This window comes from Bos indicus x Bos taurus, chromosome 5 (assembly GCF_003369695.1).
Source record: "Bos indicus x Bos taurus breed Angus x Brahman F1 hybrid chromosome 5, Bos_hybrid_MaternalHap_v2.0, whole genome shotgun sequence".
NCBI classification, from domain to species: domain Eukaryota; kingdom Metazoa; phylum Chordata; class Mammalia; order Artiodactyla; family Bovidae; genus Bos; species Bos indicus x Bos taurus.
The window spans coordinates 98,300,917-98,445,095 of record NC_040080.1 but is presented as its reverse complement, the minus strand read 5'-3'; the positions used below and the strand labels follow the sequence as shown (position 1 = coordinate 98,445,095).

Below are 144,179 nucleotides of genomic sequence, written 5' to 3'. Positions count from 1 at the left end.
TGGCTACACTTCAGGCCCTGAATTGTACGTTTTAAAATGATTCAGCTAGTAAATTTTATGTTGTGTGTATTTTACCACACACACAAAAATAATTCTCCAAAACCCAGTTAACAGGGACTTTCCTTATTCTCCCAAAACCATTTTAGATCCCAAGGAAAGTTTCCTGCAGTTCTAACTGAAGTGCTTCACCAGCTTTTCCTTGTGGGAGGCAACCCAAGACTCTGATTGCGCTGAATAAAGTTGTTCAGCTGTTTTACAAGGAAAACACCTGGCACCAAATCCTGGGCTCTTTACAGAACTGCTCACTAAGCCTCTTCCCCAGGGTCAATTTGGGGAGAAGCACGAAGAGTCTGAACTTGCTAGGTTCACCGGGAACCACACCCAGCAGCTAATAAGTTGTTCCGAACTCTACATGCCCCATCTTAATAACTAGTTCTCTTCCCAGTTTGTAGGTTCCCATAATCATGTGGCTACTCAAATGAGAACAGCAAAAACCACTAACAATTTGGAGACGAGACAGAGTCCAGAAAAGGAAGCAAAGTCATGAAAATATAAATTTAGCTTGAGGTGTTCCATGAACACAAGGCAGAGACCTAGAATTAGGGCTTGTCCTAAATTTCAAAATTGACAAAATAGTGACTTCTCTGAAAGCAGAGTCAGTTGAGTAAGGATATCCCTCAATATCTCAGGAGAGATATCTCAAGATGTATCAGAAGCTCACAGGAATTGATCAAAGAATTCAAAACTTTCAGATTTCAAAAGAAAAGACTCTTTGATCCGTCTGGTGACAACTGGTCAGAACAATGTGCCATAATGTTAGTCTGAGAACCAGTATTCAGGTTCCAAGAGAAACTATAGCTTCCTTTACCCTCAAAATGATAGTTACAAATGCTAGCCTATAAGAATTTGGCCAGTAGTCAGCAGGGAAAAAAAAAAAAGTATACATATATATATATATGTATGAAGAGGTAGGCAGGAGCCAGATAATGTAAAACCTTGGAGTCTGGGATTTCTTCTAAGTTCAATTAAAAGACACTGCAGAGTTTTGAGACCTTCCCTGGTGGCTCAGATGGTAAAGCGTCTGCCTGCAATGTGGGAGACCAGGGTTCGATTCCTGTGTCGGGAAGATCCCCTGGAGAAGGAAATGGCAATCCACTCCAGCACTCTTGCCTGAAAAATCCCATATCATATAATTTACGTTAACAAAACATCACACTCTCTGGTTCGGTGGAGGATGGATGGATTGCCAGGAGCAGGAATAGTTGCCAGGACAAAAGTTCAATGATGGTGGCTTGGACCAAGGGGCTAACAGTAGAGATCTAGGGAGGTGAGTGGATTCAGAATATATTTATGAGTAGAATCTATAGGACATGGTGATGGAATAGAATGTGTGGAAGGGAAACAGAAAGGAAGGAGTCAAGAATGACTTCTAGATCAAAAGAAAGGCTGTAGCACCTGGATTTTTGGTTGCAATAAGCAAGATCAGATCAGATCAGATCAGTCGCTCAGTCATGTCCGGCTCTTTGCAACCCCATGAATCGCAGCACACCAGGCCTCCGTGTCCATCACCAACTCCTGGAGTTCACTCAGACTCACGTCCATCGAGTCAGTGACACCATTCAGCCATCTCATCCTCTGTCGTCCCCTTCTCCTCTTGCCCGGAATCCCTCCCAGCATTACAGTCTTTTCTAATGAGTCAACTCTTCGCATGAGGTGGCCAAAGTACTGGAGTTTCAGCTTTAGCATCATTCCTTCCAAAGAAATCCCAGGGCTGATCTCCTTCAGAATGGACTGGTTGGATCTCCTTGCAGTCCAAGGGACTCTCAAGAGTCTTCTCCAACATCACAGTTCAAAAGCATCAATTCTTTGGCGCTCAGCCTTCTTCACAGTCCAACTATCACATCCATACATGACCACTGGAAAAACCATAGCCTTAACTAGACGGACCTTTGTTGGCAAAGTAATGTCTCTGCTTTTGAATATGCTGTCTAGGTTGGTCATAACTTTCCTTCCAAGGAGTAAGCATCTTTTAATTTTATGGCTGCAGTCACCATCTGCAGTGATTTTAGAGCCCAGAAAAATAAAGTCTGACACTGTTTCCACTGTTTCCCCATCTATTTCCCATGAAGTGATGGGACCAGATGCCATGATCTTCATTTTCTGAATGTTGAGCTTTAAGCCAACTTTTTCACTCTCCACTTTCACTTTCATCAAGAGGCTTTTGAGTTCCTCTTCACTTTCTGCCATAAGGGTGGTGTCTTCTGCATATCTGAGGTTACTGATATTTCTCCCGGCAACCTTGATTCCAGCTTGTGTTTCTTCCAGTCCAGCGTTTCTCAAAGCCGTAGGAAATCTATGCATTATATGCATTAAAATATTTTCCTATATAATTCTATTTATACAGTTTTCCTATGGCTCAGATAGTTAAAAAACTGCCTGTAATGCAAGAGACCTGGGTTCTACCCTTGGGTTGGGAAGATTCCCTGGAGAAGGGAATAGCTACTCACTCCAGTATTTTTGCCTGGAGAATTCCACAGACAAAGGAGCTTGGTGGGCTATAGTCTATGGGGTTGCAAAGAGTCAGATACAACTAACATTTTCATTCTATTTACAGCAAATATCTATGAGATTAGTATTGTGAATTATTTTATTATCATTGCCACTGTTGAACTTTTACTCTGGAAGGTTTTATATATATATATATATATAATATATTATATATATATATAATATATAACTTCCAGGTTCTATACATACATACAGCTTTGGTACTTCTTGTGTTGTCAAGCAAAATTCAGGCAAGAATGTTTTAGTTTCTTGTATCACAAAACTAAAACGTTGATGAAAGAGGAAATAGCATGACAAAATAACAATTCTAATAGGCAAAACGAAATGGAGAGAAAATTATGGCAAGAGATTTTAAGAACTGCTCAGATTTTTAGTTTCAGTCGAACAAGATAATGAAGCCTGTTAAAATCTCAGCTTATTTGTGAAACTCAGTGTATACCTGTCTCAATAGAGCCCCATTTATTCTCTGAAATCATACCTTTGTTTTGAAGACTAAATCATTCCAGTTACAACAGTATCTTAGAATTGTCTCTCTTTTCATATGAAAATATATTTGTGTTTGTAGGTAAGATATTTTTAAGTGGCTAAGTAAAAATAATCTAAGAATGGCTGTTGCTTAATTGCCATAGTACATTTATTTTAAATGCATAAAGTACTTAGAAGAATAAAGGGATTGCTATCCTACTATTTAGGGCTTCCCTGGTGGCTCAGATGGTAAAGAATCTGCCTGCAATGCAGGAGACCAGGATTTGATCCCTGGGTCAGGGATCAAAGAAGGAATGGCTACCCACTTCAGTATTCTTGCCTAGACAACTCCATGGACAGAGGAGCCTGGCGGGCTACAGTTCATGGGATCACAGAGTCCCAACATGACTGAAGCGACTCAGCACGCATGCGTGCGCGCACACACATACACACACACACACATCCTGTTAATATTGTTTTCATCACTGTTGGTGGTAAGATTCTGTAGAAACACTGGAATAGAGAGCAAGGCCATCATTAAACGCTTTTGATGTAATTTCACAGCCCTCGGCCACCTGCCTGGTTCCTCCAGCTTATTCCCCCAGACTTGGTGTCTTCTTGTGCAGCCAATCCTGTTGTTAGCAGAAAGAGGCAGACTTAAGTAACTGCAACGTTCAGGAACCAGACTGTCATCCAACACAACCCTGTTTGTCCTTTTCCAGGGAAAATTTTAAATAATCAAAAATTTTGTCTCTCTAGTCCTCTCTTTTTCAGGACAAAATTTCCATTTCCTTTAACTTGTCCTTGTCTAACAATATTTCTAGAAATAATACCTCCTGGCTTCTCATTTTTACATAGTGTAACTCGATGAAAATGAAAGAGGAGAGTGGAAAAAGTTGGCTTAAAGCTCAACATTCAGAAAACGAAGATCATGGCATCTGGTCCCATCACTTCATGGAAAATAGATGGAGAAACAGTGTCAGACTTTATTTTTTGGGGCTCTAAAATCACTGCAGATGGTGACTGCAGCCATGAAATTAAAAGACGCTTACTCCTTGGAAGGAAAGTTATGACCAACCTAGACAGCATATTAAAAAGCAGAGACATTACTTTGCCAACAAAGGTCCATCTAGTCAAGGCTATGGTTTTTCCAGGAGTCATGTATGGGTGTGAGAGTTGGACTATAAAGAAAGCTAAGCACCAAAGAATTGATGCTTTTGAACTGTGGTGTTGGAGAAGACTCTTAAGAATCCCTTGGATGCAAGGAGATCCAACCAGTCCATCTAAAGGAGATCAGTCCTGGATGTTCATTGAAAGGACTGATGTTGAAGCTGAAACTCCAATACTTTGGCCACCTGATGCAAAGAGCTGACTCATTGGAAAAGACCCTGCTGCTGGTAAAGATTGAAAGCATGAGGAGAAGGGGACGACAGAGGATGAGATGGTTGGATGGCATCACTGCCTCAATGGACATGAGTTTGGGTAAACTCCAGGAGTTGGTGATGGACAGGGAGGCCTGGCTTGCTGCGGTCCAACGAGTCACAAAGAGTCAGACACGACTGAGCGACTAAATTGAACTGAACTAAACTTAATTTTTAAAGCAAAATATCTTGCCTTTTCTTTACTTTCCTTTAATGTGTATTCTTTCCATAAAAATTGGTTTAATTTACATAGCTACTATTTTGGAACTAAAAAAATTGAGCATTTCTTCCAAAAAAAACTCTTTATTTTTAATATATTGCTTTTAATATATGTTTGTTATTCCCAGTAAACAATGAAGAAAATTTTATCACATATGGAGAAGGCAATGGCACCCCACTCCAGTACTCTTGCCTGGAAAATCCCATGGATGGAGGAGCCTGGTGGGCTGTAGTCCATGGGGTCGCTGAGGGTCGGACATGACTGAGCGACTTCACTTTCACTTTTCACTTTCATATATTAGAGAAGGAAATGGCAACCCACTCCAGTGTTCTTGCCTGGAGAATTCCAGGAATGGGGGAGCCTGGTGGGCTGCCATCTATGGGGTCGCACAGAGTCGGACACGACTGAAGTGACTTAGCAGCATACATGAACAAGAGAAAATTTTAAAAATTAGGATAGTATACATTTTCAAGAGCATTGCTTTATAGAGAACACAAAGTAATGGATTACAATGTAATTCCTCTTTATACAATATAGACTGATTACGTTATCTGAGATACTCCACAATTTATTTGTTGGTGGTGGTATTCATTCCCTAAGTTGTGTTCAACTCTTTGCAACCCTGTGGACTGTAGCCCTCCAGGCTCCTCTGTCCACAGGATTCTCCAGGCAAGAATACTGGAGTGGGCTGCCATGCCCTCCTCTAGGAGATATTCCCGACCCATGATTCAAACCTGCTTCTCTTATGTCTCCTGTACTGGCAGCTCTTTACCACTTTCCATTCATGGGTATTCTTTCTATAAAAATTAGAAAAAGAAACACCAATACAGTATATCAGAAAATATATATGGAATTTAGAAAGACAGTAATGATGACCCTATAAGCCAGACAGCAAAAGAGACACAGATATAAAGAATAGACTTTTGTACTATGTGGGAGAAGGTGAGGGTGGGATGATTTGAGAGAATAGCATTGAAACATGTGTATTACCATATGTAAGACAGATGACCAGAGTAAGTTCAATACATGAAGATGGGCACTCAAAGCCAGTGCTCTGGGACAATCCAGAGGGATGGGGTGGGGAGAGAGGTAGAAGGGAGGTTCCATGGGGGATTATGTCAATGTATGGCAAAAACCACCATAATATTGTAAAGAAATTATCCTCCAGTTAAAATTAACAAATTAATTTAAAAATTAGTTTAATTTACATAGCTATTATTTCAAGAACAAAAAAAAATTGGGCATTTCTTCCAAGAAAAACTCTTTATTCTTAATATTAAAGAAATTAGTTATTTAATAAAGAGTTTTTAATAAAATACTCTTTAATAAAACATTATTAAAGAGTTCTTTACCACTAGTACCACCTGGGAAACCCCTGGGTGTGCTACTATTAATGAAAATAAATCACATTATTTTCATGAAATCCAAGTAGTTCTGACTTTTGAGTAGAATGCCTCTGTTGATATCTTTCCATACCTTTAGATATTTATTTATTCAGAGTAACTTTTAGTGATCGAAGATATATGCTCTGAATATGTACACATATTTCTTCAAAGGAAATAAATATGTCTTCCACATTGTTTAATGTCTTATGTCTCATGTGACTAGTGAATTTAGGGGGCTGGGTGGGAATGAAAGATGGAAGTGTACATGAAAATTCTATAAGTATTTCTTCATAGCATAAATATAGAAAAGGGTTAGAATCTTCATCTGTTGAAATTCATATGATTTTAAAGCACAAACCTGAATCTGATATCAGTGTCAGTGCTTATTTATATGTATTATATATTTCACATCATGAGTTACAACAAAGTATGGTTTTAAAAAGTCATTTAGAACATGATATCATATGACTGAAATAGATAATCATTTCATTATTAATCTTATTCCCCATCTATATAATGTTCAATTTTTATTTTCTCTTAATGACACAAGGGAAATCTCTCAGGAACTGAATGAATCAGGTCAAAACTGGGGCCATGATGATTTACTTACCTATCCCTAATTCAATATGCAGTTCATTATTTCAGTTAAACTATAATGAAAATCTTTATTCCATATAAATATTTCAGAGGACCAGATACTAGCTATGCACTCAATCATGAGATATTATTTTTTAGCCTATTTTATATATCTCTACTTCAATTTAGTGTTACAGTTCCCAGGGCCTCAGTGTGTCCTATTTCTGAATGCTGAAAATATCTTTAGCCTAATCTGGTATTTTCGCTTGAGTCAGATAATTTATTCTTAAGTATGACATGCTTCCCTCAAGTTATGAAAGAAAACATTTTCAAAAATAGGTGTAGCCAAAAAAGAAAAGAAAAAAATCCCTCATGTCTCCAAGTAAGCCAAGGCTATGAATCTCCCAAATGATAAACTAGCTACCTGCTGGGGCATGCTAGGGTCTAATTTTTATAATTCATCTTATAATTAGCCATGTATGGTGATTTTCAGCACAATGTCAGACTATATGTCTTGACAAGGATAGTCTAAAATTTACTGAGGTTTGCTTCTAGAAAACTGTGTACCTTATAAGTAAGAGAGGATGATTTTATACAATAGTAATGAAGGCCAGACATGGAAAGGGTAATCTGCTAGGCCAAGAGTAACCAAAACACGGTCTTTTTTTTTCCAAGGAGGTTGCAGTTCAGTAGGAGTGAATATAAATCATTATGATACAATGTGTGGTCTACATGGAAAATGCATGTCTAAAGAGTGATTAATTTTGACTGGAGTAGGGGTTGAGAAAAGCTTCCCAGAAGGAAGTAACCTGAATCTGGCCTCGGAGGATCAATTAAGCACAAAGAAGGGAGGAGAAACCTTGAAGGCTGGGATTGGTAATTTCAACAAAGATGCAGAGTCAGGAGAAAAGTAAGACATATTTAAGGAGCACAGTTGTTTATTACAGGTAAAATACACGGTGACTCGGAGAGCAGAAGGCCAGACTGGGGTAGAAAAGGGCAGAGATGCTGAAGGGCCTGAGGAACAGACAGAGGAATGTAAATCGTATTCTATAATCAGTGCTCTAAGCAGGGAAACAGCACAATCAGTTTGGGGTTTGGCAAAGCCAGTTCTAACGGCAGTGTCTACAGGCAGTTAGGACGGAGAGAGAGAAGCAGCAGGCAAAGCAGTGGAAAGTCAGTTGCAGTTGTGTGGGTGAGAGGAAACGAGGTAAAGGGGCTTGAACTGAGGAAGTGGTAATGAAAACAGAAGACGGAAGGTCTTCTGAAAACAGAAGACAGGGGGTGATTCAACAGATTGGTTAGTTCAGTTCAGTTCAGTCACTCAGTCTCATCTGACTCTTTGCAACCCCATGGACTGCAGCACGCCAGGCTTCCCTGTCCATCACCAACTCCCAGAGCTTTCTCAAACTCATGTCCATTGAGTCAGAGATGCCATCCAACCATCTCATCCTGTCATCCCCTTCTCCTCCTGACTTCAATCTTTCCCAGCTTCAGGGTCTTTTCCAGTGAGTCAGTCCTTTGCACCAGGTGACCAAAGTATTGGAATCTCAGCTTCAGCATCAACCCTTCGAAGGACTGATCTCCTTTAGAATGGACTGGTTGAATCTCCCTGGAGTCCAGGGGACTCTCAAGAGTCTTCTCTAACACCACAGTTCAAAAGCATCAATTATTCGGCGCTCAGCTTTCTTCACAGTCCAACTCTCACATCCATACATGACCACTGGAAAAACCATAGCCTTGACTAGATGAACCTTTGTTGGCAAAGTAATGTCTCTGTTTTTGAATATGCTATCTAGGTTGGTCATAACTTTCCTTCCAAGGAGTAAGCATCTTTTAATTTCATGGCGGCAATCACCATCTGCAGTGATTTTGGAGCCCAGAAAAATAAAGTCTGACACTGTTTCCACTGTTTCCCCATCTATTTCCCATGAAGTGATGGGACCAGATGCAGTTTTCTGAATGTTGAGCTTTAAGCCAACTTTTTCACTCTCCACTTTCACTTTCATCAAGAGGCTTAATTCCTCTTCACTTTCTGCCATAAGGGTGGTGTCATCGGCATATCTGAGGTTATTGATATTTCTTCCGGCAATCTTGATTCCAGCTTGTGCTTCTTCCAGCCCAGCTTTTCTCATGATGTACTCTGCATATAAGTTAAATAAGCAGGGTGACAATATACAGCTTTGACATACTCCTTTTCCTATTTGGAACCAGTCTGTTGTTTCATGTCCAGTTCTAACTGTTGCTTCCTGACCTGCATATAGGTTTCTCAAGAGGCAGGTCAGGTGGTCTGGTATTCCCATTTCTTTCAGAATTTTCCACAGTTTATTGTGATCCTCACAGTCAAAGGCTTTGGTATAATCAATAAAGCAGAAATAGATGTTTTTCTGGAACTCTCTTGCTTTTTCGATGATCCAGCAGATGTTGGCAATCTGGTTCTCTGGCAACCAGGATCTCTGGTTCCTCCACCTTTTCTAAAACCAGCTTGAACATCTGGAAGTTCACAGTTCATGTGTTGCTGAAGCCTGGCTTGAAGAATTTTAAGCATTACTTTACTAGTGTGTGAGATGAGTGCAATTGTGCAGCAGTTTGAGCATTCTTTGGCATTGCCTTTCTTTGGGATTGGAATGAAAACTGACCTTTTCCAGTCCTGTGGCCACTGCTGAGTTTTCCAAATTTGCTGGCATATTGAGTGCAGCACTCTCACAGCATCATCTTTAAGGATTTGAAATAGCTCAACTGGAATTCCATCACCTCCACTAGCTTTGTTTGTAGTGATGCTTTCTAAGGCCCACTTGACTTCACTTTCCAGGATGTCTGGCTCTAGGTGAGTGATCACACCATCGTGATTGTCTGGGTCGTGAAGCTCTTTTTTGTACAGTTCTTCTGTTTGTACAGTTCTTCTGTGTATTCAGGGCTTCCCTGGTGGCTCAGAGGTTAAAGCGTCTGCCTGGAATGCAGGAGACTGGGGTTCGATGCATGGGTTGGGAAGATCCCCTGGAGAAGGGAATGGCAACCCACTCCAGTACTCTTGCCTGGAGAATCCCATGGAGGGAGGAGCCTGGTAGGCGACAGTCCACAAGGTCACAAAGAGTCGGACATGACTGAGCAACTTCACTTCACTTCTGTGTATTCTTGCCACCTCTTCTTAGTATCTTCTGCTTCTGTTAGGTCCATACCATTTCTGTCCTTTATCGAGCCCATCTTTGCATGAAATGTCCCCTTAGTATTTCTGATTTTCTTGAAGAGATCTCTAGTCTTTTCCCATTCTGTTGTTTTCCTCTATTTCTTTACATTGATCACTGAGGAAGGCTTTCTTATCTCTCCTTGCTGTTCTTTGGAACTGTGCCTTCAGATGCTTATATCTTTCCTTTTCTCCTTTGCTTTTCACTTCTCTTCTTTTCACAGCTATTTGTAAGACCTCCCCAGACAGCCATTTTGCTTTTTTTGCATTTCTTTTCCATGGGGATGGTCTTGATCCCTGTCTCCTGTACAATGTCACGAACCTCCGTCCATAGTTCATCAGGCACTCTGTCTATCAGATCTAGTCCCTTAAATCTATTTATCACTTCCACTGTATAATCATAAGGGATTTGATTTAGGTCATACCTGAATGGTCTAGTGGTTTTCCCTACTTCCTTCAATTTAAGTCTGAATTTGGCAATAAGAATTTCATGACCTGAGCCACAGTCAGCTCCCAGTCTTGTTTTTGCTGACTGTATAGAGCTTCTCCATCTTTGGCTGCAAAGAATATAATCAATCTGATTCTGGTGTTGACCATCTGGTGATGTCCATGTATAGAGTCTTCTCTTGTGTTGTTGGAAGAGAGTGTTTGTTATGACCAGTGCATTCTCTTGGAAAAACTCTATTAGCCTTTGCCCTGATTCATTCCGTATTCCAAGGCCAAATTTGCCTGTTACTCCAAGTGTTTCTTGACTTCCTACTTTTGCATTCCAGTCCCCTATAATGAAAAGGACATCTTTTTTGGGTGTTAGTTCTAAAAGGTCTTGTAGGTCTTCATAGAACCGTTCAACTTCAGCTTCTTCAGCGTTACTGGTTGGGGCATAGACTTGGATTACTGTGATATTGAATGGTTTACCTTGGAAATGAACAGAGATCATTCTGTCCTTTTTGAGATTGCATCCAAGTACTGCATTTTGGACTCTTGTTGACCATGATGGCTACTCCATGTCTTCTGAGGAATTCCTGCCCACAGTAGTAGATATAATGGTCATCTGAGTTAAATTCGCCCATTCCAGTCCATTTTAGTTCACTGATTCCTAGAATATCGACATTCACTCTTGCCATCTCCCATTTGACCACTTCCAATTTGCCTTGATTCATGGACCTGACATTCCAGGTTCCTATGCAATATTGCTCTTTACAGCATTGGACCTTGCTTCTATCACCCGTCACATCCACAACTGGGTATTGTTTTTGCTTTGGCTCCATCCCTTCATTCTTTCTGGAGTTATTTCTCCACTGATCTCCAGTAGCATATTGGGCCCCTACTGACCCGGGGAGTTCCCCTTTCAGTATCCTATCATTTTGCCTTTTCATACTGTTCATGGGGTTCTCAAGGCAAGAATACTGAGGTGGTTTGCCATTCCCTTCTCCAGTGGACCACATTCTGTCAGCCCTCTCCACCATGGCCCACCCATCTTGGGTGGCCCCACACAGCGTGGCTTAGTTTCATTGAGTTAGACAAGGCTGTGGTCCATGTGATCAGTATTAGTTGATACCAAAGAACTAATCTTATTAATTTTTATTAGAGTATGATGATAGCACTATGTAAGAACACGTTCATAATATTGAGAGATATTTACAGAACAATATGTGGGTGAAATGATATGTCTAGATTGCTTTAGAACAATTCAGAAAATACAAAAACGATATACAAGGAGGTAATTAAAGCACACGTGTCCAAAGATTGATGAGTAGGAATCTGAGTGAAGGTATAGGGGGATTCGTTTTACTACTCAATCTATGTGTATGTTTAAATTTCAAAATACATTTTACAAGAACTAGTTAGCAAAAAAAATTAATAATGACATAGATAATATCAAACTCTCTACCCAATCTACAAAAAATCTTGTTGCCTTTAATTTGAAAATCCATCCACAATACATCAATTCTTATCACTTCCATTGCTGCCTCCCTGAATGAAGCCACCTTCATCTCTCAGCAGAACTATTACAGGAGCCTTTTAAGCATCCTCCCTATATCTACAGTTTCTGTGTGGTGCCTACATTCCTCTCGAAATTCAGAACCACATTTTCAATAAATAAGTTATAATTCACATATTATTCTGCTGCTCAAAATCCTCTGATTTCTCATCTCTTGAAAAATAAAAGTCAAATCCCTTACCTTGTCTTTGAAGCACCTCAGTGAACTTTTAAAAAAATATTTTATTTATGTATTTATTTATGGCTGTGCTGGGTCTTGCCACACAAAGGCTTTTTCTAGCTGTGGTGACTGAGAGGAGGGTTACCCTCTAGTTGTCCTGTGACGGCTTCTCCATTGCAGTGGTTTCTCTTGCTGCAGATCATGTGCTCTGAGAGGGCACCTGGGCTTTAGTGGTTGCAGAACACAGGCTTAGCTGCCCTGCAGCCTGTGGAATCTTCCTGGACCAAGGATTGAACCCACGTCCCCTGCATTGGCAGGCAGATTCTTAACCACTGAGCCACCAGAGAAGTCCTCAGTGGATTTGTTTTCATGCATGCTCTTTGAACTCATCTCCTACATTCTCCACTTTCATTCACTCTGCTTCAGCCGCAATAACCTCCCTGTTATCACTCAGAAAAAAAAAAAGGAATAGAAGCCTTTGAATTTGTTCTTTCTTCCCTTTACATGGAAAACTCTTAGCCCAGGGGGCCACACAGCTCCTTTCCTCAATCTCTGCTCACGTGTCACATGAGCAGAGAAACTTTCCTTGACACCCATAGGAACTAGCACCGTCCCACCAACACCACGCATGCTCTGTTCCCTTTCACCTGCTCTTTCTTCCTATCCTTCATCATTATTGGACATGGTATGTGTTTTCTTTGTCTCCTCTGGCTAGACTGCAAGTTCCTTGGGAGCAGGGTCACCTTTGGGTTTCCTGTGGAATCCCCAGCAGCTCGGATACTGTATGGCTCACAGCAGGCTACGAAATACATGTTCATTATGAAAAATGAGTCAGTTGGGTCACAGTACTACCTTTAATTGTGAATATAGAAATTCGGCTTAGGCCCATGAACGAAAGGATTCTGTATCCCTCTCACCCTAAAATAGTGTTACCCACCCAGTGGCAGGATGGAGAAGCCATGACTAATTGAATTCATTCACCTATTGCATGGCAACAAGATTAGGATACAGAGTAGACAAGATCTCAAATTAAGGACGGGCAGGCCCCAGGGGACTCCCCACTGGGTCCAGCCATTCTACAGGCAGATGATTCACTCCTCCCCAGGCAAGGAGGAGTGAAGCTGGGGGTGGGGAACTCCCGTGTTTTCTTCCTAATATAGTCAGGAGGGCCAAGTTCCCTTTTGTGGGCCAAGAGAGAAATACTGGGAAAGGGAAAGAACATTTCCTACCACAATGAAGATAATAGTTATGACTATAATAATAAAGAAGACAATGACGAGCCTTTTTCCATCCCCAATTCCCTCTGAAGCCTATCAGAAACAAATTACATTGTGATCTGAAAACCTCTTGTTCCGTGATCCTTAGTTTTATAATTTTGTTTATTCTCTTTCTATGTGCATGAATTATGGAATAACATATTCTTTGATATCCCAAATAAGGTAAAATAAATATACTCATTCACCGAAAAAACAAAACAAATTAGGTTATGGGAATGTTTTTTCTTCTCCACCCACCATAGTTTCCATCACTGGTACTCTAAGCCCAGGAACTCTGCCCACCCACCAACAGATATGCATGCAAAGAGGATTGGGTGTGTTGTATGAAGGGAGATGATGATCATTTCTGAGAAGGATATGGCTGTATGTTAGGTAGGACAGTGATGGTTAGAATTTGTGCTAACTACACACGAGAATTTTCTACCAAGCCTGATAAACATTGGAAGTGAAAGTGAAAGTCAGTAAGTTGTGTCCGACTCTTTGCAACCCACGGACTGTAACCTGCCAGGCTCCTTCGTCCATGGAATTCTGTAGGCAAGAATACTGGAGTGAGTAGCCGTTTCCTTCTCCAGGGGGTCTTCCCAACCCAGAGATTGAACCAAGGACTCCTGTATTGCAGGCAGACTCTTTACCATCTGAGCCACCAGGGAAGCCCGTATCGCTTACTAACTGTACAACCTTACACAAGTTATTAACAAGTTATTAAAGTATTATTCTTTATCTGTCTTAGCGTTAAAACAGATAAAGAAGAATACCCCCTTCATAAAGTTGTTCTAAGGAATATATATCTTTGTATAATATATTTATATGACACCTAGAAAAGAGTCTGGCACTTGTAAGGTATGTACATGTGCATATATTATCAATTTAAAGATTTCTACAATCCAAATTTAAATGATGTTTTATGAGTTTCTAGGAGATGTGATTGTATATTTGCTTGACAAATAATGAAATATTTTTCCTTGGAGCAATGATAAAGAGAAATAGTGTGTTACAATGATTCATACAGGAGCTCTGGTGTAACCAATGGAAAGTGGTGGTGCTCTTATATTTTATTCCTCCATTAACAAATAAAATGTATTCAGTCCACTTAATTCTTTGGTGAGTATTCAGTGGTGAAAGAATGAGACTCATGTAGTAGCACAAGATTTCATTAAAGATTAGTTTTACACTGTCTTTTAATGAAGACATTAGGTAAGACATTGGCAAAAGAGGAGATATAAGACAGTAGGTAGAATCAAATGCCTAAGTTCCATCTGAAATTGAGCTATTTGCAAAGATACTTAATTTTTGCAATTTGTTAAAAAAAAAAAAAAAGAACGAGACATTAGGTGCTGGATATTACTCATTAGCTCTAGAATTCTAGCCTAGGATTCATCTTATTAAACATTTGCCATTAATGATTTGGATCGAGACTAAGATGGCATGCATGCCTAATTTGCCAGTACCACAAAGAATGGAAAGATAATGAATAGCATTGATGGTCAACTAGAGAACTAAAAAAGCAGGACAGCCTGGAATGTTGGACTAAATCAAAACTAGCTATAATAAGAGATGAATGTAGAATGATGTAAGTAGCAAATCACCCTATAGTGGTTAATCATTCATCTAGGCCCTTTGTTAGGAGATATAGATACAAAAAAATGAAAAATATTTTATCCCAGTTCCTCATAATACTCAGTTTAACTGAGGAATGTGTGTGCTTAGTCACTCAGTTGAGTCCAACTCTTTGCAACCCCATGGACAGTAGCCCATGGGATCCATAGGCTATAGCCATGGAACCTACAGGTTCCTCTCTCCATGGAATTTTCCAGGCAAGAATACTGGAATGGGTTGCCATTTCCTCCTCCAATAGCTGAAGAGAGAGAATCATAAAAAGTGCAGTGATAGGTGTATTCACACAAGCACAGAGAAGTAACATCTAATTCATCCAATGGGGAAAGTGAAAGTTGCACAGTCATGTCCAGCTGTTTGCAACCCCATGGACTATATAGTCTATGGAATGCTCCAGGCCAGAATACTGCAATATGTTCCTTTCTCCAGGGAGTTTTCCCAACCCAGAGATCGAACCCAGGTCTCCCACATTGGAGGTGGATTCGTTACCAGCTGAGCCACCAGGCAAGCCCATCCAATGGCGAGTGAAGGGATTAAGGAAGGTGTTCCAGTGAAATAGGCTCTCAAGCTAAGCAGGGGTTTTTTCCAGCCAAAGGACACAATCTGACAGAGACATGCATTGAAAACCAATATGGTGTATGCAGAAAAATTTAGGAACTAAAATGCAGTGCAGGAAATGAGAGATGATACTGGAGAAGTAGCGTGACCCATGGGGACACTATGTCACGTAAAGGAACAGGATTTCGTCACTTAAGCATGAACAGCTGAAGCAGAAATTCAGCCAGGAAGCAGCAAGTTCAGACCTGCATTTCACATGATCATTCAGGAAGCAACATGGAGGGTGATTGTGATGGGCAAAAAAGGAGAAAAAGACAAAGAGGAGAAAACTAGAGCCCAGACCCAGGTGAGAGGAGCCAAAGATTTTATCAACAGTCTAGTGTTACTGTGGGTACTCCAGGTTTTAAGAGCCATTAAGAGGAACAGAAATCCATAGATAAACTGGAAAAGATGGTTAGAGAGACAGGGAGAAAATTTTAAGGATCTTGGGCCATGAAAGCCATGGAAACAGAATTACAAGAAGGAAGAGTGATTTATGTATCCAATATAACATATAAGATAAGGCCTTTAAAATGACCTTCAAATTTCACAATCAGACCAATTGTTAGACTTAATAGGAACAATTTCGGTAGAGTGGTTGAGAGGGAAGACAAATTAAAGTATATTTTTAAAAATAAATGATAAGTGAGTAAGTATAGCATGCACTTTTTTAAAGACATTGGTAATAAAAGAAAGGAAAGAGATAAGGTAGTTGCTATAAGACAGATTGTTTCATTTATAATGGAAGAGATTTGAAACAGTTTAGAAGTAAAAGTGGCAAAGCCAGAAAGAGAGAGAGAAAAAAAAAAAAAAGAATTAAAGCAAGCTCCCAGAGAGAAAGAAAAGAGTGAATTACATGGGTGGAGAGGTTAGTTTTTATTAAACAAGAGGATCAACTTAGCCTATAAAAATAGGGAGGAGATGAGGGTAAGGTGAAGCTAGGCCAATGGGTATAGAGAAAGTATAAGGTGACCAATTTTCTCAATTATATGCTACTGTTGTGATGGTAGTTACATAAGTCCTACATTTCTTGTTTTAAACTCCTACTATAGAATTCAGAGGTCTTAACTTGACAACATAAAATGAGAAAGATCTTAGGAGCCAACAAGATGATAAAAGTCTTTGCAAAATATAGTCCTTATATACTTCCAGAGAGATGGACATTCCAATCACATTCCAATTATTATGTTCAATTTTCAAGGGCTACATTTTAAAAAGGCCCTGTGAAATATCGTCATAGTCGCAAGAAAATGTTAAGGAATATGACCCCATAAACCCACTTAACAAAAAACACTTAAAGGACTTTTGATGATTTTACTCTAATGTGTCTTAGAGAAGGTCTTTTGCATCAAGATTACTTCTAGTGGTGAGAATACCATAGGGTATACAGGAATAGAAATATAATGTTGTACACATGAGGTGTATATAATGATATAAACAAATGTTGCCTCAATAAAAAAAAATCTAAATTTTTTTAAAAAGGTGGTCAATATTGTTTATCCTAAGAAAGAAAAATTGAGAGATGATGCTGTTGTAGAGTAAAGGGAATATATTTGCTCTAAAGGGTTCTATGGGGGCTGAGTTTGGATGTGACAAAGAGGTAGGTTTTATTTTAATGGAAAGAAGCACTCATGAAAGCCACACAGCTCTCCATGACGGAGAGTATATGAGGTTAGATGGCCAAAAAAAGCAGGAAGGTTGTAACAGGGACCCCTGCAAGGGGAGAAAGTTGGATATCTCCCAACTCTGAATTTCCATAATTCTATTTTTGAACATCATTCACTCATCCTTGAGAAGTTATGGGATGAGATATGGAGCGTGTCAGTCTTGGTATCTGGTGGGACAGGAAAGCAGATAAAACTGGAATGTTTAAGGTCTACACAATAGGGATTTGGCAAAGAATTTTACTTTTTTTTTTTTAACTGCGTGAGCAAGTAATTTACTATTTTAGAGCAATGAACTTCAGAGAATTTCAACCTGTGGTAAGGATGTTTGAGGACGATGACTGGAACTTTGTCGAGACCTGGAAATTTACAAACTGTTAAAAAAAAAAGTGCATGAAGGTGGAGGTGTGGGGGCAGGAGAGGGGTGTGCAGATGTGTAGAGATGGAGAGAGAAGCGTGAAAAAATAAGCACATATCTAATCCAGCATCCAAACCACCAAGTTTACTGCAGAGGAAAGGATAAAGAAAAAAAGGAAGTTGATGGACTATAAAAGGACCTTGGGCAGCCAGATAAAAAGGTCCTAGATCCAACACTCCTACGGGAGAGGAGCTGAGTTGCCTGTGGATGTTTTCCTTCACTCAGTGAGATGATTCCCTGCAGCTAATTCAAAAGCATGGAGCCTAGCTTGAGTGAAAAAGGGAATTGTATAGGGCCATAGGGTGTCCTAAGAAGCAGGACTTTGGGAAAGAGCTTGGGAAGGAACTAGGACCAGGAATTAGAGTAAGTCAAGAATTTGCATTTCTTAAAAGTCGCCAGGTGAGGTCCACATGGCAGAACCAAGGACCTCGCTTTGATAGCCGCTGCTTCAAGTTTGTGAAGCGTCTTTACAGGGATTATGTTATTTAATCCTTGCCATAACTCTGTGGAGGAGGTCTCATTATCCTCATTTTGGGGGAAAGGAAGCAAAGGAATAAAGAATTTCAACACTCAATCTCTTACAGCTTCTAACCAGCAGAAAGACAGAAATCTGGTTCTTATATTGCCAAATTCCATTTTTTTCTCTCTACCCCTTAGCTGTTTGGTGGGGTTAATGGCCAATATCTACCAGAACGTGGTGAAAATCGTTAATAGCACATTACTAATTCCACTTGTTCAATAATAACACAGCTGATGGAAATGTTGTTATACTTTTTAGGGACAATGGCTGTTATATTTTTATACTGCTAAGAGTGGGATTCAACGCTAATTTCTTTATTAGTTTCACATGCTTTTATATCAGAACACAAGTACTACAAACCTAAAGAGAGCACTGGGACAGCTACATTAATAGACGAATTAAATTCCCTGTAGTTTTGCTGGCTTCTTTTTCCTTTCAGCGACTTTTTCCCTCTATCTTGTACCAGCAACCATAATTATGTTAGAAAGGCTTTAATGTCAATGAAAATAATCAGTAATCAGTCAATAATAAGAATAAAAAAGAGTTTTATTTGAGCCAAACTGAAGACTATAGCCCAGCAGTCATGAAACTGCTCCCAAGAAGCCTCGTTTTCAGCACAGTTTTATATCTTGTCAGAACAAACTTTAAACAAGTCAGGGATACATATCTTCAAGATTTCCAAAAAAAAAAAAAAAAAAAAACCCCAACATGTCCAAAGTGGGTCAGTATGACCTTCGTGCCTGGAAGGGAAAGATCAAGCATTGGTGTCCCGGGAAGGGGAACATTTAATCCTTCATTTTAACATGGACATGCTTTACTTCAGGTCGATGTGTCATTTTCCTTAGTAATTAAAGCAGATGTGCAGTATCTGTTTGATGGGCAAGAAAATAGGTTGTTTTAGTTAGCATGAAATTCAACTTAACTCTTGTATAAGTCATAATGACTTCTCCATACCTCAATTCATGAAAATTTCTCTTTTTGCTAAGTCGCTTCAGTCGTGTCTGACTTGTGCAACCCCATAGACAGCTGCCCACCAGGCTCCCCTGTCCCTGGGATTCTCCAGGCAAGAACACTGGAGTGGGTTGCCATTTCCTTCTCCAATGCATGAAAGTGAAAAGTGAAAGTGAAGTCACTCAGTCGTGTCTGACTCGGAGCAACCCCATAGACTCAGCCCACCAAGTTCCTCCATCCATGGGATTTTCCAGGCAAGAGTACTGGAGTGGGGTGCCATTGCCTTCTCCGTTTCTCTTTTTAGTTGCTCTCAATTAAAATAAGTTTCTGTGTGGAAGTTTCCTTTGCAAAGCCAACTTCTTTATTCTGGTCCTTCATAAGTTTCCGGAAACCATTATCAAAAAGTGGTCAAGATATTCAGGCTATTTTTCAAGATTATTTACTTTCTAATTTAAGGTTGGGCCTGATTTTTAGTAATCTGAAAAAAAAAGATACATATTTGAACTATATAACCACATAGTTTAAGAACAGCAAACATCGTCTTTCTGGAAACTTGCAAATCGTTACTAAAGGGGTAGGATGGGTAAGAAGAGCTGATAGAGGGGTCTTCAGACCCTAATTTCTAGAATCTCCAGTTTCAGCTTCAATTTTTTAAATTTAAAGATAATTTGATGAACGTATATGGAATCTAGAAAGATGGTACTGATAAACCTATTTGCAGGGGAGCAATGGAGACCAAAGACATAGAGAACAAATTCGCGGACACAGTATGGGAGGGAGAGAGTATCACAAATTCAGAGAGTAGAATGGAAACATATACATTACCCTATGTAAAATGATAGCCAGTGGGGATTTGTGTGTGACACAGGGCGCTCAGCCCAGTGCTCTGTTAAACCTAGAGGGGTGGGATGGGGTGGGAGATGGGAGGGAGGTTCAAGAGGGAGGGACATATGTATCCCTGTGGCTAATTCTTGTTGACGTACGGCAGAAACTAGTGCAATATTGTAAAGCAAGTATCTTCCAATGGAAAAAAAAAAGAAAAAAATGATAATTTAGTGAAGGATAAAACTTCCCAGGTGGCGCTTGTGGTAAAAAACCCACCTGCCAACGCAGGAGACATAAGAGACACAGATTCGATCCCCGGGTCTGGAAGATCCCCTGGAGGAGGACACAGCAACCCACTCCAGTATTCTTGCTTGGAGAATCCCATGGACAGAAGAGCCTGGTGGGCTACAGTCCACGGGGTCATGAAGAGTCGGACACAACTGAAGCAACTTAGCACGAAAAACTGCACTACCAAGCAACTTTCATAAAAACAAACACAATTCTTTAAGGACACGTAGAATGTGAACAGTCATAAGAAACAACTAAAGCCAGTAAGTTCAGAGGAGTTTCTAGCCTTGTAAAAGTTGCGTTTATGAAGGCTGGTTCTGCCACTTTTCATTCAGTAAGCATTTATTTGGTATGTATTTTGTGTGAGACAGTTTGCCAGCATTGAATCACCATACCAGAGCAAGCAGGACCAAGGTCCATATCAAGGCCGTGGATAAAAAGCAGATTATGCTGCCAGACTCTGCAGCTTGAATCTGTACTGCCCATGGGACTTGAACTCCTACATGGCCCAAAGAGTTTGGACATTTCAAGCCCAGAATTGGAGTAAACATCAGCATGAAACTGTTATCTTCTCCAGAGTTCCAGAAAGGTATGTATGACATTGTCATGCATGGGATGCCCACATAGCACTGTCATGCCATATCTGCACACAGACCATAGCCTACCATGCCAAAATGTAAGAATATCAGAAGGAGAAACTGCAAGAGAAATTATACCCAAGGGATTTCAGGATAGAGCAAACAGAATGCAGTCTTAGAAATAGTATGTTTAATTATTCAAGGGATAAAGGAAGAGAAAATAAGGCAAAAAAGAGTAAATGATTATTTTTAAAAAGTAAAAAGCAGATTTTAAACATCTAAATAGAAATTCTTTAAATAAAAAATTAAACTAAGCACAGCTAAAGAGAGAATACAAATATATCTGAGAAAATCACCCAGAATACAGGTGAAATATTTAACTGAAAATTTAAGTGATGAGAAAATACTATTGAAAATTTAGAGACAGGAAGTATGGAATGAGAGGTTCTAACATATGCTTTAATAGGTATTCCAGGAGAAACTAGTATAAGAAATGGCGGAAAACGATATTTTATTTTAAGTGATGCCTACTTCAATATATCCATGAGCATCTAATTCAAAGTGATAGCTTAACATCAAATATAATCAATAAAGGTAAGTTCTTCCATCAGTGCATAATAGTGCAAGTACAGAGCGGGAAGGATAACCAGATTCTTCACCTGGTCCTAAAAGTTGCCAGAGAGAATGGACAGATGGCCAACTGAGGGATGACAGTCAGAGGGACACCAGCTTTCTCACTGTCAACAACCAGAGTCTCCCTTCAGCTAAATCATCATTTAGGAATGAAGACAAAAATTGTAACTTTTCTCATATGTACAAAATGTAAACATCTTTACTCCTCGCAGGCCCTCATGAAAGTACAGAAGGACACACATCAGCAAGAAAGAAAATGAACCCCAGGAGTAAAGGTACCAAAAGCAATTATGAGGAAATCAATCTAAAGAAAATATGTGGACAATTAACATTATACAAGTAATGTTATACAAGTATCGTAGCAACAGTGTGAGAACAGTTTCATACTGTATTATAATTTCATTCTGTAGTACAATTATCTTTAGCAGTCTTCTTTCAAAAACTATGATAATAACAGCAGTTAATAGTTATAGATATTTGTCATGTTTCAGGTGCTATACTAAGATTTTTATGGACTATCTCATTTATTCCCCACAACAATCTTGCAATACTTATCTGCTTGTTCCCATTTTACAGATGTCAAAACTGAGGCATAGAGTAGTAATTTTTTCCAAAGTCATCCAGAAACAAACAATGGAAATGGATTTGTGTTGACCTAGGATGTCATTTAGCATTAAAGTGTCAAAACCCAATTTCCTCATCTGTGTGAAGAAGAGGTGGATATTTGCTCTGACCATATTACAAGGTTACATGAAGATGAAATAATGCTATTATCTATTCAAGTGTTTTAGAAATTGTAAGTGCATGTGTGCTCAGTTCTGTCTGACTCTTTCCAAACCCATGGACTGTAGCCCACCAGGATCCTCTGTCCATGGAATTTTCCAGGCAAGAATACTGGAGTGTGTTGCCATTTCCTCCTCCAGGGTATCTTCCCATCCCAGGGATTGAACCTGAGTCTCCTACATTGGTAGATGGATTCTTTACCACTGCATCACATAGAAATTGTAAAGTACTTTACAATTTGAAATTATAATAAAAATAAAATGGGATATGTGTATCAAATTAAAAAGTAATAATAATTAGGCCACGTAGATAATAGCATTTTAAAATCATCCATTCAAAATATTTCTTTAGAGCTTCAGTCAGTAGGCATAATCTGGAAATAGAAAAGATAGTGTTTCATGTATTTGTTTGCTTACTTGCTTGTTTCTAACCCATCTTGATCCAGAAAAGATTTTCAGGCAACTAACAAAGGTATACAAAATTATACAGAAAAAGGTATACAAAAAAATTTAATATATAAAGATTCATCTAATTTTTCATTTTAAAAATATACCCCAGATTTAATTTCTAAATATACACACCCTTTCCGAGAATAACTTGTTATTAATTTAAAATGTAACTGTACTCCACATATCCTCGGTTACCACCCCCATCCCAATAGACACGTGGAACAAATTTAAGCAGCAGGAAAAGTTCATATTGTCTCTTTTAAAAAATGAAAATTGTTCATTTTCATACTGCTTTGGTATGGTTCAAGTTAATGATGTGCTAATGTGATATTAAAGTAGTAACTCCTGCAGTTCTAACAGCCTAATTGGGCCACTGACATCACAGCAGCATAACTAAAATGTTGGCTTTTACTCCATTTCCATAAGTGAATGGAATCTGAGACTCATTGCATGTTAATCGCCGCAGTTTAGTAGGTCCCTTATTTATTTTGGATAAGCATTTCATTGGCAAATAAAGAATTAAGTGAGAAAATGAGCCAGAATTCGATAGACACTGGTGAAGAGTGATTTCTTTTGGCTCCCATAATAAATAGGGACTTTTTAAGCCTATAGAAAATGAGAACAGATGTGAATAATGACACAATTTGTTACTTATGAAAGCAAGGTTTTTCTGAAGATTTGGGAATTATCATGAGAACTATTCATTGAAACTCAAAAAAATCCATAAATATTAATATCAGGATGGAAATGTTTGCACTATAAGTTGAAACATAAAGACTATTTACCCATCGTGCCTTTGAAAAATTCAGATTACCCTGAATCCTTAGGAACTCTATGTCATCAGATGATTCAGAGAGGGTCTCTGAAATATTTAGAATTCTCAAGCAGATTAGGAAAAACACACTCTTGGTAAAGGAAAGTGTGTACATTGTTCTGTCTGTATCTTCCCTGGCTTTTATGACTTATAAAAAGAGGACTGAACATGGTATCAAGAAAACTGGGCTTGCATATTGGCCTTGCCACTTAATAGCCAATGTGATTTCAGATCTCTTTAAAGATGCAGTTACATTTTCTACATCTGTAAAATGACCATAATGGCCCCTCCTATAAAGGGTAATTTGAAGATAAAGTGAGAGTAGAGTTCAGTTCAGTCACTTGGTCACATCTGACTCTTTGCAACCCCATGGACTGCAGCACCCCAGGCTTCCCTGTCCATCACCAACTCCCGGGGCTTGCTCAAACTCATGTTCATTGTGTTGGTGATGCCATCCAACCATCTCATCCTCTGTCGTCCCCTTCTCCTCCTGCCTTCAATCTTTCCCAGCATCAAGGTCTTTTCCAATGAGTCGCTTCTTTGCATCAGGTGGCCAAAGTATTGGAGTTTCAGCTTCAACATCAGTCCTTCCAACGAATATTCAGGACTGATTTCCTTTAGGATAGACTGGTTGGATCTCCTTGCAATCCAAGAGACTCTCAAGAGTCTTCTCCAACACCACAGTTCAAAAGCATCAATTCTTCAGCATTCTGCTTACTTTAGAGTCCAACTCTCACATTCATACATGACTACTGGAAAAACCATAGCCTTGACTAGACGGACCTTTGTTGGCAAAGTAATGTCTCTGCTTTTTAATACGCTGTCTAGGTTTGTCATAGCTTTTCTTCCAAAGAGCAAGTGTCTTTTAATTTCATGGCTGCAGTGACCATCTGCAGTGATTGTGGAGCCCAAGAAAATAAAGTCTCTTACTGTTTCCATTGTTTCCCCATCTATTTGCCACAAAGTGATGGGGCCAGATGCCATGATCTTAGTTTTCTGAATGCTGAGTTTTAAGCCAACTTTTTCACTCTCTAGTATCCAGTTAATTAAATCTGATTAGAATTGAGGATATTCCACAAAAACTTTAATAATTGACCTTATTCACTCTGGGAATTCTGCTTTGACCTGTATGGAGTTGATGACATCTTTCTGGTGGAAATCAAGTGACAGGTCAAAAACATATACACTGTCTCCACTTCGCCAGTTATGATAGCTATGGTTGTACAGGACTGATTGGAGATATGAAAGTGAAGTAGAAGTGTTAGTTGTGTCCGACTCTTTGTGACCTCACAGACTGTAGCCCACCAGGCTCTTCTGTCCATGCAAGTCTCCAGTCAAGAATACTGGAGTGGTTAGCCATTTCTTTCTCCAGGGGATCTCCCCAACCTAGGTCTCCTACAAACCAGGTCTCCCACATTGCAGGCAGATTCTTTACTGTCTGAGTCACCAAGTCAAGCTCTTATGACATATTGGTTCTTTCTTTTAATGAGTTTTGAGCAATGGTCACTAAGCATATTTAATTGTTCAAATAGACTGCATCATTCTATCATTCTTGTCATAAAGAATACTGTCTGGGCTCTTTCTGAGAGAGACACAATAAACTATGGGTTTAATAAAAAAATCATCAAGCCATTACACTGTAGAAACATCCACAGAGCAGAAAGACCTGTCCAGAGCATCTTGGCAATCATCTATTCCCAGGCTCTGCTGAGTCCAAGACATCATAGGAGGTGCTTGAGCAGCCCTGGGAGGTGGTGAGAGGGGTGGTCGAGGGGTTGGCTCCTGCTCCACTTGCTAGATTTAACCCTACCAGCTCTGCTTTTATCATTTTCCAAACACTGACTTTTTGTTTAAGTTTTCATTTACACAAAGGGTTGGGTTACTATAAAAATGTTTAACCAGCTGATCTAGTCCAATTTTCTCATTTTAGAGATGAGGAAATTGAAGGCGGGAAAGATGACACAAATATCCCTCAAAAGTCAATCCTCCAATCAGGACCAGATAAAATTCATCCATATCCCCAATCTAGGTTATTTCCACCACACTGTCCTCACGATAAGATTTATCCCCATCCTCTATTGAATGTTGAGTTCTGTGCTAGTTATTCTACCTCTATTTACTAATGAATACAGCAAAATCTCTAAATATTTTCATCATTTGAAGATGAGGCTCGAGAATATCAATTTCCCAAGCCTGCATTCAAATCCAGTCTAACTCCCAATCTTGTAAGTGTATTTGCTGAGTTTCACTAAACTTACAGGCTTTTTATCAAGCATCAAAACAACAGACCATTATAAAGCAACCCAGACGAACAAATACGTAAATGTTGGATATTTAATTGCCAATTTGGGGCTCTACTTTTTTTTTTTTTTTAACTTTACAATATTGTATTAGTTTTGCCAAATATCGAAATGAATCCGCCACAGGTGTACATGTGTTCCCCATCCTGAACCCTCCTCCCTCCTCCCTCCCCATACCATCCCTCTGGGTCGTCCCAGTGCACCAGCCCCAAGCATCCAGTATCGTGCATCGAACCTGGACTGGCAACTCGTTTCATACATGATGTTATACATGTTTCAATGCCATTCTCCCGAATCTTCCCACCCTCTCCCTCTCCAACAGAGTCCATAAGACTTTCTATACATCAGTGTCTCTTTTGCTGTCTCATACACAGGATTATTGTTACCATCTTTCTAAATTCCATATATATGCGTTAGTATACTGTATTGGTGTTTTTCTTTATGTGTACTTTATAAAAATTGAGGTACAACGCATATGGATGTAGAAAGGCTAAATGAAACCTTATTTGAGAATTGCTCTTGTCTCTTTCTGGACTGAGATTATCAAAACACCTCTTATTTTATGTTGGTTCTTTAATTTATTAGAATAAGCATGTGGCTTTTCCATTCTTTTTTGTATCATATATCACGCATTTGCACATATTAATTTTTTTCCTCATTCAAAAAGTCTGCTTCTCATATTACAAATCAGATTTGTACATGTACTCATAAGAGGGGAATAATGCAAAGACGTTTTCCCCCTGGCATTGTCAATTTTTCAAGTTTCATGTTTAAAGCAGTTTCTTTGCCTTGTGTATTCTCTAACACAGCTAAGTAAGGCAGTTTTCGGTGCAATGAGAAGCCTGCGCCCAGCAACAAAGATCCAGCACAGTCAATAAATATATAAATAACTTATTTTAAAGAAGAGGCTAGAAGTCAAAGTTATTTTAAAAAAAAAAAAGAGCACAGAGGAATCTTAGAAATTATTCTGTGTGATATTAAAATGGAAGATAGATCCAATGAACCCTGATGTAAACGATGGTTTTGGATCATTTTGATGGAGGTTTATCAGCTGTGACAAGTGCACGGCTCTGATTTGGTGTGTTTATAGTAGGAAAGGTTGTGCCTGTGTGGGAGGAAGGGCTATATGGGAACTCTGTGCACTTTCCACTCAATTTTGCTATAAACATAAAACTTTCCTGAAAAATAGAGTCTATTTAAAAAGGAGGAAAATGCAACACCTAGGCCCAGGAATCTAGACAAACCTTATACAACCTCAAAATGTATTATTAAAATGGAACACCAAATTTGAGAAAATGGATAATTACCTGAACAAAAACTATGCAGCCAGGACTGTGTAAAATATGCTTGGAGAGTAGTAAGAGGCAGGAAGTGGGAACGTCTCACCATCCCAGACTGCTGGAAACACCTGAAAAGCAGGCAAATTAGACCAAATGTGTGGTGTCCCAATTAGATGTAGAAATTTGCAGTATCAGCTAAGGAGCTCAAACTTAGAGAAAGCAATAAAAATTCTGTGTGGGTGAGTGAGATGGGGAAGGCTGTCCTTTAAGAAAACGTGTCTGGCGGCCTGAGTGACACAGAATGAAGGTAGGAGAAACCAGAATCAAGGAAATGAAATATTAAGTTATTATAATAGCCTAGGAGTAAGGGGGTTGGGAACTAAATTGGGATACTAGCGTTGCAAATGAGGGAAGAAAGGAACCATTGGAGAGATACTGTAGGCAGCGAATTTACAAGACTGGTTGACTGATTTGATAAGAGTTAAGAAGGGAAAAGAGAAATCAAATATGCATGTCTTCATGCTGGGATAATAGTGCTACAGCCTTCTCACCACTGTCTTTAATCCCTCCCTTGCCCAGAGTTTTCTCCTCTGCCTTTATTTATTTTTTTTTTATTTTTAATCTGTTTTATTGAAGTATAGTTGATTTACAACACTACTAATTTCTGCTATATAGCAAAGTGACTCAATTATGCACATATATATATACACTTTCTTTTTCATATTCTTTTCTTTTTTTTCTGATTTTATTTTATTTTTAAATTTTACATAATTGTATTAGTTTTGCCAAATATCAAAATGAATCCGCCTTTAAACTCGCCCAAGCTTGAATTAGCATAAACGTTTGGAAAAGGTAAAAAACATTTATCCTCAAAATGTTCTTGAGGTAAACCATTTCTGAAATATGAACCTGTTTGCCAGCCAAAACTATATTTACATTCAAACTGTGGTTTAAACACTCTGTCCAAACATGACAGATGTTGGAATCAATTGATTTGCAAGTCTTTTTTTTTTTTTTGTCAGCTTCAATAAACAAAATCTTCTGAAATTATCATCTGTCAAGTATATTTACCAAATCTATGCAATGCATATGGACTTCTATAAAGTTAATTGAAAATTAAACTTATGGCCTTTGGGAGTTAAAAAGAAAGGTAATTTTTTAAAGGGGGAGGCTTTAAAACTGGCAAGAATAGACCAAAAGCAAAGCAAAACAAAACAATTAAACAAACAAAAATACCCTATACAGACCAAAAAAAGAATTTTCTCTTGTCACTACCTCTCTAAAAAATTTTCCCAAGTTTTTTGCCTAAGGTTCCAAAAGAAATTTAAGATTGTAATCCTAAAATCACGTAGCTTTTTTTTTTTTTTTTTGTCCTTTTAAGCTCAAACTTTGAAATCATCATGTTCAGACAAGGTCCTATGTCATCATAAATAAATCACGTAGCTTTTTAAAATCAGATCCTATAAATTACATAGAAAAGCTTGACTTTTATATAATATTGTATTCTAATTCAATGATTTAAAGTACCTATTTTCATAGTATCCCTAGATTAGATAACTCTAATGCGCTAGAATCTGCTAAAGGTAATACTGTAAAGTGAAATGAATCTGACACTATTTCTATAGATTAGAATAAACAACAGGGCTTTCCAGGTTTTGCTAGCGGTAAAGAAAGACAGTGCTAAGTTGTCTCCAACTCTTGCAATCCCATGAACTGTAGCCTACCAGGAACCTGCCTGCCAATGAAGGAGATTCAAGAGATGCTGGTTCAATCCCTGGGTCAGGAAGATCCCCTGGAGGAGGACACGGCAACCCACTCCAGTATTCTTGCCTGGAGAATCCCATGGACAGTGGAGCCTGGTGTTACAGTCCATAGGTCGCAAAGAGTTGGACACGACTGAAGAGACTTGGCATGCATGTGTGCATAATAAATGATAAATACTTATTGATTCTTACCTTGATAAAGATAATGAGAATAACAACAGGCTAATTCCAATAAGGGCTTCCCTGGTGACTCAGTGGTAAAGAATCCACCTGCCAAGCAGGAGACTCAGTTTCAATCCCTGGATCAGGAAGATCTGGAAAACAAAATGGCAACCACTCCAGTATCCTTATCTGGGAAATCCCATGGACAGAGGAGCTTGGCGGGATACAGTCCACAGGGTCTCAAAAAGTTGGACATGACTTAGCAACTGAGCACACACACAAATATGATAAATACAAAAAGAATTGAGAGAGAAAACTCAGCCACAAAGCCACCTAACCTCCCCTGCTACTTACTCATCTATAAACCTAGGGTCTTAATAGAACCTAGTTTAAAGGTTTGTGGGGATTAAATAAAATAATATGTGCAAAGTACATAACATGGCATCTAGCATATAATAAATATTCAATAAATATTATCTAATATTATAATATTAAATATTAGATAATACTTATGACAAATCTAGACAGCATATTAAAAAACAGAGATATTACTTTGCTGACAAAGATCCATTATAGTCAAAGCTATGGTTTTTCCTGGTGGGTCAGATGGTAAGGAATCTGCCTGCAATGCAGGAGACCCAGGTCAATCCCTGGTAGGGGAAGATCCTCTGGAGATGGGAATAGCAACCCACACCAATATTCTTGCCTGGAGAATTCCATGGACACAGGAGCCTGGTGGGCTATAATCCATGGGGTTGCAAAGAGTCGGACACAAATGAGTTACTAAGCACATACGTGGTTTTTCCAGTAGTCATGTACAGATGTGAGAGTTGGACCATAAAGAAGGCTGAGCACTGAAGAACTGATGCTTTCAAATGGTGGTGCTGGAGAAGACTCTTAAGATTCCCTTGGACTGCAAGGAGATCAAGCCAGTCAATCCTAAAGGAAATCAACCCTGAATATTCATTGGAGGGACTGATGCAGAAGCTCCAATACTGATGCAGAAGCTCCAAAATTGACTCATGGGAAAAGACCCTGACTGGGAAAGATTGAGGGCAAGAGGAGAAGGGGGTGACAGAGGATAAAATGGCTGGATGGCATCTCTGACTCAATGGGCATGAGTTTGAGCAAACTCTGGGAGATAGTGAAGGACAGGGAAGTCTGGTATGCTGTAGTTCATGGGGTTGCAAAGAGTTGGACATAACTACAACAAATATCAATGTTAACATATCCTTTAGTTTACCTAGTTATGTTTATTTTTTAATATCTCTTCATGTTAACTACCTATTGGGATCTTAGCATTTTAATTTAGATTTAGTATATTCTTTTTGTTTTAAAATATTAACCCTTGGTTATACTTACTGCAAATCTATTACCAATATTTTGTTTTGTTTTTAAACACAAGTTTTTTTTCTTTTAGTAGAATTACTTCTCTTAATATTTTCTTCTTGATATTTACCATTCCTTTTAAATGTAGTAAGTCTTCACTATTCCAGAATTACATGATAACATATTTCTTTGAAGTTTTTCTTTTTTGTGATAATAAGTGAACATTTTACATTTAACTCTTTAATATAGCTGGAATTGGGGGAAGGGAATAAAATGGGGACCAAATGTTAACATTTCATCAAACATTGGTGACAATACAAGCCTCACATGGTGAAAAGTCTTTTCCTTCACTATTGTTTTATATTACAGGCATGCCTCAGAGATATTGCAGGTTCAGTTCCATAAAACCACAATAATGTGAATATCACAATAGAGCAAGTCACATGAACGTTTTGATTTCCCAGTGCACATAAAAGTTATGTATATACTGTACTGTAGAGAGAAGGCAATGGCAACCCACTCCAGTATTCTTGCCTGGAAAATCCCATAGATGGAGGAGACTGGTAGGCTGTAGTCCATGGGGTCATGAAGAGTCGGACACCACTGAGCGACTTCACTTTCACTTTTCACTTTCATGCATTGGAGAAGGAAATGGCAACCCACTCCAGTGTTCTTGCCTGGAGAATCCCAGGGATGGTGGAGCCTGGTGGGCTGCCGTCTATGGGGTCGCACAGAGTTGGACACGACTGAAGCGACTTAGCAGCAGCAGTCTATTAAGTATACAAAGCATTATGTCTTTAAAATGCATACCTTTATGTATTTTTATTATAATTAATGTGCATACCTTAATTTTAAAATATTTTACTGCTAAAAAAATGCTAACCATCATTTGAGCCTTCAGTGAGCCATAGTAGAAACATTAAAGATCACTGATCACAAAGCACCATCCCAAATACAATAATGATGGAAAAGCTTGATCAGAGAAGAGGAAGCTGAAACCTCACTGTTGGCTCTGGTGGTGGTTCTCTATCTTGAGTGCGCATTAAAATGACTTGGAAGATAAAGAAACAAATCTGGAGGCCTGGATCCCACTAGGCATAAATATTTAAAAATATTTCTAGGTATATGGCAGTTCCTATGAAATTAAAAGACACTTACTCCTTGGAAGGAAAATTATGACCAACCTAGACAGCATATTAAAAAACAGAGACATTACTTTGCCAACAAAGGTCCGTCTAGTCAAGGCATGGCTTTTCCAGGAGTCATGTATGGATGTAAGAGTTGGACTGTAAAGAAAGATGTAGGCTGCCAGACTCCTCTGCTCATGGGATTCTTCAGGCAGAAGGGAAAGAGACACATGTACCCCAATGTTCATCGCAGCACTGTTTATAATAGCCAGGACATGGAAGCAACCTAGATGTCCATCAGCAGATGAATGGATAAGAAAGCTGTGGTACATATACACAATGGAGTATTACTCAGCCATTAAAAAGAATACATTTGAATCAGTTCTAATGAGGTGGATGAAACTGGAGCCTATTATACAGAGTGAAGTAAGCCAGAAGGAAAAACATAAATACAATATACTAATGCATATATATGGAATTTAGAAAGATGGTAACAATAACTCTGTGTACGAGACAGCAAAAGAGACACTGATGTATAGAACAGTCTTATGGACTCTGTGGGAGAGGGAGAGGGTGGGAAGATTTGGGAGAATGACATTGAAACATGTAAAATATCATGTGAGAAACGAGTTGCCAGTCCAGGTTCGATGCACGATACTGGATGCTTGGGGCTAGTGCACTGGGACGACCCAGAGGGATGGTATGGGGAGGGAGGAGGGAGGAGGGTTCAGGATGGGGAACACATGTATACCTGTGGTGGATTCATTTTGATATTTGGCAAAACTAATACAATTATGTAAAGTTTAAAAATAAAATAAAATTTAAAAAAGAAGAAAAAAAAAAAAAAGAATGCTGGAGTGGGTTGCTATGCCCTTCTCCAGAGGATCTTCCTGAGCCAGGGATTGAGCCCAAGTCTCCCTCATTGCAGGCAGATTCTTTACCTGTGAGCCACCGAGGAAGCCCCAGAATTACCATATCATCCAACAATTCCACTCCTGAATATATGCTTCAAAGAATCTGAAGTAGACACTCAAACAGATATTTGTATATTCTATTTGTACCCTTCATAGTAGCATTATACACAGCCAAAAGATGAAAGCAATGCAAGTGTCATCCATATATATATATATAGAGAGAGAGATATAGATATATAAAATTCAGCATTAGAAAGAAATGAAATTCTGAGACCTGCTAAAACATGGAGGAATCTTGAAGATTCTTAAAAATAAAAAGCTTGAAATATTGTGAGAATTATCAAAATGTAACAGAGACACAAAGTGAGCAAACGCTGTTGAAAAAAAAAAATGGTGCTAATAGCTTGCCTGATGCAGGGTTGACACAAATCATCCACCTATGAAAAAAAAAAAAATGCAGTATCTTTAAAGTGCAATGAAACAAAGCACAGTCAATTGAGGAATGCCTGGAGATGTTCAGCCACTGGCTTTAAAAGATCCAGCTGCTCAAACCCAAATCCCAACTAAAAGTCCAAGTTTTGCCTCCCATTCTCCGTTCTGAATCCATTGGCTCTGGGCTGAGCACTTGGTCTAGTCCATGGCTTTACACGAGATTTTCTTCTCTGCCTACAACCAGCACCTTGGTGTTCTACTTAGGTTGAACTTAAGTCTCAGACTTCACTCAGCTTCTACTGACCCATCTGCCCAACATCGCCTGTGACGGTGACCAGATCTGATGACGAACCTGGTGTGTTTTGGGAGGTTCTGAACTTTCACTTTGGTTCCCCTTCATAATGAGCCCTTCAAACCCACAGCTGTGTTTGACAGCTTAATTTAAACTAGATCAGCAAACGTCCTCAGAGCTGAAGCAGTGATCTGCTCACTTCTCTAAACCACAACTCTTAAATAATTCCTTGCCATCCCATGTTACATCTTCAATGCTTTTAGGAAAGAATTTTGTATTTTATCTAGTAATCTTAGTTGCTCTGGGCCCCCTCTTACTTGAAATGGTCTTGCTCTGTATTACAATTTATCTTTTCAATTAAGTGCATGTGAGTTGATTTCCTAACTAAATCATACATTTCTTCAATGCAAAATTATTCTTGGTACCTAAAGTGAAAGTCACTCAGTTGTGTCCAACTCATAGTCCATGGAATTCTCCAGGCCAGAATACTGGAGTGGTTAGCCTTTCCCTTCTCCAGGAATCTTCCCAACCCAGGGATCGAACCCAGATCTCCTGCATTGTAGGTGGATTCTTTACCAGCTGAGCCACAAGGGAAGCCCAAGAATACTGGAGTGGGTAGACCTATCCCTTCTCCAGGGGATCTTCCCAATCCAGAAATTGAACCAGGGTCTCCTGCATTGCATGCGAATTCTTTACCAACTGAGCTTTCGGGGAAGTCCTCTTGGTATCTAATACAGTGCCTAACCCATGGTAAACACTTTAACGTTTGCCCTCCCAACCCCAGGAAGGGTATGGGTAGCTCTGGGAGGGCATCAGATTTGTAACCCTCCCCTTCTAGACTTATAACCTTCCCCTTTCAGAAACCCTCCAGAAAATGGGGGACTCTGACCTCTGAATATGATCTACTTGCTGGGGTACAACTGATCCCTTTGACACCCCACAATCTGAGAAGACTCTGTCTAGAAAAGATTGAACGTGAATGGACAAGACACCCGCTCTTTTGCCTAAATATAATCTCCACAACAGCTCTAAAAAAAAAAAAAAAAAAAGGAAATACAAACATGAAGTGAGTGAGAAGAGGCACCATCATAAATATGTTTTTTCTCTACTCCAGCAAGAGTTGGAAGTTATATCCTGCTAAAGCCACCCTCAGTTGGAAATACCATATATCAATATCACATTTAATGCACTTCACCTTCTGAATATCAGAGCTTAGCCTATGTGCTCATAGCACTTTCATGAGCCTTCAGTTGGGCAGAATCATCTAACACAAAGTCTATTTTAGAATAAAGCGTTGAATAGCTCATGTAATTTATTGGATACTGTACTGAAAGTGAAAAACAGACTTGGGATCTGGATCCAGGATGGTTGTCAGTGTATCGGCTGTTCACCCTCATGATCGTGGGGCTGACTGGGAGCTGCAGCCTGTTCCTGCCCAGTGCTACAAGAGAGCCTCGTACCAAATATTGCTAGGCTGGGAAAAGATCGAAATTCAAAGTACCATTTCTACTGAATGCATTTTGCTTTCACATCATCTTAAAGTAAAAAATAAAAAATAAATTTTAAAAACTCAAAACAACAAAATCTTACACTGAACCATCGTAAGTCAGGCAAGACATTGTATATGTCTATACAATCTGATGTGATTTAGTCACTAAATCGTGTCAGAGTTTTGCGACCCCATGGACTGTAGCCCGCTAGGCTCCTCTATCCATGGGATTCTCCAGGCAAGAATACTGGAGTGGGTTGCCATTTCCTTCTCCAGGGGATCTTCCCAACCCAGGAATCAAACCCAGGTCTCCTGCACTGCAGGCAGATTCTTTACCAACTGAGCTATGAGGGAATACAATCTACTGGATCATAAGTCCACAAGGAAAGGGAAGTTTGGTTTGTTCATGACTATTCACAGTCCTGAGTTCTTTGCTTAGTGCAAAGCAGGTGCTAAATAAGTTTGTATTAAATGAATACGTGGACGCGATACGTTCAGAGGCACAAGACCTGGTTCCACCTCAGGGAATTTAAAATCTCCACAGGGGGAAAGGATGAGGGGCTCCCATTTGTTTGGCTTTTTCCACATGCCCGTTTCCACGTATTAAGTCATTTAAGGTTTGCACGGACCTCATGAGACAGTTATTATTACAGTAATTTGTAAGCAGTGCTATCTGCTTCTCAAGATGAGGCAGTTGAGTCCTACAGAAGACATGGAGTTTGCCCAGAGTCACATCATTTTTAAATGGAAAAGCCCATATTTGTCTGAATTCAGTGTTCATACTCCGTCTTGGATTCCAGGATGTCTCTCTACAAGTGAAACACAAGTGATAAAATACAACACATAATTAAAATTTAAAATGTCCAGAGGTGACTATAAATGATTTAGAAATTCAAAAACTGAGAAGAGTGAAAATAAAGTAGTCAGAACAGACTTATGAGGGCGTGGGGATTTGAGTCAACTCCTCAGGTCTCTAAGTGGAGAGTAGAGCAGAGGTCACTTCAGGAAAAGCAATTTCAGAAGTCCCATCAGGACTCTTTAAAGTCAATAAATGTTTTTGATTTTTTTTAATGGTATTGCTTGATAAGCACTATAAATGATGTCAAAGCCGGAAATGGTTTACTCACAAGCCACCTAGCGAAGCTTAAGAGTTATATGGTCATATGAAGAATGAGAGTGATACAGTTTTGGCTTTTGCCCTATATATACTGAAAAACAATTGAGAGGGAAATGCTTCGTATATTCACACAATTCTTCACTAATCTAAATGATAATATTCAGTATCCGAGTCCGTGTTATGCCTAATGATGACTGCATAGAAAAGCATGAAGAGCCACTAATACGTCCTGATCTGGAAAGAGCTAACATGGTAATTTCACCACTTGACGAGAAGGAGGATGCTAATTGTCCAGTGCAAAATAGCAATGACCTCTATGATGCTTTGAAGTGACTGGGCTTTCTAGATTCAGACAAAATGCAGACAGGATATCTTATTAGTTAAGCATTTCTTTTTTCAAAGTAATGCTTACTGGCATTATGCTGATTTAAGAAAGCCCATTCTGACTGTTAATGAAAACTTAACGGAGCTGACATAAATAAGATGATCTTAAGCTTGCCTCACTCTCAACTGCTTTTTTTGTTGTTGTTGCCTTCTGGAAAGTTGCTGGATCATTGAACATTAATGTCACGCCAGGGTGTAGAAGAAAAACTGGTAAACAACACTAAGAAGGTGAAGTAGGTCCAGAATTGGGCCAGGCAGATCTTAGGGTCATATAAAAGATGAAGTATCAGCCAGGACATCGGAGCAAAAGCTAAGAAATTAGTAATTTAGAAGTGGTCAAGACAGACCTAATTTTGCTTCCCAACTCTGCTACTTAATGATGCTGTTGATTTGGGGAAATTACTTAACTTCTCTGATCTTTAGTTGCTTCAACACAAAGATAGATTATAAAAAATGGTATCTACTGAAAATGCTTAGTGTGAGGATTAGATTGAAAAAATTAGGTAAAACACTTAGTGGTATGCTTGACACATAAATTTATCAAAAAAATGATGACTTTCTCTTATCATTATCAGCATCAGCAACACTAACAGGAACAAGACAAATCTATAGAAATTAAGATATGTGAAAGAAGGGAATTCCCTGGTAGTCTAGTGCTTTCCCTGGACTCCGTGCTTTCACTGCTGAGGACACAGGTTCAATCCCTAGTTGAGAAACTAAGACCCTGGAAGCCACACAGTGCCGCCAAACAAGCAAAAAAGATACATTAAGAAAAAGAGGGAATAACAAATGATACTACCTTGAGACAGGAAAAGGCAAAAATTCTAGCACCGCAGGTCCTAGAATCACAAAACAGAAGGGAATTTAGAGATCATCTAATCAAACATTTGGAGAAGGCAATGGCACCCCACTCCAGTACTCTTGTCTGGAAAACCCCATGGATGGAGGAGCCTGATAGGCTGCCGTCCATGGGGTCAAGAAGAGTCAGACACGACTGAGCGACTTCACTTTCACTTTTCACTTTCATGCATTGGAGAAGGAAATGGCAACCCACTCCAGTGTTCTTGCCTGGAGAATCCCAGGGACGGCGGAGCCTGGTGGGCTGCCGTCTATGGGGTCTCACAGAGTCGGACACGACTGAAGTGACTTAGCAGCAGCAGCAGCAATCAAACATCTTCATTTTACAAATGAGCAGCGCAGTGCTAGGAAACATCTCAGTGGTACAACTATGTTTGAAAAGAGTTTGGCAGTTTTTTCTAAAATTCAACATGAACTTCCCATGTTTACAAGGACAACCTAGTAAGTCCAGTCCTAAATCTCTACCCGAGAGAAATAAAAACTTATGTTTACACAAAGCCTTGCACAGAAAGAGTTACAGCAGCTTTATTCATAACAACCTAAACTGGAAACAGTCAAATGTCCATCAGCAGAAGAATGAATAAATAAATTTCATACAACAGAGCATATTCAGCAATTTAAAAAATGAACTTCTGGCACACACAACAGCATGGATGAATCTAAACACATCTTGCCGAGTAGCAGCAGCAGCACAAAGGCATGCGTACTGCCTGGTTCTATTTATCTGAAGTTCTAGAAAACACAAACTAATCTCTAAAGACGCAAAGCATAGAAGTAGTTGCCTGATTCCTTGAGGGGGAGAGAGGTAGGGAGTGAGAATTTGACTGTGAAGGGGCACAAAGGAGCTTTTTGGAGTGATGGAAATATTTTATATCTTTTATAAAATGTTTTATATCTTAATTGTGCCAGTGGTTACAAAGTACATAAATTTGTCAAAACTCATTAAAACTGCATGCTTAAAATGGGTATAGTTTATTGTATATTAATTATATCTCACTTAAATTGACTTTGAAACCAGAGCTAGAGAGACAAAGAGAGATGGCTTGATGCCTTACTCTTTTCAGGGGCAGAGCTAGGATTCCAAGCCAGGTCTTTGCTAGCTATTTAGCTAAACTAGCACTTAGCTACTGTTCATGAGGCTGAGCTTTGCTCAGTAAGCAGTACAATATCTTGCTCTGCTTGCTCTTTTTCTGAGAGCTCATCTAATAAAACGGCATCAGTCTTGGCTTTGGCATGAGGATATGGTTTGATGTCATGGCTTCCCTTCTTACTTGTTGGGTGGCCCTGGCCAGATTGTTAGACCTCTCTGAGCTACCTCTTACTCACTTTTTAATTGAGGATAAAATTATTATCATAGAATTCCCATAAAGATAAAATAATATAGGTACTATCTGATGCATAACTGACCAAAGTTTTAAAATGAAAGCTATGAAATCTCTAGTCATGTCCATCTGGAAATATATATGCATGTAACGTATGTAGGTAGGTATGAAACAGACCTACAGTCCAAAAGGACTGGGAAATGGCGATGGGCAAAACAGACCATGCAAACTAAGGAACAAAGGCCCTGGGGCCTGAATCCCAGAGACAAAAGGAAAAAGAGAGAGAGACAAAACAATGTGATACAAAAAGTGACCAGAAAATGACAGGTACTTAATAAATTGTTTCCACGACTTCTATTAATTTCTTAAAAAGAACATCCCAGACCTGAAGCAGTACCAAAAATAAGTCTTGCCTTGTGAGGTTGGAAGATAAAGTCTCCAGACTGCCTGTATTCACTCATTCCATGACTAATACTCAGTGCCTCTGCCGTGCAAGGCATTGTTCTAGTCTCTTAGAATTCACCAAAGAACAAAAGAAAGACTTAAAGTCAATAAGCCAAAATAAAAATATGTCAGGTGGCAATCTGTGCCAAGAAGAGAAATAAACCGAGTAAGAGGAACAGAGAATGACTGGGGGTGATAGGAAGATGCTGTTTTACACAGGTGCTTAAAAGTAGGTGATCTATTGATGTAATATTTGAACAGAAACTTGGGGGGAGAAGGAGTGGAGTTATGCATAAAAGTAGCTGGGGGGAAGGTATTGAAGATAGAGGAAAGCGCAGGCAAGAGGCTCTGATGCCGAAGTCTGTTTGACCCATCTGAGGATCAGCAAGGTGACCTGTGGGCCCGCGTGTGTTGTTTTCACGACTGGGCAGTGTGATGCTACATAAAATTCACCAACTGTTCAGAACATTGAACTTTACCTCTCTGCTATTTGTACTTGGGCTTGTCACATAGTCACAGATTTTCACATCAAATAATTATTGTTATTGTGCTTATCAGCTGATGGCTTTGGTGCTAGGAGGAAATAGTTTCTTATCTATGTACACTTTATAAATAGTAACCATTTATTTGTCATTGTTGAGTCACTAAGCCATGTCCAACTCTTTACAACCCCTTGAGCTGCAGCATGCCAGGCTTCCCTGTCCTTCTCTATCTCCTGGAATTGGCTCAAATTCATGTCCACTGAGTCAGAGATGCCATCCAACTGTCTCATCCTCTGTATTTCAAAGATACTGGTCCAAATCAGTTGCCTGTTTATCGAAGAAGATGTAAATCACACTCTCAGCTTGAGGAGGAACAGTTGAATTCAAGGGTGCCCTTTGTCATCATGGGAAATGATGTTGTCCATTCCCATGATGCACTGGGGAGCAGGGAACTCAGAAGACTGTGATGGAGGACAGAAGTGGACACGCACACAGTTCCAACACTTCATGTTCTGATTGTCCCCTGTGTCTTAAGAATGAAAAGCGCACAATCCCCAAACAAGCTCTACACTAGGGCTTCTGTTATCTGAGTGGGGCACAGTGAACCAAGTGCTGCACCAACCCCTCAACCTCGGGGTTGAGGTCAGCCAGGACATTGAGCCCCTTTAAAAGTGACACCAAAAGACTTGCCTGGCAGTTCAGTGGTTCAGACCCTGCACTTCCTCGGCAGAAAGCATGGGTTCCACCCCTGGTTGGGGAACTAAGATCCTGCATGCCACACAGTGAAGCCAAAAATAAATAAATTTTAAATAATAATAACAAAACTATATAAAAGAGAAAATGACCCAAGATTTTCTTTTAAAAAAAAAAGGCGACACTAGAACCCTGAACACAGACCTGATGGCAACCTGTGACTTCTCTCACACAAGCTATTCCTGCTGAGTTTCCTTCCAGAAGGGGAGGACAGGGGAGGACATAAACTAGAGGTGCTTCCTTATCTTCTGCTACGAGCACAGGCCACGGGAACACTGTATTGCTCTCTGACCACAACTGGAACGGGGTGGAATGCAACCCCAAGAAGTTTGGGAGTCATTTCTGGGAAGCACCAAAGTAAAGTCTGATGGATCATGGTCCAGGGTGGTTAAGCAGTGCAAACAGTGTGTGAGCAGACACCACCAGAAACAAATGTTACCATCATATAAGAAGAGTGAGAAAAAAAAAAAGAAAAAACTATCAGCAAAAAAAAAAAAAAATGAAGAACCAGGTGGAGATTCAAGGGAGCAATCCTGTTTAGTTCTCAGGGAAAGAATATTTTGGTGAGAATTCTTTTAAAAGCCTGAGAAAACTCAATTCTCTTGCTTTGTATTTTAAAGCAATGTTTCACAGCTGATCTCATTCACCTTAAAGTAATCTGCACCTAAACTTTGCTTTCATTAGCACAGTGAAAGCTGGTTATGTTACCAAATGTTCTGAAGAAAAAATAAAATAAAGAAGATAGACCACAGTAAGGGACTCAGTTTTCTGTGGGAAGATCTTGAGTGTTTAGTCAATGTAGCCCACTCACATAGACTAAACAGTAAATAAACTGATTGCAGTTTATTTGGCTATTGCTAAACCACAAAAGCTGCACAGGCACAGGAGGGCCTAGAGGAGCTATCCCACGTTGAAGGTCAGGAAGGGCGGTGGTGAGGCGATACCCCTCGTCCAAGGTAAGGAGCAATGGCTGAGCTTTGCTGGAGCAGCCGTGAAGAGATACCCCACGCCCAAGGTAAGAGAAACCCAAGTAAGACGGTAGGTGTTGCAAGAGGGCATCAGAGGACAAACACACTGAAACCATACTCACAGTAAACTAGTCAATCTAATCACACTAGGACCACAGCCTTGTCTAACTCAATGAAACTAAGCCATGCCCGTGGGGCAATCCAAGATGGGCGGGTCATGGTGGAGAGATCTGACAGAATGTGGTCCACTGGAGAAGGGAATGGCAAACCACTTCAGTATTCTTGCCTTGAGAACCCCATGAACAGTATGAAAAGGCAAAATGATAGGATACTGAAAGAGAAACTCCCCAGGTCAGTAGGTGCCCAATATGCTACTGGAGATCAGTGGACAAATAACTCCAGAAAGAATGAAGGGATGGAGCCAAAGCAAAAAGAATACCCAGCTGTGGATGTGACTGGTGATAGAAGCAAGGTCTGATGCTGTAAAGGGCAATATTGCATAGGAACCTGGAATGTCAGGTCCATGAATCAAGGCAAATTGGAAGTGGTCAAACAGGAGATGGCAAGAGTGAATGTCGACATTCTAGGAATCAGTGAACTGAAATGGACTGGAATGGGTGAATTTAACTCAGATGAGCATTATATCTACTACTGCGGGCAGGAATCCCTCAGAAGAAATGGAGTGGCCATCATGGTCAACAAAAGAGTCCAAAATACAGTACTTGGATGCAATCTCAAAAATGACAGAATGATCTCTGTTCGTTTCCAAGGCAAACCATTCAATATCACAGTAATCCAAGTCTATGCCCCAACCAGTAATGCTGAAGAAGCTGAAGTTGAACGGTTCTATGAAGACCTACAAGACCTTTTAGAACTAACACCCAAAAAAGATGTCCTTTTCATTATAGGGGACTGGAATGCAAAAGTAGGAAGTCAAGAAACACTTGGAGTAACAGGAAAATTTGGCCTTGGAATACGGAATGAAGCAGGGCAAAGACTAATAGAGTTTTGCCAAGAAAATGCACTGGTCATAACAAACACCCTCTTCCAACAACACAAGAGAAGACTCTATACGTGGACATCACCAGATGGTCAACACTGAAATCAGATTGATTATATTCTTTGCAGCCAAAGATGGAGAAGCTCTATACAGTCAGCAAAAACAAGACCAGGAGCTGACAGTGGCTCAGATCATGGACTCCTGATTGCCAAATTCAGACTTAAATTGAAGAAAGTAGGGAAAACCACTAGACCATTCAGGTATGACCTAAATCAAATCCCTTATGATTATACAGTGGAAGTGAGAAATAGATTTAAGGGCCTAGATCTGATAGATAGAGTGCCTGATGAACTATGGAATCAGGTTCGTGACATTGTACAGGAGACAGGGAGCAAGACCATCCCCATGGAAAAGAAATGCAAAAAAGCAAAATGGCTGTCTGGGGAGGCCTTACAAATAGCTGTGAAAAGAAGAGGAGTGAAAAGCAAAGGAGAAAAAGAAAGATATAAACATCTGAATGCAGAGTTCCAAAGAATAGCAAGAAGAGATAAGAAAGCCTTCTTCAGCAATCAATGCAAAGAAATAGAGGAAAACAACAGAATGGGAAAGACTAGGGATCTCTTCAAGAAAATCTGAGATACCAAAGGAACATTTCATGAAAAGATTGGCTCGATAAAGGACAGAAATGGTATGGACCTAACAGAAGCAGAAGATATTAAGAAGAGATGGCAAGAATACACAGAAGAACTGTACAAAAAAGATCTTCATGACCAAGATAATCACAATGGTGTGATCACTGACCTAGAGCCAGACATCCTGGAAAGTGAAGTCAAGTGGGCCTTAGAAAGCATCACTACGAACAAAGCTAGTGGAGGTGATGGAATTCCAGTTGAGCTATTCCAAATTCTGAAAGATGATGCTGTGAAAGTGCTGCACTCAATATGCCAGCAAATTTGGAAAACTCAGCAGTGGCCACAGGACTGAAAAAGGTCAGTTTTCATTCCAATCCCAAAGAAAGGCAATGCCAAAGAATGCTCAAACTACCGCACAATTGCACTCATCTCACACGCTAGTAAAGTAATGCTCAAAATTCTCCAAGCCAGGTTTCAGCAATATGTGAACCATGAACTTCCTGATGTTCAAGCTGGTTTTAGAAAAGGCAGAGGAACCAGAGATCAAATTGCCAACATCTGCTGGATCATCGAAAAAGCAAGAGAGTTCCAGAAAAACATCTATTTCTGCTTTATTGACTATGCCAAAGCCTTTGACTGTGTGGATCACAGTAAGCTGTGGAAAATTCTGAAAGAGATGGGAATACCAGACCACCTGATCTGCCTCTTGAGAAATCTGTATGCAGGTCAGGAAGCAACAGTTAGAACTGGACATGGAACAACAGACTGGTTCCAAATAGGAAAAGGAGTTCATCAAGCCTGTATATTGTCACCCTGTTTATTTAACTTATATGTAGAGTACATCATGAGAAACACTGGACTGGAAGAAACACAAGCTGGAATCAAGATTGCCGGGAGAAATATCAATAACCTCAGATATGCAGATGACACCACCCTTATGGCAGAAAGTGAAGAGGAACTCAAAAGCCTCTTGATGAAAGTGAAAGAGGAGAGTGAAAAAGTTGGCTTAAAGCTCAACATTCAGAAAACGAAGATCATGGCATCCATTCCCACCACTTCATGGGAAATAGATGGGTAAACAGTGGAAACAGTGTCAGACTTTTTTGGGGGGGGCTCCAAAATCACTGCAGATGGTGACTGCAGCCATGAAATTAAAAGATGCTTACTCCTTGGAAGGAAAGTTATGACCAACCTAGATAGCATATTCAAAAGCAGAGACATTACTTTGCCAACAAAGATCCTTCTAGTCAAGGCTATGGTTTTTCCTGTGGTCATGTATGGATGTGAGAGTTGGACTGTGAAGAAGGCTGAGTGCCAAAGAATTGATGCTTTTGAACTGCGGTTTTGTAGAAGACTCTTGAGAGTCCCTTGGACTACAAGGAGATCCAACCAGTCCATTCTGAAGGAGATCAGCCCTGGGATTTCTTTGGAAGGAATGATGCTAAGGCTGCAACTCCAGTACTTTGGCCACCTCATGCGAAGAGTTGACTCATTGGAAAGGACTCTGATGCTGGGAGGGATTGGGGGCAGGAGGAGAAGGGGACGACAGAGGATGAGATGGCTGGATGGCATCACTGACTCGATGGACGTGAGTCTGAGTGAACTCCGGGAGTTGGTGATGGACAGGGAGGCCTGGCGTGCTGCGATTCATGGGGTCGCAAAGAGTCGGACGTGACTGAGAGACTGATCTGATCTGATCTGAAACCACAAAAGCACTGGAATTCAGTGAGCTGGAATCCAAATTTAATTTTAGACAAGCATGAAGACAGGACTGTGCTTAGTTTCCTGAAGTACACTGAGTATCCCCTACGACTGCCCTACATGGCCAACCAGTGGTGACCATGATACATCTCACACTTGCAGGTAGAATTCTAACAAAAGCCGCTGTTGAATCTACATTTATTTGTATATAAAGCTATCAAAAACCAGAAAATTAAAAGGAAATAGAAATATTCTCAGAGCAGGGAATGGCTCCCCACTCCAGTACTCTTGCCTGGAAAATCCCATGGATGGAGGAGCCTTGTAGGCTGCAGTCCATGGGGTCGCTAAGGGTCAGACACGACTGAGCAACTTGACTTTCACTTTGTACTTTCATGCATTGGAGAAGGAAATGGCAACCCACTCCAGTGTTCTTGCCTGGAGCATCCCAGGGACGAGGGAGCCTGGTGGGCTGCCGTCTACGGGGTCGCACAGAGTCGGACACGACTGAAGCAACTTAGCAGCAGCAGCAGCAGAAATATTCTAAAGTAGTACCCAAGTTAAGTAACACTGCATATAAATGATACTGACAGTACATAGAAAGCTCTGCATTTTAAAACTTCTATTCAAAATTGAAAATAAGTGATCATCATCATATTGATGGATAACAATAGATACCAACTGGGTGTTTCACATTTTATAAGTACTCCACTTACCATTTATCAAAGATTGCTCATATTTCTCAGTACATGACAATTTTAAAGTGTCGTCAGAAAAGTTCACTCATTTAACCTCATAAAAACCCTGAGAGATAAATATTACCATGCCAGCCACTTTCCTGAAGAAAGCAAGACTTTCTTGCTTGGTAAACTTTATCTTTCTTGCTTGGTAAACTAATTTCCCAACTTCTACAGGCAAGAACCAGTGGCACACCAAGATTGGTACAAAAGGATTTTGATTCCAAAATCACTTTCAAGTTTCCCATTCTGCCTTTTCCAGTAAAACCTGGAGACAAGTTGGCACAAATAAAATAAGGCATATTTCATGATCATAAATACTAAATAAAACTGTTGTGTGTGTGTGTGTGTGTGTGAAAGAGAGAGAAGGGCAGCTCTCAGGGAAGGGCAAGAACTGTTTCATTTAGTCACTTACGCCTTTCTCTGCAGTGATGCTAGTGATAAAGAACCTACCTGCCAATGCAGGAGATCTAAGAGACATGGGTTCGATCCCTGGGTCAGGAAGATTCTCTGGAGGAGCGCATGGCAACCCACTCCAGTATTCTTGCCTGGAGAATCCCATGGACAGAGGAGTCTGGTGAGCTACAGTCCATAAGGTTGCATAGAGTTGGACATGAGTGAAGCAGTTTAGCATGCGTGCATGCCTCTCTCTGCACCACCCCCTCCCACATGCTTTTTTTTTTTTAACCATTTTTGTATCTTAGAGTTATCCATTTCCCTTACCAAATTCCAAAGCTAGTTTGCTATCATTTTCTAAAATCCATATAATGGTACCTCTCAACATTAAAGAGGTTTTGCTGATATCTATTCTAATACATGGGTCTCTGGTGTAAATTAAATGGTGCATTTTAAGACTGGTTCACCCAACCAACAATAACTATGCAGTTTCACTCCACTCATTATCTTAATTAATGCTTTTATTAATTTAAAATATATGAGTTTTCAGGTAAAGCACACACATGTGAGAAAATCTGCTGTAACATATGTACGGCAGTAAGGTAAAACAGAATGCCATGTAGTGTGAAGACGGTGAAAAGATTTCCATTACAATCCTACTCCAACCAATTGATAGCTGCTGCCTGAAGCAGTGTTTTGTAAATTAATCTGAGCCTAAGCCCGGGACCCAGGAAAAGGAGAGAAGAGATTGATTAAGAATGTCTGTCATTGCTTCAGGAGTAGGGAGTGACACTTCTCATCCTGAAGGCATTCTATCTTGCCAGACTAAGAAATAAAATATTAAGTGTCTTTCATTAAAAGGCAAATTCATAATTTACATGTCAGTCTATAAAGAGAATCACATACTTATTTTGAACTCCCTGAGGTCGACTTCAGGATGGACTCCAAGTAATGGTTTTAATCAATGGCACATTGGTTAATTTTACAGCCTGAGAATAGCTTCAGTCCGACATCTGGGCATGTTTCAGTATGTGGGGCAGTAAAGCAGTGATGTTGGAAAAGAGAAAAAGGAAGGGAAAAGAGTGTTCTTCAAGACCGATCAGGATATTTAGAAGTGTGCTTGCTAAATATCAGCAACATCTGACATGAGGGCTACCACATCAAAGTTCAACACGAGAATTCAATGCAAGTGTTTAACATGTCACACGTAGCTCTCCTTCCTACCTTCACCCTTGCCTTCTGCCCTTGGACTCTTCCCAGCTCATTTGTGACCCTGTTTTAACCTACAGAGGTTCAGCATGAAGTTTATACACTGACGCTGAAATGCAAAACAGTTTAATTAAATGAAAATTGCAAATCGTTCTCTTATTTTTCTCCTAGTGTGATTTCACTAGGTCCATCCAAGTTTGGTTTACTTTTCTGAAACTGTCTACATTTGCAGAGTTGCCCTTTAACTTTTCTATGGGTTTGGATAGAGAGTTGGTTATTTGTTTGCAGTGTCTGAGCATCCAGAAGACAAAGAATATAAATGAAAAGTTGAATGAATATCCAAGCCTTCCCTTCCCTTCCAATTACCAAGAAAATGCAAGTGCCTCTGTGTCTCCTTTATTTGGCGTTCAAAAATAAAAGCAGATTCTTCTTAGGAGTTGGTGTGAGGTGATAAAATCACCAAGGTATCCCTGACTTAAATCTCAAATGTGCCAGCTTGACAAGCAAAGTACAGTTTCAGAACTCAGTCCCCTTTTGATCATTTCAGCTTTCAAGATCTTTGGTGCTGGAGGTAGTTACACGAATATTCAGTAGTCAGATACAATCATTCCTGTTTATAAAGTTCCTGTAAGAAAAGAAAGCAGACCAAGGCTCCCTGCTGTGGATTGTGGATTGAAATATATTTAGCCAATGAAAACACAAGCCACAGAAAACACTGCAGAGAGGGAGAGCGTGTATCTCTTGGCCAGGAGGTCACCAGGCCTGGAAATACAAGGAGTTAAGAGGAAACTTTGCTCACTGCAGCCTCTGCCAATTAAACCCCCAGGAAAATGCTCTCATTAATCACTTGCTACTTCAGACATGACTTTCTAGCCCCTCATTTCATGTTCATAATCATATTCCTCTTTTCATCATACAAACATCTTTTGGGGACTGTAAATCTAGAAGCATGTTGGGGAAACATAAATAAACCAAGCCGTGCCTTTAAAAAAGAGATCACATTTTTTGTGGTGCAGAAAATAATGTTATTTAGCCAGGTCTCTGTTCATAGATCCCCTCTGCAGAGCAGGTTTCCATCACTCTGCCACTTAAAATAGCAACTCCCTGATGTCCTCTATTTTCTTCTTCTGTGTTTTTTTTTTCCACTGCTCTCATAACTTCCTGGAATTACATTACATTTGTTTATTGTCAGTCTCCAATAGAATGCAAATTCCATGAAGGTAGAGATTTTATAATTTTATCTGTGTTGTAAATGGCTGTATTTTCAGATCCAAGAGATGTTTTGCATACAGGAAGCTCTCAATGAATATTTGCAAGATGGATGAATGAATGGGTACATGGGCCGCAGACAGCTCACATGGTGGTTAAAACTTGTATTCTGAAGTCAGACATCTGGGTTTGAATTTTGTTTACACACATTACCTTGGGAGAATTATTAACTCACCTAAAGTCTCAATTTTCATTTTTCTGTTATATGAAGATAACATTAATACTTAGCTCATGAATTACTTGTGCCTAATGTGTAAGTGATAGCATATTGAAAAGCAGAGACATTACTTTGCCAACCAAGGTCCATCTAGTCAAAGCTATGGTTTTTCCAGTGGTCATGTATGGATGTGAGAGTTGGACTGTGAAGAAAGCTGAGCGCTGAAGAATTGGTGCTTTTAAACTGTGGTGTTGGAGAAGACTCTTGAGAGTCCCTTGGACTGCAAGGAGATCTAACTAGTCCATTCTGAAGGAGATCAGCCCTGGGATTTCTTTGGAAGGAATGATGCTAAAGCTGAAACTCCAGGACTTTGGCCACTTATGTGCAGAGTTGACTCATTGGAAAAGACTCTGATGCTGGGAGGGATTGGGGGCAGGAGGAGAAGGGGACGACAGAGGATGAAATGGCTGGATGGCATCACTGACTCAATGGACGTGAGTCTGGGTGAACTCTGGGAGTTGGTGATGGACAGGGAGGCCTGGGGTGCTGCGATTCATGGGGTCGCAAAGAGTCGGACACGACTGAGCGACTGAACTGACTGAACTGAATGTGTAAGTGTGGGTATCCCAGGTGGGGCAGTGGTAAAGAATCCGCCTGTCAGTGCAGGAGATGCAGGGGTCAAGGGTTCGATCCCTGGGTCAGCAAGATCCCCTGGAGTAGGAAATCGCAACCCATTCCAATATTCTTGCCTGGAGAATTCCATGGACAGAGGAGTCTGTCAGGCTACAGTCCATAGGGCCCCAAAGAGTTGGACACGACTGAGCACACCAAAAGAAAAAGAAAAAATGTGCTAATTAACATTCAATAAATATCAGACATTATTATTATAATAGAGGCATGAACACAACACAAGAAAGCACAAAGTCAGAGAACACTCCAGCTGTGTCTTAAAGGCATGGAGGGTACAACCTCCAGAAGGGACAGCATAGAAAAAAATACATGGACATGAAACAATTCGAAGCTTTTAAGGGCAATGCAATGAAGAAGCTAAAATAGCAATACAGAATGCCCCAACTATCCAAAGCTAGCCAAGAATGATATCACAATCCTGGCTGGCCAAGAGCCTCATAACATGCTTTTGTCAATCACAGAAAGGAAATCCTATCTTCTCTCTTCAGTGATAGGACTCAGCAATAATTTAATAAAATGAGAAGCTCTAGAAGAGCCTTTTCTCTAATCAAAACCATATGTGTTCCTAAGACTTATGATGAGGAGATGCGAGATGGTAAAGGACAAAGAATATGAGCCTACCCCACTGGCCACAGGCCCTTTAAAGTTCCTCCAACCTCCCCACCCCATGCACCACCAATCTGAAAAATGTGAGTTACAAAGAGCAATGATCATTGAAAGAGTCATCTGGATCTCCCTGTCACCTATCTTGACCTCCTTGCCCTCTGGCCTGTTTTCAGCTACCTCTGAATTCTTCCTAAGTAATTCAGTCACAATCCCTACTTCTTGTTTCTCTGACCATGCAGTCTTATATGCCACCACTGGAGTTTGGGCTTCTTCTGTTGTAAGGAGGCTTAATCTTTTGGCTCCCAGGATCCTTTACTACATTGGGCAGAAGCATCTTGCTGGAACCTCAAGCCTTAGATGCCAGACCTTACCTCTGTCCATGAAGTCTACACCTCAACAACTAGCCCTAGCCATCATCTTTCAGCTTCACCTGCAATGAAGATGGTAGATTCAGAAGCATGGGTTCAATTCCAATTATACCTCTTATAATTACACTCCAAGACCAATACGGGATTTCTCTGGTTAAGGATACCCACCAGGTAATGCAAAGGAGACCAAGAGCTGTGATCATTCTCCCACTTGGAGGGCAGAAGAGGTAGGCACCAAGGCTCCGACAGGGGCCCCTGACTGCCTATGTTGGAAGAATGTCCAGGTGGGCAGGTAGAGCATGGTATCTTGAGGAACTGCAGTGGCAAGCAGGTAAAGACTTCCATAGCGATTGCTACTGGAGGACTGTGACACAGGGTTAAAGAAACGCTAACTAATTAGGTAGCCTGAAATCACAGGGGCCACACACATAGTACTGCTCAGTACAAACTGGAGAAGCAGGGGCATGGAGCAGTAGGCAACTCCAGCTTCCTGGTGACATGAAAGTTCTAGTTTTTTCCTTGTGACACTGGAAGAAGCACAGTAGACCACTAGTTTGAGTCGCCATGTGACCAAGGAAAGGACTCCTGCATGGGGGACAATATTGAAGTTTATTTACCGGAGTATGTAGCGGATACATAGAGATAAAAATCTTGATTTCCGGCAGCTCATCTGCTCCACATCTTTTTTTGTGGTTTTTCACTTCTCAATCTCCATTTCCTCATCTATAAAATAGACTCAAAATGTTTTCCATCTGACTGAATTTTGGAAGGATTACAATGACATTCAAGGTAAAGTCTTATAACAGTGCATGGATTATATACTGGAGTGGGGTGCCATTGCCTTCTCTGATGGATTATATAAGCACTTGATAAATGTTCACTTTGATTAATAGTTTATAAGATAAAGAGACCAGAAAACCAGAATGCCCTCTCCATGCATGCCTATGTACTCAGTCATGTCCAGCTATTTTGAGATCCCCTGGACTGTAGCCTACCAGGCTCCTCTGTCCATGGGATTTCCCTAGCAAGCATACTGGAGTGGGCTGCCATTTCCCTCTCCAAGGGGTCTTCCCAACCCAAGGACTGAACCCGCATCTGCTGCCTCTCCTGCATTGGCAGGCAGATTCTTTACAAACTACGCCACCATCATTAATTAAGATTTAATTAGCAATTATTTTTTGCCAGCTGTTCTAAGTCCTTTATATAGATTTCTTCATTAAATCCTCAAACAACCCTGTGAAATCTGTATTATTATAATCTCCGCTGAGCAGATAGGGAAACTGAGGCACATCCAATGAGAGCAACTTGTCCCGGGTCACACTATTAACAAAAGGCAAACTGAGGCATAGCCCGGGCAACCCAATTTCAAAGCCTGAGTTCTAAACACTCTGCTGCCCCTCTAAGAAAAGGGTATAGAGCTGCCCTCTGAATGTTAAGCTATGAAATAAACACAGAAATGTACAAAATCTCTCCAAGGAGTCAGAATCGCCATCTGGCTAGAGTCAGCCATTCCTGTAAACTCATTAGAGTTATTAATGTGGTGATCTTAAAAGAGGAGTTGGTCAACCATGGAACACAGGAAAATGAGGCTCCTGGAGACAAAGACTAGCAGTGCACATACAACTCCAACTAGGGGTGGGGGAGCTCTGGTCACCAGACAAAAATACTAAGGCCCATACTCCTAGAGAAGACAAAAAGATGCCCTAGTTGTCTTAGCTAAGGTATTCTTAAGATCAACCAGCTCTCTTTGCTCTGATGTTATGCTCACCAAGCAAATGTTTGATTTGTTTGCCTATGGGGGGGAAATGTGTTGCAGTGGGGATTCGAGTACTTTGGGTAACTTTTTAAAAAAAACAATATTCTTGCTTAAATATCAGTATTTTCTGTATTTATTTAGTGTACTCTTGCCCTGAAAGTTTCCTCTGCCATCAGTTAACACAAAATAAGTCTTTGAAGTGGGAGCCAGACATAAGCAATTATACAGAGAATCCACTAAGGTAAAGGCTGTCACACAAGGGCTCTTACAGTAAGCTGGTCAACCTCCCTGGGTGAGATGTGTCCATCCCATTGACCACCTTTGCAACGTCATCGTGGCTCAAGGTAGGACAAAGTCAACCACAAGATCATTGCTGCTGAATCCGGGTGTTAGACCAGGGAATTGTAAATCCTTCAGTCTGCCCTCAGATTGGGGTTGGTGAGACTGAGCCTACACATGGGTGCTTGTGGCTTCAAAAATTAGCTGTGGTTGCAGATAGGGAGGAAGAAACTGAAAACAGGGAAGGACCAGGTTCCTGCTAGCAGTGGCACCAGACAAGTCATGTAACTGCTCTGAGCTTGTTTCCTAATAGAAAGCATTTTAGATGGAATGTCTGCTTCACTCACATCTATAAGCACTTCTTATAGAGAAGCAAAATCCATGCAAAACCATTCTGTGAACCGTATGTAATTACATAAAGCTAAAAAAATGCTAATGTGAACCCTCAATATACGATGTCTCTCATTTACTCAGCACTTACCTCACACCAGGTAATGTTCCAAGCGTTTTCTATGTTAATTTATTTCATACTCACAATCACCCTGTAGTTAATGCTATGATGTGTCACCTAAAAAATGCCTGCAGGACAGTCAGGCAACTGAGACACTCATTTCCCAGGTACCACAGCAGTCCTGATGACTGACCACTCAGAGCCAAGTTGCTCTCAAAAAATTGCTTTCAGGACTTCACTGGTGGTTCAGTGGTTAAGAATCCACCCGCCAATGAAAGGGACATGGGTTCGATCCCTGGTCAGGGAACTTCTTACATGCCAAGGAGCAACTAAGCCCATGCACCACAACTACTGAGTCCCATGTTCTAGAGCCCGGAAACCCCAGCTACTGAGCCCACGTGCTGAAACTACTGAAGCCTTGTTGCCCCGCAACAAGAGAAGTCACCACGATGAGAAGCACGTGCGCCGTGATGAAGAACAGCCCCCTTTCACTGCAACTGTAGAAAGCCTGCACAGCCACAAAGACCAAGCACAGCCAAAAATAAAAAGGGGGACTACCTCACCAACTGCCCCTTGACGGGGGTAACCCACTCTTAATGGCTAGTTGCCAAGAGAGGGGACAAAGTCTTAGCCCCCTTGCTTTAATATGAGACCGCTCTGAAGGGTCATTTAGTTCCACGCCTCCCCATGGGAAGGGCTGAGGCCCCAAGTGTACCTGATTCACATATCAACTTCTCACTCAACCCCTTCCTGCGCCTCACACTCCCTTTCGTGTTACTCCTGGGAGCCTTCTTCACTGCATCATCTGTCACAAATACCTGCCTCGGAGTCTGTTTGAGGGGTCACCAAACTTAAGACAGACCCAGTGAATTATTATTATTATTCTTATTTTAGAGAGATGAAGTAACTTGTTCAAGTTCACACAGCCAAGTAGCAGAGCCAAGATTTGAAGGCACACCATCTAGAAAATGTTCTTACTGTAATATTTGGCCCAGGAATTTCTCTAAGTGAATGGACTGCTTGTGTTTGATGCGTATTTTGATTAATGGTTGGGCTAGAAGCTGAGCCCTAGGAGCTAGACATGGGTTGTTGCCATAACTTCGGAGGAAGAAAAAAGCTACTCTGAAAAAAATAGTGAGACAAACTTGTAGCTGAGTATTTAGAGATTAACCCAGAATGGAAGAGATGAGAAGGAAAGAAGGTGGAGGGAGAGAGGAGGCGATATAATTAGGGGGAATGCTGTGGGCTGTGTGATGTGATCCCTCCCATGACATTGCTCCATCTAAATATCTTCAGTAAAATCTGCCCATCTCAGGACATGTTTGGTGGTGTATTGCTTTACCAGAGCTGCCATAGCAAAGTACCACAACTGACTAGATACAGAACAGAAATTTATTGTCATGGTTCTGGAGGCCAGATGTCTAAGACCAAGGTATCAGCAAGGTTGGTTCCTTCTGGCTGTGCAGAGAAGATTGCTCCCACGCCTCTTCCTCAGCTTCTGGTGGTCTGCTGGTGATCACTGGAGTTCCTTGGTGTGTAGAAACCTCACCCTGATCTCTGCCCTCATCTTCACAAAGAGTTCTCCCTGTGTCTGCATCTGCTCCAAATTTCTCCTGTTTAGAAGGACACCAGTTATACTTGATTAGAAGCTCACCCCATTCCTTTATGACTTCATCTTCTTTTATAATAACTGCATTTGCAACAGCTCTACTTCTAGACAAGGCCACATTCTGAGGTACAGGGGTCAGGACTTTAGCACATGAATTTTTGCAGTATACAATTCAAGCCATTACTGGTATGGATTGGCTTCCTGGTGGAAACCTGTAAAGAGTGTGACTTCTACACCTGGGTTGACATGGAAAGAAATGGAAACCACCAAACCTGATCAATAGGACTGTGAGAAGAAATTCTGGAGTGGCCTAGTGCTTTCTCAATGTGAGGCATTGGGATTAGAGACAAGCCTGTCCACTTCTGATGGACTGGCATGCAGGCATGCTAAGTTGCTTCAGTTGTGTCTGACTCTTTGTGACCCCATGGACTGTAGCCCACCAGGCTGCTCTGTCCACGTGATTCTCCAGGGAAGAATACTGGAGTGGGTTGCCATGCCCTCCTCCAGGGGATCTTCCCACCCCAAGGATTGAACCCATGACTCTTACATCTCCTGCACTGGCAGGTGGGTTCTTTACCACTAGTGCCTCCTAGGAAGCCCAAGGACTGGCAGACCCACCCAAAATCCGATGAAAATATCTGGCAATGAAGTCATTTCAAGGACGACTATCCATTGCCTCCCCACTGTGACCCTCAGATGCTATAGAACCAACTCTATCTTCCCAACTCTCCAAAATAATTATCTACTTCTACAAATCTTCAGGTCTATTAGAGGGAAAATTTCTATTTCTTTTATGTCTTCTGCATGTCTACCACAGGGAAACATCCTACCACACACAGGCTGATTACTACACGATTTCTTCAAGGGAGTTCATAGTACCTAGATGGCTTGTGAACATATGCAATTTTTGATGATACTGGATTGATATACATCAATCCAGATGATTGATATAGATTGATAGATTGATGGCTAGATTGATATACATCATTTTTCTTAGTCTCTGATCTAAAGAAAATCTTATAGTACAAGAAATATAGTATATATATACAAGAAATATAGTAGTTTATGAAATAGGAATTTCCTACTTAAATGGTCTGAGCTAAAAATCCAGCTCTATCACTAGTCACTGTGTGACTTTGGGCAATTTACTTAATCTCCCTGCACTTCAGTTCCCTCGTCCGTAAAATGGGAATAGCAATATATCTATCTCAATGGGCTGTTGTGAGAACTACGTAAGTAAAGTGTATAGCATGTTGGCTCTCACATAGTAAGCTCTCAATAAATGGAGGCTATTATAATGTCACAATAACCACTCTCCTTCATTCTATCAAAATGGGGTACTGGAACAGTTACAAGAGATGATAAAAATAAGGATCGCACTTAAAATTAAGTAGAAGAGAGGAAACAGCTCTGTCTTGTAAGACTCATAACCACAGGTAAAACTTAAATCATTGGTCAGGGACCAGGCAGTATTCACCAGATACTTAGGCCATTACACATATTTCAGATAGAAACTTCTGAGCCCAGAATCTACATTATCAGCCAACTCAACTACATAATCAAAATAAAAGTTCATGGCTCAAGCACAGATGATAAAAATTTAATTATTTGTTTAATCTACCAACATCATTAAATAGACAATCTGATGGCTTCCCTAGTAGCTCAGATGGTAAAGCATCTGCCCGCAATGCATGTAGACCTGGGTTCAATCCCTGGATTGGGAAGATCCCCTGGAGAAGGAAATGGCAACCTACTCCATTGCCCTTGCCTGAAAAATCCCATGGACAGTGGAGCCTGGTAGGCTAGAGTCCATGGGGTCACAAAGAGTCAGACACAACTGAGCAACTTCACTCACTTTCTGATGGTTTAAGAATATAAATCCCAGGCACCAAGATGCAATTTCAGAGTAACCATTACTTTCCTTGCACTTTAAAAATGTCTGGGGTGAAAAAGAATACACCTCATAGACAAGGGTCATTACGAAAAAAACTTGTAAATGGAAGTGAGGTATGGACTTGATAATAAAAGTCAAAGATCTGATATACTCGCCAGGTTTAATTCTTAAAAAAAATAATAAAAAAACAAAGTGAGGTAAGACAGACTTGTCTTAGCAAGTCTGTCATGAACTCAGACATTTCTCAGAAACACCACCATTTAGAAGACAGCAGAGGTTCTTCGTCTACCAATAAGTATTTCAAGGCATCACTGAAGGATCAAAGTGAGATAATTTCCATAAAGGCAATTTGAAAACTATAAAATGTACATATTGTTCTTGCTTAGTCAAGTCTGACTCTTTGTGACCCCACGGACTCTAGACCGTCAGGCTCCTCTGTCCATGAGATTCTCCAGGCAAGAATACTGGAGTGGGTTGTCATGCCCTTCGCCAGGGGATCTTCCCGACCCAGGTATCGAACCTACATCTCCTGCATTGGCAAGTGGATTCTTTACCACTGAGTCACCAGGGAAGCCAAAATGTACATATGCTAGTTAGAATTATGACTACTCGATAATTACTAGACACTATTATATGACTTCACTTTCGCTTTTCACTTTCATGCATTGGAGAAGGAAATGGCAACCCACTCCAGTGTCCTTGCCTGGAAAATCCCAGGGATGGGGGAGGCTGGTGGGCTGCCAACTATGGGGTCGCACAGAGTCAGACACGACTGAAGTGACTTAGCATTATATGAAAATGGGCTTCCTGAGCAGCTCAGCTAATAAAGAATCTGCCTGCAATGCAAGAGACCCCAGTTCAATTCCTGGGTCAGAAATTTCCCCTAGAAAAGGGATAGGCTACTCACTTCAGTATCCTTGGGCTTCCCTGGTAGCTCAGATAGTAGGGAAGATCCCTGGAGAAGGGCAGGGCAACCCACTCCAGTATTCTTTCCTGGAGAATCCCCATGGACAGAGGAACCTGGCAGACTATAGTCCATGGAGTCACAAAGAGTCCGACATGACTGAGTGACTAAGCACAGCACAGCACATTATATGAAAACAGAGTAAAATAAGTTGAGTAACACATGACTACATTTGAAGAAACACTGTAGTTTGACTGGTTACCACAAAGAAGACAGAAGCTCAAGCTACCATACACACTCAGCAAAAGCAGGATTTGAACATCCTTTTTCTGATGCCTGGTCTTGGCTCTGTCCCTTATGCTTCCTTTGGAAAAGGAATATGCATGTGTTACCTTGTGCTTCAGTCTCTCAACAGCATTTCCTGTCATGCTTGTGCACATCTTTCTTTTATCAGTAAAATGAAACATAATTCAAGCTAAGCTCCTCCCTTTTGTAAGTGAGAGTCAGCTCAAAAATGTGGACGATATAGTGAGATGCATACCTCTCCCTTAATATCTTACCTAATAACTTCCAGGGAGAACCTAAACTAGAACCATTTATCTGAATCAAAGCTCGGTGTCCAGAAGGCCATTACAACATATACCTATGCTGAATAACAGAGCACCCCAAAACTAAGTAGTCTTTTTTTTCCAATGAGAAAGGAATTTTTTTGTGTTAATTCATGACGTTGTTGAGAAATTTGTTACAGCATTAACAATAAATCCCTGATTAGAGTTTAATGCTTATACAAAAAACAATTCCCGATTTACTTCCTCATCCAAAAAAAAGGAATTCTGATTATCTATCAGTTACTTAGGTTAAATATCTTGTAGTCATCATCCTGGACTCCTATCTCTCTCAAATCTCACCCCAGTTTACCTACAATTCCTATCAGAACAACCATTAAAATAAATCCAGACTGTAAGCATCTCACCACATCCTCTAACCTGTGCATCAGAGTTAATGCATCCTGTAATAACTGCAGAAAAACTTTTCTAAAACTAAGCAGCTTTGATGTTGTTGTTGTTTAGTCTCTAAGTCATGATCGACTCTTTGTGACCCCATGGACTGTCGCCTGCCAGGCTTCTCTGTCCATGGGATCTCCCAGACAAGAATACTGGAGTGGGTTTCCATCCTTCTTCAAGGGATCTTCCTGACCCAGGGCTTGAACCCACACCTCCTGCATTGGCAGGCAGATTCTTTACCACTGAGTCACCAGGGGCATGTATTATTGCTGAGAAGTTTATGGCTGAACTGGATAGTTCTCCCAGTCTCAGCTGAGTTCACGGGTACATCTGTGGTCAGCGATGGGTTGAGTGAGAAACTCTGCTGCTCTTGCTAGTGCTTTCACACAAGTCTATGGGATGACTTGCCGTGGGCTAGCCTAGATTGGCCTCGGCTAATGTAGTTGGGACAGCTCATCACTCCCAGTGATGCTTCATCATCCAACAGGCTATCCCAGGCTTGTTCTTTATGGTGGCAGCAGCAGTCTGAGAGAGGAAATAAAAGTGGGTACGTCATCTTGAAGGTTTCCCAAGTGGTACTAGTGGTAAAGAACTTGCATGCCAATGCAAAAGACACAGGAGATATGGGTTCAGTCCCTGGGTTGGGAAGATCCTCTGGAAAAAGGAATGGCAACACACTCCAGTATTCTTGCCTGGAGAATCCCATGGACAGAGGAGCCTGGTGGGCTACAGTCCATAGGGTTGCAGAGTCAGACCTGATTGAAGCCACTTAGCACACACTCACACACAGCCTGTTGAGGCCAAGAGGTAGAAATAGAATTTTGTTCCTTCTACTGTGTTCTCTTAGCCAAAGCAAGTCACAAAAGCCAACCCCAAATCAGGAAACAGAGAAAGAAATTCCACTTTTGGATACATTCAGCTGGAAAATCACACAACAAATAGAATGTATGGGGAGAGTTGAATTGGCCATCTTTGCAAGCATTCTACTGTAGCCAGTGGTATGTTTTTAGTATATCAAAGAGGATGGGGGCCTAGCATGTTAACACACATATTAGACATTTGCATTGATCAGTTGGTCTTCACTTTGCAGGATAGAAATCTCTCAGTTCATCAGGCAAGGGATTTGATCATAAAATATAATTTACTCATCTTTGTATTCCCAACACTTTGCATCTCATCAGGCAGATTGTAGGCATTCCACAAAAGTTACTAATAATGATAAAAGATCTCTCTTGGTAAATGTCACATTGCTACTGAAAAAAATGACACTTATTTTCAAATACCTTTTGATATTGATTTCTCACATAATTCCACAGTGATAAGAGAACAGACTCTGTATGCTTTCAATACCTTTAGATCATGCAATTTTTGTACTTTGTTTTATGTCCCTGGATATATTCCAGTGTCTCCTGGTTTATAACCTATGGGAACTTGGGTAGAATTTGTATCCTGATGTTGTGTGAAAATTGTATAAATCTTAACTATGTTGAGTTGATTCATAGTGCTTTTCAGGTCTACTATATCCTTCTAGTCTTCTGTCTACTCATTCTATTAATTTTTGAGAGTTTGATATTGAAACTCCAACTAAAAATATTAATTTATCTATTTAAAATAATTCTAAAATAAAGTGGAACATAACTTTGTTCTGCAAAAAAAATTAAAAGTTGAGGAAAAAGAATCTAAATACATTTGAATAAACCACGGGTAAATACAAAACCACAGAAACGATCATGGGAAATTACTCCATTAGAAATTAGGAGTCAGCTGAATCATAATTCAGCTATGCCAGATTACCTGTGCGACTCTGGAGGGAAATAATTCAGCCCCCCTGGGATTTCTAGAGACACACTGGCCATTCTCTAAACTATTCTTTCCTTCCTTCCCTTCTTCCTTCCTTCTTTTCTTTCTTCCTTCCCCTCTTTCTTCCTTTTGTTTTAAAATATTAAGTCTGTAAGAACCTTAGAAATTATGTAGATGCAGCCCACTTATTATATAGAAACTAATGAATCAGTTTGCTTAAAAACGCAGATGGTTGACATCAGAAACTAGAGCTCCGAGTTCCTGAGTCCCGGCTCATCTTCCCTAGTATTATTCCAGTACACTTCCACTCAGAGTGCTGCCATGAGCCAACAGCATCAGCATATGGGAGTCTGATAGAAATGCAGAATCTCAGACCCTCTCCCAGGCTTCCTGAATTGGAATCCGGATTTTAACAAGATCCCCAGATAATTCGTACATGTGTTCAAGCTGGAGATGCTCTAGGCTTCCTAATAAATGCTTAATGGCTAAAAAAACTAAAGTGTCTAGTTAGAAGCCTGTTCCTTTGGATACATTAACACTGACACCATATTTTTGCACACCTCTCACTAATTTATTTAACAAATACCTCCTGAGACTTAGTCTGTCTGAAGTGTTGTAAGAATTTGTTCGAGAGCAGGTTTTGCCCTTCTGGAGTTCACTAGTCCCAAGGGAGACAGGCCCCTTCCCCTTGTCCCACATCTTCCTTCCTTCCTCTGCGCCCTCTCTTTGCTCTTTACCTTCCCAACCTCTTCCTACTCCTCATTTTTAATGATTCCACAACCGAGATCTAATTTCTGAAGTTGTTGGTTTAAGAGCAAAGCACTTTATTCATTTGAAATTCCAATTTCAGAATAGTGATTTAAGATGTTGGAAAATTTTTATTTGGCTCACGTCCAAGTGGCTTACATTATAATATCAGCATGACCCTAAAACTGTGTATGAAAATGACTGAAGTACTCTGAACATTTCGGGAGGAAATTCTGTATGAGCATAGTACAGGTTAATCATATGCATTAGTTATCGCTTTTGTCTTTTTCTAATGCAGTCTTTTTCTCAAAGAAGATAAAAGTTTGGGAAGCTGAGATATTATCACAAAAATACAAGAAGATTGTATTTTTCCCTCAAATATTTAAATCCCACACACACATCATTGAGATGCAAAGGAAAATTTTTCAATATCAACAGATTAATTTCATTCAAGAACTTAGTGTGAAACAGAGACAATTAAACAGAAATCCAGTAAATTAACTATTTTCCAGTGAGTAATATGTAAAATGATGTAGTATGTAAGATGGGGTCTTTATGTTAGATAATTGGATCACAGGTAACGGTTGTATGATGATATTCAATCCCTTTGAGGCTTATATGCCTGGCATTTTAAGTTCTGGTGATTAAAAATATTGTACTTCTCTCTCTCTGCGTCTTTTTTTTTTCAATACTCCTTCATAGTCCTGAAAAGCCCTGAGCTCATTTTATTCTTCTTTCCTTTCCTTGTCTTCTCCCTCTTCAAAGATATTCCATGATGATTTCGCTTTTCAAAATCAAGACTGCTTGAACTTGAACTGAGAGTAATGAAATTTCAATCCTTCACACAATGGCAGCTACATCTTCTTTCTGCTCTCTCGGTGTTGTCAGAATAGCAACTGCCCAGCGTGAATAGGACTACTTTCAGTTCTAAGGGGTTGGCCGTTGCTGAACAGCAGTGCATAGAAATAATCCTTGGCAATCCCATGGGTGACATTTCTCCTTCCTTATCTCCCATGCTGCATGCGGCCAGAACTTGATAAGACACCCAGAAAGAAGATAATGGCTGCTATCAAGCTGTCTAGGTAGAAATAATAATAATAATCTGTTTATGGAAAAGCAGCTGTCCTATTGTTTAGGATTTCATGAAATCTCAGAGTCAGATCCTCTCTCCCATGCCAGCCCCATTCCTGGTCCCCATGCCAATCCAATCACTTTGGGGCTTTAATGATGGGCATTTTGTTTCACGATCTTTTGATACAATAGACAAGAATGCATGTAAATATCCCATAATCATATTCAGTCACAGAACATAGTTAAAGACTAGAGAAGAAGCATTTTATAGGAAGATTTGGAGGCTGGGAGGACTTGGCAATGAATATGGGACAGCCCAGTATCCCTTTTAAAATATCCAAAAAAAAAAAAAAAACCGGAATAGTCCAGTGATCATTCTAGTCTGAAACCTTAACCCTTGCAAACTGCAAAGTCTCAGCTTCTCAGAGTGAAACCCCAAAGAACTGTGATATTGTGATTGCCAAATATGTGGGCTCCATCCATGTTGATTGTTTTTATACGTCCTAAACAGAAGAGCCTAAGGCTCAGAAGCATCCTGGCTGAAACACTATTGTCCTCCTTTTCTTTGAGCTGGATTGCTCCCTTGGCTGGGACTGAATAGGTGATCACTTTATTTCCCAGTGTCCAGCTAGACCCTTGCCTTTAACACAGTCATCTTCACGTAGGGTTATCTGTGGATGCTATTTCTGTTCTTTATCCATCCCTGTGTCTCTGGTGAAAGAGTCAGGCAACCATGCCTTTCAGGGTCAAACATACAATTGAAAAGAACAAAGTGCATCAGTTCCTTTTTCCTTCCTTCACTTGGTTCTAAAACACAGCCAAAGGCTACATTTTCACATCCAGGGCTGGCTGATATCTTCATTCGTGTGACAGTCATCCCATAAGGGTCCCACCACTGCAGTAAGCAGAGACAGATTACCTTTACTCCTTTTCCTGTAGTCACCATAAGTCATCACTTCTAATTTACCCCAGCTGAACTCACTTTCTCCCTACATCCTCTTTTACTAAGACGTGGCAATGCCATGAGAACAAAGAGGACGGAGATCTGGGCCTCATAAATAGAGAAGCAACCTTGAAGAATCTCCCACTGCTACTGCTATGGTTTTGTGCATAGACTCACTCTATGTAAGTCAGGTCTCTTTGCCTCTGATAAGTCCGGGTCTCTTTCTACACAGAGCTTCCCACGTGGCTCAGTGGTAAAGAATCCACCTGCCAGTTCAGGAGACGCAGTTTCAATCCCTGGATAGGGAAAATTCCCTGGAGTAGAAAATGGCAACCCACTCCAGTATTCTTCCCTGGAAAATTCCATGACAGAGGAACCACATGGGCTGCAGTCCCTGGGGTTGCAAAGAGTTGGACATGACTGAGCAACTAAGCATGCTTCCTACACAACAAAGCACACCCTACCGGATCTCTTTCTCTCTCTCTCACATCCCACTCCATAGAGGAGTAACTCAAATACTACTTTCTCTCTGGGGCCTCACTCTAACCCTCTCCCTCCTTCTTCAGCAGACTGTTAATCATGTAGATAGCTGTGCACATTGCTGTAAGATACCCTTTTCCATTCTGTATCACATGCCTTTCTCTCCAACTGGAATGTGAATTCCAAGAAATTGAGTAAAATGCCTTTTTATATTTGTACTCATTTTCAGGAAGGCAACTTAGGCAAATGAATGGGGAAATGGTTTTACACCAAGTAGGTCTGGATGTGAATCCTAGCTCTGTTAACAATCAGCCATGTGTCCTTGACTTTTCTGAACTCATTTTACTAAAATGTCAGATGGGGCTGTTTCATAAAGTTGTTGCTAAAGAATTAAGTGAATTAAAGTACATGTATGTAAGATGTTTAACATAATACCGACATGCAATAAGCTCTAGATAAATGGTAGCTATTATTATGAGTGCAATTAACTTAGTATCCCCAGTCATCCCATAGTAGACTATCAATAAATATTTATTAAAGAGTAAAGGAACAAATGAAACACACACATATATACACAGAATGTACATACAAACCATCATCCACCTAGTATAAATTGCATTGTTCTCTGCTTGTCTGAGCTCTCAAAATGGGATGTTGACCTGTGGGGTATGTGACTAGGGAAAGAAAGGATCACAAAAGAGTTTGCAGGAATTCTCTTTTCTAGCAGCTTTACTGTAAATGGTGACCTCAAGGAATCCACATATTTTTCTCTGAAAGTGCTGAATTGGCCCTTGTGACATCCAGCTGAAAACACAGGTGGAGCAGGTGGTAAGAGCACCGTGCCTCTTACCAGCAGCAGAGCTGCAAAGGGAAACGCACAGGAGTCAACTCGGTGTCCACTTGCTAGAATGAGTCATGGCATAATTCAAGAAACACGGAGATGCAGCCTTGAACTTGTACTTCCTTCTCGCAATCGTCCTTTTTTGCACAAGTCATTACAAATCGCCTGGTCTCACACCTAGTGACTGTAAAATCCTGGAAGCGTCTGGATGCAGACTTGTCACTTCCCCGCTAAGACACCAAAGGGGTTAATGTCTGAACAGAAATCAAAGTCTGGCAGCTTCCACCCCACACATAATGGGCATTGTTGTTCCTGAGAGTGTGTCTGTTTTTTCTGGCAGACTTTACCATTTGGAACCGATTCTAAAACAGAAAAAGGAAAAGTCAGTCTGCTTTTTTTAAGTGCATAGGCAACAAAGCATAGGGCTGGTCACAGAACTGTTGTTTTGCTAGATTTCCAGGAAAGTTGTTGGCCTACCACTATTCAGAGAAGATGAATTGTCAACTTAAAATTCATTTACCTCAAAAGGAATTCATTTGTATATGTGCATGAGTCACACATAATATCCTGAGGTGGTCTCCTTGTCTCAGAGATGAAGCAACACATTACGACTATATTAGCAGGTAAGTGAACTACGGCTGCCCATGCATCTGCATATGAAACCCATTTGCATGACGTTATTAATGGGCTCACTCATCAACCTTTCCAGGTCAGTTGCAATCCCAGAACCCGTTCTTCACTCCCACCTGATGGGCCCCCAGATGTTCTCGTGTAAAACCGCATGAATGTGTCTTACAAAGTTATCAATACAACAAAATCCCCCTACAAAACACCAAACTCTTTCCTGGTGGGAAAGGCCAAGGATTTTTTTTTTTTCCCAATCTGTCATAAACTAAGGCTTTTATATATACCAAAATCGTGCACTTGGATGTCAGCCGCACATCAGATTGTTATAGATGTTTCTAAAGACTGTTCGTTTCTGCAGAAAGTTTTCAATTAGCAATAACCATGCTTAGAATAAACCTCATTGGTTATGATACTGCTACTGTGCAAAAGCTGCTTTTAGCTTCTGCACTTTGCTTCTCACAGATCAGTAACAGATGGTTTGTGAATCACACTGGCCCCTGGACCACACTTTGCTGGATTGTGGGCTTTGTTATATTGCTGACAGACCATCTTTTAGATAAAAGTTCACCAACTTTTATGTAAAGGGCCAGAGAGTAAAACTGCAGGCTTTGAAGCCTGCACAGACTCCCTAACTCCTCGATTCTGCTGTTATAGTGAGTGGGGGCAGCCATGGACAAAAGAAAATGAATGGGCATGGCAGTATTCCAAGAAAACTGTATTCACAAAAGCCAGTCACAGGCTGGGTTTGGCCCACTTGCTGTAGTCTGCCAACCCCTGAATGATGACGATGATAACATACATTTACTAGGCAACTCTTAGGTGTCAACCTTTTCTATCTTCCCACCATAGCCATGAATTATGTAACATTGTTTTAATTTTACAAACAATGAAACTGTGGTATTAATAAATGAAGAACTTATTTCAGCTTATTCTGAAAATAGGTGGCTGTTTCAGGATCCAAATCACAGTCCCTAGGCTCATACTATATACCACATATGCACAATGAGTGGTATGTCTTTTTCACTATGGATGGAAAACTTGAAATATTAGTATCATCTTGATCATCTTTTTCCCTTTTTTCATCTCCCTACCCACAATCCACCTCAAACAGTAACAAGGTATTGGAATTCCCTGGTGGTACAGTGAATCAGAATACAGCTGCCAATGCAGGGGACATGGGTTCAATCCCTGGTCTTGGAAGATTTCACATGCTGTGGAATGACTAAGCCCATGTGCCAAAGCCAAGTACTAAAGCCCATGCACCTAGAGCCTGTGCTTGGCAACAAGAGAAGCCACCACAATGAGAAGCCCAAGGAACACAAGGAAAAGCATCCTGATAGCTACAGCTAGAAAAAGCCCACGCATAGCAACAAAGACCCAGCACAGACAAATGTAAACAAATAAGTAAATAAAAATAAAGGTCCATCTAGTCAAAGCTATGGTTTTTCCAATGGCCATGTACAGATGTGAGGGTTGGACCATAAAGAAGGCTGAGCACCAAAGAATTAATGCTTTCCAAGTATGATGCTGGAGAACACTCTTGAGAGTCTCTTGGACTGCTAGGAGAGCAAACCAGTCAACCCTAAAGGAAATCAACCCTGAATATTCATTGAAGGACTGATGCTGAAGCTCCAATACTCAGGCTACCTGATGCAAAGAGCCGACTTACTGGAAAAGACCCTGATGCTGGGAGAGATTGAGGGCAGGAGGAGAAGGGGGCGATAGAGGATGAGACGGTTGGATGACATCATTGACTCAACGGACATGAGTTTGAGCAAACACCAGGAGATGAGGATGGATAGGGAAGCCTGGCGTGCTGCAGTCCATGGCGTCACAAAGGATTGGACATGATTTAGCAACTGAACAACAACAACAGCCAATGTCTTAGTGTTCAATCAGCCTGTAGAGTCCCTACAGCATCAGGGCCAGGCCTGGACAGTCTCCACGCTCATCGAAACACTTAAGTACTCACCAAATATATGTTGAGAGTTTCCTCTGTGCCAGACACCATTCTCAACAATGGGGCCATAACAGTGAATGAAATATACAAGTCCCTACCCTTTACATTCTAGTAAGGGGTTATTTTTGTTGTTCAGTCACTCAGGCAATAAACATGTAAAGAAATATATATCATGTAGGGATATCATGTAAGGAAGTCAGGCTTGGAAGAAAAAAAAAGCAAAATAAGAGAGCAGAGAGTAACAAGAAGATGTTTCTCTTTTATCTAACTCTTGTATCTTTTCTTTACCAAATTAGATCCAAAGAGGTCTATAATTTCAAGTACACCTACTAGATGTAAACACATTATACTTACAGGATTTTTATAACATATTTTTATCAACTATTTTCCCCATAGTTGTATGGGAAAGGACACCAAGGAAGAAAGGAGTATATTCATTCATACTGTCAATATTTATTAAGTGCCTACTTTGTGTAATGTTTTTAGAACAAAGAATCCAAAATGAGCAAAATACACAGATTCTTGCTATCATGGGTTTCCGTTATGGCCAGAGGAGTCAGAGAATAAACAAAAATAAAATAAACATATGTTAGAAGGCTGGAATAAGTACAGTGGAGAGAAGAAACCGCAGAGAAGAAGACAAGGAAGACCTGGGGGCAGAGGCCAGGCTGTCGTTTTAAGGAGCAAGCAACTGTCCCTTGATCAGGTAGAATGCCACGAAAACAACACCTATGCCAATAGCAAGCCTCAGGTTTTAGTTCGCCCGTTATTATAGTCAGAGTGTCATCAATTAAAAGAAAACACAGGCAGGATGTTTTGTGTTGAGCATTCTATTTAAGTCCATAGAAAGAAATGTTATTCTTTCAAACTCATTTTTGCCCTTCCCTTTCCCTTGCCTCGGAGAAAAATGAGGGGTTGGCAGCCCAAACAATGTAGGGATGGGAGAGGGGAAGGGAAGGAAAAACTAAGGGCCAGCATTCACGCCGGCGGACTGTTTTAACAAGGATGTAGCTGTGACCCAGCCCTCCTGGGTCCCCAGACAGCCTTGTTAAGGAACCCACAAAAACAGAGCTGGCAGACACCAGGCATTTTCCATTAAGCATGGCATGCACTTTTTTCAAGATGTAACGAGATGTTAATATAGATTTGAATTTTAATCAGATCCAACTTGGGAACACAGTGCTTCTCTATAAATGTGAAATACTTCTAGGCTTTTAGGAAAATGTCATCCATATAAAGGCTAACTACTGTTTTACATATAAAACTGCCATTCTTCATTGATTTTTTAGGAAAGAGAAAAATACGATAATAAAATGAAACATCACCACAAAGACTTCTTACTTTCCTGTGAACATTGTTTCCAAGGATATATTTTTTTCAGAATTCTTACATACTAGGAAGAATGCTTTTAGGCTTAAGGCAAAAATTAGGGAATTTCAGCTTATAAATTATGAAAACAGACATTACAAATCTATTTCTTGATAATAATAGTATTAACTTAAGTACACAACCAATAAGGGTGGATTCTAATCCCCATATAATTTTTTCTAAAATCGGCATCTTAAACTAAACTTCCCCCCTTTTTACTCTTTTTATTTTCCCCCATAATCTTTCATGGATATGTACTTCTTTTACAGTTAAAAAAAAATTCCCTTTTGGAAAATAATTGTTGTATAATACATATATTACACTTAGTTGATCACCCCATCAGTTTGTTCCGATAAAATTCATAATTACCAAGTGTCTTTGTAAACCTCAGAATAAAGTCCTGTGGGATGTGATGTGGCAGGCTAGGTCCTGGGAGTCACTATTACCTCTCTTAGATAAATCAAGCTTTTTCCACGTGACAAGTCTATCCCGCAATCCACATCCACAGTCAAACAAGGAATAGGAACCGCCCACTCCCAATCCACTTCCTACCCACCCCCTTGAGAGTTCCCTTAAGACCACTAAAAATCAACAAGACGATGTCAGAGTCAACAGCTGGTAGAAATCAGGAGACTAGTGACAAGAATTCCCTAAGCCCCCTGAACTGAAGTCTGACATTCGTATTCCATAGAGAAAGGAGAGACGAGTTCCACTGAATGCTCGTGTTCAGAGGCTGGGCTTTCTTGCAAGCTTGATATTTTCCATCTGTGCATATATTTGGATATCTAAACATGTATTTATAACATACAATCCTATTATTAAACATCTAGAGAAATAAGACAAATGCATTGGAGGGAGGGGTGTTTATTTACTCTATTAAAGCATTTTCACATGAAATTATAAATCCCTATTGCATTCTTTGCAAAGTAAATTGCCTGAAACTCTGAGGTGCCAGATTTCTTTTCCTAAACCAAGACAGAACACACAGACTGAGAGCATAAACCAAGGCAACTATGGCAAAGGGGAAGAGGGGTGTAGACAGACAGGTGTTCTGAGAAGTCCCCCTAAAAATAACCAGCCCCAAACATCCTAACTAGATTTCATTTTTCCCTGTAGCTCAAATGTAAAGAATCTGCCTGCAATGCAGGAGGCCGGGGTTCGATCCCTGGGTTGGGAAGATTCTCTGGCGAAGGGAATGGCAATCCACTCCAGTATTCTTGCGTGGAGAATTCCACGGACAGAGAAGCCTGGTGGGCTACAGTCCATGGGGTCACAAAGAGTCAGACACGACTGAGCGACTAACACACACACACACACATAGAAATTAAATGTATCCATTTGTAGAATCACACGTATCATCTACAGGAAGATGCACCTCGGTAGTAAATTTGAGTATTTGTATCAGTGAAAGAGAAGATGGATCTGTGGATTTCAGGTTTGGCATCCATCCGAAGCACTTGGAGTGGTCTTCAACTTGTGCCATCTGAGCCCACAGCTGAAAATTTTGATTCAGTGAATCTGACGGGATCCAGATTCAATCCAGAACAAGTCGTTCCCCTGGATCCATCCACCAGGCTACATGGATCTGTAACATAATGTTTTTTATTTATAGCATATATTTGGTTTAAAAGTAAAAGGGAAATTGGTATTCTTCTGTTGAAACCTTCTCTCATAACAAACCTTGGCCTTATTTTTGAACTACCTTACCCATTCTCCATATTTCTAATATTGCAATTCTTTTTTTTTTTTTAGTTCCCCAACCAGGAATGGAACCACGCCCACTGAGGTGGGAGTGCAGAGTCTTAACCTAACCTTGGACTCCCAGGGAAGTCCCTGCAATTTCTGATACAGAATTTCACCGGTGAAGATCAAGAGATACCTCTAAGAAAAACAAGAACATGAAAACCATTATCTGTTCTTAACACTCATTAACAAATGACTCCTGTGCACTGTCAGTCAGCTGGACCTACCATAATCATGGGTGGTTTAAGCAACAGTCATTTATTTCTCACGGTTCTGGAGGCTGGGCGGTTCAAGATCAAGCCACCAGCCCATGCGGTTCCTGGACTCTCTTCCTGGCTTGCAGATAGCTGCCTTCTCACTGTGTCCTTACATGGCAGAGAGGGAGAGAGAAAGAGGGAGGGAGAGGAAGAGACAGAGCCAGGGAGGACAGTGAAGCGGTAGGGGTCGAGAGAACTCTGGCATCTCTTCCTCTTCTTATAAAGTCACTAATCTTATTATGGGGGCCCCAACCTCATGACTGCTTCTGGAGCTATCACTTCCCAAAGGCCTCACCTCCCCACCTCTAACTATCAGAACACTGGGGGTTAGGACTTTAACATGTGAATTTTGGAGGAGCACAAACATTCAGTCCCTAGCGTACACAGGATAAACTTTACGCTCTTCAGAGGAGAGGCTGTGAGCATCACATCGATGTGTCAGTCTTTGCTCCCTTCAAATGAGTTCTTTGAGGTGAGAAAGTTAACATACTTGAGAGAATGTAAATCAATCTTATACCCACCCCCCCAAAAAAGATGCTGGTATTCAGTTTTTACTACATTGATAGGCAAGCATTTGTGGAAACAAGGATAACAAAGAATGAAATTCAAGAATCTAGTTGTCTACTTGGTGGTGATTGCTTGGCTGGTGGCACTGACTGTTCAAAATGAAGTAGTAAAGAACGACTGTAGTTATCTAACCACCTTTTAATTCTTTAATTCTATCCATAAATTATCCATTCTACTTCATACAACTGTCTTTCCTCTTCCATTTTTTTCTCTTATGTCAGACACTCTATACTACTGATTTTATAAAAGTGTTATACCGGCTGGTAAACTGAGAAGTACTTCTACTTAGATATGCCAGAGACAGAGCCGTTTTCTGCTCCTTTTGTATTTCTATTAGCTGGTACTTAAAGAGGCTGGTGAAAGAGGGTATATTCTATCATTTTATCATCTGCTTGCTCCCCTCCAGCCATCACTGGAAAGATTCTGAACACAGACATGCTATCAGATCTGTAGTCCTGAAAACGAGGAGTTTGTGCAGTGAATAGCAGTTACATTCTAATTATATTAATTCAGACTGCAATTTCTTTGAAATATAAAGGACCTGCTGTCAGGGTGGTGTGGACAATGGAGGCTGAACATGTCAATGACATGACAAATTCCTCGAACAGAGTGCCAGATGTATTGTTGCCTGGGATTCTTTTCTGAGAACAAATTCAGCAAGCACTACCAGCGTCAACTCCGGAGCAAGGAACTGGTTCATTTGTTATCTTTCCAAGTTGCAGGTACATCTGCCAGAAGAGTCTGCCAACAGATGAACTGGTAATTAAAATCATTTCTGTGGTTGGAGGAGTGATTCCAAAATTGTGCCTCTTTGCTTTCTCTCTTTTCCTGTGCAAGATAAAACTCTGGTGAATGCTGATATCGATTTGCCTTGGACAACACTAGAATTGTGTGGTTCACTAGGCTCTCACTGCTCACTTTAGTGCTTCAGCATCTTTACTGGGACTCACCGTTAAGGTTTTTTAACAGATTTTTCAAGTTCTGTTCTTTGCTAATATCATATCCTCCCTTGTTTTGTAAAAGTTCTTCACAGATGTTTGCAAAACCTAATATGGGTCAAATACATCTAATTGCTCAACTGACAGAAAAGGTTTATTGTATCTCCTCTCTATGCCAGATATGTGCTAGGATAAATAATGAGTGATGGTCATAGATTTTAAAAACATTAAAGTTGATAATAAATTGCATAATATAAGACAGATGCTAGTTCGGTACCTGCCTCTAGTAGTTATTCAACAAGTATCGGTTTCTACTATTCTTCTCTTCTGCATGGAAAGAGAGACCCTACTTTGTAAATATTCACATATTTACACATCAGCATCAGCATCACTACGACAAGAAAACCAACTAGTGTTTACTTTATCCTTACATGTCTGTGCTATTTTATTCCTATTTCACTGGCAGGGAAACCGAGCCGCAGAGAAGTAACAGTGGGTGAGTTGACAAAACTAGGAAGAACCAAAACTAGAGATTTGGCCCAAGTGTCTGAATATCAAGGCTTCGAGCTTAACCACGTCACTGTAATGTCACATGACCCTATGTAAATAAATTAACTGCAATAATTTCCCCAGACTATGCAGTAGCCTGTTAATTAATCAGCTTATATCTTTTACAATGTATTTATTTTCGATTGCACTGGGTTTTCACTGCTGTGTGTGGACTTTCTCTTGGCGCAGAGCACGTGCTCTAGGTGTCTGAGCTTAGTAGATGCAGCTCATTGGCCCTGGAGCTCCCAGGCTTCAGTAGTGGTGGTACATGGGCTTAGTTGCTCTCAGCATGTGGAATCTTCCCGGATCAGGAACAAACCCATGTCCCCTGCACTGGCAGGTGGATTCCCATCCACGGTACCATCAGGGAAGCCCCTAAAGTGGCTTATATGTTAATACATATTTGCTTGCTCTGGTTTTTATTTCTTCTTCCTTTCCTCCTCCTTCCTTCCTTCTTTCTTTCCTGCTCTTTTGTCGATAAACCCAGCTGCTTTTGTTTTTCTAGCAACAGAGGAAGGTTTTCTACCATCCTCAGAGACTCAGAGGAATCTTTTTAAGAATCAGTAAGTGGAAAAGGATTGTAAGATAAAATGTAAAATCACCACAAGAATTATTTTCTCCAAATCAAAACACCAAAATAGTGTAGATTTATAGACACTGGTAACCTAGAAGTTTACCAACAAGTTGTCATGTGTATGTATATTCACATATAGAATAGAGTATTGAAACATCAACTATGCTTAAATGCATCATCTCTTAGTGACAGTGATAGTAGCAGTAAAAGCAAAAGCAACAGCTTTGCTCACTTCAGAGAGTACCAAAGAGAAGCAGCTCCTTATTCTACAAACTAGTAGCTAAAAGCAAAGAACAAAGCATTTGTCCTGTTCATATTTATATGCATTTATCAGTTCAGTTCAGTTGCTCAGTCGTATTCGACTCTTTGCGACCCCATGAATCGCAGCACACCAGGCCTCCCTGTCCATCACCAACTCCCAGAGTTCACTCAAACTCACGTCCATTGAGTCGGTGATGCCATCCAGCCATCTCATCCTCTGTCGTCCCCTTCTCCTCCTGCCCCCAATCCCTCCCAGCATCAGAGTCTTTTCCAATGAGTCAACTCTGTGCATGAGGTGGCCAAAGTACTGGAGTTTCAGCTTTAGCATCATTCCTTCCAAAGAAATCCCAGGGCTGATCTCCTTCAGAATGGACTGGTTGGATCTTCTTGCAGTCCAAGGGACTCTCAAGGGTCTTCTCCAACACCACAGTTCAAAAGCATCCATTCTTCGGTGCTCAGCCTTCTTCACAGTCCAACTCTCACATCTATACATGACTACTGGAAAAACCATAGCCTTGACTAGACGGACCTTTGTTGGCAAAGTAATGTCTCTGCTTTTCAATATGCTATCTAGGTTGGTCATAACTTTCCTTCCAAGGAGTAAGCATCTTTTAATTTCATGGCTGCAGTCACCATCTGCAGTGATTTTGAAGCCCAAAAAATTAAAGTCTGACACTGTTTCCACTGTTTCCTCATCTATTTCCCATGAAGTGATGGGACCAGATGCCATGATTTTTGTTTTCTGAATGTTGAGCTTTAAGCCAACTTTTTCACTCTCCTCTTTCACTTTCATCAAGAGGCTTTTTAGTTCCTCTTCACTTTCTGCCATAAGGGTGGTGTCATCTGCATATCTGAGGTTATTGATATTTCTCCCAGCAATCTTGATTCCAGCTTGTGTTTCTTCCAGTCCAGCGTTTCTCATGATGTACTCTGCATAGAAGTTAAATAAGCAGGGTGACAATATACAGCCTTGACGTACTCCTTTTCCTATTTGGAACCAGTCTGTTTTATATATATATATGAACTTTACTTCATAAAACCAAATAGGTAATGAGAGGGAAGTTTCTCAGTGTAAAAGGACTCTGGTTAATAAAATAAAATCACTGATGGATACATGCCATTATATATTTATCAAAACCTACAGAACATACAACACAAGGAGTGATGTCATGTTAACTACGGACTTTGAGTGACAATGAGGTGTCAGCGCAGGCTCACTCCTTGCCACACGTACCACTTTGGTGTTGGATGCTGAAAGTGAAAGAGGATGGGGCGAGGGGAAGGGGAGTGGAGGAAGAAAGAATATACGTGTACTTTTCACTCAGGTTTCCCATGAATCAAAAACTACTCTAAAAAATAGTCTATTCTTTTTAAATCATAAAATTAGGACATCACAACTTTACAGTAGCTAATGAAATAATGGAACCAAGCAACAAGCCTCAATAATTGATAAGATTACACACACACACACAAATACATTTCTACAGATGAAAATATATACCACAATTAATGACTTAGTCTTGCTAAAAATATGGAACCAGAATCTAAAAAAATCTCTGTCTTTACCTATAAATGTATAAGAAGTACAAAATACAAGGCAGTAAATATATTTGAGAAAACCTCAAGGAACAGAATCAAGAAAATTCAGATTGTTAGGAAATTTCAGGGAAAAACAATTCAGAATATTAGAAAGTTTCAGGAAAAAGCACTCTCATTTTTTCAGCCAAAATCCTAAGGAAAAAAATAATAGAGTTAAACGAGGAACCCACAGATTTTAACGAAACCTAAGAGACTCACAAGCAAGCACAGTGCATGGACCTGTTTTGGATCTGGATTCAAATGAACTTTAAAAAAAAAAAATATTGTAAGACAGTTGGGGATAGGTGAGTGCTAACTGCATAATTGTTGATATTACTATATGTTGTATTATCGTTAATGTTTTAGATGTGCTAAAAGTATTATGGTTATTTTATTTTAAAGAATCCATATCTCTTCAAGACTCTTATTGGAAGATATATAGAAGAAATGACCTATATTTGCTTGGGATTTGTTTCAAAATAATGGGGTGGGATAAGTGTCAGTCCTGAGTGGGTCAAGTAAAATAAGCCCAGAGGTTCATTTTACTATTTTATCTCTCTCTCCTTTTTTTTTTTTTTTTGCATGTATTTGAAATGTTTTATAATACAGGTTTGTATAACTTATAAATTTACTTAACCTGCCCAACATTAGTTTTCGTTTGTAAAACAGAAATAATATTATCTAGAGCAGGAATAACATCTCCTTACAGGATTTTTGAAAAATTTAAAATATGGATTTAAACACTTGGCATGCTGTAGATAATTGAGAAATTATTTTTTAGGGGCTCAGATTTATCACTTATTACTGAATTAACTGATCTAAGCTTAGCAGAGTTTCCACACTGTCTCTGAAGTGTAGTAAGACTGGGAAGGCTTACTACTACTACTAAGTCACTTCAGTCGTGTCCGACTCTGTGCAACCCCATAGATGGCAGCCCACCAGGTTCCCCCGTCCCTGGGATTCTCCAGGCAAGAACAGTGGAGTGGGTTGCCATTTCCTTCTCCAATGCATGAAAGTGAAAAGTGAAAGTGAAGTCGCTCAGTCCTGTCCGACTGTTAGCAACCCCATGGACTGCAGCCTACCAGGCTCCTCCGTCCATGGGATTTTCCAGGCAAGAGTACTGGAGTGGGTTGCCATTGCCTTCTCCAGGAAGGCTTAGGAGGGGACAAGAGTTTATATCCTCATGTGCCACCCTTTTGGGAACCATGAACATGCTGGTTGGACTTGTTTGTTTTGTTTTTTTCAGCTTCAATCTTGTCCCAAGTTACAGTTTTTAGTCTTGCTGATCCTGGAGCCCATGTAGGTACACCTGTTTTGTTAAATATCTATTCAGTTCTCGGCAACCACAGGTGCAAGTGTTAATCACTCAGTCATGTCTGACGCTTTGTAACCTCATGGACCATAGCCCACCAGGCTCTTCTGTCCATGTGATTCTCCAGGTAAGACTACTGGAGTGGCTAGCCATTCCATTCTCCAGGGGATCTTTCTGACCCAGGGATCAAACCCTGATTTCCTGCATTGCAGGCAGATGCAAGTTCAGTTCAGTTCAGTCGCTCAGTGTGTCTGACTCTTTGCGACCCCATGGACTGCAGCACGCTAGGTTTCCCTGTCCATCACCAACTCCAGAACTTGCTCAAACTCATGTCCATTGAGTCGGTGATGCCATCCAACCAACTCATCCTCTGTCATCCTTTTCTCCTCCGGCCTTCAGTCTTTCCCAGCATTGGGGTCTTTTCTAATGAGTCAGTTCATCGCATCAGGTACCCAAAGTATTAGACCCTCAGCTTCAGCATCAATCCTTCCAGTCAATACTCAGGACTGATTTCTTTTAGGATCGACTAGTTTGATTCCCTTGTAAGAAGAGGGTGCAAATAAACCACATTTCCCTAAACCATTTACTCCAGCTCCACCTACACCAAGACAGGCACTTTTGTTTGATGAAATACCAAAAGTTATCTGATTATCTTAAAAACTACTAATGCTAAACCCACCCACCAGTTTTCACAACTCATTCTAACTCTTCAAGATCATTCTCTTTGCACCCCTGTTCTACTTATCCTCACAAATCCCTGAGAGACCAAAGTTTAAAGGAAAAAGTATATGAAAGTGAAGAACAGGGGCCCACAGGGCAGAAAAGATGAAACTGCTCAGAAAAAGGCAGTCTGCTCTCACAGATGACACGCCCCAAGCAGGAATTCTTCTGGTTCGTTTTTCAATGGCTGGATTTTTTGGCTCTCCGAGTCCTGCTGGAGATTTGAGTTTGTCAAGGGCTGAATCTGGACTTTCTCCAGGTCATGGCTGCATGTCAATTCATCTGATTTCTAATAAAGCCAATTTTTATTTTTCTAACTTGCTTCCAATTCTCAAGTTTAGCTCCAAAGAAAACAGAAAGTAATTAAAATGTCAACACTTCCCTGAAAAGGAACATAAACTCTCTTTGGATTTTCTTCCCACTAGAAATGCTGCTTTTCTCCAAGGCACCAGCCCCATGGGTGGCAAACAGCAGTCACCCGCAGCAGAGCGGGTTGATAGGCAACGCACATAAATCCCCCTCTGTCCATTTCCTTGTTTGCATCTCTTCTTCTCCCGTGCCATTTTCCAAATGGAGAGATCCTATCAATGAAGTACTTAAGTCTGTCTCTTATAATGGACTAATATCTACTCCATTGTAATATATCCAAATTTTATGCGATATGAAGTAAGCTCCAGCAGCAGTAGGCTATTTGATCTAACGTGAAAAACATAATGTGGAGTCTAACAGCTTATTATTCAGTGCAGTGCGATAAATTAACTAAGCACCATTTTGCATAATGGGAGCCTGATTATTTCCTTTCCCTTCATTTAAGTGGTTTGGATGCATTATGACTTTCTTCAGGTTTACATGAAATAACTTCTCCTTTCAATGTCTGATATTAAAGAATGAAATAAGAGAGAGGAAAATATGGGATGACATCATTTTGTGATTTTGTATTTTGTAAGGTTAGTCCTTCAAAAGAGAGGAAAATTGTGTGATAATTGGCCCAAGAACTGCTATGATCAGTTTTGGAAAAACAAATGTTCATGTTTATCTTCCACTCCGGCCTCTTTCCTGCTTTCTTCCCTAGATCGCTGCCAGTTCCTTGACTCAATTTTGAAAAATACTTTTTAGTGAAACTCTTGATTCCATCTTTTGGATATCTCTCTGACTCCCTGACTCCCTGATGATGCCAGTTCCTTGACTCAATTTTGAAAAGTACTTTTTAGTGAAACTCTTGATTCCATCTTTCAGATATCTCCCTGACTCTCTCTCCTCTGCATACCCAATTCCTTAGCACTCTGGTGCAAATAGTAGACTGACTGTAACCACTGGTCAGGAGTCCAGAGGCTTCATCTAGAACCACATTCCCTCCACCTACCACTAAAGGTCTTAAAAATACATTAAAATGCATCAAAACACATGCCAACATTAAAGGCTGCTGCAAATTCTCACAACCATCACTTTTGAAAACTAAGCATAAATCAGGCAGCTCTTTAATTTTTTTGTGCTCTGTGCTCAGTTGAGCAGTTTGTGTCCGACTCTTTGCAACCACATGGACTATAGCCCGCCAGGCTCCTCTGTCCATGGGATTTCCCAGGCAAGAGTATTGGAGTGGGGTGCCATTCCCTTTTCCAGGGGATCTTCCCGACTCAGGGATAGAACCTGTGTCTCTTACCTCTCCTGCATTGACGGGCAGGTTCTTTACCACTAGCACCAACTCTATTAATACCATTTTCCCAATTTAACAGGTGGAAACTGAGTCTGATAGAGATTACTTTACCAAATTTGCATAGCAAGTGAAGTTAAATCTGGATAACTCCAAAGTTCATGTGACATGTTAACATTATTTGCTGGAAAAAATTAGCAAAAATAGTACTTCTATGTTTCTGCATTACTGTAGAGGAAAAAAACAACAATTCAAAATGGGTTTTCCTGACAGTGAAGCTGAACCTTCATCATCATTGCAGATGAAATTATTTTTATAGTACTTAAAATATGATAAATATGTGGTCTGCCAATTTTGCTTTTTAGAGAGACATTTGATTGTCTTTTCTGGATTGTAAACCACTTGAGGCATTAATATGCAATATTTGTTTTTCTCTTTCTGACTTCACTCTGTATGACAGGATCTGGATCCATCCATATCACTACAAATGACCCAATTTTTCCCTTTTTATGGCTGAGTAGTATTCCATTGTGTGTATGTACCACATCTTCCTAGAAAATAGTACTGATGAACCTAGGTCTAGCTCAGGAATAGAGATGCAGCTGTAGAGAATGGGCATGTGGACACAGGGGCAGAAGGGAGCGTAGAAGACATTGAGAGGGTAGCATTGACATATACACACCACCAAGGGTAAAACAGATAACTAGTGGGAACCTGCTATAAGCACAGGAGGGTCAGCCCGGGGCTCTGTGATGGCCTAGATGGCTGGGACTGGGGGAGAGGTGGAAGGGAGGTCCAAGAGGGTGGGGATAAACCAGTACCTATAGCTGAGGCCCTTCACTTACAGCAGAAGCTGACACAATTTGTAAAGCAATTACATTCCAATTTTTTAAATTGCTTTTTAAAAGCAATTTTAATGTTTAAATGTCCTGACCCTATTTCATCCCTTTTTATGACTGAATAATATTCAGCCATAAATATTGACGTCAGGACATTTATTTCTACTTTTATAATCAGTAGAATCAGTGTGATATGGCATTTGAGTCAGAAAATCTGAGGTTTCCATTTTGACTCTATGTACTACTAACTGTATAGTGAGTTCCAGTTGGTTTAACTCAAAAGTAGGTAAATATGCTACATAGGAAAGGTTAAATGAAATAAATTATATAAATGCATAGCACAGGGGACATAATCAGTGCATTCTGTTTCTCTCTCTTCATAACTATCCCACCCCTATTATCTAAGTATCGGTTTTCCACGCATGGAGATATTCCAAGGAAATGTCAATGGGACACAGAAGTGTTATAACTGAACAATGTCCTGATTAAAACTCTTCTTCCATTATTTTCCCTTGAAGTGAAGTCGCTCAGTCGTGCCTGACTCTTTGCGACCCCATGGACTGTAGCCCATCAGGCTCTTCCGTCCATGGGATTTTCCAGGCAAAAGTGCTGGAGTGGATTGCCATTTCCTTCTCCAGGGGATCTTCCCAACCCAGGAATTGAACCCGGGTCTCCCACATTGCAGGCAGATGCTTTACCATCTGAGCCACCAAGGAAGTATTTTCCCTTACTATTATTCATTTCACACACATTTAGCCATCTCACCAACATGAGATTTTTAAAAGATGATTTTAATTCTAAAACTAACAGTAATAAAGTGAATAAAGGTACTTGGCATTCATCTCGACATTTCTTTTCTTCCAATTCTCCCTTTCTTGTTTCTTTACTTCTTCTCCCCAGGTTGTGACAGTAAGTGCTACTGATAATATAAGAAAGCTTCAGATCAAGATCAAGGACATATAATCTTAAACTTCTATCTGCTCACTTCTCTGACATGAAACTCTCCTTTTGAGGGTAAAATAGCAAAAGTTGAATCTTTCGTTTTTCAAAAATTTAAAGAGAACTCGAAGAAAAAAATGATTGATAATCCTGTGAACAAGAAAAATCTTATATGGCAAAGCCCAGCTATAAGCGGTCTCAAGCTTTAAAGATATATAAAGAGGAGGACATTTTTTGCTGGAAATAGTTTCACTTTGTTGGGATCTGAATGAAGTGTTTGATAAAAATTATTATTTTAATGAATGACAACTTATGTCATCTTTGACTTATGACATCTTTTCCTCTGGAGAACTCAGAGAATTTGATATATGTCCTTGAGGTATATAACAAGAGTATTATTTGACAGAATTTAAGTTGATAAAATGAAAATTCAGAGAGGCTAAATGAAATATACAGGGTCACACAGCATATTAGTGACAGGAATTCGATACTTTGATACTTAAGAGAGTACAGAAACTTCACAGTGAGAAACCAGAGGTAAGTTGCTGTGGACAGAAACTTTGTTTGCTTGAGGACAAAAACTTCGCTCTTGAATCCTCCTCTCCATACCCTAAAGGAAAGCACAATCTCATCAGAAAGGGGGTGCACAATGTGGCATATGTGAGATAGTACTTGGCATGGAAAGCTGACAAGGGGTACAAAAGTAACATACAAGGTGAGCTTTGATGGAAGAGTAAGAAGAGAGTTCCAAACATCTATTTCTGCTTTATTGACTATGCCAAATCTTTGACTGTGTGGATCACAATAAACTGTGGAAAATTCTGAAAGAGATGGGAATACCAGACCACCTGACCTGCCTCTTGAGAAACCTGTATGCAGGTCAGGAAGCAACAGTTAGAACTGGACATGGAACAACAGACTGGTTCCAAACAGGAAAAGGAGTACGTCAAGGCTGTGTATTGTCACCCTGCTTATTTAACTTACACGCAGAGTACATCATGAGAAATGCTGGACTGGAAGAAGCACAAGCTGGAATCAAGATTGCTGGGAGAAATAACAATAACCTCAGATATGCAGATGACACCACACTTATGGCAGAAAGTGAAGAGGAACTCAAGAGCCTCTTGATGAAAGTGAAAGAGGAGAGTGAAAAAGTTGGCTTAAAGCTCAACATTCAGAAAATGAAGATCATGGCATCTGGTCCCATCACTTCGTGGGAAATAGATGGGGAAAGAGTGGAAACAGTGTCAGACTTTATTTTTCTGGGCTCCAAAATCACTGCAGATGGTGACTGCAGCCATGAAATTAAAAGACGCTCACTCCTTGGAAGAAAAGTTATGCCCAACCTAGATAGCCTATTGAAAAGCAGAGACATTACTTTGCCAACAAAGGTCTGTCTAGTCAAAGCTATGGTTTTTCCTGTGGTCATGTATGGATGTGAGAGTTGGACTGTGAAGAAGGCTGAGCGCCGAAGAATGGATGCTTTTGAACTGTGGTGTTGGAGAAGACTCTTGAGAGTCCCTTGGACTGCAAGGAGATTCAACCAGTCCATTCTGAAGGACATCAGTCCTGGGATTTCTTTGGAAGGAATGATGCTAAAGCTGAAATTCCAGTACTTTGGCCACCTCATGCGAAGAGTTGACTCATTGGAAAAGACTGTGATGATGGGAGGGATTGGGGGCAGGAGAAGAAGGGGACGACAGAGGATGAGATAGCTGGATGGCATCACTGACTCAATGGACATGAGTCTGAGTGAACTCTGGGAGTTGGTGATGGACAGGGAGGCCTGGAGTGCTGCGATTCATGGGGTTGCAAAGAGTCCGAAATGACTGAGCAACTGAACTGAACTGACTGAAGACCTCCATGGTCCATGCCTGGAGTAGGCGTGGGGAGGGAAGGCTTGTTCCAAGCAGATGGGAAAGTTGTGCAGGAGCATGAAACCATGAGTGTAAATGAGCTGTGTTGTGAAAGTTGAAGGGGGCCTGTAGACAGAGTGTTTATGGCCCCCAAATTTATATATTGAAACCTAAACCCCAATATGATGATATTTGGAGGTGGGGACTTTGGGAGTGATTAGATCATTTGTGCCCATATAGGAGATGTGGTATATATGTCCAGTGAAATATTACTGAGTCATAAAAATGAATGAAATCTTGTTTGGGGCAACATGATGGACCTAGAGGACATATTCTAAGTAAAATAAGTCAAATAGAAAAAGACATACTGTGTGACTTCACTGATACAGAGAATCTAAAAGCTGAAAGAACAAACAAAACAAATGAAACAGAGCAAGAACGGAGCAGGACCCTATGGGCCTTGCTCCCCCCGCCCCCACACCACCATGTCCGCTGCCTGCCTTTTGTTTGTGGAAAACTTTAGTCAAAGAATAAATTTAATCAGAGAAGTGAGAAATGCTGAAACAAAGGAAAACAATCACAGACGACGTAATAAGGTAGTCATTAAGCATCCTCAAGGACCGTTCATCCTTTCTCAAGGGCTATGGATAATATTCTAAGCCATACCCTGTGATCTATCTTATAGATATGAAAATGCCCTGATGGAGAAGTTAACTACATGATGACCAGACTGTACCCAGGACATGAGCTGCAACAATTCCGAGAATTAGCCTCAGAGAAATGGGAACAAATGGAACTGAAGGTTAACTATTCAAGATGACACTACTCAGACCACCAATGGCCAATCTGAAGATGACTGATAGAGATGACTGTGCTGTTTCTGCATGTAGTGCCCCCCCCCCCCCAACACACACACACTCTGTTTTTAAAAGCTCGCATCCCCTGCTTGTTGGGTCATGGGGGGAGGAGGGTGAGGCAGTCGACTTTTGGACAGATGTCTGCCACCCTCCCCATACCTTCCCACCAGTTGCCAGCGTCTGAAATACAGCAAATGTTCCTTTCCACAAACCTGGCCCGTTTATTGACTTTTGAGCCGAGAGCAGCTGAACCCCACCACACACTGTTTCAGTAACAGAAAGACTCATATACACAAACTAGGCTTGCCAGGGGTCGGGGAGGCTAGGGAGTGGACAAAATAAATGAAAAGGATGAAGAGGTACAGCTTCCAGTTAGATGACATAAATCAAGACAAAAGACATAAGTCACTTGCCCTTTTCATCATGTACAGACACAGTGAGAAGACAGACATCGATGAGCTGGGAAGAAGGCCCTCATTCAGCCATGCCGGCACCTTTATCTAGGATTCTCCAGCCTCCAGACTGTGAGAAATAAAAGTCTGCTGTTTATAAGCCACCCAGTCCGTGTTATTTTGTTATAGCAGACTGAACAGACTAATACAAGGGGATAGTAACTAGATCCTGATCAGGTTTGCCCTTTCGAAAGCTGAATACGGTGAAAGGAAAGAATGGAGCTAAAGCTGGGAATAGAGAGATCAGCTAGGGAGTCCTCATCATCACTTGGGGGGCTGCAGGGGGATCCCTGCTGTGATGCTCAGTCAGTTTAGTTCAAGTGTAGATTCTTGGTGGGTGGGCCACCATCAGAGGTGTTCCTCATGCTCGCACATCATCTGCTTATCACATTAAGCCACATTCGCATCTCAGCAGATTCCAGAACATGTTATATACCTTTGCAATTACTCTAAGCAACAAATCAATAGAAGCCATAGTTGAAAGTAAAGCTAGAGAGACAAAAGCATGCCGATTTGAGAAGGGGTGAAAAAGAGGCACCCATGAGGGCAACCTAGAAGGAAAAGCCAAAGAGTAAGGAGGAATTTGCAGAGCTAAAAAAATGGAAGTCAAGAGAGAAGAAGGATGTCAGACACAGGGGGAAAAGGGTCATGAGCACCAAGTGCAGGGAGGAGGCCATGTGAGAGATGCACACAAACAGGGGAAAGTCTATTAAAATGGAGACTATGGGGTCACTGCTGAACCTCGACAAAAACAGTGTGTGTGGAGCAAAGAGTACAGAGGTCATTTTACAAGTAAATCGAGGGAATGTAAAGGGAAAGAGACAGCATAAATGAGCGTCTTTAAAAGACATTTAAGTTATGAAAAAGGAGAGGGAGGGGCTACAGCTACAGATGGAAGAATTTGTAGAATGAAAGCGGGGACTTTTTCACTTTCGTTTTTAAATGGCAGAGAGCTTGGAACCTGTTTAAGTCACAAGGGTAAGGAGTCTGGGGAAAGGATGTAATCAGGGAACCAACAGAAATACAGATGCTAAAAATGAAGAATTTGGGTGGGGCAGGAGATGGTTATCTGTAATTTAAAAGGGGAGAATTAAAAAGGGCAATTTCCTCAAAAGAAGCAAGGAAAGCCCTGGGAATAATATACCTCAGAGAACAAGTGGAAATAACCGTTTAGACTCTTAAAGCATCAGACACATCCACCATCAAAGCTCAGCTGCATCTCCTGGAGCAGTGTTACCCCTGACGACATGTCTCACCTCTCTAAGATACAGTTCCCTTATCATAAATGGTGACAAACGTCCCTACCTCAATGAGTCATGTGAGCACTTTCATCGCAGCATTCCCTACCTTTTCCCAGCTTATTTTTTGTTTCCCCATTAATACTTACAACTTTTTATTTATCTTGCGTATTATCTTTTTCTCCTATTAGAATGCAACAAACCACAGAGTGTGAATTTTTATCCACTGCTATATCCTTAGCAGTGCAGTACCTACACATCGTAGATGCTCCATAAATAATTACTGAATGAGTAAATGAATGAATGATTGGGATGTTGCAGAGCAGTTTCTCAACTTTAACACTGCTGATATTTGGAGCCAGATAATTAGTTTGGGGGCCTGTCCTAGGCTCTGTGGGATGTTTGGCAGCATCACTGGCCTCTAATCATTAGATGCCAATCACGCTCCACCGCAGCTGAGACAAGCCAAAATATGCCCGACGTTGCCAAATACCTCTTGACTGGCAAAAGTTCCAAGGTGAAAACATCTGCTTTGGGAGTCAGTGCCTTAAGTGCTACTCTTTAATATTGTTAGAATTATTATTAACACTGTTAGAATGGGCTAAAGAATAAGAAATGAAAGTAGCACTCAGTCACCAAATTCTCCCACAATCTGTTTGACTTGAGGTGGAGAAAAATACTGCTGCTGAGATGGGTATTGGTTTCGCAGCACACTGTCATTTGAGTTATTTTACCAAAAAACTTGTTCAGGAGAAAACAGTTCATAAATCGAGAAAGCACCTCCTTAGTCTCTCATCTGTTAGTTGCACGTGACATATTTTCTTCCTTGTTACCTCTCTGAATAAACAATAATAACACAAATAATTATCCCTACCCATTTAGTCAGGTATCATCCAAGTTAATCACGGATGAGACAGAATTTAAAAGCCAACCCTTTAAAGAGAATGATGTCTCCACCTCCACATTCTAACTAATAAAAGATTATAAAAAGTCAGAATATACAGCTCAAGCTTTCCTTTCCAGGATGATCTCTCCCTTCAGATTTTCTGTTTTACCATCCCATTCCTTTACTTTGAATAGAAACTGACTGTCTTGTACTCAAATGGCTACTTGAGTGGCCTTACAGAAACATGAGGATTACATAAAATGGGGACTGTTCCAAAAATTGCTTTGGGGAGCATAAACACATAATGCCATAAAAAGACCCAAAAATGCCTTGGCCACAGGTTCTTCCCCCTTAAGTATACACCCCATGAACTGGGGAGCAGTGTTAGACCAACAGGGAGCTCATGGTTACGGCACCCCTATGTCTGTCCCTGGGTCAGGAAGATCCCCTGGAGGAGGGCATGGCAACTCACTCCAGTAGTCTTGCCTGGAGAATCCCATGGACAGAGGAGCTCGACGGGCTATAATCCATCGGGTCACAGAGTCGGACACAATGAAGCAACTGAGCATGCACGTCTGAGTCTGCCTGAAGCAGTCTCAGTTGATCCCTGCTGTCCCGGGACACTCATGACGAGCAGCGTCTCCCATCTTCAAAATGTCTGGGTCTGGATGTGACATATAGATTCACATTTACACTGAGTTAGTGAACATTTAACTCATCACAAAAGAAAGGCAATGCTGAGAACTGGCCATCTGTTTTCCTATCTCTGGATCCCGACCACACCTCAGATTTTTCTCCGCACCCTGGCAGCCTAGCTTCTGGAAGAGAACTTTCTGTAACACAAGCTCAAAGATCAACTATCTGGGAGTCAATAAATGAATCAGTCCTCCCAGCTTATTGACCTATATGTCACTTATCTCTCTAGTCCCAGGAAAAGTGAAATGGTAATTAGATGGTCACATCCCAGAGTCTAGCAATTAAGTGATCATGTCCCTGGATCCTGATTGCTCGGGATTCCCAGAAGGCACTTAGAGCCAAGGCCAAGTTCAGTGAAACTTGACCCTCACCAGCCTTGGCCTCAGATTCCTTGGCCTGTTAAAAGGGCCCCAGACTGCCAGGTGCTGGCTAGAAGAGCCCCTTGATAAGAGCCTCCTTGCCCTGGAGCCCAACCCCACCTTAGATAAGAGGAGGGCTGATATTTACAGACAGCCAACTGACCGAGAATGTCCTGCCATGTTACTAGTAAGATAAGCCTTCCCTTTTCAGGACCAAGAACACAGCTTAAAGGTTACATGCAAATCAGGAGTTAGCACCATAACTGTAAGCCCACTCAGATCAGCGTCCCTTGAGGAAGAAGGAACTGAGAACGTGGGAACAGCTAAAAGGTAGCTGGGAATTCAACAATGTCTGCTAGGAGGGTACCCAACATTTCCTGGACCAGCAGTCCTGCTTACCTCCAGTTGCAACTCTCACCACAGATCAGATCAGATCAGATCAGTCTCTCAGTCATGTCTGACTCTTTGCAACCCCATGAATCGCAGTATGCCAGGCCTCCCTGTCCACACCAACTCCCGGAGTTCACTCAGACTCACGTCCATTGAGTCAGTGATGCCATCCAGCCATCTCATCCTCTGTCATCCCCTTCTTCTCCTGCCCCCAATCCCTCCCAGCATCAGAGTCTTTTCCAATAAGTCAACTCTTCGCATGAGGTGGCCAAAGTAATGGAGTTTCAGCTTTAGCATCATTCCTCCCAAAGAAATCCCAGGGCTGATCTCCTTCAGAATGGACTGGTTGGATCTCCTTGAAGTCCAAGGGACTCTCAAGAGTCTTCTCCAATACCACAGTTCAAAAGCATCAATTCTTCCATGCTCAGCCTTCTTCACAGTCCAACTCTCACATCAATACACGACCACAGGAAATATCATAGCCTTGGCTAGACGAACCTTTGTTGTCAAAATAATGTCTCTGCTTTTGAATATGCTATCTAGGTTGGTCATAACTTTCCTTCCAAGGAGTAAGCGTCTTTCAATTTCATGGCTGCAGTCACCATCTGCAGTGATTTTGGAGCCCCCCAAAATAAAGTCTGCCACTGTTTCCACTGTTTCCCCATCTATTTCCCATGAAGTGATGGGACCAGATGCCATGATCTTTGTTTTCTGAATGTTGAGCTTTAAGCCAACTTTTTCACTCTCCTCTTTCACTTCATCAAGAAGCTTTTTAGTTCCTTTCACTTTCTGCCATAAGGGTGGTGTTATCTGCATATCTGAGGTTATTGATATTTCTCCCAGCAATCTTGATTCCAGCTTGTGTTTCTTCCAGCCTAGGGTTTCTCATGATGTACTCTGCATAGAAGTTAAATAAGCAGGGTGACAATATACAGCCTTGACGTACTCCTTTTCCTATTTGGAACCAGTCTGTTGTTCCATGTCCAGTTCTAACTGTTGCTTCCTGACTTGCATATAAATTTCTCAAGAGGCAGATCAGGTGGTCTGGTATTCCCATCTCTTTCAGAATTTTCCACAGTTTATTGTGATCCACACAGTCAAAGGCTTTGGCATAGTCGATAAAGCAGAAATAGATGCTTTTCTGGAACTCTCTTGCTTTTTCCATGATCCAGTGGATGTTGGCAATTTGATTTCTGGTTCCTCTGCCTTTTCTAAAACCAGCTTGAACAATTGGAAGTTCACGGTTCACATATTGCTGAAGCCTGGCTTGGAGGATTTTGAGCATTACTTTAATAGCGTGTGAGATGAGTGCAATTGTGCCGTAGTTTGAGCATTCTTTGGCATTGCCTTTCTTTGGGATTGGAATTAAAACTGACCTTTTCCAGTCCTGTGGCCACTGCTGAGTTTTCCAAATTTGCTGGCATATTGAGTGCAGCACTTTCACAGCATCATCTTTCAGGATTTGGAGTAGCTCAACTGGAATGCCATCACCTCCACTAGCTTTGTTTGTAGTGATGCTTTCTAAGGCCCACTTGACTTCACTTTCCAGGATGTCTGGCTCTAGGTCAGTGATCACACCATCGTGAATATCTGGGTCTTGAAGATCTTTTTTGTATAGTTCTTCTGTGTATTCTTGCCATCTCTTCTTAATATCTTCTGCTTCTGTTAGGTCCATACCATTTCTGTCCTTTATTGAGCCCATCTTTGCATGAAATGTTCCCTTGGTATCTCTACTTTTCTTGAAGAGATCTCTAGTCTTTCCCATTGTGTTGTTTTCCTCTATTTCTTTGCATTGATTGCTGAAGAAGGCTTTCTTATCTCTTCTTGCTATTCTTTGGAACTCTGCATTCAGATGTTTATATCTTTCCTTTTCTCCTTTGCTTTTCGCTTCTCTTCTTTTCACAGCTATTTGTAAGGCCTCCCCAGACAGCCATTTTGCTTTTTTGCATTTCTTTTCCATGGGGATGGTCTTGCTCCCTGTCTCCTGTACAATGTCACGAACCTCATTCCATAGTTCATCAGGCACTCTATCTATCAGATTTAGGCCCTTAAATCTATTTCTCATTTCCACTGTATAAGCATAAGGGATTTGATTTAGGGCATACCTGAATGGTCTAGTGGTTTTCCCTACTTTCTTCAATTTCAGTCTGAATTTGGCAATAAGGAGTTCATGGTCTGAGCCACAGTCAGCTCCTGGTCTTGTTTTTGCTGACTGTATAGAGCTTCTCCATCTTTGGCTGCAAAGAATATAATCAATCTGATTTCAGTGTTGACCATCTGGTGATGTCCATGTATAGAGTCTTCTCTTGTGTTGTTGGAAGAGGGTGTTTGTTATGACCAGTGCATTTTCTTGGCAAAACTCTATTAGTCTTTGCCCTGCTTTATTCCGTATTCCAAGGCCAAATTTGCCTGTTACTCCAGGTGTTTCTTGACTTCCTACTCTCACCATGGATCCCCTCAAATTCCAGAAGGAACTGCTTTCAGTTTCTCAGGTCCGTCACAGTGACTCTCTTCCTCAGTTCAGTTCAGTGGTTCAGTCATGCCGATTCTTTGGACTGCAGCACACCGGGCTTCCCTGTCCATCACTAACTCCTGGAGCTTGCCTCTTAGTGCCTTGGAATATGGAGTTCTTTAGCGCACATTGCAACCTCTAATCTGTATTTTACTCATCTCTCTAGTCTCAGCGTAGGTATGATATCCTCCCAGGAACTCTCACTGAAACCCACCAAATTGGAATCACGGTATCCCTCCTTCTAAAACATCCATTTTGTATTTCCTGCTATCAATGGACTTAACACATTTGGTCATAACGGTCTCTTTATTTGTCTATAACCTTCCTCAGTTATAAGCCCTTTGAAGTTAGGAATCGTGTCTTGCTCCTTGTTCTCTGTTTTCTCCCAAGTAACACACACAATACCTGGTATGTAGCAGATACTCAAAGAACATATTTTGAAGGAATGAATGATCAGTTTCACTTTGGTGGCAGGAACTGTGCAGCCTAATGCATGAAAAATGACACCTGACAATTAAGGAAGCACTTATTCAAAAAAAAACATGGTATAGAGAGCACCCAATATTTCCATTACCTTGTTACTTATATGTCACCTACCATGTACCAGACATTATACTTGCAAAGTTATTGTGAGTATTAAATTAGATAATGCACATATTTGATGTTTAATAAATAGTAGCTGATGTTGCTATATTACTTAAACTTCCCTACAACCTTATGATGTAAGTAAGCATTCATGATCTGCCTTTTAATACTTGAGGAAAGAGCCCGAGAAAGGTTAAAGTGGCTTGATAGAAAATGGAATTGTCAAGATGCTAAATAATAACTGCTTCACCCTAAAATCCAAGATCTTTCACCGTAGAATACAGCCTGTTTATGAAATGAAAGGGAGGGAGGGAAGGAGGAAGGAAGGAAGAGAAAACAGGAGGGAGGGGAGAAGAGATATAAAGAAAGAAGAAAGGAAACAAGATTGAGAGGATTTTTCTTTTAAATCTGCTTAAACCTTATCCTTGCAAAATTCCTCAACCAACATCACTGCATCAATTTCCATATAGGACCCAGCTCCACCTATCAGTCATGGTTTATGAAGGAATATTATATTAATGATCAAAATCCCTGATCTCACTGAGCTGTGACATTGCTTGGGTATCATAACCAACGTGAAGCTCTAACCACACTGACTCTTCTTGCCACAGCATCATTGATGGGTGTGTTCTGAATCTCTTACCTTTATCCTGGCTCTGGTGAGATCTCTCTGGCTTGCTGGTGTTGATCCCCTCATTCTTGTGGAGGATGGTGAATCAGAATGCATGGTCAAGTGCTTTAGCAAACTGAGATTAAGCATCTATATCAAAAGTCATAAAAGTTTGTGGGGAGGTAGAGGAGGAGGCATCAATTGGCTGTTCACATCTGGTTTACAAGCAGCCTTTCTACACAGATGACACAGGAAAAATAGATATACTGTTTAACGGAGAAGGCAATGGCACCCCACTCCAGTACTCTTGCCTGGAAAATCCCATGGACGGAGGAGCCTGGTGGGCTGCAGTCCATGGGGCCACTAAGAGTTGGACAAGACTGAGCGACTTCACTTTCACTTTTCACTTTCATGCATTGGAGAAGGAAATGGCAACCCACTCCAGTGTTCTTGCCTGGAGAGTCCCAGGGACTTGGGAGCCTGGTGGGCTGCCGTCTATGGGGGCGCAGAGTCGGACACAACTGAAGCGACTTAGCAGCAGCAGCAAACTGTCTAACACCTAGTAACTGTGGGAAATTTATCAGGCCAGATCAACGCCATCTTTATTCGCCTCTCCAAAGAGAAAAACCCTAAGAAAATGCTTCCAGAATCAACAATACATTCCAGAGAACTCAGAAAGGAAGGTGAGTCTCGTACTTGCTTTCAGAAATGTTCTTGGAGGATTCAAGGATAACCATCTCGGTCAGACCTGTAAAACCATACTTCTTCCTTCATTGAACACACCCTAGATGCCAGGCACTACATGGAACTCTACGATTGAATTGTTAACTATACAAAAATATATCTGCCCTCCTGGGCCATATAGTCTAGTATGAAGACAGGTAATCAAATAATCACAGAAATATATATATGAGTACAAACTATCAATAGTTTGGCCACCTGATGTGAAGAGCTGACTTATTTGAAAAGACCCTGATGCGGGGAAAGATTGAAGGCAGGAGGAGAAGGGGATGACAGAGGATGAGATGGTTAAAGAGTCAGACACAACTCAGCAACTGAACTGAACAAACTATCATATTCCTCTTGAAGAAAATAATTAATTAAAAAATATATAATGAGCAAATTTTTTTCAAAAAAGGTATAATTGAAATTCTGTCTATAATAACCAAAAAGCTACTAATAACTCCCCAAAAGATAGAGCTTGCTGGGTTGATGAAGATAAAATTATTCTTAAGTCTAAGCCTGTCCAGTAAGAAAGCCTATTTTCTCATGTACTGTATTTCTTTCCAAGAAGAAAGTGATGTAAAAAATCATTCTGATATTTATGGCTACTAAATGTTATCTATTTATTTTGTGAGGATCAGTGAAGTACAAATACTTTATTTCAGAGAATTATGAAACTTTAAAGTTGGGGAAAGGTTTTGAAAGTAAATCCTATCCCCCTTTATAGTTTCACAGATGAGGAAACTAAGATCCAGAAAAAGCAAGTGACTTGCTCAACATCACACAAATATATGTGTGTAAGAGCTGGAAGTGAAACTTGGGTTTCCTCATTCAGGGTTCTTTCCTCCAAACCAAGTTACAATAAACCCCTTATTTTTTTGTAAGGGTGTTAATTACCCAACAGGTCAGAGTTTGCTTTTAAAATCCCCCTCTCTCTCTCTCCCTCTTACACACACACACACACACACATACACACACAGAGAGAGAGAAATAAAAGAATATGCTTAAGGCAAAAGCTATCAACTAAATAGTAATCTAGCTTTCCACTACTAGAATTACACAACAAACAGAAAAAAAAAAAAAATATGTATTCTTTGTTAATTCAATCCCTAAATGAAGCTTTCAGACAAAGTCCAGTCAATTACCCCAGATTCTTTGCTGTCTGCGTGTGGTTTGTTTGATTTTATACAGAAAATGGTTTAGTTAGTTCCACATAAAAGCTCATGTGGAACAGACGGGAACTTTTTCAAAGACTCAAAATATTATATTATTATACTCAGCCTTTGACAAGCAAAATTTTTTCCCAAGGTGACATTCATGTACTTTCCATACTGTGGTTATTCAGAATTTGTCTTAGCAACTTAATTTATTTTACATATTCAAATAGCATAAGCTTAGATGATTAAGAAAAAAAAGACAATGCAAAAACACAAAATTTAAGTGTAGATTTCTTCAAAATCAAGGTAGGAGTTTAGTATGTATTATCCACATTCTAGAGCTAAAGACATTTTTAAATCTCCTGAAATTTGGCATCATCTTAACTTGAATCATCTGCTCAAAAAGCAGGGACAGGAGTAAGAGATACCAGAAAACCTAATCTACCCACCAAGGGTGTACACCCTTTCTCATTAGTGTGAGCCTGTCATGAAAATTTAACCGAGCATTTTTTGTTTTAGGCTTAAGTTTTCTCATGGAAACAATGAAGAGTGGGATAAATTACCTCGTTAGTTCCTTGTAGCATCAGAATAGCCTGTTCTTTTTAATTCTCACTTTTATTATTTGCTCCAAAATCTAAATAAGACTCAACATATGTCCCAGGAACAGAGAGAACTGGCATAAGAATAAAGCAGAAAGCAAAGGAGGCTTCAGGTAAGAATCTAAAGGTACACATGAATCACACGTATTAGGGAAAAAAGGCTCTGTACTCTGTGATGACCCAGATGTATGGATGGGGTGGGTGGAAGGGAGGCTCAAGAGGGAGGGGATATATGCATACTTACAGCTGTTTCATAGTTGTTCAGCAGAAACTAACACAGCATTGTAAAACAATTACATTCCAATAAAAAGAGAGAGAAATGATAAAGTGACACTCAGAAGTTAAATATATCTCAAGATGCTGGTAAAACTGTACTCTCAAAATACAGATTTCAAGATGTTAAAAGCATTAAATATCTACAGATTTTTTTTTTTTTTACAAACTACTGTTGTTTGTGTACTGATCAGTTTTCTTGAATTTACATGAATAATACTGGAACTTCAAGTATGTTTGGAGAATTTGAAAGGAAAATACCATTCCTTTGCTCTATGAGAATTGCATTAATTTAGGTAAACCACACTTCCTGGTATCCATTTATCACATACAATATAATAACATTATCACTAACCTTAATACTCATGCCAAAAATGCCTTAGATGAAATAATATAAATTAACTTCTATTCTAAGGTTTTACATTATAATTTCAGAGATAGAATTGCAGGGCAAAAGCAATAACTGGAACCAATAAATGAGAACAATTTCTCTTAATGAGAACAATTTACCTTAAAAAGCACAGAAATATATATTTTTTAGCTTAATAAAAACTTTATAATAGTTTTTTATAGAAAACAGTAACTCTCTGATAAAATATTAATATTCTTTGCATGATTCCAGTAGCAAACAAAAAAATTGCAAAAGTTGACAATGCAGTTCCAGAAAATAAGGTGATTGCCAATTGAACATGTGGGAAGAGAAAGTATCCATTTCGCTGAAGGAACATACAGAGTCCTTTTAAGATAAGTACATTTAAAGAAAACCGTTTTGGACAACGTTACCTCCATTGTACGTTTTTGGCTTTCTTTCACAAGACTGTGATTTTACAGATGCTCTTAGTACCAGTAGGGGAATCTATACTGGAAATTCTTTCTTTGCCATTTGGCAGAGTACACATAGTAAATAAGTAACAGAGTTAAGATTTTATTTTTGGTTTTTATGTGTGGCTGGCTGAAAAGACAGACTTTTACCATCATGTTGAATTATACTCAACAAAAATAAGGAGAAACAGCTAAGAAAAAAAAAAAAAAAGACAAGACGAAAGGAAAGGAAGAACAAATTAAAAAATTAAAATTTCTTTTTGAAACAACACAGCAAGAGTAGAGGAGCTGGTTAGCAGGGACATTGTTGCATACGATATATATGTTAGCAGCATTATTACATGTTATGTATGTAATCCAGAAATAGGAACAAAATAGTGGAATGAACACACACTCTCTCCCACTCTGTCTGTGATATGATCAAAGAAATATATTCATAACAGCACTGGAGAACAAGAAAGAGTAATGTCAACACCAAAGAGGAAGATCATCGTAAGAGATACGGAGCAGAGAGGTTTGAATTCTCAGGGAAACAAGACCAGAGAATAGCACACAGGAGAGAAGCAGTGTGGAATGAGAGTGATTACAGGGAACTTCAGGCAGAAGGAGGTCAGGGAGCAATTGTCACAGTGATTAATTGGGGCAGTGCATTCAAAGGAACTAGGCTTGTCAGCCAGCCCCCCACCTCTTGAATACATGGAGCTAGACAGAGCAGTGATTGCCCACAGGCTAAAATACAAGACTGGGCTCTGAGACCAGAGAGCTGGGGCAGTTCATTGTCACAAGCAGCCAGTGATATTCACATGTCCTCCTTGCAGGATGTCTTCTTCTGTCTCCACAGTCGCTGGGATGAGCTCCATAATCTGAGCCAATTTCTACTAAAATGTGAACAAGTTATTCAATCTTATATACCAATGAAACTAAGAAGCTGAGATAAGGAAAGATGTGGGATATAAGAAAGCATGGTAAAAAGAACAAAAGAATTAAAAGTGTATTGTTGAACTTAAATTGTTATGCTTAATAGAAAAAAAAATTGTACTAAAACTTCAAATGATCCGCAATTGGGAAGTGATGAAACACAAGGAAATGAAACAGTATTAACATTCTTATTTTGTTTTCTGGGAGCATATAATGCTGATGAGCTCTATTTGTTATCCAAAACTAATTATGTTTAAAGCTATCTCTTAAGAATTTAGGAAACTTACTGGCAGTCCAATGGTTAGGACTCTATGCTTTCACTGCCAAGGGCCAAGTTTCAGTCCCTGCTTGGGGAACTAGGATCCCACCAGCCACGTGGTATGGCCAGAAAAGTAAAATAAAAATAAGTAAATAAATAAATTTAAAGGTAAATCTACTGATTAAACATAGTGAATTAAATACCCATATTTATTTTATTTCCTTTGAAATGCTTCTAAAAACTTTAAAGGAAATTAAGTGCATACATGCACACACTGACACTCTAAATCAATAATACTAATAGCAAAGAACTGAGGAGGAAATGATAGCAAATGAGGTATGCGAAACAAAGAGAGGAAAGGAAAACAGTTGAATAAGTGGTAACGTATTTGATAGATTAGATAAAGCTAATTTTTATGCCTGAAGAGAGGAATGCTAATAGGAAATAAGACAATTTGTGCAGAAGAAACCCAGAATGCTTTAGGAACTGAAGGTTCCAAGTATTTCTGAAGATAGGGATGAGAGGGTAAAACTAGAGAAAGGACTCTTCAAAGAAAGTCTAAATAAGGAGCAGTCAGACCCCCAAAGTCCTCCCCTATACCAGCAGCTAGGTGAGTACCTCTTACACATCTAAAAAAGATAGTAGAGATAGAGAATCTACATTTTCTTGTATTAAAATACATCACAACTTCAACTGACAATTACAACACAAATTCAAGCCCACAGGGTTTTTACTTAACCTCTTTGATCTTATATTTGAACGACCTTCTTCCGTGCCAAAAATCTAATTCCCAACACCAACATAATTTCTCATTTTTTTATTCCATAGTATACACATAGTATTCCCTGGTAGCCCAGTTGGTAAAGAATCTGTCTGCAGTGCAAGAGACTGGGGTTCAATCCCTGAGTCGGGAAGATCCCCTGAAGAAGGAAATGGCAAACCACTCCAGTGTCCTTGCTGGAAAATTCCATGGACAGAGGAACCTGGTTGGCTGCCGTCCATGGGGTCACAAAGAGTCAGACACAACTGAGCGACTAACACACAGAGGGAGGGAGAGAAGGAGAGAGAGAATCTAAAACAGTAACAATACTATCATCAACAATAAAATTAGAAAACGCAGTTTAAAATTTTTTTGACATTCCCCCCACCCTCCTGCTCCCTTAGGGTATTTCTACAGATGAGTTAGCCACTTGAAGTACTTTCTCTCTGAGTTTAAGGTATTAATTTGAGACTCGTGTTCATTTGTGCCATTTTGCTTTCAATTTTTAAAGATTGCTTTGTCTTGAGATTAGCTTTGCTTTACAGTTATGTAAAATGCTTGTGTGTTTTTTAAATTTAAATCAGAAACAAAAATATATTCACACATTTACCTTTTAACCCTGTCCCCTCCGACCTCATTTCCTCTCTCACTCCCTCAAAGTATCTTCTTCCTGAGTCTTTTTTTTAATATAAGCAAATTTATATTCAGACTACCTTATTCTCAGAGCAGCATACCATAAACACTTCTTGCACCATGATTTTTTTAATTAACAATAATTGTAGAGATCATTCCATAAGCTTACTAATTTTTGAAAAGTATGTTATTTTGTAGCCCACGTGAAAAATTTGGCTATAAAATAGGAGCATTAGTGGCCAGCTGCTGGAAAAAAAGATTTAATCCAAATGCTTAAAAAATATATATATGCAGATTTTTGGAGCTTTGTAGTAAACCTTTAAAAAATGACTCACCAGATTCACAGCATCGTGCTGGGAAAAATTAGAGTAGGTGGCTTTGCTTCTGAGAGGCATACACAGTGTACAATTTTACCATGCAAAATGCTTCTGCTACTACAATTTTCCTTTGCTTTGCCTTTTTGAAAAGTAATGTTCCTTCCTATTTTAGCAGCACCATTTGCATGCCTATTATTCACATTGAACTGGGATTTCCATTTTTATCTTCCTTTTGTTACTTGTTTTCATTCCAGCACTTTCTCTTCTTGCTCTTTGCCTTTCCTTTATCTTGCCCTTAAATGGAGGCCTCATGCTATGGGAAAAGTGCCATGACCTTATCCTCCATCAAGCCAGGCCTTGTCCCAATTTAATAAGATAAGTTCCCCTGAACCACTGCCAACAAAGCTAGGATGTCCCACACATGTTTGCTATGGAAACACCTTCATGACTAACAGTCTCTCAAATTAAGGTATTTTCAAATCGAAGCAAGAAGTGGTTTTCATTTTTTAAAAAAACATATCCTGCAGCTAAGGAAAAAATATACTAATTTTCTAAAAGTTGTAAGTTGCTATACTAATATATCCAGCTTCTCTGAGAAGTAGAATCTTAAACAACCCTGACTCCAAGGTATATACATAATAAAAGCAAGAGTTCATGAATACTCACCTGTGTCTTTGAACAGCCTCTGTTCTCTTCTGTTGTGTGTTTATATGGTCATGTGTTGGAGTTGTGCCAAGGTCTTTCCTTAGAACAGAAGTGTGGACACTGAAGACCCCGCATGATTTGGATGCCGCCAAATCACCAGATATCCCACCACTTTCCATCTCACACTATAATGGCACGTTATTGATTCATAGACTTCTATAGACCCACAGGCCATTTTGCCTTTGTTCAAGCTATTGCCTTTGCCTGAGAAGACTGGATCTATTTTCCAGGTGAATCTCCCTTTCATTCTTAAACACCTTGGTCAGGCACTTCCTTCTCTAAGATTTCTCTGGCATACCCTTTTCTCCTGCCCAGGGACAGCTGATTATTTCCTTTTAATTTCTTACATGCCCTTAGAACTGGGGCCATTTAGAGGGAAGAAGAGACTGTGTTTTATTTATTAAGTTCCCCAACCCCTACCCCCATACCCAACAAGCATGGGTTCTGCTCAATAAAAGATGCTGAATTAAATGACTGAATGAGTAAATGGGCATGTGGTATCCTTTGTTTTATTGTTTAGTTGTGAAAGTGAAAGTCGATCAGTCTTGTCTGACTCTTTGTGACCCCGTGGACTATACAGTCCATGGAATTCTCCAGGCCAGGATACTGGAGTGGGTAGCCAGACAGCCAACCATCTCAAGAATCCTCTATGTCCATCTAGGGCCTTCATATATGATTCTACCATGCTGCTAACAATCAGTCCAATTTTGCTTCTGCCATGTCCCTCTAATCTTCACTTTTCATACCCTGCCTTCCACCCCTAACTGAAAGCTGGCCTGTCCAACAGGTGATGCCTACAGATCTCAAATCGCAAGTTACTAATCTGATCAATTTATCTATCCCAAGGAGGGAAGAATAGAGTGGTGGCTCCCTAGCTGATTAAAAGAATCACCCAGATGAAATTATGAATGGCTTTGTTCTTACCTGGTGCTATTCAGTAGGTCTCAGTTTGACAAAAGATCTCTCTGTCCTTTTTAAAGCATCTTCCTGATTCCAGTGATGAGGCAAATTTTGGAACTGCTCAATGAGAAGCACAATCACAAGAATAGGTACCATCTTGCTTTCTAATAAAAGCCATTCAAAAAACACACCTACTATGTTGTCCATCTCCTGGATGGCAAAGCAGTGACTCTGCAACTCACTGAAGACAGAAGGGGAACAATTTCCTTTGTAACTGACTAGCAGAAGTCATTTCTATTCTAGTTATGCCTTCAGAATCTCCAAATACAATGAATTAATTTTGGGTCAGCTCCCTGACCACAGAAGTGAGATTCTATTCCTTATTCCATTTGTGCCTTTGTAATAGATGTGATTTTTAGGCCCAAGGTCATTTGGAAACTGATAAGTATATTGTGTAAAAAAGTCAGCTCTAAGCGCTCCAGTCCCCTACTGAAGGGATGGATCCAAAGGCAGAAATCCCAGTCCCTAGGATGATCGCTCTTACTCTGCTTTTTCTCAGTATCAGGTGGCATCACACCTTCCCCCAGCAGCCACTCTTCCTCTTCTGACTCCGTAGCTGCAGGTTTTGACAGAGCAGACTTCTCCTATGCTAAACAAATGACTTTTTTGAGGCACATTTCCCACTCACTAATACTCTGTGGGCTTCCAGTAAAATTTTAAGTTTGCCACATATCCCAGAGGCATTAAAGACCTAATTTTAGAGAAGATGGCAAGGGCCACTGGGAAAACCCATCCTTAACCGTAAGAGTAACGAAGGAGGAGGTGGCCATGGCCCACTTCCTCAGTCTCACAGAGCAGCATCTTTATGAAAAATGAGCTCAGCTGTTAACAGCCCAGGGAGGGACTGCTATCTACCACATCACAGCCAGCAGAGAAGAACAGGATGTTATGAGTACAGCGTGAACCTCACAGCCAGAGTCAAAACCATACTCGGCACTTCCCAGGCACATGTTTTCCCTTGTTTTCTTCAAACTTCAAGAGAAAACTCTTCCGTTCTGTAAAAGTGTAAGAAAACGCTACCCGGGGAATGGGGCTGCACAGAACTGATCCATCTCCTTGTTTTCATGTCATTGTTGAAAAGAAAGCCCGCTCTGGTTTATAATAACGTAGTGCCAAAGTGGCCCGTAGCTCCTCCTTGACTCTTAAAGGACTTTGTCTCCAGGTCTGTTTCTCTGTGGCCCAAGGAGCCCCAAAGCCCTTGTTGTAGGTGCACCTGCAGGTCAGCTCGTTTCTGCCAGACTCTTTGACTAAAACCGGAAGACAGTTAAGAGCTTTCCATTAAATATTGTTCGGTAGTCAGAAAACAAAACGAAGTGATAACAAGGGGGCACCGACCACTCCACTGAAGGTGAAGAAAGTTTAACCCCCTAAAACTGGCCATGCTGATTAAATACTCATTTGTTCTCCTCGGTACCTCCCTCTGTAAAAATGAACAGCACACTAGCTGGCAGGCCTAACTTTCATCCAGTATCCCTGCAAAGTTCAGAGTATGCTCGTTAGGAATGCCAGGCTTTAGACATATCTGGGTTTGAGTCCCTCTACTACTTGCTCAGCGATCTTGTGCTAGTTACGTAACCTTTCTGAGCCTCAGTTTCTTTTCTTAAAAAGACAAAAATCTATCATAAGAATTAAATAGGAGAATCTATATAAAGGATTTACACAAGATCTGCTCTTTGGGGAGTTCTCAACAGGAATTATTGCTTCCCAGATGGCATAGTGGTAAAGAATCTGCTGGCCAATGCAAGAGACACGGGTTCGATCCCTGCGTTGGGAAGATCTCCTGGAGTAGGAAATGGCAACCCACTCCAGTATTCTTCCCTGGAAAATTCCATGGACAGAAGAGACTGGTGGGCTACAGTCCATTGAGTCGCAAAGAGTCGGACACAACTGAGCACACACACAGTCAATAGGTATTATTATTATCACAGTAGTATATGAATGAGGATCCAATAGGCTGCAAGTGAAATAGCTCTAATACAAGCTGACTTAAACAAAGAAAAAACAAAACAAATAATTCCCACACACAGTGGCCACTTTGGTTCAAGCACACACTGATCTACTGAAGCCCTAGGACTTGATTTCCTACCCCGATCCCTCCCTGCCTTCTTCCATCTGCCCTGCTCTTTGGCATTCACTCTTCTGCAGGATCGTTCAAGGATTCCAGGTTTCCATAAAGAAATCACGGTGTAGAAATCTCCATCAAGAGCTATTCCTTTGTAATCTCATTGATGGGATGGATCATTTGGGCATCCCTGAAGCCATTGGCCTGAGAGAGAGAGAATGCGCTAATCACTCAGGCCTGGGTCACATGTTTGTCTTGGAGAGGAGGGTGATACCTGCCCTCCAGCCTCACAGAATCTGTGGCCACTGAGGCTGGGAAAAGGCCCTTCTCCAAAGGAAGATGAAGGCACCCTACCACCCATGAAAAGGGGCATGGATGCCAAGTAGATACCACTGCAGTTCCCAAACTAATTTCTCTTTCATTAAAGACTCTTGCCTGTGAAGAGGGGATGTGTGAACTTAACCTTCGAGTTGTGATAGCAAGGTCAGAAGTAGTGAAACAAGTTCTCTCAGCTGCCTTCTAAAATGCAAGACAAGAATGTCAGACCCGTAATCTCTCAAGATATTGAGGTGTCCTAGGTCCTCAGGGAGGGCAGATCCTTCATTTGGGGGCTTTGCTGGTAGCTAAGACAATAAAGAATCTGCCTGCAGTGAGGGAGACCAGGGTTCCATCCCTGGATTGGGAAGATCCCCTGGAGAAGGGAATGGCAATTCACTCCAGCATTCTTGCCTGAAGAATCCCATGGACAGAGGAGACTGGTGAGCTACAGTCTATGGGGTCGCAGAGTCAGACATGACTCAGTGACTAAGCACAGACCCAGAACAGGTCCCCAAAGGCCACTCTGGGAGTGGAAATGCTGGTGGTGACAAGTTAAAGGTTACTTATAAACTGACTTTTCTTGTGCACTCTGTGTAAGATTAGAATTTTTTAATTGGTTCTGATTTAAATTTGTTTTATCTGTGGATTTCGTACTGAAAATAAATTTGTCAGTGTGGTATCTTCTTATTTGGCCCTAATTAAATGTCACTTGGAAATTGTGTCCCTTCATCCTAATGTCCCTTCCTTCAAGCATTTCATCGTTTGCTGAATAAAGAGCAGTGCTAAAAATGTCCCCAGGTTTTTAACACACTTGCCAAAAAAGATTACAACTTCTTAAAGAAAATTTAAACAAACTTATAGGAACTAAAAAGCCTCTTGATGAAAGTGAAAGTGGGGAGTGAAAAGGTTGGCTTAAAGCTCAGCATTCAGAAAATGAAGATCATGGCATCCGGTCCCATCACTTCATGGGAAATAGATGGGGAAACAGTGGAAACAGTGTCAGACTTTATTTTTTGGGGCTCCAAAATCACTGCAGATGGTGACTGCAGCCATGAAATTAAAAGACGCTTACTCCTTGGAAGAAAAGTTATGACCAACCTAGATAGCATATTCAAAAGCAGAGACATTACTTTGCCAACAAAGGTCCGTCTAGTCAAGGCTATGGTTTTTCCTATGGTCATGTATGGATGTGAGAGTTGGAATGTGAAGAAGGCTGAGCACTGAAGAATTGATGCTTTTGAACTATGGTGTTGGAGAAGACTCTTGAGAGTCCCTTGGACTGCAAGGAGATTCAACCAGTCCATTCTGAAGGAGATCAGCCCTGGGATTTCTTTGGAAGGAATGATGCTAAAGCTGAAACTCCAGTACTTTGGCCACCTCATGTGAAGAGTTGACTCATTGGAAAAGACTGTGATGCTGGGAGGGATTAGGGGCAGGAGGAGAAGGGAATGACGGAGGATGAGATGGCTGGATGGCATCACTGACTCGATGGACGTGAGTCTGAGTGAACTCCGGGAGTTGGTGATGGACAGGGAGGCCTGGCGTGCTGCAATTCATGGGGTCGCAAAGAGTCAGACACGACTGAGTGAATTTCACTTTCACTTTCATGCAACATATGAAAGCAATTCTGTGGATAATTCTAGAAAGGCAGAAGCTACAAATAAGTACACAGAGACTATTATCATCCTCCAGAGAAGCTGTGGTTAAGCATCTTTGTGTTTAGCCTGTCAAAGACTTTGTGATGACACCTTGGCTTCTGGAATATTTTAAGCTAAAGGAGTTCGCAAACAAACAACAGAAACTGGAAGGTCACCCTGACCTCTTCCTCCTTCACCTTTCTTCCCCAAAGAGGCCTAAAACCCTCCAGTGAAAGGGCTCCCCCAGCACCCAAAGGAAGGAAGCACCCCCATCTCTGGAGGCAAGGGAACACCATGAAGAATCCTAGAAAACTGGCTTTGCTAAGTTTCCCCAGTTTGGTGCAGGTACCTCATACTCTTTAACTTATCTTGTCCTCTTTATTGAAGCTAGAATAAAATATTCAAGTTTGTTTTTTGCTTGGGTGTTCATTTCCTTATGAAGGTTGCCGTAACATGTAAAGCTGATGTTAAATAAATGTGTTTATTTTTAATAAATGTATTAATAAGTGTGTTAAATAATGTGTTTGCTTTTCTTCTGTTAGTCTTTGTCAGTTGAATTTTCAGACCCAGCAAGGGATCCTAAGAACACTGAGAAATACTTGTTTCTCCCAATACATATGTAGGTGAGTTTTTTTTTTTTTTAATGACATTTTAGACTTTTATAAGCTGCTTGTTCCACTACTCCATATATGAATATTACTTCTACTAAATTCTTGATATTGAGTGCTCTTAACCTTCGAGATAGAGAAGTTTATGCTGAAATCCCCTGAAAATATTGAGCATATAGACATTGTTGTCTGAGGAGGTGGTTGATCACTTTTATCAAGCTTGCCAAGCTCATCAGAAATTTAAAATTAAAAACCCACTCTTTTACATCCTCATTTTATATGGTAGAAACAGAAATATCTGCAGGGAAATATACAGATAGATATCATGATCTGTTTAACCAAATTATTCTTATAAGACATTTAGGTCCATTCCAGTTTTTGGCTGATATAAATAATACACAGTGAATACAACTATTGCTTTAGAGTTTAACCACATAACTCTGTATTTTTCCTGTAAGACTGCAAGACATGAAATGGCTGAGAATTTTTTAAGTGTGGAGTAACACAGATGGACAAATTATCACAGGTCTTAGGAGATGACTGTCTACCCTAGGGACCCCTCATTGCTAGAACACTGCCACCCAATGCCCCAGAACTCTTACAGAGAAAACCCATCCTCCTGCAAGTACCAGCTACTCAGGGAAAGGAACAATGTTTCCTATCTGTCTCCCTTTGTTTCTTGACTTGAAGTCCTTCCCCTCACCCCAGGGCAGAGCTGCAGCAGCTCTGTTTACATTTTTTTGCGCAGACACGTGGGCAAGCCCAGGCAAAGCCAAATAGCACACTGCTCATTGATCACAGACTGAAGCGTCTGGTGATCCCCTTTGGGGAAAATAGAATGATTCTGAGAGTTGGGTCACCGCCAATGGAAAATTCACACAGAAGGGAGCCACAGGAGCCTCTCTGCTCATAGTTTCAGAGGCGTGGAGGAGGGAGGAGGCGGAGAGCAGGTAAACAAGATGGTGACAGAAAATCAGGGTTTCTGCTGAGTTTGCTCCTAAGCTTGGAAAAGTCCCTCCAAAGCAACGAAGCTACCCAGGTGTTAGTGGTGGTTTATAATCTGAGGCTGAGCACATAGGAATCTGCCTTTTCTCACTGTGAAAAGGTTTAGTTCAGCCTCTCAAATGGTATCCTCACAACAAAACAACAGCATGAACAAGCAAGCCCTCGTCAAAGCCCTTGTCAAAGACTTCCTAACGACATTCTGGAAGGAATTACCAGGAGTGCCCCCTCCCTTCCTTCAGATCTGAAATTTCCTTGGCAAAGACTTTGGCTCAAATTTGCCATAAAGCTACTATGCCACCTCCAGATTACAATCTCTGGTAAACAACGATCAAGAGTTTTTGCAAAAGCCTCTCGAGTAACACACCTTCTGTATCCTTCCTAAGAGCTCTTTCTTTAGAAGCCCACTGTGCATTATCATGCTTTCACAGATGGGAGAAACAAAAACACAACAAGGTTAAACGGCCTATCTAAGATGACCTAGCAAGTCATCCACCAAACACATGACTCCTGATCGCTTGTGACACACAAAGGCTTCCACTGACAACTCAGCCTCTCCCTTGCGTCTGTGCAGAAAAATAAGGGGAATCGTTTATTGGCCCCAAAAGACCTCACAATGTTCTATGAGGATGGCAGATTCAATCAGACCCTCATTAACTGGATCCAAATCGGGCCTGACAGAGAGGCTTCATTAGACCCAAAAATCCTGTCTGAGGTAGCTCCGAGTCTCACAACTTGTTCATATTACAGCAAACTGACTGTTGGAGAGTCAGGGAGAGCTCTCCACCAAGTGCTTACAGATGACAGTCATCCCGGATGACATAAAAAGCTGAAGTTCAAAAGGGGGGTGCGGGGGGAGACAGTGCAGCAACGGCAAAGCCAGTCCAAAGAAAGGGCCTCTCAACTGGCCTGGTAATGGGGAGAGGAAAACCCAGTTATTTAAATGAACTTGCAACAATAACAAAAAAATTACAAAGACACTGTTCTATCATGGAAACTAAGCTTCTCTTCTGAAGCTGAATTTCACGTCAGCTAAGTTCCATTTCACATATTTTATATTCCCAGGTCAGAGAAATGGCACCTTCTACATCTGAAAGAGTTCAGCTAGCCTCAAATGAGCCATTTTCTTCTTTTCTTCTCCATGGAATCAAATCCATCACTTTTTTTCTAACATGGTGCCAGTGAGACCAGCCTTTCAGATAAGCAGAGTCCGTGGCCATTGAGTTAATGTGACTTGAGAGGAGCCAAAAAACTTGGCTGCCAAGGTGCCTAAGGCTTCCACCATTAAAGTCACCCCAATGAATGGGGCATTGCATTTCCAAAATGCTCCTGTCACAAATACTAATGTAGGTCTCATGCAGTGCCCAGACCATCTCAGTCACTCGGTGTTTTCGAACAAATAAAAGAATGATTGTTGCCTGCAAAGGATAATAAGCTGTGATTATATTGGTTAGAGTCTATGCCAAATATATGTGAGTCTCTGAAACATATTAACTCATTTGCTCCCACTACCACGGTCTCCCCTTTACCACAGGGCATCCATTCCCAAGACCCGCAGTGAATGCATAAAACCATGGATGCTACTGAATCTTCTCTATATTATGTTTTATGTTTTTTCCTTTATATACTCAGAGTTTAATTTACAAATCAAGCACAGTGAGAGGTTAACAACAATAATAAATGGAACAATTATAACAATATACTGCGATAAAATTTATGTAAATGTGGTCTCTTTCTCAGAATATCTTATTGGACTAATATAATGCCTTTTTCCATCTTAACTAAGCACTTATCACACTGTGGCCATGGCTTTTGCAGTTTAAGATGTTACAACAAAACCAACACAAATTTCTTTTTCTTTGTCATGATTTCACAGATAGAAGATAGATTGTAGCAACCTTGGCATAGGATATTTTTTTCTTCCCTTATTAAGTGGAGAACTTTCACCCTTTTACTTAATGGAAGCACTTTACCTGCTTTTTTTTGGCATATCCGAATGACATCACTGGTCTTGTGCTTTGGGGCTGTTATTAAGTGAAATAAAAGTGACTTGAACACAACAGTAGATCTGATAACCAAGAGGCCTACTAAGTGACTAAGCTGTGGGATGGGCTGGACAAAGGCATGATTCTCATCCTGGGCAGGATGGAACAAGCCAAGATATGAGGTTGCATCACGCCACTGAGAATGATGGCACGCAATTTAAAACTCATGGTTTATTTCTGGAAACTTTCAATTAATGTGTTCAAACTATGGAGTTTTCCAGGTGGCTCAGTGGGTAAAGAATCTATCTGCTTGCAATGCAGGAGATATAGAAGACGCAGGTTCAATCTCTGGGTGAGGAAGACTCCCTGGAGGAGGGCATGGCAACCTACTTCAGTACTCTTGCCTGGAGAACCCCACGGACACAGAAGCCTGGCAGGCTACAGTCCATGGGGTCGCAAATAGTCGACACAGCTGACGCAACTGAGAGAGCACACATGCATGTTTAAACTGCGATTGACCACAGGTAACTCAAACTGTAGAAAGTGAATCTGGATACAGGAGAGACCACCGTATATGTAGTTATGAAGTAGATTCTCAAGTGGGCCGCATGCTAACTAGCCAGAGGATGCGCTTAGAGACATGGAACATCAAGAAGGAAAGCGGGGGACTGCGGCAATGAGATGTGAGAACAAGGGGCTGGAATGATCCTGAGGTTTGGTAGAGGGAGAAGAAACCCAAGAGATAAGCCCAGTAGCCCAGTGTCTTTGCAGCCAGCACAGCCTACACCATTCTCCTCACCACCAAGATGAAGAGTTTGTCCAGGCAGAGACACTACTGATCAATGGTTTTCACATAAGATTGGGAGGTCAAACCCGTACTCTCCTGTTCCCAAGATTTAGAACAAAGTCCTTAACTTTTGTTGCTCTGAAACGAACATAAGAACTCTCTCCTTGGGCTGTTGTAGGAATTAAATAATATATACAATAAAGCCCTTAGAAGAGTGCCTGGCTTAACCCAGGAAATAATCAATTCATGGTTGTTACTATCATTTTCATGAACACCTCTACAATCTACTCTTAGTGTAGTGTAAGATATTGGGAATGAGCAGTTTATTTCCTACCATTACAATGTTTATAAATACACAATAGAGAAATTAACCAACTACCTTAGTCGCCTCCAGGTCAGATCTGTGTGTCATATGAAAGTGATAAATGTGAGATTTTACCTCTATACACCTGCCGTAGACCTCTTCCTGCCTCAGCCGCTCAACCGAACACATGAACAGTAACAGTACATGTCTCATTGTCCCGATGAGGAAAGAAGTTTGATGAGTTAATGCTCAAACAGGTCTGGAACAGTGTTAGTCACTCAGGCATGTCTGACTGTTAGCGATCGCATGGATTGTAGCCCTCCAGGCTTGTCTGTCCATGGAATTCTCCAGGCAAGAATTCTGAAGTGCATAACCTTTCCCTTCTCCAGGGGATCTTCCCAACCCAGGGTTCAAACTTGGGTCTCCTGCATTCCGGACAGATTCTTTACCGTCTGAGTCAGCAGGGAAGGGTTTAGAACAGTGTCAAGCATATGATAAATATGATTATTACTTCACATGTGCATCTCACATTTTTCTAGAGATGAGGATGATGCTGATAATCCATTTTCAATTAAAAAAAAATCTATCACATGGATATTTCCCATACTTGATTCTTTCATTGTATAAAGTGCAGTTGCAACTAGTCTGATAATGTTAGGCAGGCTCTGTATCTTCAGCTTGGCATTCTCACTGAACTGGTCTGAGTTATAAGTCCTCATTCAAAGTGTGGCTCTGGTTTGAAACTGCTGTTTAATGCTACTGTGGTGATTAAGGGCACTGAAATATATATATTTCATATACATATATATATATATTTCATATATATATATACATATAGTGCATTATGCTAGGGGGACTTCCCTGGCAGTCCAGTGGCTTAGACTCTGCACTTATACTGCAAGGAGGGCAGGTTTGATTCTTGGTGGGGAGCTAAGCACCCACATGCCACGCAGCCAAAAATAAAAGCAATAAATTTCACACACACTCAAAAAACACTTTGCCAGGGTTTGTCAAAGAAGGTTAGAGATGATCACTCAATTAATTGGTGGTCCTCACTTTCTGGGCATCCTTCTAGGATCAGGAAACTGTATCCAATCGCATCACCCACAGTGACCCTTAGGCAAGAGACTGATGTGCCCATTTATTTCCAAATGGGTAAAATGGAAGGATTCTTTCCAACTCTGGGAAAATGCTTAGGTAGGAACAGGGTGATAAGCAAAGGAAACAAGTGTGGGGTTTTTTTCCCCACTGAGTTTTAAAGTCAGTGTAAATAGCAATTATTTTAAAAAAAATTTTGTATGTAAACCTACCTCATCTAATGCAAACAACTTAAAAAGTCCCAAATGCTTATTCTGAGCATACTTCTATAAAAGAAAAGTACACATGTATGTCCATAAGACAATGAGAATGGGCGATCTATTTCTAACCCTTACAACTTCTACACACACACAGTAGATAAGTTGTGTTAACTCCTCGGCATCTACTGCCTGTGCTTAGTGGATGCATGTCTGTATGAAAGAGACAGACGTGTGCATTTCCCATTTAAATCCCTCAGTGCCGTTCCCAGGTCAGGGAAACCTCAGTGCTGTGTAATAGCTACAGCAGAGAGATGTCTGCTCATTGATAACGCAGATGACAATAGCAGGCATTCTGCTGTGTTGAAGGAATCCCATGACTGGTTTCACCACAAGCAGGTTATTACAGTGAAACAAGGCTATTTTGTCCATTATGAAAAGCACTATCCTGTCCCAGTGAGTGACACATTCAGGGCTATTTACATTTCTGCAGACAACCAACAATAAATCAATATGAATACTCCTTCAAATCCATTTTGTTTTTTGAACAACAATGGCTGTTCAAAATCACGGGGTTAAACAAGAATCTGAATCAAGCAGAAATAATAAAATATCCAGCATTTGGCCAATCCTATGTATGTTAAATCATTCGTAAGTAAAGCATCTCAAAGCCCTGGCATAGAGTTCAAAGTAATCTCATTTTGAGGCCCTAGAAATTAAGATTCAACTCTAAGTAATAACAATAACTGCAAGTAGCTACAGTTATCATGTAATATTTTTATAAGTATTTACTACATGATGGAAAATACTGTATGTACGTACTTATTCTTTGAGATAGGTGCATTACCTCTTGTTGTTCAGTCACTCAGTCGTGTCCAACTTTTAACAACCCCATGGACTGCAGAACACCAGGCTTCCCTGTCTTTCCCTATCTCCCAGAGTTTGCTCAAACTCATGTCCACTGAGTCGGTGATATCATCCAACCATCTCATCCTCTGTCACCCCCTTCTCCTCTTGCCCTCAATCTTTCCCCAAATCAGGGTCTTTTCCAGTGAGTCAGTTCTTTGCACCAGGTGGCAAAAGTATCGGAGTTTCAGCTTCAGCATCAATCCTTTCAATGAAGATTCAGACTTGATTTTCTTTAGGATTGCCTGGCTTGATCTTCTTGCTGTCCAAGGGACTCTCAAGAGTCTTCTCCAGCACCACAGTTTGGAAGTATCAATTCTCTGCTGATCAGCCTTCTTTATGGTCCAGCTCTCACATCCATCCATGACTACTGGAAAAACCATAGCTTTGACTATTCATAACTTTGTCAGCAACGTAATGTCTGTGCTTTTTAATATGCTATCTAGATTTGTCACTGAATCTTCACAATAACTCTGTGAGGCAGATACCATAATAATCTTCATATTAAAGGTAAACTAAGACTTAAGGAAGTTCAGTAACTTGTCCAAGACCAGAAACTAGCATATGAAAGACCCAAGTTTCTAATCCAGGATTCCTATCTGCACTAGAATGGAACTCTTTACTATTACCTACACATCCTCTCTACAGAGATTCAGTGATGGGAATCAGATTACAGCTAGTAAAATATCCTGGGGACTCAGAATATTTTGCCTGAGTTGGATCAAAGATAAATATACATATGTATATATATATATATATATATTTCAATTTATGGGAATATTACTAACTTCAATTTCAAAATCATTGTGAATGATCAAGTTATCTATAATAAATTGTATTATTCATTCACTTTTGCAACAAATATTTACTGAACAGTTAATAAGGCTCAGGTACATGCTAGAACCTGCAACTGCAAGCAGTAATGAGACAGACATAGCCCAGATTTTACTTGATTTACAGTCCTCTAAATGAAAAAGATAATGGCATGAGACAAGGCTGCACAATCAGGAAGGGCCAGATCATGCAGGGACTTGAAGACCATGTTAAAAATCTTGGATATTTTCCTAAAGTTAATGTAGAGTTTCTGATGTCTGTCATGAAAAAATTTACATATAAAAAAAAATTCATGTGTAAAAGAAAAAATCATCAAAAATATATGCCTATATATATTATACATATGTGTATATGCATAGACTATCTCTGCAAAATCAACAGTAAGTTGGTGAACGTGGTTGCTTCTTAGGAAGCTAATGGAGTAGAGAGACTGCTGATTGCATGCAAATTTGAATTTTTCTCTATGTTTTCTTATGTACATTTATACATTGTATCTAACTATTTTTTTAATAAAAAAGCAAATTGTTTCGAGTTATTAGTCTGTCCATTGAATAGAAAGAAACATTGAAGGTGGGAAATAGTACAAGGGGACAAATTAAGAAGCTACTGCAACTGGCCAGGCAGGAGACATTGATCACTAGGCTTCTGATGGTGCAGAAATAGAATTTGAATCCTGTCTCCTAAGACTGAGGCTCCTGCCCTTTTCCACCACCACAGTAAGCTTTGTGTTTTTAAGGGAGGCACACGGGGCAGGGCAGAGTGAAATGGCTACGGAGCCCAAGTCATTTCTGAGCATGAGATGCAATGTGGGGAGGTTTGAGGAAGAGCCAGAACCGAAGGAATGGTTATAAGAGGATGATGGGGGCCTGGGGAAAGGGAGCCAGTTTTTATTTGTGCAGAGGCACAAACTTATTTGATTTACCTGAACTACTGATATCCCCAGATGTAAAATTATGCAAATGTAACACCTTTGAAAATGAGACTCTGCATCTGAGTTGAACTCTCGAGACCCCAGATTGTGATGTGGAATGGGAGCCTTGAAACCTTCTAGCAGGCAGCCCACAACAAGCAGGAAAATGGGAATCTGCAGCCTACTCTTCCTTTGCAGGTTGACTTTACATTTGTGCTGTTGAACTGAATACTAGAGAATGTGTTCACATCACTGGCACAAGTAAAAAAAGAAATGATTATTAAAAAAATGAATGAATGTCAGCAGCATGAGCTCTCTAGGATGCTGCCTCCCAGGCTGCAGTCCTCATTTTGCGCCAAATAAAACTTAACTCACAACTCTCAAATTGTACATCTTTTCTTAGTCGTCAGTTACGGCGACCGATGAAACAACCCAGAGTGGACTTCCTTCCTGTGACTGGACTCCTTGAGGAACCGGAGCTTTGGTACCACCCCTTGCGCCCATCCACCTCCTCGGGGAGTGCAGACGGATTTGGACCAAGGAGTGGTGGCTGCGCAGGTGCAGGAGGGCCAAGAGGAGCTACTCCACTTTCAAGGTCAGGAGGGGCGGCCGTGAGGAGATACCCCTTGTGCAGGATAAGGAGCAGTGGCTGCACTTTGCTGGGGCAGCCGTGAAGAGATACCCCAAGTCCAAGGTAAGAGAAACCCAAGTAAGACAATAGGTGTTGTGAGAGGGCATCACAGGGCAGACACACTGAAACCATACTCACAGAAAACTAGCCAATCTGATCACATGGACCACAGCCTGGTCTAACTCAATGAAACTAAGCCATGCCGTGTGGGGTCACCCAAGATGGGCGGGTCATGGTGGAGAGGTCTGACAGACATGGTCCACTGGAGAAGGGAATGGCAAACCACTTCAGTATTCTTGCCTTGAGAACCCCATGAACAGTATGAAAAGGCAAAATGATAGGATACTGAAAGAGGAACTCCCCAGGTCGGTAGGTGGGATATGCTACTGGAGATCAGTGGAGAAATAACTCCAGAAAGAACGAAGGGATGGAGCCAAAACAAAAACAATACCCAGTTGTGGATGTGACTGGTGATAGAAGCAAGGTCTGATGCTGTAAAGAGCAATATTGCATAGGAACCTGGAATGTCAGGTCCATGAATCAAGGCAAATTGGAAGTGGTCAAACAGGAGACGGCAAGAGTGAATGTCGACATTCTAGGAATCAGCAAACTAAAATGGACTGGAATGGGTGAATGTAACTCAGATGACCATTATATCTACTACTGTGGGCAGGAATCCCTTAGAAGAAATGGAGTAGCCATCATGGTCAACAAGAGTCCAAAATGCAGTACTTGGATGCAATCTCAAAAACAACAGAATGATCTCTGTTCATTTCCAAGGCAAACTATTCAATATCACAGTAATCCAAGTCTATGCCCCAACCAGTAATGCTGAAGAAGCTGAAGTTGAATGGTTCTATGAAGACCTCCAAGACCTTTTAGAACTAACACCCAAAAAAGATGTCCTTTTCATTATAGGGGACTGGAATGCAAAAGTAGGAAGTCAAGAAACACCTGGAGTAACAGGCAAATTTGGCCTTGGAATATGGAATGAAGCAGGGCAAAGACTAATAGAGTTTTGTCAAAAGAACACACTGGTCATAGCAAACACCCTCTTCCAACAACACAAGAGAAGACTCTACACATGGACATCACCAGATGGTCAACATCGAAATCAGATTGATTATATTCTTTGCAGCCAAAGATGGAGAAGCTCTATACAGTCAGTAAAAACAAGACTGGGAGCTGACTGTGGCTCAGATCATGAACTCCTTATTGCCAAATTCAGACTTAAATTGAAAAAAGTAGGGAAAACCACTAGACCATTCAGGTATGACCTAAATCAAATCCCTTATGATTATACAGTGGAAGTGAGAAATAAATTTAAGGGACTAGATCTGATAGATAGAGTGCCTGATGAACTATGAACAGAGGTTCATGACATTGTACAGGAGACAGGGATCAAGACCATCCCCATGGAAAAAAACTGCAAAAAAGCAAAATGGCTGTCTGAGGAGGCCTTACAAATAGCTGTGAAAAGAAGAGAGGCTAAAAGCAAAGAAGAAAAGGAAAGATATAAGCATCTGGCACCCCACTCCAGTACCTCTTGCTTGGAAAATCCCATGGACGGAGGAGCCTGTTAGGCTGCAATCCATGGGGTCGCTAAGAGTCGGACATGACTAAGCGACTTCACTTTCACTTTTCACTTTCATGCATTGGAGAAGGAAATGGCAGCCAACTCCAGTGTTCTTGCCTGGAGAATCCCAGGAACGGGGGAGCCTGGTAGGCTGCCCTATATGGGGACACACAGAGTCGGAAACGACTGAAGTGACTTAGCATAGCATTGCATAAGCATCTGAATGCAGAGTTCCAAAGAATAGCAAGGAGAGATAAGAAAGCCTTCCTCAGCAATCAATGCAAAGAAATAGAGGAAAACAACAGAATGGGAAAGACAAGAGATCTCTTCAAGAAAATGAGATACCAAGGGAACATTTCATGCAAAGATGGGCTCAATAAAGGACAGAAATGGTATGGACCTAACAGAAGCAGAAAATATTAAGAAGAGGTGCCAAGAATACACAGAAGAACTGTACAAAAAAGAGCTTCATGATCTAGATAATCATGATGGTGTAATCACTCACCTAGAGCCAGACATCCTGGAATGTGAAGTCAAGTGGGCCTTAGAAAGCATCACTACAAACAAAGCTAGTGGAGGTGATGGAATTCCAGTTGAGGTCTTTCAAATTCTGAAAGATGATGCTGTGAAAGTGCTGCACTCAATATGCCAGCAAATTTGGAAAACTCAGCAGTGGCCACAGGACTGGAAAAGGTCAGTTTTCATTCCAATCCCAAAGAAAGGCAATGCCAAAGAATGCTCAAACTACTGCACGATTGCAGTCATCTCACACACTAGTAAAGTAATGCTCAAAATTCTCCAAGCCAGGCTTCAGCAATACATGAACCGTGAACTTCCAGTTGTTCAAGCTGGTGTTAGAAAAGGCAGAGGAACCAGACATCAAATTGCCAACATCTGCTGGATCATCGAAAAAGCAAGAGAGTTCCAGAAAAACATCTATTTCTGCTTTATTGACTATGCCAAAGCCTTTGACTGTGAGGATCACAATAAACTGTTGAAAATTCTGAAAGAGATGGGAATACCAGACCACCTGACCTGCCTCTTGAGAAACCTATATGCTGGTCAGGAAGCAACAGTTAGAACTGGACATGGAACAACAGACTGGTTCCAAATAGGAAAAGGAGTATGTCAAGGCTGTATATTGTCACCCTGCTTATTTAACTTCTATGCAGAGTACATCATGAGAAACGCTGGGCTGGAAGAAGCACAAGCTGGAATCCAGATTGCCGAGAGAAATATCAATAACCTCAGATATGCAGATGACACCACCCTTATGGCAGAAAGTGAAGAGGAACTCAAAAGCCTCTTGAAAGTGAAAGAGGAGAGTGAAAAAGTTGGCTGAAAGCTCAACATTCAGAAAACTAAGATCATGGTATCCAGTCCAATCATTTCATAGCAAATATATGGGGAAACAGTGGAAACAGTGAGAGACTTTATTTTCCTGGTTCCAAAATCACTGCAGATGGTGACTTCATGAAATTAAAAGCTGCTTGCTCCTTGAAGGAAAGTTATGACCAACCTAGACAGCATATTAAAAAACAGAGACATTACTTTGCCAACAAAGGTCCATCTAGTCAAGGCTACGGTTTTTCCTGTGGTCATGTATGGATGTGAGAGTTGGACTGTGAAGAAAGCTGAGCACCGAAGAATTGATGCTTTTGAACTGTGGTGTTGGAGAAGACTCTCGAGAGTCCCTTGGACTGCAAGGAGATCCAACCAGTCCATTCTGAAGGAGATCAGTCCTGGGTGTTCATTGGCAGGACTGATGCTGAAGCTGAAACTCTAATACTTTGGCCACCTCATGCGAAGAGTTGACTCATTGGAAAAGACTCTGATGCTGGGAGGGATTGGGGGCAGGAGGAGAAGGGGACAACAGAGGATGAGATGGCTGGATGGCATCACCAACTCGATGGACGTGAGTTTGGGTGAACTCTGGGAGTTGGTGATGGACAGGGAGGCCTGGCGTGCTGTGATTCATGGGGTCGCAAAGAGTCGGACACAACTGAGCAACTGCACTGAACTGACTGAATATTACAACTGTACATAATAGTTACTGGTGTACTTGTCATATCCCTTATTTGGATTAATGCACTGTAACATATCTGAGATCCTTTTGCAGCATAGTGTATTAGTCACCAATTGCTGTGTAACAAACTACTTCAAAACTTATCCATTTAAAATAACATTATTAAAATAACAGAGCATTTATGATCTCAGTTTCTATGAGTCAGAAGTCTGGGCATGGCTCAGAGTCTCTGGCAAGGCTGCAGCTGAGACATTTCCCAGGGCTGCAGCCGTTTTAGGGCTCAATTACGGAGAGATCCACTTCCAAGTTCACACATGTGACTCTTGGAGTCCTAGGTCTGCTGGGGGTTATCTGGCGACACTGGTTCTCTGCCACGTGGGCCTCTCCAAAGGATAGCTCACCATATGGCAGCTGATTTCCCCCCAGAGCAGAGATTCTCAGAGAGAGAGAAAACAAAACAGAAGTCAGGGGTTTTTCTGTAACCTAACTTCAGAAGTGAGCACCCATCACTTCTGCTGTGTCCTACTTGTTAAAGGCAAATCAATATATCCAGCCTCTTCCAGAGGAAGGAATGACACAGGACTTGGACCCTAGGAGGTAGGGGGTCCCCAGAGTCCATCTTAGAAGCTGTTTCCACACATAGCAAGAAATCGGGGAAATGTGCAGTTATTAAATGTGGGTTATCCTTACTGATAACCCTTGTAATTCTGAAATCCAGCCATCCGACTAACTGAGCAAGAGACTTGCATAGGCAATTATGCCTAAGAGAAACACGCATTTGTTTTTTTTGGTCACTTAATAAACACAGGTTGATCCCCAGGGTCATGACAGACACTGTGTGAAGAATTAAGGATACTAAGATTTTTTAAAATGGATTTTAGAGCTGGATAGGATCTGACCCAACTTTCTCATTTAACAAATAGGGAATCTGAGCCTGAGAGAAGAAAAACCAGTTTTCCCAAGTCACACAGTAGCAAAATTGATGTCGAGACACATGTCTCCTGATTTGGGGCTTTCTTCTCCTCTGATGGAAATGTGGAGGTCCTCTGCCACACTGTCCTGTGTAACCAGTTCCTCCACTTCTATTTCCATGAATTAAACCAGAAAGAGCTGAATCAATGAGACATCCCTTCTCTTTAGAAGCTTGTTGTTTAATCGCTGTCCCGCTCGATTCTTTGTGACTCCATGGACTGCCAGCATGCCAGGTTCCTCTGCCCTTCACCATCTCCCAGAGTTTGCTTAGATGCTCATAGTTTTATTCAATTCAGTCATTCACACTAAGACAGTCTTAAATAAAGACAAACTGTAATCCCTGGAGTTCCTACATTCTTGACATAGATCTTCACTGCCGCCATTCTTATCCATCTTCCCTTGTGCTGGCATTTCTCTGAAGCTTCACTCCATCACCTGACAGAGATAATGAGGGAGACATTACCTGAGTCAGACAACCTCATGGAAACGACCAGGCGCCACTCTGCTGGAGACACAAACACACACGGCCCCCCAAACCATCCGAGCTACAGCTCCCGCCTTTCACTTCCTTATTAAGGCTGGTGTTCGTTTTCTGCTTTGTTTTGCTTCCCTCCATCCAGAAAGCAAAGCTTACGTGTGTCAGATTCAACAATGGCAGGTCCCCTTGCTGGAAAAAAATGAAATAACCCCCACCCTCCTCAAGCCTGCGAATGGAATTCACTTCAAGAAGCAAATACAAGAATTTCATGTGATATAAATGGACTCCATCAATTCAAGGAGCGGGAGTTGAAACAGGAACACTGACAGGTAATTATCAAAAGCACCTTAGAAAAGCAAGTTTCTGTGGACAATAGCTGCAATTTATTATTATTATTGTTGCTAGCCTCCCCAATGCTCTCCATTTATGATTCGAGTAATCTTGTCTCTTTTGATGAATATACCTTTTGTTTTTCATTAAGATGTCAATGCATTAGACAAAAGGCCTGCTGAATACGACAAAACTCATGGTCACCTGACAGAGGAAAACAGAACTGTATACCTGGAAGCTAAAACGCAATTGTCCCTGCAGGGTGGAAATGCATGAACCCACAAGCACACAGCCACATACACACACACACACACACACTCAAATTGTTCTTGACAGTCCCGGAGATGACACTGGGAATCTTTTAGCCGGGTTGAAGTGGAATATGTCAGGTCTGAACGTCTAAACTACATATAGCTGAAATCTGCCACCTCCCACTCCTTTTTTTGTGTGTGATTTTGCTAAAACTCTACACTGATCTGAAAAGAGTAAGAATCTCTCTCCTTCAAATAATCTCAGGCCCCTTCACCCAGCTGGAGATCCTGAGCTACACACAATGTTCCTCCAAGTGTTATTTATTCCTAAAGTGTCTGCCCCGATGCTTGAGCAGCTACTTTTCAAAACCTTCCCACCTTCTTTGGGGTGGGGAGAGGTGGGCCAGTCAGTAGGGGTATGAGGCAGACCTGTGGTCTGAGCAAAACCGGAGCCAGCATTGGGTGTTTAGGGAATCGTTTCAATAGGTTCTGAAGAAGTCAATCCAATATGGACTTCCCTGGCAGTGCAGTGGTTAAGATTCTGCCCTTCCAATACAGGGGGCGTGGGTTTGATCTCTGATCAGTGAACTGAGATCCCGCATTCTGTGCAGCGCAGTCAAAACAAAAAACAGTCCGTCCACTGAGATATGTGAATTTTTTTTTCCTATCAATCTAGTATCATGGGCTAGTGACACTATCTCGGAGAGCTGGTAAAACTAATAAATTTTCACAATAATATCCCGGATGGTGAAGTGGAAATGAGATTTCCCCAGGGCTCAGGGATGAATAACTGAAAAGAATTAAAAAATAATAATTTAAAAAACACTTAAAATTGGAAGAAAAGATAGATGTAAATCAAACTCCTCCCACCCTCAACCTAAGAAAAATGTTACATTTATGTGTCCCAGAAAGGAAACTTTCAAAAGAAAAGCTCGTATTTTAAAATATATGCAAAGTATTAATTTTAAGGTAATTAGGAAAAGCTATTTTGTATTTGTCAGAAATCAAAGGTATGTGCATTCTGAACAAAAATTTTGTGCTACTAAGCTCTAAATAGCCTTGAAGTATTAAGCAGGCTGTCCATATTATATAGCACTTTGAATTCTAATTGATCCTAAGAAAAAAATGTAAAAGTGGAAAACTGGATTTTTGAAAGAAGCTATTTCCCCCGCCATGTAACCTCCATTCCTCTAGGTATTTTCATTCAAGAAAAGGAAATATTTTAAAACAAAGAACAAAACTAGAAATTGCATCCACTGTCATATTCTAGCTTTCTTTCTGTTCATTCATTAATTCATTCATTCACTCCACAAGGATTCATAGCGCTTCCCTTTTGACTAGGCAATATGCTGCTGCTGCTGCTGCTGCTAAATCACTTCAGTCGTGTCCGACTCTGTGCAACCCCATGGACGGCAGCCCACCAGGCTCCGCCATCCCTGGGATTCCCCAGGCAAGAACACTGGAGTGGGTTGCCATTTCCTTCTCCAGTGCATGAAAGTGAAAAGTGAAAGTGAAGTCACTCAGTCGTGTCTGACTCTTCGTGACCCCATGAACTGCAGCCTACCAGGCTCCTTCGTCCATGGGAGTTTCCAGGCAAGAGTACTGGAGTGGGGTGACTAGGCACTATAGTAGGAAGTAAAAGATGAGTGAGTTGCACAGAGCCCCCACTCAGAGAGCTGCTCATCTGTTAGTGAGAGCGGCACACACAGGTAAACAAATAATTATGTTCTACTTGGGAAGGTCATAGACACATTTCTATACTCAAAATGGATAACCAACAAAGACCTACTGTATAGCACATGGAACTCTACTCAATGATATATGCCAGCCTGGATGGGAGTGGAATTTAGGGGAAGAATGGATTCATGCATATGTATTGCTGAGTCCCTTCACTGTTCATCTGAAGCTGCCACAACATTGTTAATTGGCTATACCCCAACACAAAATAAAAAGTTAAAATTTGAAAAAAAAAAATTATACTCTAAGTGCTACATAAAGACACAGCATTATTGAAGCTCAAAATGCTGAGTGTCCAACCCAGTGGGACTGAACAAAAACAGTCTTTACAGAGGAGGTGACATTTTAACCTGAGTTTTAAAATACAAGTAGGAGTTGGCCAGGTGGGAGGATGGGAGCTTCATGTATATTTCAGAGAGGATGAAACATCTGATATGATTAAAGCAGAGTATGTCTGGGATGGATGGAGGAGGTGGTGGGGGAAGAAGGAACATGGGAGTCAGACTTCCGTGGACTCGTATGTCATGCTGAGGTCTTCAGACCCTACCACACACTTAACAGAAAGTCACCACGGACTCTTAACAAGGAAAGATCTCACTGTTTACAAAGACATTGAATTTTATTTGCTTTGTTACTTTTGGCTGCACCGGGTCTTTGTTGCTGTGTGCAGGCTTTCTCTAGTTGCAGTGAGCAGGGGCTTCTCTCTCGTGATGTGCAGGCTTCTCATTGCGGTGGCTTCTCTTGTTGTAGAGCACAGGCTCTGGGATGCATAGGCTCAGTAGTTGTGGCACTCAAGATTAGTTGCCTGGAAGCATGTGGGGTCTTCCCCGACCAGGGTTGGAACCTGTGTCTCCTGCATTGGCAGGAGGACTCTTAACCACTGGACCACCAGGGAAGTTCAAGATCCCATTTTTATTCAAATAATTCAGGCGTAGACTTCCCTGGCAGTCCAGCGATTAAGACTGCACTTCCAAAGCTGGGGGTGGGGGGGTGGATATTGATTCAATCCCTGGTCGGGGAACCAAGATCCCACATGCCATGTGGTCAAAAAACTAAATTAAAAAAAAAAAAAGTCACGTGTTGTCATACTGGAAAGAGAGAAGTTTCAGTGAGAATCAGTATTTTACATGGCTGCACTCAATGTCCCCCCGACCCAGGCCAAACCCAGTTTCTGTGCAAGCAGGATCCTGTATGTTGCATCCTCCCCTTTTTGTAATCACTAACCCACTCACCCTTACTTATCTGCTCTTAATCATTCATTCAATCAATCATTTCATCATTCAACAAGTATTTATTGAGCCCTTCTAAAATTTCAGGCACCATGTAGGGGCTGGCGATTAATAACACATCAGAAGGACAGTGTCTGCACCCTGGCAGAGCTTAAAGTCTAGCAGGGCTGACAGATCTGTTCATTTATTTATTTATTTTATTTGGCTGTGCTGGGTCTTAATTATGGTCCTCGGGATCATTGACCTTCATTGTGGCATGCATGATCTTTAGTTGCGGCAAGTGGGATCTAATTCCCCGACTAGGGATCGAACCCAGGCCCTCTGCATTGGGAGCAGAGTCTTAGCCACTGGACCACCAGGGAAGTCCCCTGACAGATCTGGTTAAACGTAAGCAATTGCAATGACGTGTAATGAGTAAGGTTGTTGGGAAGCAATGGGGGCTTCCCCAGGGAAGTGATGGGTAACTTGTAACCTGAGGATGAGTAAGCTTTAGCCAAAGTGCATGTTTTAGAAGTAGGAGGAGGAAGAGGCAGACAGAGCCCAGCAAATGGGAAGCAGCCAAAGGCAGGAGGAAGCACAGCGCCTGAGAGGAAGTGAGAGGCAGCTCCATGTCTGGAGTGTGCAACGAGCTGGAGAGATGGGCAGGCCTCAAACCTCACCATGCACACGCTCGACCACTCTGTGTGGCCCGTGGGCATGGAGGAACACGTGTGCGTGAGGAGGTCTGAAGGAAGATTAGCACTTCGTGTTACCATATTCATCCTGTGCTCAGGCAGGAACTCTGACATACATTTGTTGCTCATCTACATTCTTAGAATTGGAAAAGGGGAGGGCAGAGAAGGTCCTTAGGAACTATTCAGAACAGCTTTTCTCAAGGCATGCCATGTGGGCTGACTAGGAATCCCTGAAGATGGGGACAGAAACCTGCCTTTTTAAACAAGCATCTCAGGGGATTCTTCAGCAGTCTTACGATGGAAAACCACTTGTTCCCATTTCGAAGCAAGAATATTGAGTACTGAAGAAAATCAGTAATTTGTCCAAAATGGTATCTTTTCTTTACTGACTTGATTTTATTGGAATATAACTGCTTTATGAGGTTGTGTTAGTTTCTGCTGTCAATGAAATAAATCAGCTGTGAGTATGCATGTAGCTCCTCCCTCTTGAGCCTCTTCCTCTACCCCATCAGCGGCACTGACATTTTGGACTGAGTAGCCCTTTGTTGTTGGGGGGCTGTCCTGTGCACTCTGGGACATTTAGGAGTGTCCCCAACAATTTCCAGACATGGCCAAATATTCCCTGGAGGACAAAGTCAGCCCTGATTGAGAACCACTGTGTAAAGTCATGCCAATAATCAGAAGCAAAGGCACGCGACAGCACTCAGGAGTCCTAACTCACAGCTCAGCAATGCCCTCGCCCCCCTATATCTGCTGAATCCTCTTTGGCTGTGGGAAGCGGGGGTAGAGGAAGGGTTGAGGGGTGCGGCGGGTTAGAACAGAACTCGAGGCTGGTGCAGGCTTCAGCAGTGTTTGTTTGTTTGTTTTTCAGGAACTTGAGACATCCCTCCTGGCTTTTTCCATGACTTATTGTGCAGTTAGTCATCCCTATTTCTGTTTCTCCACCTGTTTCAACCTTGATCTTCCAGGAGAACTGGCAAGATTCAGCTTGGCAACATCTTGGAAACCCACACAGAAAGGTGCCATCCAAAAAACTTTTTAAACTGAGACTGATTTCAAAGTGGGCCTGTGTAAGAACCAAGAGCGTTGTGTTCTAAATTTAGCCAGCAAGAGGAGTGTGGTGGGGAGCAAGGTAAAAGGCATCAGGAAATGCGGCTGCTGGCTCCAGCTCTTTCCAAACTACCTTTGTGGCAAATCACTTGGGCTTTCTGGAGCAGCTTCTCATCAGAGGAAGGGATTAAAATACACTGGTCTAAGGTCACTACATCCAGGCTTGACCCGCGCAGCATTTCCTACCCAAGAAGACCTACCACTGGTCATCAAAAACCCAACTCTGTCTTTCCTCCAAAATCCAGCTCCATCATGACTCCTCACTTTCTTCAGTGATAGTGATGTTGTGGTTATACCAGAGAAGGTCCTTGTTTTTAAGAGATGCACACTGATTATTCAGGAATGTTATCTGCAACTTACTCTCAAACGCTTCTGAAAAATATGTAATATGTATATATGTATGCATATAGAGAGACAGTAAACATCAAAGCAAGGCTGAATGTTGAATCTCACTGAAAGGTATACAGCTATTCATTTTATAATTCTTTCCCTTTTTCTGCTTGTTTTAAAGTTTTCAAGATCAATTTTGGAGTGAAAAACAACTCCAATTCTATCTCCTCCACAAAGCCTTTCCTGAATTCGCTGAAATACTTCCTCCGAATTCCCATAACACTTATGTACTCTATGTTTATCACTTTCTACCTTGCATTATAGTTATCTAAGTACTCACATAGTGGGTCATAAAACTGCTAACCCAACACTCAGCTATGCAGAGAACATTTGTTCTAAAACTGTTCTTTATTTAGTCTACAACTTTTCTGTTCTTCCTCATGAGACTCTATGCTGCTGCAAGCAGTGGAAAAAAATCAAAGTAAATTTTAGTCCAATCTTGTTATCTCAGATTGATCATGGAATTGAAATAGTTGCCTTAGATAAGTCAGGAACATTTGGATAAAGGCCAGACCTTAGATCTCCCAACTCCTCTTCTTTTTTTCCCCCAGGATGGCATTTGGATGCAGGAGAGAAACTAACCTTTTTTGGGAGAAGTCACAGGAAGGGGTCCCAAAGATCAACTTACAAAACTGGCTTGTGACGATATGCCTGTTATGCAGACATTAACTCTACACCTGGCAGTAAAGTCCTTGAGGGATGTTTCGGTGTTTCGAGAATCAGTAGGAGGAAGGTTTTTTCTCTGTGAACCCAGCAAGCCTGGCTCATGCTTTATACTTACAGGTTCTCCATAAATATTGGCATCCATTCTCCCCCTGGCCTGTTGCCTCCACCTCCACAGTGGCCTCTGTTAGCATCACCAGCCGAAACATCACAAAGTTAAAAACAACAATTTGATGTGAATAATAACTAATGTACTGAGTGCCTGATATGGGCCAGGCACTAGGCCAAGCTCCTTACAAATAATATTTCATTTAATCTTCACAACACTCAGATGAGTTAGTACTCTAATTATCCTAAAATAAGGACAATGATGGGTCTCTTTATTGCCCGATGACTAAATTAGCCTTTCTTCAACCTCTCTGCAGGATTCCATCCCGCTGACTATCATGTTCTATTTGAAACTCCCATTTTTTGTGATCTCTTGATTTACCCACCCAACCACCTCTCCTCCAGCTGTATCACCTTCCTTTTCATCTTCGATAAATGTTGTAGGTTTTCTGACCCACCTACTTTTTACAATCACCTTTTGCTTTTCCCTCCAGTCTCTTTCAGGCTTCCCTGGTAGCTCAGTTGGTAAAGAATCCGCCTGCAATGCAGGAGACTCCGATTTGATTCCTGGGTTGGGAAAATCCCCTGGAGAAGGGAAAGGCTACCCACTCCAGTATTCTGGCCTGTAGAATTCCATGGACTGTATAGTCCATGGGGTCTCAAAGAGTCGGACACAACTGAGTGACTTTCACTTCACTGCCCCTTCAAAATGCATTATCAAGGATCAACTTTCATTCGATCATTCAGTACATTTTAAAGGAGTATCCACTTAGTGCTCCAATCTGTTGTCCTCAGCCCTAGAGAAATAATGCTAAGGAAAAGAAAGGCAGGCACAATTTCTACCATTGTGGAATCTGCACTCCTGTGACTGTCTAGGCTTCACTCTTACACAGTTCTTCAAGCAAGAAATAATCTCTCTTGCACCTCCTTTCAAATCTGCATTGTATCTATACCACCCACTGAACACTCACCCAACACGGCTTTGTAGAGTGAATCATCCTATTCAGGGATTCGTTTGAGGGCAACAATAACGGCATCAGTAGCTTTCACTGACTGAAGGTCTTCTATGCCGGGCACTCAGTCTACTTATACTGTGTCTAGTTTCCTTGCTGACATTGCCAGAAAGGGATGACTTTTCTCTCTTGAGCAGTGAAGCACTTGAGACACAGAGTTGATAAATAAACTGCTCAAGGGTTCATAGGTAGTAAATGACTTTATTAGCGTAAGAAGCCAGGTTCTCTAGCTTAGACGGCTCTCTCCACAACACACCGTGCTGTCTGAACATCTTCGTTGCACCATGCATAGAGGTAGGGAGATGTCAGTAAAGAGCAGGCAAGGTAATGGCAAGGAAAGAACATGATTTTGGACCTAAACAGATTTGTGTTCAATTTCGACTTCCCTGGTGGCTCAGACAGTGACTTCCCTGGTGGCTCAGACAGTAAAGCGTCTGTCTACAATGCGGGAGACCCAGGTTTGATCCCTGGGTTGGGAAGATCCCCTGGAGAAGGAAATGGCAATCCACTCCAGTACTATTGCCTGGAAAATCCCATAGACAGAGGAGCCTGGTAGGCTACAGTCCATGGTGTTGCAAAGAGTCGGACATGAATGAGCGACTTCACTTTCACTTTCACTTTCGAGCCATACCACTTACTGATTGTATGACTTTGGGCAGATTCCTGAAACTCTTTGTACTTTGATGTCCTTGTTTTAAAATCACCATTGAAATAAATAAATAAAGCCACTGACTGCACAGAGCTGCTACCAGGATTAAATGAATGCTAAATACCTAGAAAATCACCATGTGTGTCATCGGTTCCTTCTCTCCTCCCTTTTTGTTGATGCAGATCCTTTAAAAGTTTGCCACCCACCTTATTGTTGCTGATGGAAGTTCCTAAGGACATCTACAGCAGGGCCTTTCAGGGACCGGCAAGTAAGTGTATTAAAGAGGCAGATAACAGGCACTGAGAGATAAAGGCAGTGCTGTGAAGAAGAGATGGAAAACCAACCCAGAAACCAGGCAATGGGAGGCAGTGTGGTCCCTTTTGTTAGGAGAGCTTTTCCAAAGCAGAGCCCTGGAAGCCTTTGCATGTCAAAAGCATTTTAAATTCTTTCCTCAGGTGCACACATATGGTATTGCTTCTGTGGCAAAGAAAGCGTGGTCTTATCAAAATGGAATTGATTTTTTCCAAAGGAATCTCAAAACTTCGTTAATGGAACATTGCAAACAATATCAAAAGCCAACTCTTTTTTCTACAAGCTGGCTACGCACTCTAGGACATAGCATAGCTAATCAACTAAACTTCCATGCTTATTAAATTTTTACTGAGCACTTTGAGAGATCTCATACATCAATCACTTCATTAATCCTTTAAAAAAAAAAAAAGCCCTGTGAGGAGATTATTATTTTGTATGTTGCAAGTGAATAATCGGAAACTCAGAGAGGTTAAATGTCTTGCACAAAATCACATAGTCAGAAATTGTTGGTGAGATTTGAGCTGATTTGGTCATTTAGTCAATAAATATTTACTGAATGACTACCAAGTGCCAGGTCTATGTTTCGAAAGCTAATGTTCTTTCCACTAATTCTTCCTAGTAAAATAAATATAATAGTGTTCGTATCATTAATAATGTTTTCTCCAAAAGTGAAGCAGTTTGGCCTTATAGCTCAGGAAAAATAATCAGGCTGATCATCTTGGCCAGGCAAGTATCCACATGGCTCAACATTACTTCACGTGTGCTCTTTTCAAAGCTGGATGCTTAAAAAGAATGGTCTTCTACAGTCAGAAGTGCCTTTCTCAGACGGTATATGGAAGTGTCTGCACTTAATGGTTTATAAAGCTTTGGGTGGATGATACATTTTAGAATGTGTACTTATTTCAAAGTTGAAAAAAAGCTAAGATAATGGACTTCTCTGGTGGTCCAGTGGTTAAGAATCTGCCTGCTAGCGCAGGAGATGCGGATTTGATCCCTGGTCCGGGAAAATCACACGTGCTTTGGAGCAACTAACCTCATGCACCACAACTACTGAAGCCCGAGTGCCATAGAGCCCTTGCTTCACAACAAGAAAAGCTATAGCAACGAGGAGCCCTTGAATCGCAATGAAGAGTCATCCCAGCTCAAACTAGAGAAAGCCTGCACACAGCACTGAAGACCCAATTCAGCCATAAATAAAGAAAGAAGAAAAGATTAGTATATGCCACTCACTAAAAAATGGAAAATCCAATTGTTCTAGTGCCTTGCATTTATACACTTTCCAGTGTATGATAATATAAACAGTGTCATTTTAGCCTCATATCCATCTTCTGTGAGATCCACAAGGTGATGGTCGTTGTATCCATTCCTGGGGAAACCGAAGTTCAAGTTGTGAAGGTCACCAATGTTTTAGAAATGTCCAAGTTCACATCACTATTTAAAGGCAGAACCAGGATTTGAACTTAGGTTCTGTTCACTCTTTCTGGTATGCAGTCTGCATGAGTCAGGATGAGCAAGATTACGTTGCAGTAACAAATGGACTTCAGATCTCAGGGGCTCACAGTAATATAGCTTGATTTCTTGCTCATGTCCCATGTCACCTGTGGCTTTGGTCTACTTTTTGTTTACAGGGGGATCTGGATGACAGATCCTCTACCTGGAACACAGGCGGTTATGGGGCAGAGTGAAAAGCAGGAGTGACGGACCTCACACTGGCTCTGAAATCCTCTGATAGAAAGTGGCTGTCAGTCTCAGTTCATTGGCCAAATCAAGTCACATGCACTTACCCCATATAATAGAGCAGAGATGTTTTCTCTTTCCACAGGGTGGGGCCCCAAACAGGAGTAAAAATGTTTCAATTTATGTTAGGGTAGTGATAGATAAAGTCATTTTATCCATCATCTTCTTGTACCATGAAGGTATTCACTAATCAATGTGGTACCGATTAAGAAACATTTCAGATAGGCTCAGCCAAGCAGTCATCTTATACAATTTAAAAATAAAATAACTAAATAAATTTAATATTTAAAAAATAAGCTCTAAAATATGCCTATTGTGCATGAAACCTCCTGCATTTTCAAATAAAGCAACTTTAGCTCTGGGAATAAACTTCCCATTGTTGGCAGAAAAATTGTATACTAACACTGATGTGATCCTGTGAATGGTCATCAGAGTGTCATATTTGAATGTGCAATGAATAAACATTGACAGAAATCCCCTTTGCCATGTGACTTCAAAACAGATACCAGTCGGTAGGGAACTACCGTTGTGCTGAGTAGGGGAAAAAAAAAAATGTTCATACACTCTCCCTCCATGGAGCAAAAATCCCCTGCCAAAAATCACCTCTCCAGAAAACGCAGGACACACGTGGATTCTCACATGTGTTTGAGCACACAACCCCACCCCCTGGAAAGTCCTCCTGGCAGAGCCATTTAAACAAAGATCAGAGGAAGACAGAAGTAGGACATGAAACGGAGTCCAGGCATTCACAGAATCTTGCCTTCCCTTGAATCAACTGGGGCTCTAAAAAAAAAAAAAAAAAAAGAGAGAAAAGAATCATTCAGCAAGAGTTTAAAGTAGACAATTTCTAAGGTTGCCTGGCTTATAATGTCCCTGACAATTTTAACACCTTATGATTCTGTACATTTCTGGGATGAGAAGAAGCAAATCTATTTTCTCATTTAAGTACAAAAGAGAAAGAGGAAAAGGACTGCTTTATGTAATAAAATTGAGCAAGGAACAATACTGAAAAAGCATGTTCTAGGAACTATAAAGTTGTCTTGGGTTAGGCAATCTGCATATAAAATTCTGTTCCTTAAAGTTGCTTTGGCATTGAGTCCAGACTTGGTTTGTAGAAGTGACACTTCTCTAATACTTCTTTGAGAGAAGTGAGGGGAAGGAGGAATGCCCTGACTTAGAACTTTACCTTAGACTTTTTATAAAGGTCACCGAAGGGAAAAACTCATAAAGAATCATTGCCCTTTAGTCACTTTCAAGTATGAGACACGTTGTCCTTGGATAAAGGAGAACAGTTATAGCGTGTTACACTTTAGGTTAAATAATTAAATTGCTATGTCTTTTCTTTCCCCTGTGACTTTATATAGAATTCATGTTGAAATAAACCTAGATTATTAGGAAATATTTCTAAGTACATATAATTGTGCTTTTCTGAAATGCTTGGATGTAGCTCTTTGATTTTACTGGCATAACTGTCGCCAGCAAATCTCCAAAATGAATATTCACATTTTAATGTAGCCATAAGCAAAATGGGGTTTCAGGTACCAAAACACCAAAATAGGCTATGTGATGAAAGATGTTAAGGAGGAAAACGATACATTAACTATTTCTTCTCTAACAACCAATCTGAGAGTCTATTGCTTCTGTGGCTGCTTTCTATAGAAAGAAAGTGAGGACAGGAGTTGTGTCGACTCTTTTGAGTCCAACCCGACATGAACAAACTCATGTGATGGCTAACAGAGGTAAGTAGTACAAGAACAACATCCATGAAAAAAGATAGTGGCTCGCTTTGAGAAGAGAGGATGAATTATAGTGTCACAGGGTCAAAAGATTTAAAAGGAAATGTTGGGGTTCTGGGGGCTTAAACATAGCTTTTTCCTTTTCATACTAATTCAGATTTCTCTTCAAATCCTTAATCAAATGTTTTACGAGGCCTACAGGTAGTAGTGGAATTCAGTGAAACTATACAGAGAATCAAAAAATTTTGTATACATATACATACCAGTATGTATATATATATACACACATATATTTTGAGATATATTATAATTATATATGGATATATGGGCTTCTCAGGAGGTATGGTGGTAAAGAATCCATCTGCCAATGCAGGAGATGCAAGAGATATGGGTTCCATCCCTGTGTTGGGAACATTCCCTGGAGTAATACCCCACTCCAGTATTCTTGCCTGGAAAATCCCATGGACAGAGGATACCACTGAGCACACACACACATACACACATGGATGTATATCTATTCATATACCTATATGGAGATGCACACACACACACCATACATACTTATACATATATGGACACATATATATATATATGTACAGACATACATATGGTATATATACACACATACATAATGATTTTCCTTAATTTATGATTGGATTACATCCTGATAAACCTATCATAAATTGAAAATGCCATAAAAGTCAAAGATGCATTTAATACACTTAATCTACCAAACATCACAGTTTAGCCTAACCAACCTTAAACGTGCTCAGAACACTTGCGTTAGCCTTCAGTTGGCAAAATCATCTAACACAAAGCCTGTTTTGTAATAAGGTGCTGGATATCTCATGTGATTTATTGAATACTGTACTGAAAGTGAAAAACAGAACGGTTGTGTGGGTCCAGAATGGCTGTAAGTGTATCGATTGTTCACAGCTGTGTTTGCAGAGCTGACTGGGAGCTGCTGTCGCTGCCCAGCATCTTGAGAAAATATCAGACCACATAGCACTAACCCAGGAAAAGATCAAAATTCGAAGTACAGATTCTATTGAATGCATATCACTTTTGCACCATCATAAAATCAAACTCTTGTAAGTCAGGACCATTTGTATATGAATACATATATGTGCACATACATTCATATATGCATTTTACTGGTTATGGCACGGCTATTCAACTGCATTTAAAAACAATTGAACTCAGTCTTATATCAGCTCCAAAAATAAATGACCAAATTAAAGACAATTGTACAAAAAAATACTTTCAAGAAAATCCAGCACATTATATGTGCTTATATGTACAAACCACCAGTGAAAGCCAACTTTCTTGACTGATGCATTTCTTGATCTAATACAGAAGCTATAAAGAAAAGATCAGGGAGGTCCCTTGGGGAAGGAAATAGCAACCCACTTCAGTATTCTTGCCTGGAAAATCCCATTGACACCCCATGGGGTCATAAAAGAGTCAGACACAGCTTAGCTACATAACAACCAACAAATTTGCTCATATAAGGATTTAAAATCTTTTTTTGACAAAAGAAAGTTTCCCTTACCAGATAAATCGACAAAGGATAGGTTCAGGAATATTTGTACCACAGATGACAACAGTTTTTGTTTTGTTTTTACAAATTGACAAAAGTAGACAAACTCATAGGAAAATGAATAAAGAAACAAGAAATTCACAGAGGAATAAACCCACATGGAAAACAAAAACATGCTCGCATTAAATCAGTCAGGGAAATGCAAATTAAAATAACAACAATGTATATTATACCCATCAGAGTGGCAAAAAAAATGAAATGATCAATAAGTTCTACTGGTGATGGCTATATGGAAAAATTGCTGCTTATACATTGCTGTGAGGAATTTAGCTGTTAAAACTTTTTGACAAGCCATTTAGCAGCATATATAAAAAATTAAACACATATCTATATGTGCCATTCAACATTGCAATCTCCTCTTGACACCTCCAAGATCATCAGAGCACAGGGGCAAATGTAAGAGAACACATATTCATAGCAAGAAAAGGAGAGGGGGACAGGGATCCCAGTAAATGTTCAGCAGTGAGAACATCTAAATAGATTACAGCTCATCCATACCATGAGTTATTACATATCCACTCCAAAAAAAAAGAGTTACAACTGAATAGTCACTTTGGAGAGATTTCTGTACATACATCATAAATGAGAAAAATAATAATAACAGGGTGGTCCAGTGGCTAAGAATCTGCACTCTCAATGCAGGGGGGCTGGTTTCAATCTCTGGTCGGGGATCTAGATCCCACATGCCACAACAAAGATCGAAGATCCCGTGTGCCACAACTAAGACTCAGAGCAGGCAAAGAAATAGTAAAAACTAGCAAGAGAAAGAAAATGTGCATATTCAGTGCTCATAAAACAAGTTAAATAGATCACCCCCATAAACATGTGTAAGTGTAATATGTATATATGTGATCATATGAGCGAGGGGGAAAACGTGGAAGCATGCATCAGGTCACTAGCAATAGTTCCATGCCAGAGAGGGGTGCAGAGGGGATGCAGAGGAGAAAAGAGAGGGAAGATGAGGCTAAACATCAGGAATAAAACAAAACTAACTATGCTCAATATTTTGTAACAAATATTTGTAATCAATATTTTGATTCAGTTATCATTATATACTTTTTCAAATTGTTTTCCTTTACAGGCTGTTACAAAATATTGAGCATAGTTAGTTTTGACCTGTTGATATGTTGTAGACCTGAAATGAACACAACTTTGTGAATCAACTGTATTTCAATAAAAAAAAGAAAGAAACAAGGCTTCTCTAAGCAACAGATAAATACATGTGTGAAATAACAGATGCATTTATGCAAAACTATATAATGTGTGCATGTGAAAAATTATAAACAGAAAAGAAAAACTATTTCAAAAGCAAGCTCAAACATGGTAATATAAAATCTAATACTTACTGAGCCCTCACTGTTGACAGGCCGTGTCCTAAGCATGTATTGACTTATTAATCTTCACAGCAACCCTACAGTGAAGATATTAATATCTTTACTTTCGACAAGAGAGGAGTCCCACTTAAACCTCTGTTAACTTGAGAGCTGAACATTTGAAAAATTCAAATGAAATCATTCATCTCATTTGCTTTTTTAGTGATGGCGCTTTGTTTTCTTTAGTGTCTGGATCTAAAAGGTGGAATTCAGCAAGTTACCATCAATAAAACTACAGTTGCCCAACAAGTCAAGGTTGGTGTGAGTCATCTAGATCAAGGGCAACGGCCTTCATCATTAGCCTCTTCTGTCGCTTATTTGTTCAACAAGGAGCCATTGAGCAATTGGTGCACGGTGGTGGCCATGACAGCCTCTGAGTGTTTGATAACTTGGGGTGGCTATCAATTCACATCACCTGGAGCACGTTGACCTCTCATTCTGAAACTGGGTGGGAAAATGATCTGGCCTTACTTTGACAACACTGTTGGACAAAATTTTGATCATTCCTGAGAAAAGGACAGCTTCCAGTGATATAGCCATGTTACCAACTGCTCAGTGGAACTAAACGGTGAAAGTGAACAGAGCTGGGGACACAGGCTTCACCTGGCAGCCCACCACTGGCACTTAACAATTTCTTCACTGGTGTTTTAGAGAGAAGATAGGGACCCTCGGTTCTTCTTCTATTTTTGTATCTAACTTAAGCATTCTTTGACCTCCCGTCTTGGTGCAGCATTGCCAAGCACCAGACCATGGACAGCAGTGCTTGATGCTCAAACACACTCCTTCTCTTCCGCCCCCTCCATTCATCCCCATTCTCTTCCAAAACCCACTGTACGTGATCCCTTACTAAGGTCACAACATCAAAACAGTGACTGGGATTCAGATAAGGCTGCAGAAAGTCACTAATCAATTTTATCTATCGAGCAAGTAAACACCACTGAGAAAGCCGAGAGCCTTGGTCCACTCTTCTCAATGTGGATCCTAAATGAGGTCCTGACGCCGTAAACACACAAACGGAGAAAGTGCTTCTGTGTCTCACGGCTCCATCTGTCCAAGAGCCAGGACGTTCGATCACGCATATGTGTTTTCACAGGCCCCTGGCTTTCTCCTCTCATCCTTCTTTTGGCTGCCTCTCACACCGTTTCTGGCAAGGAACACACTGGAGAGGCCTGGATAAGGTTCCATCCAGTCACTCCCCTTGGTTAATCATTAACAGCTCTGGCGAAAGTTGCTGGTGGAGCCGCTGGAAACAACTTTTCATTTAACCGTAGAGCTCATTCTTTTGGGGATTTCCAAAATCATGTGCTTCTTAGCTGAGGTAACACGGGCAAAGGTAAAACATCCAGCTAAGAAATGATGTCAAGTCCCTCTTCTGGGACTAATTAGCTGAGTAACCTGGTCTGAGGAGGAAAGGTAACTCACAAGGTGACACATTAGGAATGCAGACCATGCTCTCTCATTAGAGCCCCATAACAACCATCACCTGCAGTGTTCACCTATTAGTATCTCCATTTACAAAGTTACAGACATCGACCCAAGGTCCCGAAACTTTGCGTTAAAGCATACAGCCCCATGCATTTAATTTACCCGAGTGTCCATTTCCTCGCCTAAGAAGGCAAGACAGTTGAAGCGGTTGCTCTAATAATAAAGTCCTTCTAACTCTGTAAGCCCAGCAGGCAACGGACAATTTCTCTCTTAAAACTTCCACATACCTTCTCCCCTCTCAGCCTTAATTTCCAAGTAAGTTTTGTGGGCAAGTTAACAAAATGGTTTTCCAAGCATAAGGATGCTGAAGTAGCCATTCACCCATTAGTCGTCAATAGATCTCGGCCCCTTTTTCCCCTGAAGCTCTTGCTTCACCCTTGTTTACATTGCTCAGTTCTGTCAGTTTAGAACACATTAAAAAGCAGAACTGGGCTGGCTGGTTTACGTTGGTGGTGAACTTTGTGCCTCAACTGTATCGTAACCCCAGAGTTTACTCAACCCCACCTGGCAGCTCGGCTCCGTGAGATAAAGCAGGTTTTCTCTGGCGGAAACCAGTAGAGGTTTATCTTTTTCCTCTCCTGCTGGCAGACAGCTGGTTGGGCATCTAAGAGACGATCATCTACCAGTGAAGGCTAATAAAACACACATGCACACGTACACACAAAACCAAACAGACAACAACAACAAAAGAAGATAAAAGAAATCCTTTATATCAGAGGAATTAAAACCAATACCTTGTTTGGGTAGCCTTGTTTCAGACCAAAGCAAGGTCCTCTTTTGAGAAACCATACTTTGTGTGTGTGTGTCTGTCTGTCTGCATGCAGATGCATGTGTGTGCTTTAGAATTATATGAATGCCTGCATGGGATGGAGATGGGGAATTGTGAGTGAAAGAACAGCTAGCAAGAATCTAAAAGCAATCCTTACTTGCTGAAGTACTGTGTGGTTTGGATCAATTTCTCATACTTGAAATGGAAAATTTCATTTCATTCATCTTTTCCAAAACCATACACAGTCATTCCCTTGGAGAAAGTTACACTGATAGTAACAAAGCAATAAGCAATTTTATATAGGAGAATATAAACACAAGACAGGTGGAAAAGAGCAGCCTTTGCTGTGGTGAGTTGTGATGCTGAGCAACAGGCAACGTTCATGCACAGCCCCGAAACTTCTGCATCCAAGTTCAGCGCAGGAGAATAAAATGGATTTTTCCATCTCCAGTCAATCCAAGTGTTATGAGCTGAATGGTTTCCTCCCAAAGATGTTGAGGTCCTAACATCCAATACCTGTGAATGTAACCTTATTTGGAAACATGAGTCTGCAGATGATCATGTTAAGGTGAGGTCATGAGGTGGGGCCCTACTCCAACATAACTGTGCCCTCGTTAAAGAGGAGAAATGTGGATACAGAGACAAATAGGCACACAGGGAGACAGCTAAGTGACTATGAAGGCAGAATTCAGGATAAAGCACGCCTAAGCCCAGGAAGACTATATATGCCCAGCAAATCCTCAGAAACCAGGAAGCAGGAAGGGAGCAGATTCTCTCACACAGCCTTTGTTGTTGTTGTTGAGTTGCTAAATCATGTCCAACTCTGCAACTCCATGGACTGTGGCCCGCCTGGCTCCTCTGTCCATGGGTTTTATCAGGCAAGAATACTGGAGTGAGTTGTCATTTCCTTCTCCAGGGGATCTTCCCAACCCGAGGATCAAACCAGCATCTCCTGCCTTGGCAGGCAGATTCTTTACTGAGCCACTGGAGAAGCCCCACTGCCCTTAGAAGAAGTCAACCCTGTTGGCACCTTCATCCTGGACTCTAGTCTCCAGATCTGTTGTTTAAACCAACTACTTTGTTATGGCAGTTCTAGAAAATAAATACACTTGGATTTTCTCAAGGTTACCTCCTGCAACCACACATCTTTCCTCTCACTCCTTTATTCACATGGCATCTTCAAAGGATAGAGAAATATTTGAGAAGAAATAGGTTATCCCCCCATCTTCTCCTCCTCCTTGAATCCTGCTGCTGCTGCTAAGTCGCTTCAGTCATGTCCGATTCTGTGTGACCCCATAGACGGCAGCCCACCAGGCTCCTCTGTCTCTGGGATTCTCCAGGAAAGAATACTGGAGTGGGTTGCCATTTCCTTCTCCGTCCTCGAATCCAGTCTTTCCTGATTTCCAAAGAGGTGTTCATAAGAAACTTCCAACATAACAGTTAAGTGGCTAATTCTACCCAAGAGCCAAATAGGAAGAAAGATAAAGAAGAACTATTTTAACTATTTAAAAATAAGGAATAACTTTATTTTTTGATTAATTTTATTGGAGTATAGTTGCTCTACAATGTTGTGTTAGTATCTATAAGAATAACTATTGATCTGGGAGCGTTTCTCCCCCAAAGGCTTGCGCTAAGGACTTTTATGCCTGGATGATCCAGCAGCAGTTGATGACGAGAAAAACAGGATTTGGCTCTAAAGTGTCCTTCAATTCAAACCTCGTATCAAAGAACCTCATTAGACTCAGATATTCTGTTAGGGATACACACTTCAAGATTGCAGCACTGTTTTTAAGCAACTTATTTGAGCTATACATACACTGAGACAAGTTTGGTTTCTTTGTTGCGTTGCTGTTGTTTCCTCCTAGAGAGTAGTGGATGGAGCCCGATACTGCCTAAAACATCTAGGCAAAGGACTGGCATTTGGAAGAAAAGATTTTAGAATTAATTTAGAAAGGGGAGTGGATTCAAGCAGCTGAGAGGTGAACAGATGGCAGTGCATGCTGGGAGTTCCTGGCAAGGAGTCAGTCACTTAGGAGGGGTGGTTGAATGAAACGCTTTTGTATCCAGGTTGCAGGAGAAACAGGAAGCTGAGACTGGATTTGGCAGCTTCTAATGCAAAATTTATTAAAGGGGAATGAATTTGATTATAAACAAACGACAATTTATTTTTCATATCTCTGCTCAATTTCCTTGGAGAAATTTCCTGTTAAGGGTTGAGCCTCTTAAATCACTATTCTAAGAGAGGAAGAGATACAAATATGACAATGAGGTTTCAACTTATCCATATCAATAAGCTTCGAAAAGATGGCAGAATCTAAGAAAACTATCCAAACACAAAGAAGATTTGTTCCTTTCCAGCTATGACAAAATCACAGAAAAAATGCCGTATAGAATGACATTAATAAAAGGTGGGCCCTTGATCTGCCAATGAGAAAAGCAGAGGTTCTCCAGTGTTCTAGAAAAAGGGAGCTCGCACTTTTGTGATGAGGTTTCTTCTGCCAGATAACATGTGCAACTGAAAATCCAGTGTTGCCACTTGGCCTGTTCCTCCAAGCATACATCTGACAGAGACACTTTAGAGGTAGCAGTGCTTTTGAAACCTAGGTGGTTTCAAACACTTCCTAGACCAGTATTGGACCACATTGCCTTCTTGACTGTGAGAGTTAATTTTTTGTGTCAGTTTGGCTGGGCCGTGATGACCAAACATGCAGTCAAAAATTATTTTGGATTTTTCTGTAAAGGTGTCTTTGAACGAGATGGCCATTTTCAATGATGGGTTTTAAGTGAAACAGACCCTTATAGTGTTGGTGGGCCTCATCTCATCAGGTGAAGGCCCAACTAGAACAAAAGACTGACCCTCCCCAAAGAAGAAGAATTTCTGACGACAGGCAGCCTTTGGACCTCATCTGCAGCAGTGGCTCTTCCTTAATCTCCAGCCTGCCAGCTTACTCTGCAGACTTTAGACTGGCTAACCTCCGTAACCATGGGAGTCTATTCCTTGAAATAAATCTCTTTCTACATGTATGCACATCCTGTTGGTTCTTTTTTCTCTGGAGGACCCTGACGAATACACTCACTTAGCGATTTGTCCCCAGAAACTGTCTAATAAATCTTCTGGCAGATATCAAAGATAATTTAAGTTCAGTTTGAATAATGCTTCAGGGTCAGCTGCAGCAGCTACTGGTACAATGACACACACACACTTCAAATAGACAAGATGTTTGAGCAAGGCTTGAAAACATCAGTTCTCTTTCCAAGGGAAAGACAAGTATGTCTACTGATTTTCTCCGGGGTCGTCATGTAGCTGCACCCAAGGAGAAAACTTTCACAATGTCTGTCTACTTCATATTTGTCATCCATCCCTAAATCCCCAGCAGAATGCCTGGCATGAAGCAGCTAATCAATGAAGGGATGGAATTGAATTGGGGATGGTATATACTGAGTAAGTGATCCCCACACTGCTCTCCTGATATTTACCAATCACATTCCCAGAAACCAGGCAACTGCAACACACACACACACACAAAATATTTAACGTGTATTGAGCAATCACTGTATGCCAGACTTCGTTAATAATCAAATACATCACTTTACTTTTTCCTCAAAGTCACTTTATGACTTGCATTATCTCCATCTTACAACTAAAAGAAACAGAAAGGCAGAAATTAAGTGACTTGCCAAGGTCTCATATACGCGTTTAGTTACACATCCAGTAAGATGCAGAGCTGGGATTGGAACCCCAATGATGGCTTCTTAGGTGGCATTAGTGGTAAAGAACCCACCTGCCAATTCAGGAGACGTAAGAGATGTGGGTTCTATCCCTGGGTCGGGAAGATCCCCTGGAGGAGGGCACAGCAACCCACTCCAGTATTCTTGCCTGGAGAACCCCATGGACAGAGAAGCCTGGCAGGCTACGGTCCATAGGATCTCAAAGAGGCAGACGTGACTGAAGCGACTAAGCATGCACACATGATGGATCTAGAAGATTAGTGATTTTCAGAAGTGCCTAACCTCCTCTGTGCCCTGAAACACTGGAAGACTGGTGTGGAGGATTAAATTCACGGTAGTAAGAAGGACTAGAACACCCCCAATTCAGCACTTAGTGCAGGATCAGGTAACCCTTTGTTGTGGGGAGTGTCCAGTGCACTGTTGCATGTTCAGCAACATCTCTGGCCTCTACTCACTAGATACCTGATATCTCAAGTTATGAGTTAAAATTATCTTCAGTTTTTGCCATATGTCCCCTGTGGGTGAGGAAGGATCACCCCCATTGAGACCATTGGCTTAATGGACTCTCTAGCTCACCATCCCCTGCTGTTGCTGCTGCTAAGTCGCTTCAGTTGTGTCCGACTCTGTGCGACCCATAGACAGCAGCCCACCAGGCTTCCCATCCCTGGGATTCTCCAGGCAAGAACACTGGAGTGGGTTGCCATTTCCTTCTCCAATGCATGAAAGTGAAAAGTGAAAGTGAAGTCGCTCAATCTCGTCCACCTCTTCGCGACCCCGTGGACTACAGCCTACCAGGCTCCTCCGCCCATGGGATTTTCCAGGCAAGAGGACTGGAGTGGGGTGCCATCGCCTTCTCTGCACCATCCCCTAATGAAGCATTTTATCTAAACCCAGTGTAATTACAGTATCACTTCACACAATTATTTACACAGGTTCCTCAAACACTTTTATTCAGCATTTCCCTGGGGACTGTTTATGCAGCTGCCCTAAAGAAGAGATTTTTTTTTTCTGAAGTGGCTAGAGCTAAAAGGAGAGATGAAATAGTAAAATGAAGAAGCAGATATGGGTGAATTTCCATTGACCTCTTTCCCTGGTCTTCTTTGTACTTAGTTGAGGCCAGGCTGCCTGGGGCGCTTGGACTTCCCTTGATGTGAAGCAGCTGACAGGAGGGCCCTCGGTGGTGTCAGAACTTCTCCCACTGTTCCCAGAACCCTTTGAGGCTGATGAATCGAGGATGGAAGTCACTGTTGTCTGCTGCTATGTTTTTGCATATTCGGTTCCCTCTGTCAATGCCTGGAATTCCCCCACCTCCACCTCATTCTCATCACTTGCAATCATAACTCTCAGGTCTATTTCATTGGTAAACATCACCATCAGAAATCACCATATTTGTTTATTGGCTTATCTGCTGAATGTCCATCACTCCCCACCCACCACTAGGATGTAAGCTTCATGGATAAGGGGCCCATTACTATCTCTAGTTCCTAGGGAAAAAAACAGGGCCAATACATATCAGGTATTCCGTATGTGGATGCTGAATGAAGTAACTATAGATGCCACCTTGTACTATTCAACCTTCTTGCAGGTTTTTTTCTAAACTATAAACGGTTCAGGAAATTATCTTTATGGGGCAATAATGATCATGAATCAAAAAGAGTCTTAAAAGTTGAGTCACGGGATGTGATATTGTTGTGTGATTAGGGGGCATGGTTTAGGCACCCCAGTGACTTCAGAAAACACTCACAGATAAACTCTTGCTAATCTGCCAAGAGCTTCTGATCCCAGTGTGGAACCCTAGTCCCCACATGACTCAGCCACCATGTGCTCCCACCAGGCACACACTCCACCCCTGTTGTTCCTTCATGTGTGAACAGCTTTAGGATTTGCCCCAACTCACTCCATGCTCAGCATTTCATTGCTTTGTCCTCTCTTCTTCCCCACTCATGAATTCACTTGGAGAATAGAATACTCCATGTGGGATAAAGAGAAACACGTATGTAATAGAAAAACAAAACTGTGAAAAGAAAAAAAAAATGTTTTAAATCAACCTATTAAATGGCTATAGGTTGATTCATCAGCAGGAAACACATGGAAACAATTATCCCCAAATTCAAGTTATGAAACCTGAAACTGTCTTCAATATTTTGTTCAGAATTATGTATTTGGCCTTCAGGAATTCGTGGTAATTGTCTGTTCAGATACCAAGGAAAACATCTAATGGGTTGATCAAAAGACTTATAAATGATCTTCTGAATTAATATTGGAGAAACAAGAGGCAGACCACTGAAAAGGAGCCTTAAGTTGATGCCTCTGCAGCTGGGAAAATTGAAAACCAAGCTTGTTTTATATCTAAGATCTGGAACGAGGTTAGTAGGGATGTAGCAGCAGGGAGCAGTTTGCTACTCTGACCTTGGCCTTCCCCGCCTATTCTAGGTATGGCTGCCACTGTGCAGCAGCTCAGGTCACCTCAGGCAGTCAGAGACTAAATGCTACCTCATACTTTTCTTTCTAGCTTTGATTTCTAGTTTGCTATTCCTCTCCGGGCAGAATGACCATAATGATACCATATGGATAGAGTTGACCTAGTTAACCAGTGATTCTACAAACTATCCCCAAAGGTCACACAGTAACCGTAAGCAAAATCTTTTCACGTTAGTTAGTACATCACCAGAGCAACAGAATTCCAAACCTCTGTGAAACTTCCATGCAGGAATGGTAAAGGAGGAATAGTTTTGTTCTGCACTTTCCTAGTCAGACAACGACTACACAGTACTCGTTACATTTGGATACTTTCCATGTCTCTCTCTCTCTGTTTTTCTCTCTCTCATAAAATGAGTAACTCTCATCTCTAGGGTCTTCGGATTCCTTTGCAATCATGAGCTCTTTGCACACAGGCTTTGGGCTCTCTGCTTGAATTCCTCCACCTGGACAGAAAAGGGCAAGAAACTGTCACCCATGTTTGTAAAGTAAGCTAGCCTATCTGAGAGAATAAAAGAAGCTGTAAACTTAGACAAAACAGGACCTATCTGGTAACTCGGCTATGCCAAATATTGTTGACAGTACACTCTTTTAAATGTAAACATTTTTAGTCACCAAAAGTCAAAGGTCTTACCAGATAAGTGAAAATAAGAAAGCGAAAAGTTAAATTTTGGTATAATAAACTCCTGTGGTCATGTATGGATGTGAAGAGTTGGACTGTGAAGAAAGCTGAGTGCCAAAGAATTGATGCTTTTGAACTGTGGTGTTGGAGAAGACTCTTGAGAGTTCCTTGGGCTGCAAGGAGATCCAACCAATCCATTCTAAAGGAGATCAGTCCTGGGTGTTCATTGGAAGGACTGATGCCAAAGCTGAAACTCCAATACTTTGGCCACCTCATTTGAAGAGTTGACTCATTAGAAAAGACCCTGATGCTGGGAGGGATTGGGGACAGGAGGAGAAGGGGACGACAGAGGATGTGATGGCTGTATGGCATCACCGACTCGATGGACAAGACTTTGGGTGAACTCCAGGAGTTGGTGATGGACAGGGAGGCCTGGTGTGCTGCAATTCATGGGGTCGCAAAGAGTCACACAGGACTGAGCGACTGAACTGAACTGAACTGAAACATCATGGCACAGAAATGTTTTCCAGGGGTGAGCTTCAGGGGACTAAGCAGGGGAAGAGATATAGAAACATGTTTCTGCAGAGGAAGAAAATGGAAAGGCGAGTGCTCAGGTGATGGGTGGAAATGAACACTAAGATTCTTGGCTCCACACAAAGTTAGAGAAAATTCTGTGAATGATCTGTATGTAGACTTTGTGGAGCAAGGAGTACCCTGCCGAAAGGTGCCCACCCACCGCACTGCCTGGCGGCTCCCAGGCTATCTAGAATAGAGCATGGCACACTAAGGGCATCAGGAGGATTTCAGCAAGAGCTCCTGAGTGAGCTTCTCTGATTCACAGGACACAGTGGTCATGAAATCAGGAACAAGTGAATATCTCAACATGCATTCAGTAAGTATTTATGGAGAGCCCACCATGCTATAAGCACTGTTCTAAGTTCTTAAGACTCACCCGTGAACAAAACACAGTGAAAAAAAAAATCTGCCTGCATAAAGCATGTATCCCAATGGGAAGAAATAGACAATCAAAAGCAATGAATAAATAAGATGTGGTAAGTTATATGGAGGCCATAGAGGAAAACAGATGCCATGGAAAGAGACAGGGAAGGTTGGGGGCTGTGGTAACATTTTAAGTAGGGTGGTTAGGAAAGACCTTAAGGAGACGTGACATCTGAGTCAAGATCTAAATGCAACTGGGGCCTGAACCTAGTGGCGACCTACGTGAAGAGGCTGATACATGCAGCTGACTTATTTCTGAAGCAATTGCTGATTGAAGGCTGGGGGCTATGATTCTGTGGACATGCTCACATCCCCCTCATCTGGTTATCTTCCACTCTTCCCTCAGGGTTCAGCTTAACTATGATTTCCTTGGAGAAGAATTTATTTTTTTCTTGTTCAGGTTAAAAACTCTTTCCTCCTGTGTCCCCACAGCATTTCTACTTCCCCTATCAAAGTACTTATCACACTTCATGAAACAACTTGTTGAATGTGTTTTCTTTCCATGCCATGCTGAAAGGAGTGAAAAGACCTCCCGTCCTGCCCAGCGGTAGGTTATAAAACCCAGCCCGGTGCACAGCAGACAGCGTTGTGCTGGGAATCAGCCCACTTGGGTCGACATCCTGGCTTTATCACTCACCTAGGATGTGCCTTTGGGCAAGTTACTGAACCTGTCTAGGGCCCACTTTTCTCATTCTTCAAATGAGAGAATAGATCTAGCAAGTGCCTGGCAAGTAGCAGATGCTTGATAAATGAGTCACGTCCTCCAGGAGGACTTGAGATCCACAGGCTACACGTCTATGTTGGCACATCAACGACAGTGCATCCCAATGAGATGAAGTTGAATTTTCAACTCAAGTGAACCTGAGTCAGTTGGAATACTGAGTTCAATGTTCCAGAATACATAGATGGGGATAATCTCTTTCAAAAGTTTGTTGAGGATGAAGAGAGAAAACATACACTAGGAGCCTGACATTAGTGGGGTACTCAGATGCTGCTTCTGCCATCACCATGACCCACGCTTTCAGCTATTATTACCCTCCATTGACACTGCCTTGCATGACACTTTATAAACACCTCTTGTCATTTCACCTTTTCTTAGGCCCATGCTGTCCCCCAGAAGATTGTAAATTGTGAGTGAGACTCTGCATTTATTTCTCAGAGATTCCCATAATGCCTTCACAGAGTCATTCTCAGAGTAGACATTCAATATGAATGGAATGAATGATAAATAGGGGGAAGAGAGAGGGAAGGGGGAGCAGGGGGGAGAGAGAGAGAGAGAGATCTTGTTAAGTCAGGGGTTATATGGCGAACAGAGACCCAGGAATGGTTCATGGAAATCAATGTAAATGACTCATGCAAATGAACTAGCTGAAATATATTTAGGGCTCCCTTAGGGGGGACAACATTCCATTCCCATCCCTAGGATAGATATTTATCTGTTCAGAGTCTCTTAAATACATTTCTGCTTGAAGAAAAAGATGGCCTGTCAAGATCCTTTCTTAGTCTCTCTGTCTCTCTCTCTCCTTCTCTCCTTCTTTCTCTTTCTCCTCTTTCTTAAAATCAATTTATCAATAAATTTTGACAGAGATGAGACAACAATATTATCTGAAAGAGGTGCATATTTTCCCTCTTGTACAAATGAGTTATTCCTAGAGATAACACAATTACATTTTAAGATATTACTAACAACTAGTTAAATTTGTATTAGATTAAAAAAATATATCACTGCAGATAAACCAAACTGCTATTTCATCCTAAACAGAGTAAATGTGAATCATGAAAAAAAAAAAGGAATGCAGAGCTTCTGGTGAATATAGAATGCATTGCTAAGATCTTATTACCTATTACTAAAAAATGTATTACTTATTACTAAAACATCACTTAGATACAACAATACATCATTCGTGGGTTACTATTTGGTAACCGAGTGCTGAGAGAGAAGAAGTTTGAACAATACAAGGGAAGGTGGCTCAGCACATGGGAAAAGAGGTCTGTTTCCCAAAATGGACTTACCAAATTTAAAGCCACCCAAAAGCACACATGAAGAAAATCTACGGATCCCCTTACCGACTTCTTAAAAAGTCAAATACAGCAGTGCTTCTCACTCTGAGACCCAAGGGTTCATGAATCACATCAAAGTTTTTAAACGTTTGCATATTTACATTAATTGCATATTTTCCCACTATTTTACAATTGTAACAACAGAACTGTATTGGCTTTCCCTTGCTGCTGCAACAAATTACCATAAACTTAGTGGATTAAAACAACACAAATTCATCATCTTCTAGTTTGGAAGGTCAGAAGTTTGGCACCGGTCTCACTGGGCTAAAGTCAGGATGTCAACCAGGTTGGGCTCCTTTCTGAGGGCTTTAGGAAAGAATCCATTTTCTTGCCTTTTCAGCTTTGAGAGGGCATCCACATTCTTTGGCTTGTGGCCTCTTTCGTCCATCTTCAGAGCCAGTGATGTAACCCTGCTTCTGCTACCGCATCTCTTTCTCTAATCATAGCCTGGAAAGATTCTCCAAGTATAAGGAATTCAGGTAATTAGACTGGGCCCAACTGGAAATCTCCCTACTTCAAAGTCTTTAAACTTAATCACATTTGCAAAGTCCCTTTGACCATATTTACAGGTTTGGGAGATTAGGGTATGGGTGTCTTCTTGGGAGGAGGGTGGGGAGGAGAGGCAATATTCTGCCTAACACTAGAATTCTTTTTCATTTATACTTAGCAACTACAAAACAATTTCTTAGGATAAGATTTTAGCCTCATAAATCAGCACTTTTCAAATTGGAGTGGATGGACACACAATCCTGAAAATCTACATTATTTTTCAGATATATTGTAGTTTCAGAAACACATTTAGCTTGTTTCCAGCAGTTCAAGACTTATTGTCTAATCAGAGATTGGATTCCCGTGGGAACCAGTTAACTATATTTAGCTCTACCATCAAAGACTCCATCAGATGGGCATGTCATTTTGTAAATATATGTAAATACTTTGAATTCAAGAGAGTCCATGTTCGGAAGTACAGATAGTCATATACAAGATGTCTTAA

The 144,179-nt window shown here is 40.9% G+C and overlaps 1 long non-coding RNA gene and 1 other non-coding gene across 3 annotated transcripts; both read right to left on the bottom strand.

The window, feature by feature from the left end:
• Nucleotides 1-28,331: 28,331 nt before the first annotated feature.
• On the bottom strand, nt 28,332-28,405 carry LOC113893867. Its single transcript, XR_003511387.1, has one exon. It is a non-coding gene; the product is annotated as a small nucleolar RNA SNORD107 (small nucleolar RNA).
• A 25,025-nt stretch (nt 28,406-53,430) lies between these two features.
• Nucleotides 53,431-131,566, bottom strand: LOC113893287. 2 transcript variants are annotated; one of them, XR_003511272.1, is made up of 2 exons: nt 131,016-131,566; nt 53,431-53,669 (listed from the first exon to the last, which is right to left on the bottom strand). It is a non-coding gene; the product is annotated as an uncharacterized LOC113893287 (long non-coding RNA). The 2 variants fall into 2 exon arrangements; XR_003511273.1 differs by lacking the exon at nt 131,016-131,566 and adding an exon at nt 96,153-96,356.
• Nucleotides 131,567-144,179: the final 12,613 nt, after the last annotated feature.